The sequence below is a fragment of the Trichoplusia ni genome, chromosome 4, assembly GCF_003590095.1.
Source record: "Trichoplusia ni isolate ovarian cell line Hi5 chromosome 4, tn1, whole genome shotgun sequence".
NCBI classification, from domain to species: Eukaryota; Metazoa; Arthropoda; class Insecta; order Lepidoptera; family Noctuidae; genus Trichoplusia; species Trichoplusia ni.
The window spans coordinates 2,648,915-2,774,214 of NC_039481.1; the positions used below are offsets into that span (position 1 = coordinate 2,648,915).

At 36.6% G+C, this 125,300-nt stretch overlaps 8 protein-coding genes and 1 non-coding gene across 11 annotated transcripts; 4 read left to right on the top strand and 5 right to left on the bottom strand.

Moving 5' to 3' along the window:
- The first annotated feature begins 1,998 nt into the window (after positions 1 to 1,998).
- LOC113492522 (BCL-6 corepressor-like protein 1) lies at positions 1,999 to 3,148 on the top strand. The gene has a single exon (XM_026870002.1). It carries the CDS (start codon positions 2,107 to 2,109, stop codon positions 2,938 to 2,940), a length of 834 nt encoding a protein of 277 aa, XP_026725803.1. The 5' UTR covers positions 1,999 to 2,106; the 3' UTR covers positions 2,941 to 3,148.
- Positions 3,149 to 12,644: 9,496 nt separating this feature from the next.
- LOC113492524 lies at positions 12,645 to 19,079 on the top strand. Its single transcript, XM_026870004.1, has 4 exons — positions 12,645 to 17,923; positions 18,003 to 18,069; positions 18,473 to 18,591; positions 18,879 to 19,079. The coding sequence occupies exons 1-4, from the start codon at positions 17,881 to 17,883 to the stop codon at positions 19,019 to 19,021; spliced, it is 372 nt and encodes a 123-aa protein (XP_026725805.1). The 5' UTR covers positions 12,645 to 17,880; the 3' UTR covers positions 19,022 to 19,079.
- A 290-nt stretch (positions 19,080 to 19,369) lies between these two features.
- Positions 19,370 to 21,199, bottom strand: LOC113492523 (mediator of RNA polymerase II transcription subunit 18). Its single transcript, XM_026870003.1, has 5 exons — positions 20,941 to 21,199; positions 20,731 to 20,862; positions 20,427 to 20,631; positions 19,945 to 20,057; positions 19,370 to 19,722 (listed from the first exon to the last, which is right to left on the bottom strand). Exons 1-5 carry the CDS (start codon positions 21,034 to 21,036, stop codon positions 19,597 to 19,599), a joined length of 672 nt encoding a protein of 223 aa, XP_026725804.1. The 5' UTR covers positions 21,037 to 21,199; the 3' UTR covers positions 19,370 to 19,596.
- Positions 21,200 to 21,420: 221 nt separating this feature from the next.
- On the top strand, positions 21,421 to 23,584 carry LOC113492526 (exosome complex component RRP4). The gene is made up of 5 exons (XM_026870008.1): positions 21,421 to 21,683; positions 21,760 to 21,997; positions 22,300 to 22,434; positions 22,686 to 22,871; positions 23,367 to 23,584. Exons 1-5 carry the CDS (start codon positions 21,559 to 21,561, stop codon positions 23,580 to 23,582), a joined length of 900 nt encoding a protein of 299 aa, XP_026725809.1. The 5' UTR covers positions 21,421 to 21,558; the 3' UTR covers positions 23,583 to 23,584.
- A 219-nt stretch (positions 23,585 to 23,803) lies between these two features.
- On the bottom strand, positions 23,804 to 44,058 carry LOC113492525 (CTL-like protein 2). Of its 3 annotated transcripts, none has more exons than XM_026870006.1 (13): positions 43,631 to 44,058; positions 31,582 to 31,704; positions 31,096 to 31,259; positions 30,752 to 30,941; positions 30,307 to 30,530; positions 28,569 to 28,734; positions 27,719 to 27,944; positions 27,127 to 27,307; positions 26,198 to 26,324; positions 25,693 to 25,846; positions 25,204 to 25,495; positions 24,606 to 24,831; positions 23,804 to 24,263 (listed from the first exon to the last, which is right to left on the bottom strand). In XM_026870006.1, exons 1-13 carry the CDS (start codon positions 43,644 to 43,646, stop codon positions 24,166 to 24,168), a joined length of 2,187 nt encoding a protein of 728 aa, XP_026725807.1. In that variant the 5' UTR covers positions 43,647 to 44,058; the 3' UTR covers positions 23,804 to 24,165. The 3 variants fall into 3 exon arrangements, with proteins under 3 accessions (XP_026725807.1, XP_026725808.1, XP_026725806.1); XM_026870007.1 differs by lacking the exons at positions 30,307 to 30,530; positions 43,631 to 44,058 and adding exons at positions 29,882 to 30,006; positions 32,631 to 32,934; XM_026870005.1 differs by lacking the exon at positions 43,631 to 44,058 and adding an exon at positions 32,631 to 32,934.
- Positions 44,059 to 47,377: 3,319 nt separating this feature from the next.
- Positions 47,378 to 47,451, bottom strand: Trnat-agu. Its single transcript has one exon. It is a non-coding gene; the product is annotated as a tRNA-Thr (tRNA).
- Positions 47,452 to 49,144: 1,693 nt separating this feature from the next.
- LOC113493000 (protein PRRC2C-like) lies at positions 49,145 to 60,715 on the bottom strand. Its single transcript, XM_026870762.1, has 15 exons — positions 60,522 to 60,715; positions 59,902 to 60,063; positions 59,318 to 59,463; positions 59,145 to 59,205; positions 58,716 to 58,890; positions 58,442 to 58,578; positions 58,212 to 58,295; positions 58,048 to 58,175; positions 56,847 to 57,962; positions 53,398 to 56,689; positions 53,017 to 53,158; positions 52,529 to 52,809; positions 50,617 to 50,898; positions 49,901 to 50,120; positions 49,145 to 49,829 (listed from the first exon to the last, which is right to left on the bottom strand). Exons 2-15 carry the CDS (start codon positions 60,013 to 60,015, stop codon positions 49,711 to 49,713), a joined length of 6,297 nt encoding a protein of 2,098 aa, XP_026726563.1. The 5' UTR covers positions 60,016 to 60,063; positions 60,522 to 60,715; the 3' UTR covers positions 49,145 to 49,710.
- Positions 60,716 to 62,635: 1,920 nt separating this feature from the next.
- LOC113492527 (dynamin-like) lies at positions 62,636 to 85,037 on the top strand. Its single transcript, XM_026870011.1, is given in 19 exon segments — positions 62,636 to 62,954; positions 65,924 to 65,997; positions 66,836 to 66,985; positions 70,062 to 70,265; positions 71,079 to 71,271; positions 72,497 to 72,706; positions 72,965 to 73,172; positions 73,521 to 73,658; positions 73,876 to 74,033; positions 74,340 to 74,446; positions 74,757 to 74,944; positions 75,216 to 75,335; positions 76,126 to 76,167; positions 77,378 to 77,587; positions 77,723 to 77,957; positions 78,178 to 78,201; positions 78,204 to 78,330; positions 80,523 to 80,666; positions 83,863 to 85,037. Coding segments are annotated over 19 exon segments (2,760 nt in total). The 5' UTR covers positions 62,636 to 62,790; the 3' UTR covers positions 83,927 to 85,037.
- A 5,369-nt stretch (positions 85,038 to 90,406) lies between these two features.
- On the bottom strand, positions 90,407 to 92,479 carry LOC113492528. The gene is made up of 4 exons (XM_026870012.1): positions 92,341 to 92,479; positions 91,407 to 91,621; positions 90,867 to 91,047; positions 90,407 to 90,672 (listed from the first exon to the last, which is right to left on the bottom strand). Exons 1-4 carry the CDS (start codon positions 92,360 to 92,362, stop codon positions 90,488 to 90,490), a joined length of 603 nt encoding a protein of 200 aa, XP_026725813.1. The 5' UTR covers positions 92,363 to 92,479; the 3' UTR covers positions 90,407 to 90,487.
- Between the last annotated feature and the right edge of the window lie 32,821 nt (positions 92,480 to 125,300).

Consider the following 125,300-nt stretch of genomic DNA (forward strand, 5'->3'; position numbering starts at 1 on the left):
ATATAATCTTTGATCCGACCGTTCAAGAGTTTCTAAGAAGGAGTTTTTTATTATCTACACATTAATCGTGTTTACCTACTGGTCTTCAGAGAATGATATTTTCCTGTAGCTGGACGGTACAGGCGATGACATCATCGGAAACATTGAGATTATCTCCACTAATTATTTTATCAAGATGACTTCCAAGCATTTCACTTTTTTTTTTGTTATGAGAAGGGATAGGAATCATGTGAAGGAATAATAACGAAGGTACCAAACTTCGTTTTAATAGTTTGACAAACTCCCCGTATTCTATTTGTCTTTAAAATATATTTTTTCTCTTGGTTATTAACCGCCAGACCTAAGAATGAACGGAATCCTTTTTAGAAAAAAAACCTAATCCATTTAGTCATAAAAAGTGGTGATATCTATAAAGATGATAACTAGATTCTAGGTAACTATACAAAGTACATGCTGAGTGAATAGACACCAAATATCGGTCATTCCAATTTGGGATAAAACGCGGGTGTCTGCGTTTCAGTCACCCCTCAGCGGTGGGAGAGGAAGGGCACAATAATGGGGAAACAAGGTCAAAGTCCATATGACAGTAGGTGACCTAGGTAGGTCACCTTGGATCGCCTAATAAATGTAGTGCCTAAATACGTTTTTACTAGATGTTGATAATGTTTTAACGATATATTCCATTCTGTAGACGTACCTAAGTTAAATGCATGCAGGCTGCAGAATTATATCAACGTATGTTGTTTTGTTTTTTTATTCTAGAGGAGAATTCAAATCCACTACAAGTGGCCAGTAACGTGAAACCTAAAGTCCAAGATAATTTGGTATCAGCAGGTATCACAGAACCCAATGATAATTATCATGATTATTTATGATAATGAAATATGGAATGTACCTAAGTACTTTTTTAGTATCATTCTCTTTATTTGATATTTTAGGTATGATTCTATTAATAAAATATAAAACCATTTTATAGGTGGATGATTTATTTTTACCAAATTTAATCCTTAGCTACTTATTCTTACTTTGTTACTTTGTGTACATTGTTTGACTTCTTCAAAGTTAATACGTACCTAGTAAATATTTCTAAATTTTTTTACCTGTTGCATAAGAAAGAATAAAATAATACTAAACTTATTGCGTCGTCCTTTTTGAGTCAGATCGCTGTTTTCACGGTCGCCGGACGCTAGCGAGGCAGGCGCAGCAGGCGGCCGTTCAACAAAAAAACAACTTTCCTCGAAACAGCGATGGCGCTAAGTTTACGACGTAACGTAAAACGTCGTAACCGCCCGCTTGAACCATATTACTTGAGATCTTATAACAACGCAACAGGCTGGGCCGAAATAACTTGTTGATGTGCGTTGCGGGTGGAGCGGGTGCGCGCGGGTGTCGGGGGGGCTAGCGCCGTCGAGCGACGGCCTGTCTACTACGGCGGCGAGTCGGCGACACCCTGTCTGCCACGGTCGGCGCCGTTGCCGCTCCGTGCGCATTCCTATCCGCCCGCACCCCTCGATGCTCGTGAGCCGCCCGCGCGCACTAAGTGGCAACATCGCATGCAAACTTGTTTCGTAAACGGATGTGGCAGCGACCGGGGCAGGGCACGTTTGTCTGTCCTTTTCTGTAATGAGACATTGTGTGCGCTTGAAAGAGATAGAAATGGTGGCGCTACGTGCTATCGGCTCCCACTTGCGGCATTTTTTCACGCCGAGAATGAGGCGAGATTACTGCGTAAGGCCACGTGCACACACCCACTTAAAAACATTGTAGATACTCACGTGTTACGTTTTTAACAATAATTTAAATTTTCGTGAAGACAATATCAAGGTCACAGAATTTAAGTAGATATTTAGTACTTACTGGACATACCCCCTGAAACACAAGAAATGAAATTAATTTACGAAGATAGCAAAAAAAAGAATAAAGAGGCAATTACTTAAATTGATTTTTCTTACCACTGAATGAAGTATGTGTTTAATAAAAAAGTACCTAATTAACAACCAGGTCTTAAATGTACTTACACACATTCGGACCAGAGCGTTAAGATTATTTTTAACTAACAATGAGAGTAAAATAATTATATTTGTATTATTGTGAACAAGGTCTTATATGTATACGAGACTCACGTCGCACACTCACGCACGCCGGACAGGCAGCGGCGCGCCACCAACATCCGCGCCGTGCCGAGGCGAGAGAGCAGCCACAGTCAGTTCGGCGCCGACTACCGCCACGCGCACACGTATTTTCCTCAGAATGGCCGCCGCCCACACGCACCCGGCCCCCGCGCCCTCAGACCGTCGCTCAGAGGGCCGTGCCGGTTCCCGCCGTATCTTCCCACCACAATTTAAGCTGCAAGTTCTCGAAGCATACAGGCGCGACGCCCAATGTCGCGGAAATCAGCGTGCCACAGCCAGAAAGTTTGGTATTCATCGTCGTCAGATCCAAAAGTGGTTACAAGCAGAACCTGCCCTGCGAGCAGCACTCCTTAGACGGGCACCACAGCCGGCGCCGTCACCCCCACCGTACGCAGCAGGATCTCCGGAAAGCGCGCGATTACCTACGCCGCCGCCACCAGTGACGATACCCACACCTGTTCAAGTGCCCACGCCGCTCCCAGTACCAGTGCCGGTTCCTGTGCCAATGCAAATCGCGGAGCCTATTGACCTATCAGTACGTCGACCTACGCCGCCACCCGCGCCTCAGCCAGCGTACGTGCCTCCCACGGCGCCGTGTCCACCGCGCAAGCCTTTCAAACTGTTCCGACCATACCTCCTCGAGGACGAGGACGAGAAGCGGCCAGCAGTGGCGTCCCTGCCGGTGGCGAGCGGCACTCACGTGTCCGCCTTCGTCCCGGTGCAGAGCGCGGCGGGCTGCGCGCTGGCCGCGTGCTCGGCGCCGCGCTGGTGCTCCCCGATGCCCTCGTTCCCGGCGCCGCTCAGATGAGAGCACGCCGCCGGGGCCCTGCCTCGCAACTCCTGTGATCTAGTCGCCGACGCCTGCCTGGCGCCGCCTGGGGCGTAGCCCTCAATCATCGTGCCTTAATGTTCACGCCGCCATAGTGCATTATGCCGTCATCACCCGATGACAGATATTTTGTGTATAAGAATTTAAGAATGTATTTTTATAGTGGGGTTTATGAAGCTTACCTACATTTATAAAGAAATAAATATTATAACTTCTATTATTATATTATTAAATAAATAAAGAGGATTGTTTATTAAAAGATGTATTTTAATTCATGAATACTCCCCCGGCCGTTACGGCGCGGCGGCGAGCAGGTAGCGCCGGCGCCTGTCGCCTGCTTATCTGTTGTAAATTGTAATGCTCTGCTATTATGTTTCGGTACATTCACTTTTTTTTTATGTTAGTCAATGGACTTAAGTTTAGTATTGGTTTCTTTGCTCTTCAGTTTAATTCAACTGTTTTGCTAGAAATAGCTGAATAGTAATAGCATAATAACTTAGACCACTACTACCTCTTGTTATGCAAATACATAATAATTTATTAATCTTATAGAAATACAGATATAAACGGAACGGAAGAATAAGTAAAAGACAATAATATATCATGTCAAGAAAATATGGTTGAATATAAAACTATGACGAATAAAAACAATAACATTATCAACGCAATTATGTCCTTTTGTAAATGACTAGGTATGACGTATGAAGCGAGTAGTTATATAGCGCACTCATCAAAGCTAAACAATTAGATTGGTAATACAGTTAATAGGGACCATCAAATTCCTATAAAATGCGTTAGTGATTCATTTTTAACGATGACAGGACTCTACAATCTAATATGACATCCAAGTTTTCTAAATTCTATTTATTCAACGAAAAAAAGTGTTGCTCTGCAATAAACTAAGTATATCTTAAAATTATTCAAAATGTGGTGTAGTAGCTAGTCATTATAATGCAGACTTGCAAAGTTCACAGTTTTCGGCGGATTCAAGTTTTTATTTTGATCTGGTTTTAGGCGCTTTTTGAGACGTTATACATTTAGTAAAGAATATTTTAGATTCTAGGCCATTCGTCGAGAACCTTCTGTTTTATTTTAGAACCTTTGAATAACGTGTTGCCCTAAATTGTAAAATGCATTGTAGAGCTGCTTTTTATTTCCATAAGCATATAATGCGATTAAACAAAAAGTTTCTAAAAGAGTTATTTAATAAAAAAAAAGTTAGTATCATTACTAAACTAAAGAATTAAAAAGTTTGATGACTGAAGAATTAATAATTATAATAGATAAGTACCAACGTTATGACTAATTTTGTGGATTTACTTATTAAATGCGCTTTATTAAAATAGCGGCAAGTGTATAATAAACCTATCAATCTATGCCCACGTCGGGTTCCATCGTATCATGTGATTAAGATAAAACAACAGAAAGTTCCAGTGCCAAACGTACCTAAAGTGAAGAAAATTTTTGAGATTGTAGAGCCTTTATGTTGCAAAGACTTTTTCAAACAACATTAACTTTAACGGTCCCAGCCCTTGAGTATTTTATTTGTCTACTTTGACTATAATTTTATTTTCTTTTTAGTCATAGTCGTCATAACGTCATAACTTACTGCGCAGTTTATCAGATTGTCAGGGATCCCGACTCTTCCGTGGAAAGCCATAAAGCTTTAAATAATAAGTATATCATTATAACTGGTTTTAAGAATGACAAAATTTTTAGTCTAAATTTTAACTGAATTGTGGAATAATTAAATAACACAATCGACAAACAATTTATTTTGAAACAGGTGTTTTATACTATGGCCTCAAAATTGTAAATGAATGACATTACTTGTGTTTAATTTGGGGATAGTGTGAAGTGCATACAGAAGGTTTTATTTCAACGAGCACATTCAGCGTTGAGACTGAAACAATAAAGTCGTTGTTTTATTATTGACTACATTTGTGGTGTGGGGTAACGTAATGGCGTCGAGCAGTCTGGCGCGGCAGGGCGGCACGAGTCGAGCGCTCGCCGGTCACCGGTCGGCGGCGCGGCGGTCGCACATGCCCGCAACACATGCGGAATGCCTGTATCATATGCCGCACTAGGGCCGCCACGCTCACGGCAACACCGAGGATAAAAAACACCGCACATTCTGCTTACCAACCATTAAAATAATTACTGTAGTTAAAAAGTAACTAAAACAATTTAATTATTAGATGTACCCACTGGAACTTCGGTCGAGGAACGTGGTAACTAGGGCGGTTAACTTTAGTAATTAGTAAAACTAATTTTACCCTCAGTAGTCAAAAGTTTTTCTTCAATTACTTTCTATGATTGAAAGTCCTTCAAAATGCATTAAGGGCCAAAACCTCTTCCATAAAAAGATAATCCTGAAGGTGAATTTTGGGTGTTAACTAGTTTTGGCGATAACAAATCATATACATTTCCAGCACATTAGCAGTTATCATTTAAACAAGTTGAAGGGAAATTCTTGTCCTCTCTCGCCATATCTTAGTGCACCCCATACTATCCATTTCAAAATCTCTCAGCTCAGCTCAAGCCACTTATAACGAAATGTAAACCCGAAGCTGCCAGTGCCTCGTTTTTCAGCCTGTTTTGGCAACAATAACGGATACTCATGTGAAATTACCAAATTGCATTTGTGTACGATACTAGATAGTACACAAATACAACAGAATTGGTAGGACTTGGTTTTTTTTTGCATACAGTTAGTTCAAAAAATGGCACAGTTTCACTGTCTCCGCTCGCCCTGAGCTACAACCCAAGTAAAATCGAAATATAATTATTTTCATGGATCAACTCGTCTCCGTTACTTTTTCATGTTTCCCAATATATGTATACCTACGAATGACACCAAGACAAACATTTTGTTTTCGTTGTTGTTTCGTATTGAAAGATAGAGACAATTCAAGGACGAAATACGAAGTATTCAAACGATACCTACTCCGTAATTAATACACGCTTTATCTTATCGACAATATTCGTCATAATTTAAAGTAGAGCGTAGGTAGAAGCTGGCTACGTACAAATTTATAGGAGTAAGGATTGAGGATTAGAACAAGAGGCAGCTGATGTTTGTACTTCGGAATATCTGCATAACACTTACTGTGTTACCGTTAACTGTAACACAGTAAGTGTTAGACCAAAGTTTCAAAAAACTGTACAAGTATAGTGTCGAGTCTGCGCTTTCACAAGGCAGGATGTCTGTTTAGGGCTTATTCAAGTAGATATCCTTTCCCGTTGGTGTCTACATGTTTTTGTGACAGGTGAAGCAATCTTAGCAGAGGAAAAAACAAATGTAACAAAATATAATTCGTTTACTGTACAGGATTTTGATAAAACTTTTCTGGAACTGAAAAAAACTATTTATTTTGAAGCGACTTCTTTAAAAGGAGGTTACTCAATCCGACGATTATGTACATGTTTTTTCATAATGTTTGTACGCGCCTAGCTTTGTCGTTTCTAGATTCTACTTTGATTATAATTGGTTATTCAGAGTGTGTCTAACAAATGTCTTATAAAACATTGAATTGAAGTTTTCTTCCTTTGAAGTCGAATAAAACAGAGTTAAAACCAAGTGATTATTCTATAATCCGTCCATCTTTTCTTTATAAGCCGATTTATATGTTTCACAAACCTTAGGCTTATGAGTGATTATTGTTATTTATGAGCTTTCTTTAGTTAGAACAATAGAGTGATTATAAGAGTTGTCACCGGATTTATTTGCTTGTGAAGCAGATAAATATCTGATTAGTTATAACGGGTTTAAATATAAGAGTCGAAATAAAGTGTATAAAAACTGTTTAATTTTTGTTTAAAGACCCACTGTAAAACACTTGATCCCCGATTAAAGCTTGCAATAAGAAAGAACAGTTGGACAGAAGCATAATTTGATTGTCAAGTTTTGAGAACCGTTTTACGAAGACGTTTCGAGTAAGTCAATGTAACAAAAAGATAAAATGTGCTTTAAAAATGACGTTCGCTTATGAGTCATACGGTGGTGGTTTTTGGTAAACTGTTTTTATCACACTTGTTTATAAGTACGTAATTAGGTAAATGTAGAGTCGCGAACAGAAAGTTTTCCTAAATGGTTCCCATGAGGAGCTTGTTTGCTTCATGTACAACGTAGTTGCCAAAATATGTAACCCTTCAGCTCGTATTAAAAATAATAATCCACTTCAGGACCTGTGCAGGTATTTCTGTGGCTCGGCCGGGCACTGACGACAGTGCACTGACGTGTCTTTGACGTATTGGAATATTTCACCGTGTTTTCAAAGTAGCAGGCGGATAATTTAGCATGTCACATAATACCTAGTGTTCGAGTTGCATTTGCAGATGTCGTGAGTGTGATATTTACGATGTTCTGCCGGACGGCCGCGATGGCCCATAAAGCAAGCTGTACGCACACCATCTACTAAGTCAAGGATATTTTTGGCACACGCGAACGCAGGGTACTCCGACTGTTATAGTTCTTGGGTCATTTAACAATAGTCTTCGCACATTGAAATTTCTAAAAGGTTTTAGGGATTTTCCTTCATTCTGTATTGTTGTTTCGGGTAGAGCTCTCTGCAATGACACTACACGACATGAATCAGACAGCTGCTTAAATTGGCAAGTAAGATTCATGAATCTTTCACCAATCTCTTTAATTCTAAGAATCCGTGGGCTATTAATTTAATTACCCACGAGGCCACGAATAGCTCTTAAGAAAATATATGTTTATCTAGTAGGTAATATAAGTTATGACTATTCATGATAAGAACACACATTACACTTAAGTATTTTCCTAAAGAATGTCATTCCATGACTACTATTGTTTGGTATCCGGATACATGCGTGTCGGCATAAAGGATATTCACTCATGTTTGTCTGTGTTTAGAGAGGGTTTGTTTCTTCAGCAAACACAGGGACTAATTAACCGCGGTGCCTTTGTTTGGCTCTTCCAGAAATTGCTTTAAATGTTTAGATGTTTGCATGTGCCCGCTGCCCGCTGCACCTCGATTTCTAATATGGTTTGCTTTGATGTCAGTGTCCAGTTCAGCTAGTCGTAATCACACAGGTATATCTAAACTCTCTACTGCTTTGTTGAGGCACAGCTCAGATGAATGGAATGTGGTCCTTCAACCTTTATTATTTCACTCGTAACTTAGATTTTTATCAATGTTGAAACTAATGCGTTTTGTTTACGACCCATGTGTAGAACCTAATGATATGGACGTAGGTAACTACGTTAGTTAGTTTATGTAGGCACGAACACTTAATTTAACGCAATGAACGGTAAACGGTAGACCATTCAACGAGCAATGCACATAATATAGAAATCTGATATTTATGGTCACATAAACATTTATTTCTGCATTTAATAGTCTCGTCTAGATATAACTAGCATTTATTGATACCTAATAGGAATGAAAGAATTTGTTACTAACTATTTACATATTTTGTTAAGTCCTGAGTCTACCCATGTGTTGTGTAATAAAAAATACTCTATTCATCTATTTGCCTGCAGTCTCCCAAGTACCACGAAGTTGAGTATTCTGCCAACAACACCCACTTTTGTTGAGCAGTGGGTGTAAAGCATAAAGTAATAACAATAATAGAGCAACCTTTAAGTCTCCGTGAGGCGATCTCCTAAATAAATCAGCTCGGAGTCACGTCACTCCTTAGCACATAAATAGCTCAAGTCACAAGACAGACCGGTCGGCTCCGCTCGGGGGCTGCGCGCTCCGCGCTCATGTGCGGTGCCCGATGGCCGCTCGCTTGGCGCCAACGCCGCCCGCGTGTTATTTCCGACGCCATTACTCACACCGGCTTCGACTAATTTTAATATTCAGCGAGCTCACGTCGGCCGAGTGTCCGACGAGTCCGTTCACATATCCTTCTCACAGCGCACCGACGAATTGCTCTCGTATGAATGTTGTTTTGAAGTCTACGAGGAACACTGTCATATATCAGTCGGTACCTTATCTATTTAAACTTTCCACACAAAGTAATCGTATGATCATCCTCGAAACAAGGCTCTGTCGAAAGGCACACAAGCCGGCGAGTTCTGTTAATTGATGTCGTCTGGCTTTGATAGCGGCCGTTCGGTGAGATCACAGAGGTGTCGGCGTCGTTGAAACGGCTCTTCTCTGTAAACACGCCTATGTAGTCGTGTAACGCAATCAGCTTGCCCTTTGACACCAGCCTCGGTACCTCTGATAATGTAGTTCGAGCTCTTCGTACTGTTTGGCACATTAATAGCAATGTTAACCTCATTCAATTTAACTATAGCTCTACTTAATATCATGGGCTCTGCTCCTTTGTTGTGAAGGTTTGTCATTGTAATTCTTTGACTTCTTTATCCAGCTTATTAAGTTGGTCACATAAGTTATTAATTTCTTTTGAGTTTTATCCCGGGACCCAGGACATCACTAGCAGTCTTTTGGAAATAACAATATTTTAACTTACCTTGATGATATTGAAAAAAGAAGATTGTTGACTTATATAATTTCGCCTGATGGCTTTCCACATGGAAAAAAAATGGTGCAATTTAACAATCTATTAAAATAGAGTTAATTTGGGACTGTCATTGGTCTACTAGACTCTATATCTGCATATCTGATTTCTTAAATCAACATTATGGCACTTGCCTTTAGTAGCGCACAAGGATCTCTCTGCCTTTTTAGTTGAATGCATAAAAACTAAACTGGAATGGCACAACAATACGTTAATATTAATTCAAATATCGAAAACAATTACCTAAAACCATAGTCTTAGAGAGCTGAATCGAAAAATCAATTAATAGAACAGCTAGCTAAAGGTAACGATGTTTACCCACCACTATACTAGGTAACTAAAAGTATGACTACACCACATCAAAGTCGGTTTAATTAAAAATAAGGTGTTATCTATAGTTTAATGAGAGAAATATCGGGGTATATATTCGCTATCCATTACAGATAACTGTAGAAGGCATGTTATTATTTTAAGTGTTGTGAAACAGAACACCCCAGATAGGTAATGTCAATGAGATAAGAATTTTTCAATACCGATGACCGGCCGTGACGTGAGTAAGATGGTTGCCAAAAAGTGGGCATGTGGTGGCCCTGGCTACAAGTAGGTATTTCTGTTTCCCAGAAACTTATGTGAAATATAACTTATTCTAATAATTCATCCAAGGAGCTCCTTACCAAATTCTAAAGATAACTCGATCAAGATCTTTTGAGCCCTGCTGTCTGTACCTGAAATCGTTTCTCTCCATTTCCACTCGATTCACATTCCTAGCTTTTCAGCCATAACCGGCATAATTTCACGGATTTCAAATATTGAAATTCTCTATTGAAATATTGTAACTGGAACATAGCACAATGATTGTTTAATTTCGCAAACTGAACTTATCTACATTTTAACAGAAGTATGAAATCAAAGCTTTAGTTGACACTACGTAATAAGTTTGTACGTCATTCAGTTCTGATATAGCAATGAACTTTACCTTGATTCCAAGGGTCAGTGGTATGACAGTACATTTTTCTCACGGTTTCAGGAACGACGACCGGCCGTGACGCAAATACGAGTACAATCGTGCCAATGAAAGCACAAATCACTTACTACATTTCTTCGTGTGTCCATTGTTACCTACAAAAACATCAACGTGCCAAGACATAAATATTTTTGGCAGTCTTAATTTTCCGTTACCAAGCTAAATTTTAATTTTCTCTGGACTGTACTTGTTCGTGTTAATGAATCTTTTGGACGTTGTGAGTGTGCGTTCTTATGGTATAACATAGGTGCGGCTTGGGGGTTACAGTAGAGCCAACGTAACGAGGAACATTAAGAAAATAATTGTTTTAACATGTTAGTCATTGATTTCGGTCAAAATTGTCCTATCAAGAACAAAGATTACGTTTTCGAAAATCCTTATTTACAAGAACTTGTTTATTTGCTCCGGATCTGGTAAACAACGTGTGCGATAATGTGTCGACATATTGCACCAAACAAATTGAGATCACTGAAATCACTAATGCGGTTTTCTAACGTAATTCAGATAACATTAGTCCAGATGTTAAGTTAATTTGATTAGCAATGTAGCTGAAACCGCAATACATTTATACGCATGATATGTAGAGTCCCAAGAGTGACAGAAGAGTTAAGTTACTGAAGATTAAACGTTCAAAGACTAATGAGTGAAGTGAGACGGGGAAAATGTGCTGGCTGTGAAATTTTAGAAATCTGAATGTAAGTAAACTTAAATTATTAAGGTACCTATGTCTACTGATTTCAGTTCAATGAAATGTTGTAGTAGAGTAACGTTCGTGGATGAGCAAAAGCTGTTAAAGTGGTTTTAGATACAGTTAGAGTCTGACTGTTAGACTTTTTAGGAGTCGCATAAGAAAAACACCGTGAAATCTAAGTAATATTATGGCGGGCAGTTATAAGACAACTGTGGTGGTGTTTACATTCATCGTATTTTGGTATCATTGGCGCTACTCAAATCATTAAAACTTGTTGATATCAGTTTCCATAAGTTTTTAACGGTTGCCCTCTTGATAAACTCCTGTTGATTGTGCGCCACCGCCACACGGGCGGACCACCGGAGAATAAGTACCCACTGCGGCTGCTGTCGTAAATATCTGTGGCGCAAGTCGGCGCGACTAGGATCATCCGTGACATACGCGGTAAGCCCCGATAACACTGAGATACTGCCCTGATAGCACTCCCGCCCCGATCTGTTTGGATTTATAAATCCTCTTTGTTGAGATTACCACATGGCTTTAAAGGTAATCCAGCACGCTACTTGCTTTGCTGACTTTCTTAATGCGGATAAAGTTTCCTATCTATTAACTTCAACTCCGGTATGTAGGTACCAGAGTCAGTGCAGCATAATAGTTACAAAATCGTTATTCTTATCAATTAGTGGTAATGCCATTTAGAGTAGACGACCCACTTTTTGAAACAAAGAGTGAGTCAGGCTTGTTGTCATTGTGGAAATATGCACGCTTGTTCATAATAGGGAGCTGATCATTGCACAAAATAATTATGATACAATTCAAATAGGTATTGACCCAAGTAATGTTTTTTTTTACAACAAGAACAATATTTACTTATTTAAGTGTTTAACTTGGTACTTAACTTTTTGATAAATTGTGTAAGTGCTCAGATTACAAATTATGTAACTCATCTAATTATTTAAATACCAATTTCAAACTTTAGTTTAAAATATTATCTTCCTGCTGAGTGCCTAGTCGTTCGTTATGTAGATCGTAAAGATGTTATCGATACCTATCAACTCTTCTATAGGTTGTAAACTGGTTAGTTAAGAAGTTAGGTGCGCCAAGTAATTTGCTGTGCGGCAGTGTGCGAGGCGGCCGGGCCGGGCGGCAGGGCGGCAGGGCAGGCCACCGGGCGTCGGTTCCGGGGTTCAGCGACAACTTGTCTGGCAGGGCCGGCGCCCGGGCCCCGCCACCCGCCCCCTCCCTCCCCCCGCCGCATTATTATAGGCCTGACGCGGCCACCGCGCGCCGCGCCCGTCTCTCCCCGCGGCCGCGCCTGCGCCCGCGCCGCTTCTCAGAAAACGAATCTGGCGATGTGGTGACGCACACATTGACATTTGGCAGTTGATACGACACAGTTTCTTCGACGAGAAAATTTAATTGATGTGCCAATACAGATATTCAAAAGACGGCCGTAATGCTCTGATATGGCCCAGAGTTCATATTTTCTATTTTTTTTTTTCATAACCTAGAACACATAAATTTAGGTGCTACGAAAGATCTCTCCATCAGAATCACTGATTTAAAGAAGTTGTGCTGAGGATAGGTTTCAAGTTTAATTCAACTCAACCAATTCTAGAATTTTTAATACTTATTGTAAAGTGTAGAAGTTCCTAGTTAGTTATTGATTAACTATTGAAGAGAATTCAAGACAAAAATGAAATACCAATCATGGCATACTGTTGTTACTCTACATTTCATATTTTGTTCTGGCATTCTGATAGTTGGGGTTCAACACGGCTAGGACAGATATCATGTCGTTCGTATTCGTAAGAACCCCGAAAGGAGCATGGTCACTCGTCCAGCAGGTTTAGCAGAGAATCGTCTCAACGACTTAGAAAATGTCACCATTAGCAATAAGTGATGTAACCCTCTTAAGCCATGTACTAGTCATAAAATGAATTCTTGGATTATTTTGTTATCAATACTGGTAGCATTGTTTACATAACATTACAAGAGGTTTATATCTTAAGGGCCTTTCCTTTCTTCTTTTATTTAATCGAAATACACGTTTGCGGTGAGTAACGATCAACACAAAGGAATATGTTCTAGGCTCGTGCTTTGGACGCATCACAGCACTCCTACACTGATAATGTATTGGCGTTATACATAAAGATGTGTGCCAATGTAGGTGTGATGTTGTCAGTGTGTGCGTCGGTGTGAGTAGATAATTTATCGAGAAGTGAGCTCCGCTTGCCGCTTGCCGCTACGCAGCAACTGGCCGGTGTGGTGAGGTGGGTCGCACTTTATATGGAGAGTTGTCTAATCCACTGAATAAATTACCATTGGGCCTAGGTTTCTCCTGAATGACTAATGGACATTTAAAGAATTAGCTCAATGCGCATGCCATGGCATACGCTTTCCAATTTCTATCCATGTAAATCGCCTCACATAGCCTGATACTTGTACTCATTTAGTTTACCTAGGACCTTAATTCCAGAATAAATGTTACTATTAGTACGTCGATAAGTCAAGGTATCATATTATTTTTCTGGTTTATACATTTTGTTTTACAGCAAAAGTTTGGACGAAAACATGTTAATAATCAGTACACATAATAAAATGCCAATCAACAAACCACATAAGGCTTTCAATATCTCGACTTATCCTGTCAGGTACCGACATTTGTTAAGTAATAACATGCAGTCGCCTAGTCGGTGCGGTTCAGCGCAATCGCAATAAAAGTGGCGCTACCTGGCGCCTACGCGGGCCGCACTCTCTGATCTAGCGGAGTAATACTCAATAGCCTGAAGGCCAGTCTTTCCTTTATATTCAAATTTTGATGTTGTTAAGTTTATACCAAAGAGTGTAACATAAATAGTGTCTGTTATAATTTGCCAGGGTTATTAATGGGAATCATCATTGAATTTTATATGTGAAACGGAAAGGAATGGAGGAAGGGATGTTCTGGTGAAACTTGAAAAAATCCAAATATATCTATTATTTTAAATTAATTTAGTCACTTATTCAAATCGTAAGTAGAGACAAATAGCATTTATTGGTATAAAATAAACATGAAAAGGTAACAGTTCTGAAAAAATCTTTTTAAGATCTCTTCAAAGTTTTACGACGCTCTCAATGGACGGGTACGCAGCCCGCAGGTAAAAGTCGCAGGAAGACATGCGCAAGCGATACCGGCGCAGGCGCAGCCAACGCGGCGTCAAACGACACGCTCGGGATCCAATGATCCAACGCTATGCGATTCCGCCATGCCGGTAGAACGCCGGCGCTTTGAAATTGGTCCTTTTTTATTAAGACTAAAGGAATAGAGTTTAGTATGTTTCCCATTACGGGAATAATAAGTAGTAGAAGGTGTTTTAAACCAGAATAAAAATGCGTAAAATACGTGTTTGTTATTAATTGCATTAGAGGATTTCAGAAGAATCCTATTCGGCATAGGACGCGATTAAAAATAAACGTATTCATTTTTGATCTGTTACAAAATACACTTAACAACTTTACCAAGCACAATTGATATAAAATTAACACTATTTACAAACACCACAACTTTTGTAACGATAAAATGTTTTATATTACAGTACTCATGTATTAAATTTGAAATAAAATGAACACAGCCTGCAATTCTTATTAGTCTACCGAACTCTACATTGAAATATAGAGTCCAGATAAGAGATTGGTGGAGGGAGATTTAGGTAAATAAATTTATATTGGTAGCTATTTTAGTAGTCACCTATTGACTGGTTATATAAGAAAAATAAAGGACCTCATAATAATCAAAAGTATAAAAATAAACAGTCGCTACATATTAATATTATATCGCATTAAATTAAGCCCACACGTGTTTGCCTTTTGCGTTGATAACTTAAATTATGCGAATTACAGAACTGTCCTTATGATTAAGGGCAAATAACTATAATGGGCATTCTCGAGTTATTAAGTTCAGAGACTCGAAGCCAGCGAACCGTTGAAGGTCAAATGCTCAAGTTACATTGCCATGCATAATACTATACTTACATGAACGAACATTATTAATCATTGTATTTACCTTCTTTATATGCAATAAATAACATCTGCTTACAACAAAGTTTTGAAGTTTTGGGTAGATATATGCACAAAAAAATCTAACATGGAGTCTTCTTTAGCTTGTTCTTCAACAGCATAATTTCGTAAATGCATAAGTCTCTACAAATCACTTCCATTCTGACATGCTGTCACAAATCCTGACTGTAAACTTACATATCTAAAGAAGAAAACAATGATTTTCACCAAAGAAATCATGGATTCTAGAAACGGTAGTGAGACTCTGTGGGATCAAGCTAGGTATTTGGGTTGACAGTAACAAATACATGATTAACAAGTAACAACAACATTTAACTTGTTGATTCAAGCCGTGTGCGTATAATGACTACTTAATTACAATTTCCAATTTAATTAGGTCTTGTGTATGTGTGCGTATCGCGCCATTTTCCCTTCCAAGCTTCAAGGACCGATGTTAACAGCGGTAATCTTTACATTCCCGTATCACAGTGCATGGACAAGCAGATATAGGTACCTACTTATAAACTTTTAAGATATTATTTGGATATCCTATGAAAATAATTATGAAGTAGGATGGAAGTCATGAAGATATTATTTGCTGTTTTTTATGTGAGAAAAAATTCTACATAGACTTTTTCTGTTTCGGGGAGTGTGCCGGACACCTAAAATCACCGCAGTGCTTAAGCTCTACAAAAAGGGGGCAAGGCGGAAACGCTTCCGTAGACTAACTTCCTACCGTAACTGCATAGGTATAACATTTGATTGAAAACAAGAATGTTTCTTTAAATTTAGATCCTTAAAATTCAATTACCTTGCCAAAAATACACAATCGCTTTCACGATATGAAAAAGATTGTTCAAAATTGTAGACAGATAATTTAGTACGGCTAACTAAAATAATATCTATCGATGGCCAATAGTGTCAATGAAAAGAATGCTCTTTCTTATAATTAGTATCAAGACATTACATAATCAGATATCTATAACAATATGTTCATTCTGTGTAAGTAACGGCAAGCTGCCAAGTAAGCACACCCACGGTCTCACACCCAACATAGAAACTGCGCTCATTCCCTTTAAAAATTACGTTGGTTGGCTGACTTTGAGTGACGTGCAGTTTGCTGACGTTGACCTATGTAGGTACGAAGACGGTAGGTAGGTAAAGTAGTTGCTAAGCACCTACTTGTTTTGTTTAGCAGTCATCCCGATCACTGGAATAGTGACATCTGTGACTAAAAACCGCTCACCGCATAATTCCGCTTCATCATTCTGCCGTCCTTTCGGTAGCTCTCAAGTTTTGAAAAATTTAAGGATAATTGGAAAATATTTCTAGAATAGGTAAGTACATAAGCAATGACCTATGCTTCAAATGATTTTACCAAAAAAAAAAATCAACTTAATTGCACTTCGGTTTTTATAATGATTTTTACCCGCAATCTAATATTTGATATTTACTATTTAGGTAGGTAAAGTACATTTATTACTTAGAAATCAGAATTAAGGGCTGTCCAGCTTAGGTGAGCGTCAAGGTAAACCGGCGTGGCTGCGCAGCGCCACGGAGTCTGGTGCGGCCAGAGCCGCCCCCCCTCCCCCCGCCTTCAGCTGCGCGCCGCTCCCCAAAGCACCTACCTGACATGCTGCCCACGCAAGCGATCGGCCTACGCGCCTTTGCTATGTTCATAAGTGTCTACGCATGATGCATAATAATGAGTAACCTAAGCGTGATTCGAGCGTAAAAGATGCCTAATCAATGTTGACAGGCGTCGTTAGGTTTACCTTATACAATAGTAAAATGATTTTCGTTCTACGAAAGTAAGATGACGAACCAAACTCCATATTGCATTCTTCTTTAAGTCCAAATTTAATATGAGTAGGCCGTATTGTCACAGATTACTAAAGAGTTCTTACTTCGTAATTATTGTGCCCAAGTCACAATTACCTATGTACCTATAATACAATATTGCACAGAAACTTGTTTTTTTTTAACGAAATCAAGCTACCTACCTAACCTTGCTTCTTGTTATCCTACGTAAACACCTATAACACACTGTTTACTTAACATAAAGTAATCACGTTCTATGTAAGCCGGCCTTTCCCGCTATCTAGTCAATATGAACAGATACATCAGTCGGTAACTAAAATAGCAATTAAAGGACTTGGCAAGTTGGTGCGTCTTATCTATACCTTGAGGTCAGGAGGTGTGCATCTCATTATAATAATGAGTTATCGTGCGGATAGTGGATCCGCGATGAAGCAGGCTGGCGGTGGCGCGATGGCGGCTCGCAAGTGAGTCAACACCGCGGTGCCGCGATCGTGATACCGCTCACGTTCGTCGCCACGATCACTACCTTACGGCTTCTTGTCAACCTATAGCCGTTACATATGTATTTGATGTCTTAGAAACCGAACGTCTGACAAAATCTCAACATTGGACCTGTTTCTAACGTTACATAATTTGTAACAAATTCTGAGCAACAACAGTAAAAGATCGAATTATTCCGCACATTTATATCCTACACGCAACAGGAAAACAAAGAGCACAATAACTTTCCTTCATTGAAAATCTAATTATTTTGATGTCATCATTTTTCAAATAAGCATTTGATTATTTGATAAGAAAGTCGCCATAGTTAATTTTGCGTCAACGATTACTTTTCAAAGAAAATATGCATATTCCGTTGGAGTTGTGGATACTTTTTATTTGGTTTAGTAAGTGCTGAGAGTTAACAATAATTTGTAGTTTTATCTCAATTTCATTTCATATTATTATTGCGTGTATTTGATGCAGGTGCAGTCAAGGCGATGGGTCAGACCCATTTGAAATTTTCTCAAAACCCAGCTCCAGATGGGCACAGGTTGTATTACATTAAACATTCCTATTTAATTAAAACGATTAGAGAATACAGATCAATTTCGTCTGTCAGGTCATAAGGTTAACATTGTGAATTTAATGTTACCGGTGTGGTTGTCACTGGGTGGTGATAAGAAATTAATGACGTTAACTTACAAAGTCATGCAGCATGTATTTTTTAGCTACAAGGCAAATGTACTTATGATCGTCGAAAACTAAAGAATATAGTACCTACCTTGTACCTGTTGTAGAAGTCAAAAATGTGGTCCATTAAAGTTACTTGCTTTAATAAATAACGAGTAGATTTGGATATATGTACTAGTGATATCTAATTACTGACGGTTCGAATCCATATGCCAGTAGATAATGTCATCACAATAGTAATGGAACATTGTCTCATCTCGCAGGTGCGGTGTTTGTCCTACGTACTTCCAGAAGATATGCGCATTTGACATGCTGTCGAACTCCACGTTTATATTTGACAACCACTGTGTAATGGATCTGTACAACTGCATAGAAGGATCAGGTTCGTTTTCTACATGTATAACTAGATCAGCAACCAGTCGGTTACAGCAGCGAAAAGTACCTTACCATCATTTTTTAAAACAAGGCCACAATTACTTTTTTCTTACTCTGCTTCTGAAATCTTTACCAATAAGAATGATGTTTATATCGACTAAAAACGCCTACCGCTCTAAGCCGCGTAACTGTCTCGTTTTAAAATATGTCCCGATATCCGTTTATCAATTTGAATCAACTTCCTTTCTCAAACAATTGACCTGTCTTATTTTACAAAGAATTTACGTCTTCCAGCATTCGTTCCTATGCGGTATGATAAGTGCCTCTTCTTTGGTAATTTCGGCTACGTTCACGGATACAAGTATGAAGACATGGACTACGGAGAGGACCACGTTGTAGTCAAGCATTCACAAAAGAACCCAGACTTCATCAGATAACTATGTTTATTGAAAATATAAAACAAATCCTAGTTCCGTTTTGAAAGTCTACAACTTATTTAAGCATTTTTAAAAATAAACAAAATTATCTATTTCGATTTAGATTTACAAAGGCTTGATAAGAAACAAGTATTCTGACATTTACATATTTCAGGGTTCACTATCACAATACTTTCACAATGGCGTAAAAGTTTTCTTAATCAATTAATCCACTTCTATGAAAATCGCTGCTTAATCGAGAATAAGGGTTGTCGTCACGTCTCCAGCAAGTTGTACCGATATGCGATAGGTAAACCCAGAGGATAGGATATAATTCTCATTCAGAATCGAAAACGAAAGAACTTCAGATTTTTGTAAAAATTTGGTTTTAAATGAGAGCCCCCAAACATAAAGAGATAATATTGATTTCATGACAATTTTTCGAAGTAGTCACTTCGAAAAAAGTTATGGAAATCAAGTCACGTCGAATAATTTAAGGCATAGAATTGTAGAAAATACTCTTCCTTATCCCGTTTTATAGTAGGTACAAAGTCTGTAGATGTGTGTCAACCTAAGTATGGGACGGTGGCTATGGGCTATGTGACAGCCATGTGGCCGAGCCTCTTGTAGTCTATTTTGTCGAGCTGCACGAGCGGCCGGAGCTGGTCGGCGAAGGCGCGCATGTCCTCGGCAATGGCGTCCTGGCCTTGCGGGGCTAGAACCTGAAAGAATACAATATTGAAGATTAAATTATAGTGTTACCAGCGAAAATATTCTAGACCAAGGTTTCGTATAATAGACAGTCATTCAATTATTCCTTAATTTTATTTGTGAAGCTCATAGATACGAGATATGACAAATATGACATGGTCCAGGTGATCACATTTCATATTAATCAGAATGATCTCATTTAAGTATAAGAGCGATGAAAAACTGATACTAACAGATAACTCAACCAGATAACTCTGAGATATAGGTTCCGGGGGCATTGACCCTTGAGATATCTTAAACACCTTCGCCACTGTTATCTTCATGCGGCCTTTTCTGAACATGTAACCTGAAAAGAAAATAGATAATTCAATTCATGCAACTAATATTCACTTTCTGGTGTTATTATCACTTTAAACGAAATTTGAGGAACTCTTTAGGTGTTCATTTCAACTAACTTATGAACTTCTATGACCATAAATATCTAATACCTAATTTTTGGAGTTGAAATTTTTGGTTGTGACCAATGTAAAAGCAATCTAAATTAATGTGTGTCTTTGTTAAGTTACTAGTTGCTAAACAAGCAACAAACCAGACACAAGTATTCTTTAACTGTATTTGTGTAGTAACATTGTGAGGATGATTCAAAATTAAAAGATGGAAAGGTGACACCTTTTATGTATAGTTTAGCAGGTTCAAAAATTGAAACAAAAATTACCTTTAACACTATATTCAAATTCAATTCTACAGCCAAGTTCATTGAGGAAATCTATGAGCATGCCACTGCAAGCTATATCCAAACTAGACCTCACTACAGTGGGTCTGTTCTTGTCACCCAGGTCTGGTTGACCTATGTACCGGAGTTGGTATGGCATATCACGGCAGTCCAAGGCTTTCCTTACTCGCAGCATTAACGGAGCAGCCTGAAATAATGTTTAAAATTACAAACAATAAGTCATAGATTAAGTCTGCATGATACAGACTCAACATTTCCTTTATTTTCATTGTTACATGTGTCTTACCTGTTGATTTGGATCTCGTAAACTAAAGCATACTTCTTGATCATCAAATGTCTCTGGGCCAGCGTCCACATTATCGCACAAACCGCGAAGGCGATGTAGTAGAACTTCTACAGCTGAATCTAGGACTGAACCCTGAAAAGAGCAAATTACAGCTGTGAATTTTAGCTTGTTTATCTAAACATTCTGAAAAGTCATATTTTTTTTATGTACCTGCAATAAGTACTCCTGATTCGGGATTATGTTAGCTTTTAGAGCTTGTGATAAGCTGTCTGTAGCAGTTATAGGGGCTGCATTAGCTGCAGACATTTTTCTGTGTGCCCTAGGTAAACACTTGTAGATCAATTCTATTTAAGAAACTATTAATTTAACACAAATATCATTTCAGCTTTGGAACAAGTCAGAAACCCTTATATTTTCCACCTTGTTTATTTTAGTTATTCGAAACAAACATGTACGTCATGTACGTCATTTTGATTAACAGAAGAAAAATGTCTTTAACACTTCCACAGAAAATAAATAAGGGTGATTTTCAATCTACATACTATAAAATGGTAAATAAATGGATTGACCATTTATTTCAAAACAATTACATACATAATACTAAATATTTTAGGTTCTTTGTTTGAAATTGTTTGTAATTTTTTTTAATCTTTTGAGGCGATAGTTTGTATTGCAGAACGCAATTTGACATTTGGCAAGACAACACCGACGAACGAAACGTCAATTACGTTAATCAAAATATAAACAGCTTCGATTGCTAGAAAATAGTGGTCCATTTCTCGGTTTATTTCGTTTTCCATAAAACTGGTTACTATTACTGATATAAAAATGACAAGGCACGTGAAGATACGTTTGGCATCCGAAAGAGTAAATCATTCCGTATCATCCAACAATGAGTTACCTCGATTTTATACTCCCGGGGAGGTTATAACAGGCATGCAAGATTTCATGCGGTAAAGTTTGTTTATAATTAAAAAAAACTTACGTACTATTACTATATTTTAAATTTTGCCATTTATTTCCTTACAGTGGTCATGGTACTTACGCTGAAGACGACAGTTTAAAAGCTTCAGTGGCTGGAGTTATGCAAAAAGTGAATAAGTTAATTTGTATACGACCACTAAAGAGTCGTTATGTAGGAGAGATTGGTGACGTAGTTGTAGGCCGAGTACTTGAGGTCCAGCAGCGAAGGTGGAAGGTTGAAACTAACTCGCGTTTGGACTCTGTTCTTCAGTTGTCATCTGTAAACCTGCCTGGTGGAGAGCTGGTAAGATAACATACAATTTTTGTATGGTTTACTTGCTGTTTCTCGCGACTTGGCCTGCCTTTTATGATGGATTACTATCACCTTCCTTTAACATTGGATAAAAGCCACCTAGTGTTATTTCAGGCCTACCTAAACCTAAAATCATTCAATAACAAATGTACACAAATATGTAGAGTTGCTATTTGAAAAATGTGCTTTAGAGTATTTTTAACTTTGAATAAAATCATAATATAAAGTAAATAAATGTATGATAACTGTTGTGATGTACTGATAATATAAAACATATCTATTTTTACTTATAGCGGAGAAGATCAGAAGAAGATGAACTAATGATGAGAAAGCATTTACAAGAAGGTGACCTGATCAGTGCAGAAGTACAGAGTGTGTTCTCAGATGGTTCACTATCACTTCACACAAGGAGCTTGAAGTATGGGAAGGTGGGTAAAACACATGTTTGTAAGACTTAAACAAAACATATCTTTCAAAATTAGCCTTCCAGTGTTAACTATGGTTCAAAGACATATTGTTTATTGGCAAAAGGTAGTGTGGGTATACTTGAGTAAGTTGTGTCATATTATTTAATAAGGCTTGTTGTGTTTCACTATGCAAGTCACTTCTATCATGGTTAAATGAAAAATCGAAAACAAATGTTGATTAATTATAACCATATTTTTATGGTTTATTTCAGCTTTCACAGGGAATCCTCATCAAAGTGTTCCCTTCACTGATAAAACGCAGGAAGAATCACTTTCACAACTTGCCGTGTGGCATTTCAGTGATTATCGGAAACAACGGCTACATATGGATCAGTCCGCAGGAGAAAAGCAACATGGTGGAGGGAGAGAAAGATGAAATTGCTAATATTGAGTCACAGGTTAGTTTGATTAAGACTTCATAAAATACTTTTGAGGGAAGTATATATTATTTATATATTTTTACATAATACATAACAACCTGCCTAGGCAGTCTTAAGACCTGAGACATGTCATACCAGTCAACCACAACATGTTTCGGAAATGACAGAAGTAGGTGCATATATATAAAAATAACAGGAATACTATTATGAAATATATAACTTATAAATAAATGTCCACAAAGAAGTGCTTCTGACTTCTGTGAACAGGCATTTTAGCTTTTTCTTCAAACCACAACAGATCTTCTAACCTTATATTCTTTATTTTTGTTGTTAAAGAAACAGATGACTTAGATATATGATATATAGTCAACTATTGTAAGTATTTATATCAAATCCACCGATCACTGTAGAATGACATTAATCTCTGTCACCTTGACTTTAGGAGTCAAGTAGAATTGATGTATTTACTAGGTTCAGGAAAAATGTTCTAATATACCAATTTTGTCTAAACAGACTGTCAACAGATCTGAAAGAGAAACAATGGGTAGAGTGAAGAACTGTATAGCAGCACTAGTAGCCTCAAAGATGATGTTGGACGACACCAGCATCATGTTCGCGTACGAAGAGAGCCTGAAATATGAAGACGTCAAGGACTTGCTCGACACGGAGGCTATGCTCGACGTCGCCTTCCTCACGCAACACAGAATAAACTATGTTGATGAAGATTAACAGGTGCTGGTTTTATTGTTCTCTGTTTTATTTACTGTACAATGTCTTTTAGGAGTCTGCTAAAAGACATTGTATTGTTGATGTAATGCTTGTCTACTTTTGTGAAACACAGACAGCAATTTCTTATTCTGAATTCGATTGACTGATGACAGTTTATCAGAAGCGGTATCTGTTAAAAATGTTCCTGTATCAAAAGGGTTAGTCCAAATAAAAACAATTTCAAAATTACGATAAAATTTATTGGCAATATCACAAACCACAATCAAAATGTTCGAAGTGGTTCAGAGTGCATAAATGACCTCTATAAATTTTCAAAGGTACATAACAAAGTTAATTTTTGGTTTTAAATAATCGTATTAAAATTATATCATAAACTATAGTACAATACTGTAAATAGTAGATATCTAAATGAGTAAAACTATTTTACAAATAGAAATATCATAAAAATCCTATAAAAGGTGTAAATCGAAGTACAAGTTTGGTGATAATATTGTGACAATGATTGCAAAGTTTGACACATTGAACTTACTCTTACATAACATTCACAACACTCGTACATTACATATTATTTGGCACATTGCAATTAAAATGTCTTATTCTTTTTACCAAGAATTTTCATAAGATCTTTCGACATGAAGTATGGTTTTTCGGGCGAACCATCATTTCTCTCGCAGTCTTCAACTGAAAAAAAAATACATGATCATAAAGGATTGTAGATCATTTACCATACACATATAAAAACATTTACATGCCATATTGTATCATGGTATTACATAGCGCATTAAATTCATGCTTACTATCGACGCGTAACATACAAGGGGATATTGGCGTGACGTGTTTCACACACAATCTGTAATCAGTTTTTAATTGGTTTTTAACATCGGAATTCGGCGAAACCAGGTAAACACCAACACCTGGTAAACAACTAAACTTAAAAGTCATATTGTGCTGCTGTTTTGTGAATTTTAAATTGGTCACGGACATTGCTGACACCATACTGAAATAAGTACATGAAATACTTACGGAAACATAGGAACAAGGCATCCACAGCCATTTCGTAGACATTGAAGAATATAGTACAGATGAGGTAGGTGGCTATGCTGAGTATGATGGCGGGGATGAGGTCGTTGTGCAGCCGCTCGCCCTGCGTCAGCTCGTACACGAAGTTCCACTGCTGCAGGTAGTACACGGCCAGACCCACCCCGATGGATATGAGCGCCTTCGATAGCAGGAATAGGAAGTATGTGACCTGGAAAAAAGAAAATAGCATTAATAATAAGGGGTTATCTGCGTTAATTCTTAAGAAATATATTGGAGTGAAAACAAGGTCTGTTTTTTCGAAACACGATTTGAAGTGTAAATTTGCAAAGTTTTTGTGAAATGAGACTAGACATTCATAAAGAAAATCATAAAAATTAAATCTGTGCAAACATGTACAAACTGCTTTTTCAACCAATTGAAAGCCATACTTATACTTAAGTAATTCTATGTAAATATTAAACTCCCGATTTCGGGCACGATTGTAAACAATCGTGATCAAATGATTTAGCAAACAAAACTAAATTATTCAGTCTTCGAAAAATAGGAGGATATTGAAGTTATTAGGAGCTTAATCACGTACCTTATCTAACACGAAGACCCTAACAATATTCCTCATGAGCAAAGAGAAGGCATCTCTCGCGCTCTTACAGAAGTTCTGCCCGTGTACCGCGCACATTATGTACGCATTCTTATTGATGAACTTGAGGAAGTTCTCCAGACACCAACAGAAGCACTTGCAGAAACACATGATGCATCGTGTGAAGGGGTTGTCGAACTTCTTGATCTTGTGGTCGATGTACTCCAGAATGACGCGGATTACTCGCACTATGGCTATGATGAGAGCTCCGAAGGCGACGGTGCCTAAGTGATATCTGAAAACATTGATTGCTGGTCGTTGAATAGGAAAACTCAAGCATACACTCAACACAAAAGATCCTAATGACTGTATTTAAATAGATGCAATCCACACAACACATTTTTTTTTCTAATTTCCTTAAGCAAATTCGATGCCGTTTAAAAAACAAACTTTTATTTCGGCATCATTTTATTTTATAAAAGTGATTCGTACCGTAATGTCCTGTATATACCGGAAGTGAGCGTGAAGAATGGCAGGTCACGCTTGTTGTAAGTCCAGTACCACGTGGAGAAGGTGCTGGCCAGCATCATGTCAGACACGCCGCTGATGAAGAACATCGTCCAGAAAAAGCCCAGAACGTTGGCCACTGTATAAAAAAAAAAATAACATTCAAACCTTTTATGGTAAGACGAAGAAAAGGACGTGTCATCTTAAGTTATTTATCTTATAATTTTAAAATTAACCATATTCTTTAAGGAGTGATCGTCTAGCAATTCATAGAGATTACGATTGTAAATTAGAAAGTTGGATAATCAACAAAAAGGGATTGAGTTCTTCAAACAGAAGCGGCATAGGTTGTGATTGGAATCAAGTTGGACGTAACTTTCCATAGTTTCCATGTCAACAATTCTTTATCTATAGTAACCTCGCTCAAGTAAAAAAACAGATTTCTTTTTTTGTACTTCCTAAACAATGCCTGAATTGTGTTAGCACTAACAATGCAAATACACGACGCTGTGTGGACTGTCGAGACCAGTGAAGTGGCACGTCGCGAGCCGACACAACCCACCGGCCGCGTCCTTACAGCTCATCGTGAACGTTGCTGGATCACACGACACGTAGTCCTGGAACCACAACAAATGTACATTAATTTATGTAAATTAACTTACATACCGTTTTTATTTATATAAGTACGTAAGGTAAACTACTAGATTTGGGAAGCGGTATTAACATAATAGAAATCTTTTATGTTAATACATGTAATTATACAACGCTTTAAATAAAAGTATTTGTGAAGAGGATGATTCATAATTGATTATTGCGTACGGTTTACCCACGCGTATTTATTGAAACAACCGCAACCGCAAGACGCCGCGGCCGCTGCCGATTCCGCGTCAATTCATGACAATTACTGGTTCCGAAACTAGTCGCGTGATCCCGAGAAATACGCGTGAGTAAACCTTAGTCAACGAAGAAGTTATGTAGGTCAAAAACTTCATAATAATCGCATATTTTTCTTTATCTTTAAAAAAAACGACTCCCGCAGTAAGGACTTTTATTCTTGGATTTTACAAACATACATATAAATCACATGCACGAGACACATTTTGCAACTGCTGACATGTTTGGCATAGATATTTTTTTTATGTTAAGTAGGCCTATTCCAAATTAGCTAATACTTTTATACCTACTTTTAAATAACTTACCTAATCTGTTCGAATATTATTGTAAAATTAATCACAATATAAAATGATGAAATTTGTTTAGATAGGTAGGTACCTACATAATTTTAATGACAATAGGTAGTTAATAGTAAATTACTATTAGTATCAATATCTTGTCTTTTTATATATTTTGCTTTATCGCTGACAAGGCGTACAATACAAATCATTTCAATTTCAATAAAAACATCATTTTCTTTCGTACCTCAGTGTACTGGCCGCCACAATCACAAGAAGTATCATTCTTCAAATTGACGACTCTGAAGGCTGACTCGCCGATAGATAGCAAGTACATGAGCACCAGTACGCCATACCCGATTACAAAGCATTGTATGATCCACGGGAATATCGGGAATAATATTGTCGTTTTAACATCAGTTACCGCTCTGTAAGAGGAAATAACGTTTATTAGGGGAAGTTAAAGGATTTATTATTTATTGTATTTATTACTTATTTATTGTACGAAATCTTGCAGTTTTTAACTCTATAATTATTACTTATGTCTAAAACACTTCCTTGAAGTTGCGTTATGCTTTGACTGGTTCACCAGACTTTAGTGTTTGTCTCTGCTTGTTCCAAGCAATATTTCAAATCGATAAACTTATGGCGAAAGTACTGACTAGTAGCTGGCGAAATAATGAGTTGGTGATAACAGAATAAGTATCGTGGATTTAAAATAATACTAGAAGAATGCATGTTTAGCGATATACAATGTCTATATACCGGAGGATATGATTATAAAGTGCGTGTGTTTAAAATTCCAATGTTATTAGTATGAAAACACGAATTTTACTCACTTGCTTCCTTCCCGGATGAGCGCAATAGCAATAGCTATTCTGTTTCTAAGGGATATTACTATTAATAGCAATATCAGCATTATTACTGCGATCGCGATAAGTAATACGAGCCATGTCTCCGCTTTACTGAAGATGGATTGCGCGTAACCCTTGAGGTTGGTCGTCTGTGTCAAACTTACGGGGTTCGCTTTGTAATATGCGTAATTCTTATAGCATAGATAAAGACCTGAAAGAAAAGAAAAAATGAAGGGATTGTTGTTTAAGTGGAAAGTTGAAATAATTTCAGGTATAGATGTCTCGCCTAAGTTCAATATTCAAACCATAAAAAACTACACTTACTCCAGCAAATAAAATGACGAAAAACACGCTTCGTATAACACAACAACCATAAAATTCAAAGAGCGGTTCTTGCGTTTTGCATTTTAATTTTTGAACAGTAACAGTTAACGATATTTTATGAAAGACAACTTGTCGCATATGTTTGTTTGTGATTGTTTTCATCGATTTATCATTATTTATTTCAATTCTTTTAATACTTATTATCTTGGTACTGCAATTGATTATAATGGTATTAGGCATCAACAATAGGTACTCTTCGTTATCTAACAATTTTGAAAGAGAACTTTTCGTCAACTCTTTAACTACAATTAACAATCGAAGTAGGTGATCACAATTCGATAAACAAAGGGCCAACATTTCTAAAGTGACACATAGCAATCGGTTTTTAGTATTTTTTAACTGTTTGCACAACAGTAACTTATAATTTGATCGTATACAGTTGTTTTGAAAACTGTCCCTAAAACAAATAACAGGAATTCTACAAAAAAACAAAACAAAGGAGTCCACGTACAGAATCCAAGCAGTCCAATGAGTCCGACGATGGTGGCCCAGACGACGGGCGCCACCACCCACCTGAGCAGCAGGATGTATATGAAGCAGACCACCATCACGCCGACCAAGGCGCCCAGCAAGTACCAGCGGGACTTTACGAGGTCTTGCACTATCTGGCCTGACAGCTGGACATAGAGATACTTAAATTATTATACATTATAGAAATATGACATATTGAAAGTAATGTAGACGCATCGTTCTAAGCTCAAAACGTCTCTGTGTGCTTCAAATTACTTCAAGGTCACTTGTTACTTGGAATATCTGTTAAAAACTGTAAACTAAGATTACGAATAGATTTTCTACCTATTTACTGAACCATAAATTAACAGTAAGTATTGCCTAATTTGCCAATGCATTACCTACCAAAAAAAAATTTATCTTATTCACAGACTAATTTTGTTTTGATCAAGAGTTAAATCAAAAATATCTAATATAAACACGATTATTATATTGATTAGCAAACATTTAGTGACATTTAATTAAGAAATGTTATCTTCACATCATTATTTTTATAAACAAAGTTAATGATTATAACCACAAAGCCACAAACAATTACGATACGCACGCCAAGTACTAAGTTACCAACGTAAAATATTTCTATAAAAAAATCGTTTGCAAATAAGAACAGTTGAAATATATATCTATTTCTATTAGAACTGGTAAGAAAATCTGTTTTCTGAGATTCTATTGGCGATAATAATAAACTACTTTAGAATTAATATTCTCTTCGAGGAAACTGTAACGTAAAAATAACTTATGCTTTTATCTACCATACCAACACCTCTAGTTCTACATTTTCCGATACCATGTTGTAATACATGCCTTACCTACAATAATAATACCTACAATTTCCTTGTGAATACAATTATAATAATTAAATAAAGCTACAGAAAGTTTTCTAAGTTCAATCTACAACTTAGATAGGAAAAGAATCAGAATAGGTCGTGCAAAACCAAGTCCAGTAAGTAAAAGATTAAAATTATCTAAATCTAAAACAATATACTCATAAAAATACAAAATAACCTTTTACCTCGGTAAATTAATCAAGCACAATCACAATTTCATCGGCGCTGATTTTGTCAAACAACTATACTGTCCACCTGTCACTACTCCATGTAAGAAAGTGAATGGATTTTTTATTATGACTCTAATTTAAGTTCAATATTGTTGGAATTAATTCAAGCGAATAAGAAAGTGATGGTTTAATTTTAATTTTCATTCAACAAAATCAGGGTCATTGTTACACATGAGCTACGTATGTGGACTATCTACCTGTTCGAATCGCACCAGTTTGGCGAGTTGTGAGGTCACCTGCTCTTCAGTTAGACCCATGTCCTCGGTGAGCTCCTGCAGCTGCGTGAGCACCTCGGTTACGTTCACAAGACACCTGTCCATCACTGCTCCGATCACCAGACATGTACGGCGACGATAGCGGCGTTAGAGTATGGGTACATATGCATTAATTAATTACATGTGAATAAGCGGTGACAAGGAAGTGCCTTATACAACTAGAGTTACATTAAAAGTATTTATAGAAAGGTTCAAAGTAGCACGACGAGCGTTATTAAGAATACAATATAATATTAGTTGGAGTTATGTAAGTAGGGTTCACAGTGCACATGCGCGAAGGTTAAACAAGCTTCTACACGTGCATAACGTTCGTAGAACCGTGCGTTGTAAGGGCTCTCACTACATACAATGTAAGTGTTGCGCTCGTCCGTCTGCGTGAAGAAAGTCGTCCAGCTGGCGACGATCCAGCCCACGTACGAGTCGAGGGCGGTGGCGCTGTTCACCAGCGACCTGCGAGCCTCGCTAGGGTTCCGCACGCAGCTGTCTCTCACAGGACTTAGGGATTTTTGACTTGTTTTGTCGTCCCCCTTGCATTGAAGAGTAGACAGATCACCGATGCAACGGGATAACACTGAAGTGCAGTTATTACACATCTGATACGGGCCAGGGTTAAGGTAAGGCTTGCAGCCTTTAGGGGAAGCTCAGGAAGACCATGCCACACACCCAACCTCATGGTCCAAGCCAAGTCTCACTAACATTAGTGGCGAAATTCGTACTAACACCAAAATGTCTGTCACTCATTCTCACAACAACACAACACAAATAATATGAACAATTTAACTCGATAATTACCTGCTTGGCTCTGTAATACGTAACTGGCACATTTATCTTCTTGCATGTATTGTTTTGCTTGGGTGTAAGTCAAAGTGTTCATGTTGACGTCGTCCGTACACACCATTTTTGATTTTAATTCACCAAAGTTGCTTTCTGTCATTTCGACATCGAATAGTATCGTTCTCGCCGGGCATTGATTTACGCAAACCTAAAAAAACAAAGTACTATCAGAAAAAATACTTAACACCCCTATTCACATATGACAATTCAATAAGTTGCTATCATATTTCGCTGTATTAAAAAAGACGTTTAAGCGGCCAAAGTTCTTTAATAACTTACTAATTTATCTTCCTTGAACTTACCTGAGGCGTCGGGCATCCTGTGATGGGTGTGCCTGGAGACAAGCATTTGGCAATGTTGAAAAACACGAGGTACTTCTTGTCCTCAAGGCCTGAGTCGAGGCCACAACGACGGCCCTTTGTGTCGATTGGTGCTAACAGCTTTTGTATGTTCCCGTGGGTCATGCCTGTAATAGTAAATTAAAACATTAGTAGCAACTTAAACAGAATAGACTAAAGATGTAGAAGCACAAAATTGGCATCTTTTAGTTTGTTTCGTAACGTTTTGCACGAAATTTCTATGAAGGTGACCGCTCACGGGACTTCTCCTAGTCCCATGTTTTTCTTCTGGAATTATTTAAAGATAGTATCATACATATTAATGTTTAAATGCGAAAGTAATTCGGTCGGGCTCGGTTTCATGCCGACAGTAATTAAACGGAAACCACCGCGCGCTGCAGAATAAAGTTCTTTTTTTTGAAATAAGATATGATGGCGTATCTAATTTACCATAGTAGCCGACATAGCCCCATACTCCGAGGAACAGTATGAACAGGATGAGCCATAGAATATCGGTACACGATCGGTTGTGTATGGGACCGTTGAAGTTCGGGTCGTATCGTATCGGCTCCCCTGAAACAATCATACATTGTTAGTCATACACTCGTCATTCATTTATTTTGCTTTCATCGCTATCATATCAGTAAACAGTGAGAGGTATCTTTTATCAGTAAAATACGTCAATAGAAGGGATTTTATACTATAAGTGAGTAACGATAATGAAAGTATACTACGATTAATCATAATCATAATGATGATAACATGGTTTTTTTAATACAACCCTCGGTTTACAGATTTTTTTCCTGGTATCGTGGGGGATTCACAGAAATTCAAGTCGAACAAAAGCACCCAGACAATTAAGTTAAATCTTCACACTTTACAATAATGAGAAAATAACGACTATATCTGCCTTCTAAGAGTAACGCAGCTTGCATTTTGTAGGATATTACGAGAGCCGTGGTGGTGATGTCTAGTTGCTTTCCAATGTAAGTTTTCTAATCAATTATGTCTATTACGCGAATACGATATACCATAATATGTTATAAGATATCCATGTATTGCATTAAAAGCTATGTGCGTTGACAAAGCAGAGTATAGAATAAAGTACACAGTAGGTACGGCTTTATTTATTGGATACTATAATAGTTCCGCATGCAAAGCGTGAGTTATCAAAGCAAGAAGTATGTCTACCCATTCTATTTTGTCACCATATATCTTAAAAAAAATAAGGTCTTTCTGGAATGCGAGAATGGAGAGCCCATGCACTATTATGCAGACAAGATTATGTACATCGATATGTCATTATCAACTTATATGCCAAATACAAGTAGGTAAGGCAGATAAAAAGGTGCTCATCATTAATTTATTTATACGTGAAGCGGTTTACATTGACATAACAATAGCTGTTGATGGGGATACGCATTGTGCTCCTAACACCTGTCAAATCATATTAATCAATTATTATTGTTGTTAGTTAAAAGTCTTTGATATCAACTTACTGGACTCTTTAGGCGGCACGCAGTTGTCACAGCATCCCATCTTATATTACTTTATAGAATTACATACTTCATTATCATAACTTTCAATTTTAAAGTAGTTTTAATTTACACTGGTTTCAATGTTGGTTATAGCATGCACATGTTATCAAATATCCTCTTAACTGACTCCTATCAGGCTTATCATGACGAATTTTGATAAAGATAACTCGACCAATCGTCTTGTATAATATTAAGGCGGGTGAATTTGAAAATAATAGTAAATAAAGGCTAGTAAACTTGTTTACTGAGCGGCAACCTACTAGATTTTGATTTGTAAGTTACAAAATATGTGAAAATGGAAAAAATACTACGTAATACGAGGTATTAAAAGTGTAACGGAAGAGTTTAGATTCGGTGATATCATTGTACTTAGGAATAAATAGGCATGACGCTACTTTACTAGATCATTCATAACACTGGTTCATATCACAGTGAACGTTCTCAACTGTGAACTATTACCGCACAAATATATTTAGCACGCGGTTCTATTTCTAGACCTTAATATTTTTATTTATAAAACTAACAGAGGATTTAGTGACGAACTACGTATAGGAGATTTTATTACTTTGTTAAAACCTGTAAATGCGAAATTTGGAACACTCAACATATTTACTATTTTTATAGCGGCAACGGAAAACGTCATCAGTAAAACTTTCAATATCAGTCTAGTTATGACTGTTCATGACGTAACATGGTCAATAATACGGTCTCGATTTAATGAAAAAAAAACTAGTTATTATGAGACACAAGAAAATGATCATTACGGTTCCAACATGTGTCTATCTAATTATTTTCGCATACATGACCATCATCTAGCGACGTTATAAATCGATAAGACTTAGTCGTTAACTAGTAGTAATAGCTAAGTTTAACAGCCATCAGTTTTGATCATCTTTTGATAATTTAAAAAGTTTATTACAGAGTGACAAACAGCGATAGTTATCACAGCTACCATGTTAATTATAGTTCAAACGCAAAGGAGTGCCATGATAACAGGAAAATAGTAAAAGTACCTGTCTGTAATTAAACGGTGACGTCATTGGCTTTCCTCGTATTGTAACAAGGTCTCCACGAAGTGATAAAACCCCAAGGACTACCAAGTCAAAACTCTCGAATTCGATCTGAGGACACGCAACGACTTTCTGAATATAGTGTGCATTTTAGGAATGAATTTCACAGCTTCCGTGTTTCGGAAGGCACGTCAAAATGTGGGACCTGCGCCTGATTTCTCTCCGATCATATAGTCTCATCGGGCTATAAGAGCTATATAAAAATAAATTTAAGTCTAAATTAAAAAAATATTTATTAAATACTCTGCCATAATAACACTCCTTTATAAAATTAATATTAAGTTATACCTTGTTAAGTTTATATAATAATATGTATAATTTAAGTTTTTTATAAGTTTATATACTTTTGATCTCGCAGATAAACAGTGTGTACTGTTTTGTGAGACACTGTACTATGTCATAAGTATAACGTGTACCTGTAATAATTGAATAAATAAAAAATAATAAAAAAAGGAAACAGAAAGTCTTGTGACAAGCCGTCCCCTTCGAAAATTAGTCAGGAACAATATATTTGTAATCTGAATTAAAACAGTCTCAGGATTTGTGATTATATTACAATTGTAATCTTATCTAGTTAGTTATTAGTAGGTACGCTAATCTATCGATTGATGAAGCGAAGTACCTATGATTATTAGTTAGGTATCGCCAATAATCAGGTCGCGATAAGATTGCTCTGATTAATTTAAATACGTTTTAGTGTTTGAAGTTCCGATTTCCTGTTTATATCGTGATTTACTTAATCGAGTATTTAGAAAATAATCTGGTGACAAATCAAAATGTTGCTCTATGCTTCATCGTAATCCTACATTTTCGTTCTGACAGTATATGCACAATTGCACATTGAGTGTTCACAAGTATATGAATCTACATAGGAGGTATTGAAAAATATACTCAAAACAAAAAGTTTTTTAAATGTGAACTGAGGGAATCTAGAATGATATTATTGCAGTTGAGTAAGAGACAACACACTACAGAGTGTTATACTCTTTCAGGGCCCCGATTCCGCTATTTTACAATGGCCGATGAATGAATGGCATTTGGATTAAATTTGAAATTATTCCTGTTCTCTTAAGCATTTTTCTAATATAATGATTGGAAGTTAATTGTATTGACCTTGAGTGTACCGTCCCGTACTGAATTTACAATTATTGTGTAGAAAAATGCCTAAGAGAATACGAAAAATGTCATTTTAAGCCAAATTTCATTCATTCATCGGCCGTTCTAAATAGCAGAATTGGGGCCCAGGTTTTCACAAATACTTAAAGGAGATTTTATTTATTTCCTTGATTATATCTTTAAGCAGTTAATAAGTTCAGGATAATAATTAGGTTTTCATTCCTAAATCCATTATAATTTCAAATCGAATGTTGACAATAATATCGATAGTTTTGTTGGACATTGCATCAGATTTAATGTTCTTATCATGTACCTGTTTAATAAATAAATAAACAATAAATCTAAAACCCATGTCACTAGATAAGAACAAGAAGAAGAATGTTCAACGTTATTGTTAAACGTGACAGGATAAGTAAGTACATACATAAGTATCTGAGGATTACAACATCCTCAATACATTTCTCCGTATTCACCTAAGCAGTGCCTACTCAGTAACGTTAGCTTAGCTCACATTGTCTGTCACAAGTAGATATTATTTTGCCGAGAAGCCATACATTGTCACGTAACTTCCTATTTTCCACTTAGCTATAAGTTTGTAGGAAAATCGTATCTTCGATTTTGTAAAAGGTTCTAACATAACCTCCAACCTATTTTGTGCGAAGAATATCAAACGTCATAGTTATGTAACTATAAAGGAAGGAGGAGTAAAGGAATTTAAGTTTGTCTGGAAGAGATTGCTTTTTAGCGATAAGACCGCCTTATGTACTCATCATATTTGTTTGTATTGTCCTAATTTGTTTTTCCTTATGTTGTACAATAAAGAGTATTCTATATATCTATCTCTCACAGCAAAAGCACTTAGGAAGCGGTGATGGCCTGATGGGTGGGCAAAACTGGGTGCTGTCCAATGTAACCTGAACTTCAAAAAGTGCTACTTGGTAGCCTAATTTGAATAAATGAATTTTGATTTTGATCTATGATAGTCAAGCACGCGTTCCGAATTATCAATTAACTTTTTTACTAGAACTCTCTGAAACTGCAACTTACTTGAAACGCATGGATTTTATTACCACTTGTCCAAAAATAACTTTTACGTAGATAGCTATTTGTCAAGACAGCCAGAAGGTCGTTTTAATAGAGTAGATTAGTACTATTTACTTACCCACACTTTACTATATATATGAAGGAAACTTAGGATTAAAAAGGTTATAAACAACTTATTTCTCCGTAACATATCAAAATAACAGGATATAAGGTAACTGGTTCATTTTACCTATACATATACCTACCTAGATACATATAGGTAAGAGAACTTAGTGATTCAGACTAACTCCGGCTTTAGGTCGCTGCGGTGCCGACTGGACTAATATTAGACGCGGCCTTGATGTGGTGGCATCCTCAATTTTATGAACAGCCGTTACAAGTAATTTAATTTAATACAAGTCTTACGTATAAGTGTACCCATGTTGAAGGAACTAAAATGCTCTAGATCTTAATGTTAGAGAAATGGTAAGTTCTCCAAACTGTTACTTATAACGAAGTGATGCAGTTGCACTCAGAGCTTCGCATCTTACTTCCAAAGCCTCAGACAGAAATAAATACAGGAGGATTCGAGAACTCAACGATTGAAGGATCGAAAGTTATCTTTACCAAAACATTTACATTTCAAAAGTATTTAAGAGAAACAAACAAGCGAATAAAGAACAGCTGTGCATACATCGATGCAAAAAGATCAAACAAAACATTATAATGTGCAATGATAAACGCATCGTGTAGGAATTATTATATAAGTTAGACAAAGTGTACAGAATTGCAAATAAACATTCTAATGAATCGTGGTACAAGTATATTCAAGTACAATACTAGTTACATGCTAATGACCCTCCTACCACGATATCGACAACACTGGACCTATTATATTAACCCCTGCACGTGACAGGTCATTCACCTATATTTTCCATCTCTACTTTTATGATTGACCGTAGCGTCGAAATGCACCAAATTATGAACAGTGGCTTGGTTTAAGTCTGTATGACGTATGTGTTTTAAGGAGTAAATCGAATTGTTTTCTCTTTAGAAATGAGTGTAAGGCTAGGTAAATTAACCTATTATGTCAGTTTATTAAACCGTTTTCTTCGTATGCCTTATGGCAACAGAACCTTAGAGGTTCCAATCTGATCTATTTCAAAAACTCGCACCGTACTATTTAACACATGTTATTAATTCATTGTGAACAACTGTCTTTTCCCATCGTTAGACCTATTTGTGTGGTTTTCCTGCTACCAATGATGGCACATGTAGTATTGGTTACCGGATTTATGTCAGTTTTCTATTTGAATGAAGGAAATCACATAGTTACTTGGCGTGGGCGAAAACTAGCCCTACTCTTACACTTCGGCCTGGACTTTCAAGATAATTTGTTTTATCTATTTCCAGTTTTGCTGTTTTAAAAGAATACCATGTTTAACATCAGGACCCAATTCCGTTATTTACAATGGCCGATGAATTTATAGAAATTGGATTAAAATGACGCTATTCGTATTCTCCTAAGCATTTTGCACTTATTTCTACAAGTATATATAGATGGATGTAAAATATTGTATGCTAGAACAGGTTTTGATGAATCTCTTGAAATATCTCTATTTGTCTATCATAAACCGGTATGGTGTTGTTTATTAACCAAATCGAAGTAGGCAGTAGTAATTCTTCTAACCCTTTTTACAAATCATAGAAGAATATTATACATTAATACAAGTTGGAACACATCCGCAAACTTTATTGATCATAAACAAAAACTGATAAATGATAATACATTCTTATTAAAAAAATGATTAGATATTTTTATGCATTCTAAAGTATATTATTATTTATAAGCGGATATTGACATCATTGGTACTATATGATGTTATTAAAACCATAAGTACATACGCAGAACTACCAATATCTTACAACAAAAGATTCGCGTCGGCTTGCGATATTAAAATAACATTAGCAATTGGTCCTACAATCTTACCAGGCCTTAAATACAATGTAAATAATTTTATCACGTATTGTTCACTAGAAATATACTCATTACGCACTATATTTGTGAATATTAACTAACCATATACTATCTTGATAACCAGATTTGTTTAACTGATAACTTGTTAACTGGTCTATAAGAAACTTAATGCTCTTGTAGTCGCTATGGCGTCACTTAGTAAACTGTCTTGGGTATATTGTAGCGTGATGTAATGACTACCGAGGAGTTGGTTACTACTACCTACTTCACAATGACCTTTAGTTAATACTCGTGAACATATATCACGTAATATGCACACGTAACTAACAATAACTATACATAATACTAGATACCTAGTCAATTTTGTTCTTCTATTTATACAACCAGAAAAAAGCTAAACTGCTGGACATAAAGGTCCCGTAGAGGTTTGAGCATTGATCACCACGCCAGCTCACCGCGGGATGCCGATTATAGATTCCAAAATTGGATTCCAGATTTCGCGATGTTTATATTTTTATTGTTATATTATTGTGCTACAAATCCATGGTTTTTTATCTTAAAATAAAACGACTGCCTCACTAAGGAATTTAATCAAGACAAGCATTCGTATATAACACAAAAGCTTGTCCTTCGCGGAGATCGGATTGGCGTTCCGACCACTCGGTTATCTGTAGAGTCCATTGTTGACTAATGTAACTGATTTGTCTAAGAAGATAACCCAAGAAGAACAATAAGAACATATTTTTATTTTGATAGTATTTAGATCCTATAAAAGAAAAATGGTCAGTCAATGTCATTATTGTATTAACAAATATAAAGAACTTGAATTTAATACTTACGTCATGTTAATCAAATTAATATCAAAAAGATAAAACAGTCGCCTGATCATAATCAGATCACTTCGAAACATAATTTGCAATAAGAAATAATGTTTTGGTTATACAATAAATAGTTTGCATCGTTAACATTAATTTCGTGAATTTGTCTGAAGATATAAAAAAATGACACAATATCTTACAACAACTGTTATTTTTATCCTGTCCTTATTGTTGACTTCCTACATCCGCTGTGGTTTAAAAATTAAAAAGGTGACTAATATGATATGCCTAATTACTGATAGTACTGATTTCTCTGTAATTTGTGTTGATTGCTCAACATCCGCTAGGCGTCAGGTGATGTTTTGCTGATACGGACATCCAAGTATTTTGCTTTCATTTCTGTATCAGGCATATTTATAACAAATACTCATATTCTTTTAAACATGTTATGACACATCTGGCGGAATTGTATGGAAGTGAAACGATAATGTAAATTAGTGTCCGTTTTGAAGCATTTCTCTTACGTGTGTTCACGTAAGTATCCAAGATTATTATCACGTGTAGCGTCTTGGATAATTTATTGAAATTGTAAATTTGTGAGTGCAAGTAACTGTCTGTCGTGCGTTCATGCCAAAACTTCTGAACTGATCTAAATTAAATGTTGTACGCAGACGGTATAGTGTAGAGCCTAAGAAGAGCTAGAAAGGGTTCAATGAAAAACGGAAAACCACCAGTTTGAGCTAGAAGCTCTGAACTGGTGGTATTCTATTTCTGCTTATTTTTCATTCAATAAATAAACATGAAATACAAAGTGTTTAAAAGTTTAACCCCCAAGGGTGTAAAAAAACAAATGGGAAATATGTAAGGTAACAAACTATGAGAGCTGTTTTAATGGAGCTGAACTTATAGAGTTATTAAAAAATATGAGCAGTACAGCCTGGTGTAATTGGTCGGTCGGGAAATACCTAAGCAGTCACGAAACATTCAACCCTGCTCAGTTTGAAAACTGAATAAATTGTTACCTAGAGTCGTATACAAGACTTTTCCAAGAATTGGAAGAATCTTGTAGATGAGATTTCTCATTGAAGAAAACTCATAGCTCATCACATACGAATACTTCTATTGGCGCGATGCCCATTCATTATCAGGTCTAAACCGACATACAGTATTACCTATACTATTGTTGTTTATGACATTAATGCAACAACGTTCACAAGAAGTTGACACAGTGATTTCTGATTTACTCAGGCATTTCTGTCTAAAGACTTGGTATTACTCCTCGAATACGTCAACAGATAGTACTCAGAAAAACTGATGTCTATCATAGATTTCACATTGTGTTCGTTTGGGTGTAATGATTAGCCTCAACGTTTTTCTCATCCATGTATTACTGTTGTTGATTTACGAAAATTAAATTATATTAATTGATTAAAGCCCAGAATAGAGAGTCGTAGAAGGATTTGGGGGAGGCCTTTGCCCAGCAGTGGGACACAGTGGGCTAGAGAAAAAAAAATTGATTAAAGTTACTGATTTTGTTTTTCCGGCAAACAGTGGCCAGATACCAGTTAAAAACTTCCTAATAATACAATTATAAGTATGACTTCTTTTATTCATATAATTGTTACATTTAAATGAAAAAAAATATTAAAATTTATTAAAAAATCCACAGGCTCGGCAGTAATATAGCATATTTATATGCTATATTACTGCCGAGCCTGTGGATCTTTATAGCTTTATCATTAAAATATTGCATGTTCCCCTGGTGTGCCATTTTGAACTTATTGAGGAAAAAACATTGTTAATGAGATTATAAGTAATACGGGAAATCAATGTTAATTCGGATCAGCGATTTGCCACTCAATAACATGAAACATATTTTACTTAAGATGATAACTAAGTTACTAATCGTCTAAGTCTGCGGTTGACAATACTAAGAGTAAATAGAGTAATTATAAACTTGTCAGAAAACATGCTAGACAACCCATTGTCAGTGCCAGTCGTGAGTCAGTGGATTTTATTAGGTTTTTCACAATGTGTCGTTGGCGTACCAATGAGATACTTAAACTGCCTGGTAACTGCAAATAAATTCCCAGACAGGGGAATATCGCTGTATCTTTTATAATATTCGGCATGTCATTTCAGATGCATCTCGCTACCTGCAAACTAAAATTTCTGGTGCATCTTCTGACATATGACACGGCGAGTGCGTATCGGGTGATTGGACCATTGTCTACAAAATTGATCGCATGCCATTGTGTTCTTTTTTCCTTGCATATCTCCTTGATACACAGCATCTTACGGTTAATAGCTTTACAAAGCATTATCTTTATATTTTACTATTCAATGACTCATTTGTTTGTTTACATTGACCGTCAATTGTTTTACTTTTCACATTTCATGTCCTACAATCGCCCTAGTTATCATTTGTTTTTATCTGTTCACATCCCTGCGACAATTTAGTGATATTGAGCCACAGTTAAGGTCACAGTCGCGTGCTGTTTACCGTACACGACGCGCATCGCATAAACATCGACACGTCGCATATTCAACCTCCTAACCTTAGTATATTCCCGATGGACGATGCGTCATTGCATAGCTGTTTCAAAGGTAATACTTGAAGCTGTTATGCAATCGAAAATGAATCTAAAACTCAACCTTGCGGATTGAGAAAATTAGCATGTACCGAATGTTCAGTTTTTTTGCCAATAACAAAATATGTCTTCTTTTTTTGCAAATAAGAAAAAAACTTCTTTTCTTCACGTTCCAGTTTCATATTCCTATAACTTTTAATAATTTAAAACTGATACCTAAATTAAGAGCAATGTAAACGGCAAAAAACCATTCGTAGTGTTTCGTCTGAAATTCCGAGTTTTCGGGAACCAATCGTGTTCTACGAAGTCAACCGAAGCGTGTGGTAGATAACCAAACCTTTCAAAGAGTCTTACATCTGTGTCTAGGTGACTAACAAGCATTAAAACAATCAAATACATTCAATATTAAATGAACAGTGAACCGGTACCGCGATCTATTCTTTATGTGAAGCAGTCAATAACAACTATCTGTTGTTTTAATAACATGCCTTATCAGTTACCATTCAACGCAACGACAGAACCGCATGGCCGTTTTAGTGCATGATCATTTAATCTGCATGTCTCAATGATATGTCTCATTTAACCAAAATTGTAACCCTGCTCTTGAATAAATATTTTGGACATGTCTACTGCTTACTGCTACTGGAAGCCGACCCCAACATAGTTGGGAAAAGGATAAGCCGATGATGATGTCTACTGCTTAAGTAGGTGAAGGAAGTTTAAAATCTTCTTGCTAAGTTGTTTAGTATCTTTATTAAGGCAATTGTAATGATAAATAAGAACAATTTTTCCAGAGTTGCCATTTCATGTGAAAACGGAAAAAATAGACTAAAATTTTTAGAACCTAGACAAAGCGTGCTATCACTAAATTAAAAAAGCATTTCAAATCCATTAGACTAGAAATATCTAATTGATAAAATGATCTAATTAATGAGCTTTTCCAAGGTTGATCTCCCTGCAAAATGGATAGCATTCAAGGTCTTTTTAAAATATGTACATATCTACATATTTTTTAGGTCAAGGCAAATAAGTAGGTACATGTTGGTAATTATCAAGTCCGTCGTTTTTGTCAACGGAAGCGCATAGTTGTTTAAAAACGACATTTTGGGCAAGTAAACATGGTTGACGTCTAAAATTAAAGCTTGTTTTAACACATAAGTAATTAACACAGTTATCTCCGCCGGTAACCAAATAAATATTGTTTTATAGCTTTATAGGATTACGCACCAAGTAAAGTTTCGAAACTCCATACGTAACAACAATACTTCGCTCTACATTATACATGTGACTTATGCCAACTTTGCAAAACTAATATGTTTTTATCATAGATCATAATTATTTCACTTATTTGATGTGGTTTTGTTTGTATTATTGGTATAGAACTTATTGCACTTATTTGTTGCACTTGTTGAGAGAGAAAGGAAGACGAAATCACAGAAAAGTTTGTAGTTCCTAGTTGTCTTTTGACAACAGGGCCCCAATTCCGCTATTTACACTTGCCCGATGAATCAATGGAAATTTGGACTAAAATGACAACTCGTATTTTCTTACTTTTTTTTCATAACGTGAAATTTAGTTCGGGGCGGAACACTCACTGTCAATACAATGAATTTCCAATCAAATTTAATACAACTTCCATTCATTCATCGGCAATTGTAAATAGCGGAATTGGAGCCCAGGTTATTGCAATAGGCAGGTGAAAATTTAAACAGACTGGAAGATATGCACATATTTTGTTATTGGCAACAAACACAAAAATTGGGGCTTTTCTATATTTTCTGTATAAGACTGAGAGCTCTTCTTAGCTATATTCCATGCATGCAATGTGCATTTATGTACCGTATACAATGTAATAAAATGGGAGTCGGCTATACAATTATATATTACAAAATGCTTAAAGAAGCTTTTGGGCTACCTTCGAATCCCTTGTCAAAAAGGCAAACCTGAATCATTATTTGTAAGATTGCAAAAATATTATCGTGATATTCATAGACAACTTCATATGCAATGCGGTTCGTCTATTCATTCAACGAAAACAAAATGTCATATATTTTGAAACTTATTGGGGCAACAAAAATAGAAATCGTAGCGTGTTGGTAGCATTTTATTTTAGTCACAGAATGAAACGAGTAGTTTCGAACAAAAGCATGATTCGGTTCTTGTTTAGCATTTTTCAATTGTAAAAGACTGATTTAGCATTGTACCCGTATGTGAACAAAAAGAATTGCCTCGATAGGTTTAATACTAGACTCACCGTAAGACCCATTCGATAACAAGAGATCGTGTAAAACAAGTTTTTAAATTAATGGTGTTACACTGATATACATTTTAAATGAGACCTCTTTGTAACATTCATTATACTCACCATAATCTTTACCCATGTTGATTAACAAGTAGGTAGGTAGTTAATTCAGTCACTGCACAGTTGGAACCATTCAGTCAATTTAATGCTCTACACAGCTCGCTGCAATCCAATAAAACTCTATTATGAACTACAAATCTCCGGCACTTGTTGTTCCAGTGATAAAAATTTTCAATTGATACACATTGTGAACGAAAAAAACACAACCACTTTGAACCGCGACAAATTATTGTACTTTAATAATTTAATTAAAGTTTAATTGCGTGACGTCAAAGTTTCGTTACGTAAATTTCAAAAGAGCAGTGTGTGTTAATCTCAAAAATTGTATCTTTTGTTTATTTACTGTCGAAGTGAAAGTTTGTTGACAGTAGAAGCACGCGAGTTATAACTGCACTATGCGCGATGTTATTCGGCTGCGCGCCGAATGCTGACTGGCTAGAGTGGCTCGGCTAGTTTGCCTGGCCCTCTGGCTGGCGAAGCAAGCGCGGCGCGGGCGAGTCAGCGACATTGGTCAGTCAGTGCCCTGTCTGATTCATACGCCACACGTTACCGCTGCAATACAAAGGGAGCTTGGCTTTGTCTTGCTACTGTAGTTGTACTCGCTATGGTTGTCGTACTTCTTTGTAATTTGTTCTTCCTTGACGAGAGCAATACGCTCAATTAAGGCGTTCATTAATGTAATTAAAGCGTTTAAACTAAGAACACCATATTTCTTCAGTTACAAACTGTACTAGGTAAAGAGCTGTGTTTTCGTAATAAATTAAAGTCATGTAGCTTATTATCCATCACTTTCAAGAGCCAAAAACACAAATGATTTTGTTGACTAATGCACTAATCATTCTGTTACGCTACTAATTACTTACAAACAATAGACCTACAACTGTATCAGTTTACATAAAATAGTTGACGCAGTCTTACCGCGGCAGGAAGTCGTCAACTCCTGCATCAATAGCGGTGGGCTCAGCATAACCTGTTTATCTCAGCCTGTGGTGCCGTGCGCGTTGTACTATTGACGTATTTCAACATTTCAACTCCTGCGTGTAATGTACTTTCAGGCGATAAATCAAAGGTTTTATTAATAGAATTAGGTTATACGTATGTGGAAATTTAAGCTGATTTTACAGTTGTTTTTTAGATTCTTTGTTTCACTATCATACTAACTACTATGCTTGCGGCTTTGGCAAACAAGAACATACCTGCAGTAAGTTTTTTTTTTGTTCTAAGAAGACGTGTTTTTTATATAATCTAAATGTTAATTGTTCCCCGTAAAATGTAAGTAGATAAGAAAATTATGGTGAGTATGCGAATTTGTATTTTTTGTATCAAATAGTAAAAGATAACAGTTTGATGGCTATGTTATGAATGACCGTGATAATATAATAAAACTGGACAACTACCCATTTAGCATGAGACATCACATGGTAATGTTTATCAATTCCTAACAATTATTAATTTATTACTAATATATTATTATACTCCTGAATAACTTATAGCCTGCAGATTGCTCCCTATATTAGCACTTGACTTTAATCAAACAAACGTGTGTGGATCACAACCAATGCTTGTCCTACGCGGGGATCGAACCTACGACATGTCGTGAACAGTGGATTGTGTTGTGCGTGAGCACCAATAACCATACGGCTTTAACCTAACAGTAAACATAAACAAAGAAAATATATTATTTTCATTGATTTTTAATTTGCTGCTGCTTTAGCGTCACGCTTTAGAAAACACATCGTCCTTCATACGCGCTACGTAGGCGTGTGTGTATCTTGTTTTCACGTTACTCGTATTAGAAACACTAGCTAATTATGTACCGGAGGCTGTTAGTCTTAAGTTAAAGGATTTCATGCACTCGGTAATTGAGCGATGAAGTATAATGTTTACTCAGTATTGTGGTGGAGGTTAGGTGTTAGAATATCGTTTTCTTTGATTGTTGCTTGTTTGTATATATACTACACCTTTAATGACTTATTTGTTGACTAATTTACGCGGTTTTATAATTTAGATAATAATGTTTATCCTCTGTAAAATGTAAAGCATACCTTCGTAACTGATAGAAGATGGATTAACATAATAAAATGATAGGTTTTACAATGTAGCCCTGATTAAACTTCCTAAATTTATTACTGGAACAGTCACTGATCATGTATACTACACTACGTAATTTTCTTGTCTATATAATCATACGTACTCACATATGTTATTAGTACACAGAGATAGCGGATAACCGAAACATCAATGATAGATATAAGTATTGTTATTCGAGATAATAAAAAATGGCATAGGAGAAAGATAGACAAGATATTTTATATACATGAGTACGAGTGTATTATTCGGGGTAAACGGCCCGTCGTCGGCGGCACCCTGCTGAAGGAACAAAGCACTTGCATTGCTCCCGTCTGGTTGTTGACCCGCCCTGAACTTTAATTTACCTTAAATCCACTGCGTTTTCACTTTATGATCTTACTGTAAGGTAACAATTTAGTGGTTTCTTAGGTTTACGCGAATGTTAATTACAAATAATTAATTAAAATATGAAGGTAGAAAGAGCAACATAATATACTGTCAAGACGAACGCCATCTCAGTCTGTCCGTGACCATGATACCTGCAAAGGTTTCGAAACGTCGGGAACTAAAATCTAAAATTAAACCGCGATAAAATCCGTAAAAGTAGTTTCATTTGAAGGTAACAATTTAATTAAATAGTGTTTATAATATTTTTTTATATCCTTATAATATGATTGGTAAGTACAGCTAATCCAATAACAGTTTGCAATAAATCAGATTAAAAAACAAATTGATGTCATGAATACACACTAGTGTGTGTGCTAATTTTGAATGGATTTTGAATCTAATGTTTTTTTTATATTTTCATTTGGTAACAGTTACCTCCACGAAATTAGAATAATTTATCATTTTTTTGAGATTCAGATAATCGGTCAAAAATTATTAACAATTTTATTATCTAGCTATTTCGGGTTACCTTAATAAGTTTATGGTAACATTACAGGAAAACGAAGCGACTTATCTTTTATCACACTTATATTATAAAAGCGAAAGTATCGGCTGATTTTGATGAAATTTGGTTTCGAGGTAGCTGACACTTTGCATTTGGACACTCATAAAAGTACCCTGTATGTTATAGACTACTTTTATCAGACTGCGTTAAGGAAGGGGGATCGTTTATGTAGCTATAACAGATATCCAAGCGCGATAACTAGAACTTACATAAACAGGTCAGAAGTTAAAATACTTTGCACATGTTAGAAAACTTCATAGAACCTATGTAATTATATAAAACCATCCTTTATGTATACGTCCAACTGCTGGGCTGAGCATTGCTTACCACGCTAGCGTATTGCGTGTTAGCGATTTCAGATTCAAATATTTTGAATCCAGGTATCCTTACAATGTTTTCTTTCACCGTTTTATCTGTGTGGTGGGTTAGAATAATAAGAAAGGACATAGCCACATTGGTAAATACTTGGCCCGCGTTGGGATCGAACCTGCATCTCATAGATTCATGATTAATGCATTACGTATAATAAATGCATTAATCATGATTACAGAAATAAAATAGAAGATAGCACCTATTACATATGTATGCTTGGAATTGTGATGCAAACTGCTAGACCCTCACAATTTATAAGGCACCCAAAGAAAGTTTATTTCGGCCAGAAATGTAGTAAAAGCAAATGAGAGTCGACTTCTTGTTAAGAAATCAAAAAAGGGAAGCAGATATAGCTTAGGCCCCGGCGAGATTCGAACTCACGATCTCCTGTTTACTAGACAGGCGCTTTAACCAACTAAGCCACGGCGCCTATTGTGTACGAATAGGAAATGAAGACTTCGTCTGCTCAGTATAGTATATATTTTTCAGTGGCGTAACTCACAGTAAAGGAAATAAGAGCCATTATACAGATTTGGAGCTCTGTATAAAGCATGTGATGTACAAATAGCAGAAAACTATGTTTCGTGCTTTGACTTCTAGCTTACCTATCTGACTCAGCTCCTTAAAGTCTCAGTACTAAAGTGAGTAGGTTCGATTCAGCTTAATTCAGATGGACAACGTTACGTTTTTCTGTTGATTCCATTTACATTAAATCTTTATATGTAGGAATATCATCGAACATCGCTAAGTTATTAGCGCTTCTGTTTTGTGTTATGAATCGAATACGGTAAACGTCAAACAACACAAGGATCTCAAAACTTATGAACACAATTTTTACAAAGAAGATAGGTTGATGTCAAGTAGATAAGTTAGTCTTTAGCTAAAATGAACAAAATTATACAATATCCCCCTTTGAAAGCTCATAATCATATAGACCAGCCGGCTAGCCATGGTTGGCGCCGGTTCGGCGGGAGACCTCTTACTTTAAACGTAACCCTCAGATGGGGGCGAAGTTATTTTGGCTTGCAGCCAAAAATGGATCGTATCGTTGTACTTAACCATATCCTCGTTTTCGCTTCCAGTGCACGATGTTTGTGTATCAAAATTTGACCCACTTAATTGTATGACATTAGAGACTCCTTTTTATATGATTGTCGTACAACCTTTTGTGTGACGTGGCTTTTATATCCCTTCTTCGCCGGTTTCCTCGCGGTGTTTTACTTCACCGTTGTTGGCAATGATAATAAATTATTACTTGGTAATACGCACATGGATTCGAAGATGTTGGTGCGTGACGGGATCAAACCATAGAGCTGTAACTACTTATAACTTGGTAGCCTAAGGGCCGTTATCGTTTCGATAGTCTATTTTTACTTGAGAATATATTTTGGAATTCTCGTAATAGTTAGAATATATATACCGGCCTCACAACAAAAAGCATGATAGCGTTCATAGTAAAAATCGTGTAGTAGTATGGTCCATAACTGAGTATTGCAACGGTTAATTCAGGCCAGTCAGGTTGGGTCCGAAACTAGTCGGGCAATCCCGATACATACATATAGCACATTTAAATGTAGTAGTTTGCCTAAAACGCCGCCACGCCACGTCGCTCTCTAACTAGACAGCATAATAAATATTGTTGACATTTTTAATACCCGACGCAAGAGGGGTTCTGTATAAGTTTGACGTGTTTGCGGTATCATAGCTCCCGAACGGGCGATTTCAGTTTAGTTTGTTTTCAATAGAGGTGTTTAATGTAGGGGGTTAAATAAAACAAATCATGGGTGACCATAACAACCGTTGCTTGAATGGATCTTTATTTTTAGTTTTTTACCTAAACCGTAGATATTTGGGTATTGGGGCCCTCACAGTTGAAATTTTACACGGTTAACGGTATAACAGCAAACACTAAAAAATAAAGATCAGAGAGAATGATTCACCTTTTTAGAAAACAAGATATTTTTTTATGCCGGTTGAGCATACATTCGACTTTTCGCCATTAGACCTAGATATAAAATTACGTAAAATCTTATTTTAGGTGTAAACATGAGTAGTATCTGCTGCAGTGCACGACAGTACACAATTCATTTTATATTTCATTAAATAAAAATAAAAAGATCAAGTTCGGTCATAATAATTTTATTCGCATATAATATTAATTGATTATGATACATGGAGCGTTAACCCGCGTCGATCGGCAGACGCGCCGAGCGGCACTCGGTCGTCTGCGCTCCAAATTATATTTATTATTCGGTTACATCGCATCGACATTAGGTCTGCAAAAACCGTAGCTACATATTCACTAATGAGAGGTGTCTCGAGGCAGCATCGGACGAGGACGCGCGGTCCTCGGGGAACTCCGGTCGTCGCAGCGGAGCCGCCGACCGGTCGCGTCTATATATACTTAAATATAACAGTCAAGGAGTCGGATGGCCGTCCGATCGACATATTTACATACGAACAGAACGCGCCGCGCGTCGTCGCGGCTGACTCGACGGCGGGCCGGGGGCGACGCCGCGAGTCGAACGGCTCAGAATCACTTCCATAATTTACGTCCTAATTAATATACCGAAAATCTAAAATCGGCGAAGTCGAGTAGCATACGCCGCGCGCGGGATCGGCGCGCTTTAGTCTCCGTGCGGCGGCACGGGGCGGCACGGGGCTGGTCGCGAGGCGGGCCGCGCGCCCTTCACTCCGCCTTGACCTCGGCGGGCGCGGGCGCGTCCGCCACGGCCGCGGGCTCGCCGGGCTCGTCGCCGCCCGCCGCCGCCTCGACGCTCTCCGGCGCGCGCTCGCCGCCGCCGCCGTCTGCACACAACACACAGTGAGGGGGCGGCCAGCGCGCGGCTGGCGGCGCCGACACAACACAAGGTACTAACTGCGCTGGTGCTGGTGGTAGTAGAGGTTGGGGCGCGGCGCGTGGTGCGCGTGGTGCGGGCGCGGCGCGGGCGCGGCGGGCGGCGCGCGGTACAGCGCGTGCGCGGGCGCGTGCGGCCGCTGCCCGATGGGCGCGGGGTAGCGCGGCGCCACCATGCCGCCGCGCGCCATGCCGCCGCCGCCGCCGCCTCCGCAGCGCCCGTTGTTGCCTCCGCTCACCATCTGCACGATATGACATTTCATTGAAATTTGATTATGCCTTACCTTAATAGATTTTGTGCCTTACCTTTAGATAGGAAATAATCACTAAAAGTTATGTGCATAAGACAATATACAAAAATGCTTTAATAATTTACTATCAATTCAAATCGTGTGATAATTGATTAGATCTAAAGTAAACTAGCTTTTCGCCCGCGGCTTCGCCCGCGCCGATGTCGGTTATATCGCGTTTCCAAAAGAACTCTTCAAAACTCCGGGACAAAAACTAACCTATGTTCTTTCTCAAGGTCAACTCTATCTTTGTACCAAATTTCATTAAAATCAGTGCAGTGGTTTAAACGTGAAAGCGTAGACAGAGAGATAGACACTACTTTTTACGTTACTTTCGCATTTATAATATTAGTAGGGATGGAGTGCTTACCTGGTGTGATCTACTTAGAAGTGAAAGAAGCCTGAGGGGGTCTTATTCTATGAACATCAAAATATAGTTTCGATTGACCTGTTGTTGGTGGTGCTGGTGAGGCGTGTGAGCGGGCGGCGGATGCTGCGGGTGTTGCGGATGCTGCGCGTGCTGGGCGTGCGGCGGCGGCGCGTGGTACTTGTGCTGCGGCGGGGAGTGCGGCGGCTTCTGCGGCTTGTTGGCTCCCTTGGGCGTGGGCGAGGCCGCCTCGCACAGCGGGGCGAACCCGTTGGCGTGCTCGTGCAGCGGGCTCTTCAACTGTTGCGGCGGAGGCCGCGGCTGGGGCGCATACTGCTGCTGCAACGGCGCCCGATATTGCTGCTGCAATTCAGAAGATAGATGAGTTTATATTTTGATTAACTAAACTGTGCAATCGACCCATAGCACTCATCCCAATACTATCTAAAGTACTAGAAAAAGTTATATATGAAAATCTCAATAGCTACTTAGAGAGGAATAAAATTTTAGCAGAAGAACAAATGGGTTTTCGTAAACATAAATCTATTAATATGGCAATTTATAAATTTTTAGCTAATATCACAAAGAAATTAGACTCAAAAACTCCTGTGTGTGCTTTATACATGGATTTAACAAAAGCCTTTGATTACGTAGACCATCAGATCCTAGAAAAAAAGCTTAACGCCTATGGTATAAGGGGCAACGCACTAGGCTTAATAATGTCCTACCTGAATGAAAGAAAACAAGTTACTGTAATCACAAAAATATGTCCAAGACAAAAGCAAGAACTAACATTTAAGTCTAATGTACAAAACATAAAATACGGTGTCCCTCAAGGGAGTGTATTAGGACCATTATTATTCCTCATTTATATAAATGACTTCCCCCAGGTAATAAACTCTCTAATGGTCTTATTTGCCGACGACAGTACAGTTATGTTTTCAAATAAAGATTCTAAACTGCTGGAATCGGAAATAAATAATGGTTTAGTAAATATTATTGATTGGTTGAAAGCAAATAACCTTGTTATAAACCTAAGTAAAACTAATTTGATGGTTTTCCGAAATACAGGTAATTCTTTTATACCAGACATTAGTGTAAATTATTGTGGTCAGCCAGTTAAAGAAGTTACGGTTGCAAAGTTCTTGGGTATAAATGTTGACTGCAATCTAAATTGGAAGATACATGTTGAGTCTGTATGTACCAAATTAAATAAATTCTCATATGCGTTACACATGTTAGCAAAAACAGTAAACACATCCACTATTCTGACAGCATACCATGCGTACGTAGTCTCAACTTTACGATATGGTTTAGTTTATTGGGGAAACTCAACAGATAGGCATGCCGCATTTATATCACAAAAGAAATGCATTCGCGCGATGTGTCAATTAGATAAATATGATAGTTGTAAATCTTATTTCCAGTCACTGAGAGTTCTTACATTGCCATGCTTGTATATTTTTGAAGTCATTGTATTTGTAAAAAATAATTTAAATTCATATGAAACACTGCGTAGTAATCGACATAGTCATAAAATAAAAGTACAACCTAGTAGAACCACTCTTTTAAATAAAAGCCTATTTTGCATGGCACCAAAATTGTATAATAAACTCCCCAATTCCATTGTGAAAATTGATACTATTGATAAATTTAAAAAAAGACTCAAAGAATTTCTTATTAGTAAATGCTACTATGATATTAGAGAATATTTAGAGGATAAGTTTTGACATTTGTTATTTTGCATTGTTATTGTTTTAGTTATATGTATTTGTCTTTAGAATTTGTATTTTATAGTTACTTTTGAACTTATTATTTTGTATTTTAATATTTAATATTTTGCATGCCTAATGGCGGAATATGTTATAGAACTATTTTAAACCTTAACATCTTTATTATGTACACATATTCGTAAAATAAATTATTTGATTTGATTTGATTTGATTTGATTTGATTTAAGAATAAATACAAAGCAATCAGAGTGCCGCAGTACCTGCATCTGCTGAACCGCTGCCGCTACTTGCAGTTGTGAAGAAAGGAATTGCGAGCCAAAGGCCCCGGATTGAGCAGGCTGCGTGAACTGCAATGGATAGGTGGGCGCAGGCGCGGTAGGCGGCTGGTACGGCGAGTAGTAGGAGCTGGCGGGCGGCGCCGGGCGCGGCAGCAGGCCGGGCAGCGAGTAGGGCGCGTCGCCCACGGGCGCCGAGTAGCCCAGGTACTGCTGCTGGTACGTGCTCACGCCGCCCACGCCGCCGACGGCGCCGCCTTTACTACCTGTTCGGTTTTAAATTACATTTATTCCTTGACAACTAATCGCTTAATCATAAGTTGGAGGTCTACTTAAATTTTAAATATCAACCAATATTTACTCAAATTTGCAATGATTTGTTTAATTCAGCCATTTTATTTACAAAGATAAAATTTTATAAATTGCATATTTCATTTCATTTCTTTTTCTCGTTTGTGAGATGTTATACGCACCAATAGCGCCTATTTGTTGAGTGGAAGGCTTGACAGTGGCTGACATGAGAGAATTAGAAGTGCTCGAGATTAGAACAGTACTGGGACTATTACCCAGTTGGCCCGACTGGCCGAATGCTGCACCACCGCCTGCGGCTGCGGCCTGGACAGGGAAAACACACATTAAAAATATTTATAACATACATTTCTAAATGAAATTATTAAACCAGTAACAACCAGTTACTTTTTTATATAGATAATCAATCAATTCACTGCTGTAGAAGCGACAAAACGATAAAAACTCGTAAGAACTTTGTAATTTAGGCTATTATAGAATATAAGGTATATTACGCATATATATTGTTACTATACCGATTTACAAATCAGCTAATATATGCTTACCATGCGATATTGATTTGGTAAGCTCTGAAACATATCAGGCGGAGGTTGATAGTTGTAGGGCGCCGCAGATCCGGCGCCGTATGGAGCGCCAGGAAAGCCGCCGAACTGGCCCCTGCTTTGATCTAGGAAAGCCCCGTAGAGGCCACCCTGCTGCGGCAGTTGCTGAGAAGAGCTTAACAGTTGCTGCGACGAATTGAACATCACTGCTGGCGGGGACGGGACGGACAGACTTCCATATCCACCTTGATAGCCAACATGATTGTAATGCTGAGGCGGTGGAGACTGTAATTGCTGCGTGGGCTTTACTTTACAAACGTTTGGTGGAGCAGTCTCTGTATTATTTTCTTCAAAACCTGCAAACTGTATATCTTCCGTACCTTCGGCCACAGCTGGCATCTCCCAAACTTTCTTAACACTGGCGATTTTTAAATTGAGATCAGCTGCCAGAGGAGAAATTGTGTTTGATGTACTCATATGTACGCCGCGTGGCAGGCCAAGAGATTTTGCAGACTTATCTTCTGTCAGTTGTCCAAGATCAGAATCAAATGCAAAATCAAGCTTCATATCAGATGAATCTTCAGGTTTCTGTGATGTATCAAACGTCATTTGCAGGCCTAAGCCAGTACCATCTGCATCGGTTACTACTGGTCTGTCTGATATGAGTTCTTGGATAGATCTGGGTCGTGGTCTTACTTCTCCATTAAATGTTAATGAACGATTCTCCAATTCAGAATTTATCTCCTCCGCCTGAGTTTTCGGGATGTTAGTATTGATTTGATACTTCTGTTGTAAGTTTTCGTCAGGTGTAGCAGTCTTATAGTTTGTATTTTCGAAGATAATAGTCTCTACAGGTGGTGTCGCCCCATCCAGCACACTATTCTTGTCCACAGCAATAGCGCAAGTAGGCTGTACAGGAGCTTTAGTTTCAATGGAAGTGTCTCCTGGAGAGCTGCGTTGACTCGACTGACCAGACTTATTATCTCCCGGTTCAGTGGGTTCCTCTATATTCCCCCGCAATGATTGAGATATAGGTTTATCCCACGCATTGACAGGTGGAGGTGGAGGCGCCGCGCCTGTATCACCCCCGAACCCAGACACCAGCCCCATCTGTTGCTTTTGTCTTTGTTTAACAAAACGTGGTGCCAAGTTAGCCTGACGTGGGCGATCATATTGGGGATTAGATTTGCTAGAAACAGGCGCTGAACCGCGTTGATTTGATTTATCATTAGAGTTTCTAGATGAAGATCCATTCCTGCCACCACCTTGATTAGAATGAGATCTAGGCTGTTTGGCTGAATGTTGATTATCTTCTTTGATGGGACCTCTAGTATCTTTAGAATTCTTTTTGTTTCTTACTTCCTGGAAACCGTCATCCACGACTTCGTCTTCTTTCTTGCCAGAAGATAGCTTGAGATCATTCATAGCCTCTGAAATATCACCTGTTTTATTATCACCTACATCCTTCTTAGAACCCTGAGGGTTGCGAGCATTATTCTGACGATTTCCGGCATTTTGATTACGTCCACCTCCTTGACCTTTCTGTGATTGACCAGGTTGTCTACCAGCTACGGATCGGCGATGGCTGGACGTGCCACCACCTTCGGAATGTTCAGATGTAGTTTCCCAATTCTCATCTTCACCACTAAGAGGGCCTGCACCCTTAGGGCGTCGATCACGACCCCTTCCTGTAGTGGAACCAGCTCTGGGTTTATTGTTGCCCTTCATTTTATCATCGATTAGCATATTATCTTTTATATCATCATTTTCTTTTACTGCCCTATTGGCCTGGCCAAATGGGCTTTTAGTATTGGGCGGCCCATATCCAGTTACCCTTTTTGCCGGGGCAGGAGGTCGTGAAGTGCCCTGGAATCCTCCTCGACCACGTCGAGACGGTTGCCCACGTGGCGCAAATGGTTCTCTGTTTTCCATTCCATCAGTTACAACGGCAGGTTGGTCTACTGGTAATGGTCGATTTGGGTCATCGGATTTGTCATGCGAATTTTTAGGACCTCTAGGACTACGAGGTGCCCTTCGCCGCTCTTTGCGTTCTGGATTGGGCGCACCATCAGTCGAGCCGTCAGATTCACTGGCTCTGTTATTAGAACGAGAGCTTCGATGCGAGCGTCGCCTCGGTCCCCAACCTCTACTGTAAACTGCATAACCACCTCCTCCATAACCTCTACTTTTCTTTTCAGACCCTGACCCGCTTGATTTACGTTCCACTGGCTCTTTAGCAGGAATCTTATTCAACTGTTCATTACTAATTCTTTCGTTTTTCTTTTCATCAACAGATCGTTTTTGGGAGTTTGCACTACCATGAAGAGATTCAGCAGAATATCCACTTTCGTTAACTTTAATACCAACTAAGCTCGATGGATCCGTACTTGACTTAGATGCTATTGATTCAGACTCTGATAGATCTTTTTCAGACTTCTGGGATGTGAACACAGGCTTAACTATGGTTTGTTGAGTTATTTGTTCAGGTAAGGCTAGTTTTTGTGATTCAGTTTGGTTATGATGTTTAGGGGGTGCTTGAGTTGGTGCTGGTTTACCTTGGTTATCAGTGAAGGCAGTTTGTGATTGGCTCACAGGTACTTGTGATTGATTATTACCATAAGGTATTTGAGGTTGATGAGTTTGTCCAAAATTTTGAACATTAGAAGTATTCATATTATTCAGACCCTTATGAATAGGTGCCTGGGATATTGGCGGATTAATTATATTACTTGACAGGATGGTAGATGGTTGAAGTGAATGAGTCGCCAGAGTTTGTTGGTTACTACGCTTACTTTCATCGTTAATAATTTCACGATCAATTACTTCCTTTGATGCAGGTTCAACATCTTTACTCATTGAAACTTTTTCAACTGATAATTTCCTCTGATTGGAACTATTAGGCTCCTCTTGAGTGACTTCAGCCCACGAAGTTTTTCCAAATTCTCTTTCAGCAGACTCTCTTTGCGATAGATTCGAAGGTGGCGAACTACGTCGCTCAGGAGCGAGCGGCTGACCTGAAACTTCTGAATTCGCGAATGGTTCTGCGAGTCCTATACTCTTTCTTTCAAATACCTCCGTCAGTTTGTCGGCAGCAGTTCGACTGCTAGGTTCAATAGTGCTTTCTATTGATTTTTTATCAGATTCATTTCTCCTATCTTTATAGTCGTATGAATCCTTAGAATTTGATCTGTCCATTTCACGTCCAGATCTTTCGTAATCTTGCATTTCAGACCGCCATTGCGGACCAGGTCCATCTTTATCTCTTCTGAAGTCATCTTCACGATCGGAATAGTCACTAAAATAAAGAAAATATATAATGAGCATCTCACAGAACATTATGGTATCTAAAAAATAGTCTACACATGTAGGCCAAATATTAGTAATTAAGTTTAAGAAATTTTTTTTTTTCTTTTGTAAAGCAATAAGCTAATAGAATACTAAGCAGAAATTACCGTGAATAAGAACGGCGGCCGTTGTGGGGTGCATGACGCGGGGCATTGTAGGATTGAGGTTCTTGACGCCTGCCGCCTGCTTGTTTTGCAGAAAATGCCCAACCTTTGTGATCTTCTTGTTGTCTATTTTGTTGCGCTTTCAAAAATCGCGGTGGTATATTAGCCTGGAAGTTTTTCGAAAATCCTGGGTTGTTTTGGTCGCGGTCTCGACCATAATCACGATCCCGTTCTCTAAAATCACGGTCACGATCGCGGTCTCTCTCACGATCATTCCGATCACGGTCCACCCGATCACGATCTCTATCCATACGGTCTCGGTCTCGGTCGAATCTTTCGCGATCAGAACGTTCCCTATTCTCATTGCGGTCCCTATTATCATTGCGATCCCTATTATCGTTGCGATCTCTGTTATCATTGCGATCTCTATCACGTGTTTCCATTCTTTCTTTATCACTCTCTGCGCGATCTCTGTTTTCAACACGATTTCTATTATCTGCTCTGTCACGTTCGCGATCGCGTTCCCTTTCACGATCACGTTCACGCTCGCGATCACGGTCGCGTTCGCGATCGCGATCACGTTCTCGGTCACGGTCACGATCTCTTACGTCTCGATCGCGGTCACGATTATCGTAGCGATCTCTATTATCCATACGATCGCGTTCTCTATTTTCAACTCGATCCTTGTCTCGATCACGTACATCGTTACGCTCTTTGTCTCTTATATCCATGCGATCCCTATTATCGGTACGATCTCTGTCTCTATTGTCGCCCCTGTCCTTTTCTCTGCCATCTTGTTCTCTGTCCCTATTTTCATTGCGATCTCGATCGCCGACTCTGTCCATACGGTCGCGACCGTCCTTAGATTGCAAGGGAGCAGAAGAATCACGTTGCTGTCTCCGCTGTTCCTCTTCTTTGCGTTGACGGGCACGAGCGACGGCTTGAGCCACTTCATTACTTTGTTTTTGCCGCCTTTCGGCCCAAAGTTGGTCCTCATCTCCGGGCTCGTGAAGTTTAACATCAGCACGTTCGCTTTCAACACTCGCGCGGTTACCACCGCTCCTCGGACCGCCCTTATTCGGGGCCGACGACTCACCGTCAGAGAAGTCCAGCTTCTGGCTGTAAATGGAAAATTATGATGTTGTCAAGACGAAATTAATCAATACAGCATTCAGGATCCGTCGTGGGGCGCGTCGTCACTCACTCATAATCGATGTCATCCTGCTGCGCCCAGCCGGCGTCGCGGGAGATGTCATCGAGCGAGGAGATCTGGTCGTCGCGCAGGATGGGGCGCGCGGTGAGCACCTCCACGGCGCGCGGCGTGGCGGGCGCGCGCTGCTGCGGCCGCGCGCCGCCGCCCGCCGCGCCCGCGCCCGCGCCCGCGCCGCCGCGGCTGTCGCGCAGGGCGCCGAGCGTGCCCATCCCGAGCCCTCCACCACTGCTACCTTTCATCTTTAAGGAAATACAAATTACTGACTGATTACGACATCTCCATTCACTTAATTAAAACGTCAATAAAATCGTTGGGTTATTTTTTTGTTTTAACAACATTTTTTTTTTTAACTTTAAATATATTTTTAAATAAATGAGATACGTACGAAGGATGGCAGTATTGATCTTGGAAGACATGCGGGGCTTTGTTGTGAGGCAGGTGCGGAGGCGGGCACGGCGGCGGCGGCTGACGTGGCTTCCTGGCGGACGCCCGCCGTGCCACCGCACGTCCAGCTGCCTTCCGCTGTAATAATGACGAAAATCAAAAAAAAGATTTCTTGTTTGTAAAAACAATTTGGTTACATCAAATAAGTAACTTTCTAATAATAATGTTTTCTTTGTTCTACTTTATTTTAACAAATTTGAGAATAGGATACTAACTTTGTGGTCTCAATTGTGGTTGTGGTGCGGCATGTTCTGTGGAGCGGTGTGATGGTTGTGCAGCTGCCTCCAGTGAGGGGAACTCTGTGCGGAAGTGTGGGGATGACGGTGGTGGGAGTGCCACCCATCCGCCGGGTCCAGCACCAGCAACCACACTGCTGTTCGATGTTGTAGACTGGAGACACAAATATCACAAAACAATAAATATAAAATCTATAATTATACAAGTCAATTAAGAAATCATAAAAAAAACTTAATAAGATAACAAACTAAACAAACATAAGATGTCAATGAACTTGTATGATAAGAAGCTCACACAACAAAATGTCTAGAAAGTAAGAAATAAAAAAATTAAGACTTGCAACACCTGAAGTAACACTCCTTTGTTTTAAACACAAAGCAAAATATAAAACCATAAACATTACTCACTATAGTCTGAGAGGTGCATGTTGAGGTTGTAGATACAGTTGTAGCAACCGCAGATATAGAGCTGAAAGAAAAGTAGTTTCATAATTTGAATAAAATAAATAAATACTTCAAAAAAATCTTCTAGAAACTGGTTTTAAACCATTTAACACTACTTTATTAAATTACACACTTACTTTGTGTTAGGATCTTGACCAGTTTCAGTTTTTAAAGAAGGCAAGTTGGCTGGTGGGCGCCTTGCTGAAGGAACTTTTCCAAGACTTTGCATTCCATGTTTACGGCTTAGTTGAGATTTTACTGAGGACGGCTCTGAGTTTTCGTTCTACAATAATTATTTCACATTACACATAGTATAACTTATTGCTATCTAGGTCATCACAGTTTTTTTAATAATTGCTATATCTTTTGTTAGAAAACTATTTCCTGCTATTCATAACCATTGCAAATCTATTAAACAAGGTCATTGTCTATTTCACTGCTGTAAGTAGATATTCACAAGGCAAGTGAAGGTCAATTTATTCAACTGTGACTGCCATTATCCAGCTGACTTCAGTCCACAATACCACTATAAGAAACCTAATTTTAATAGTCAGTTTAGCATGAATGGACACTAATAATAAATGTAAAATACAAGATGCAGGACTCTCTTTTACAACTAACAATATGGCAAATTAGGTATTTCTAATATCGAAACAATGTTATGTAGTTAAAAATGGGCGTTTTCTTTCAATAAAACAAAAAAACTGGGTGCAGTACATACCCGGTTGGCGCAGTACAAGCTATTGATGTCCAACTTCTGATATCTTTGCTTGCCGGACGTCGGCTTGCTCTGCGCCGTAGTGCCTCCGCCGCCCGGCGTCGAGAGTGCAGACATGCTGCGATGTACACACCATCAGGAGGTCACCCTCGATCCGACCACCAACTGCAATCAGCGCAACCGACTCTACAAAGGCTGATCTCACTGGTACCACAACCGACTAGCCACCGATAGTCACAACCAAAGACAATCGTCCTTCAATTTTATTTGTAATCCGTTCCAATCCAATGAAAGTAAGAAGTATTCTTACGGTTCAAAAGATAAATTAACACAATTCTTGAGCTTCACTAGAACACAAAACACTTTCACAGCACTGAAAGAACAATAAATGATTAGAGCCCTGCCCTCAGAGTTTATTGACGTGTTACATCCGTCTGATGAACGCTGGATCGATGACTTCCAATTCCACTAACGTTTTGATTACACTTTATTGCCCGTTAGACTTTTACAACTTCCAACTATCTAGCCCAAAATAACGGTACTAACAAGATTGGAGTTATAGAACGGTAAATAAACTAATTTTTATATTTCCAGAAAACAATAAAAGCAAAATACATAAGTACCTTGGTCCGTTACACTTGGTATTACGGAATAAAAATTATCTAAGCTCGATTGCTAATTTCTTAAAGAAGATTACTTTAGATTTTAACTATAATCTACGCTACCAAAACTTATATCACTTTATTTTAAGATGGCGTCTCCAAAAGACGATCTCCTTCCTTTTTACAATCAATAGCGTGACGTCACAAAGACGCGACACAGCGCTATCTGACGGATGTATAGTAAAACAAAATGCAAGTTTGCCGAGTTTGTAACCAATGTAACATTTTTTTAGTTGGCAAGTTTTCTTTATTCAGAAAATCAGCTGTACTTATCAAATGTTCTATTATTGCGTATAGAATTGTGGATTGAGAAGAACTGTCTGTTTTCTTTACAATCTATAGATAGCACCCTCTACCCTGAAGTATAGTGATTTTTAAGGAAAAGGGTATTTTTTTTGCTAAAGAATTTTCAGTTAGGTACTACAACGAATTTGTTTAGGAAATTGTAAGAATACAAACAAAAACAAAGTACGTATTCCTGTATATTATTTCCTTACAATTATAAACTGATATCATTAACACACACTTAATTCGTCGAGATTTTAATCTAATTTTATTTTTATTTCAGAGAGAATAAGATAAGAGGCGGTGTTTTCAATAATTACTTTGGTTCATTTCTTAACATTATTATTATTTTATAAGCAATCGTGGGTTAATAAAATAAACCTACCTAGTCGCGTCAAATTCAATAGGATTTTTTATGTCAGATTCCGAGTTTTCAGCCCGAGATGCGAAAAACATCGACTAAAAAAATGATTTGTTAAAATATGGTTTTCTGTTATAAATCATCTTTTAAATTTTGACTATATCTTTTTTCAAAATATTGTTTCTTTTTTATCTAAATTTAAATACGTTATACGTTTTCCCAGGGGTTATGCTATACTATACATAGTTCACTTTCCTCTACATTTACGCCTGCGCGTGAATACTTTGCACCATATTGATGAAAGAAAAATCAGTAGGCGAAGATCTGCTGAGAAGCTCATAATACGAGGAGTGTTTGAGACAACCGGCAGCCATGGCCATGGCCGGGAATATGGGTATGGAACAATTGATTCCAATTGTTAACAAGCTCCAAGATGCATTCACACAATTGGGTGTGCATATGCAACTAGACTTACCTCAAATAGCAGTTGTGGGAGGACAGTCAGCCGGAAAAAGCTCTGTGTTGGAAAATTTTGTTGGCAGGTAAGTAATTTGTAGCAATCAAACATATTCGTATTTTACTTTACAGATAAAATCCATAATTTTGCCTAAGCTTGAATAAGCTCATTACCCACGACCACGACCCAAAAAAATAATCAGTGCGTACAAACTAGCAAAAATAATTCTGATCTTTTTTCATTAACATTAATACAACTAACGTACCTGTCGAGTACGTATGATGGTATAGTTAAAACCGCAAGAATTTTGATATAAAAAACCCGTTACGTAAGGAGAAGGGGTGATTAAAGATACTATCTTATTAAAATCAAATATTTTCAATTTGTATGTTATATACATTGGTTTAAATATTATCTCCTTCATGCTCAGTTAAACTATACTTAAATATCTAAGTCTTGAACTGGTTTGATTTGAGTTCCCAACGTGATTTTCTCAATTTTGAATAAGTATTTTTTGTTGGCAACATATTTTTCTTAAATTACGTTTTATTAATGTACCTCAAATGATTTTAACAGGATTAAATTTGTTATTGGTCATTTGTTTTCCAGTACAAAAAATATTATGTTATGATATTTTTATATTTTGCCCTAGATTTAGTGCGCATGTCAAGTTGTATTGATTTACTAATGCTCTAAATGTCAATGGTTATGTAGGGTTAATACGTAAAATGCATATCATTCATGAGTTTTGACTAGATACTAGCATACTGCTTTTATTAAATGCATATTACCATTTAATGAATCATTCTAATCACCCATTCAAGTTCCTACTAACCCAATGCTAAATAATAAAGATATGGAATGTAAATTATAAGACATCTCAACTTAAAGGCCCTTGAGCTTTTAGGTGGGACAAAGACAGAGAATGTTTTGAAATGTTCTTTCTGCTAACCTACGTTCGGTTTATTTCTTATGACAGTAGTTGAATCAAGCTGTATCGAAACGTAACGTAACGTAACCACCCACCACCATATTGAAAAATAAATTAGTTTATCGATGATGAATTGATGATGAGCAAGTGTCATTAGTGTTTTTGAGTGATAAAAGTTTAATGTATCTTAAAAAAAATGGCTGGGAATTTCGGAATGCAGCAGTTAATCCCTATTGTAAACAAATTGCAAGATGCATTTGTGCAAATGGGCGTGCACATGTCTTTAGATCTCCCCCAAATTGCAGTTGTGGGTGGTCAGTCTGCAGGAAAGAGTTCGGTGTTAGAAAACTTTGTAGGCAGGTAAGATATCGTATCCAGTACTCAATAGGAAGTTAATTAGTGTATTGCAACCGTTTTGAGTAGATCAAACGATGTCGGAAGTTGGGATAATGCCTTTGTTTATTGTAAAGTCGACGTTATAAAGTGGTAGTTTTGTCGGTAGTAATACAGCGTTTTCTTGATAAAATAGGAAACAGACAACGGTAAGGAAGTTGTAGGACCTAGGTACAACATAACTTACGTTGTTTGTGATGAGTCATAATAACCTTAGACAATACAAAATAATTTTCACATCTGAGTATTCTACTTAAATATATCTGGTCATATTCATTGTTAACTGTGTGAATTTTCGATAATATTTGATTATATTTCTGAAGTATCAAAATTGTATTCTTAGTTTTGGCAAATTATTTACTTTCACAAACTTCATTGCTGAACTTTGTAGAGTTATGTTTTATAGTAGGGTATTTAAATACCAACCTCCTATAATGTGTCATGAAAAGTGTAACCCTGTTGTAAATTATAAACTAAAATGTGTTAAAAACAGACATTATTACTAAAAATACAATCTTAATTAGAATCCAATTGAATTATTAATTACCTTTTATATCTATAAGCCAGTGAGTACTATTAAAAAACCATTATAACAGTTAAAATATCATCAGTAATTCAACAAATTCTTAGTATCTCATCTCTCAGCAAAAAAATATTAAGCTCATGGAATAAGAATAAAAAAAATATAATTATCACAATAAAATCACAATGATAAATTTTTGACAGACTGTCTATACAATATATTGACTATATTGTCTTAAAAAAACTATAGCTTTATAAAAAAAAAAACATAAACACTATAATTTAAAGATATAAAATATATGACTGATTTAACAAAAAAATATGTACTGTTTGCGCATACCAGTGATAAAATAAGATTGTTTTGTTTTGTTTACACAAATGTGTTTACAGAATAATTAAGTACTTTTATTGAGTACTAGTGATAATTTATTTCATTGTAATTTCCTTACAAATACATCACAGTGTATACTTGTCTTGGTAATTTATGAATGGTACAAGTTATTATGGTATATCATGTTTGAACACAGAATACTGTTAAAGGCATGATATTTCTATGACAGTTAGGATGGTAGTAAAAGTCACATGAATAAATCTATATAATATATTTACTTACATTTGTTTTATTGGTACTGAAAGTGGAACTTACACTTAAACACCAACAAATAAAAATTTTCAGAATTTTTATAAGGTTGTGGAATTAAAAACAATTTTCAATAAAAAGTTGAATTCTAATTGTCTCATCTAATTTAAAGTGTCCAAAATTAAATGTATTATGGTCTTATAGCATGTATCATTTCAATAATAAATGTAACTTTGGATAGCTTTAGCTTCAAAATGTTTGCCTTTTCAATGCAGGAACTTGGAGCTCCGGAGCTCTGGACTCACATAAATTTTTAATACCTTTACACATTATTCTTAAAACATTCACATAGTATATTGAAGGTTTTAATGCCTAACAGAGACTAAAGTCTTACATTTCTACACATTTTTTGTTTCTAGCTTATGGTGTCACTATGCTGCTCAAATACATATATACCCAAAATTATTTGATATACTATTAGAAAAAATATTATATGATGTATCATCCAGGTTCCAAGTTACAATGCAGGGTAATACATAGGCATGAGGTGTATCTTCAAATTGTCCTTTTAAAATTATCATCCTCATACAAATATGTATGTATAGATAGTCTATTATTCTAAATAATGAAAATATGTTACAGTAAGTATGGTATTGTGAGTAAATTTAGATTTAAATTGAATCTCCAATATCACTAAAAGCACAAAGCAATTGGAAAGATATCACATTTAAGTGTGAGAAGATCCAATGTTTTTTTTTTACAATAAATAATTTGTCTTAGAACTCACTGACAATAGTGTACGAAAAAACTAAATTGCACTCGCTGAAATTGTCTTTGTTTAGCTTAACATGATTTTGGCCTATTATAAAATCGGGTTCTACACTTCATATCTATTAAAGTTCTCAGTACAAGCTTCATAAACAGTCTCAATAACAAAGTCCAAATTGCTATTAAAAAAACCAGTAAAGTATAAAAATTCTTGAGCCCCTGCAACATTCACTATCAACCATTATAATATCCATTAGGTATGCCAGTTATAAAAAAATAAAAAGTAAATGTAAAATAACTATTTGTTTCAGCATCATACAAACAAGAAACATGTGTTAGGTATATATTTTTTTCTGATTGTATGCTTATGACTCATTTATAACTACAAAGTGCCACAGTGATTACAGAGTAAATTGCATTGTATCAACTATCTTTACTGAGGGTTTAATTTTGCAGAAGATTCATATTTTATTCCTCATCATCATCATCGGCTTAGCCTGTTCCCAACTATCTTGGGGTCGGCTACCAGTCCAACCGGTTTCAGCTGAGTACCTGTGTTTTACGAGGAGCGACTGCCTATCTGAGCTCCTCAACCCAGTTACCTAGGCAACACCCCTTGGTTAGACTGGCTGTCAGACTTTTTCAAGCTTCTGACTACCTTGAACGACTGTCAAAGATGTAGGAATAACAGCCGGGACCCACAATTTAACGTGCCTTCCGAAACACGGAGGAACTCGCTATGACAAAGATGGTCACCCATCTACGGACCAACCGCGTCAAGCATAGCTTAACCTGTGATCGAATCACTTATGCGGTTATAGCACAGCCACGAGCTCCTCATATTTTATTCCTACTAAACCTTTACTATGAGTCCATTTAAGCTGTAAAAGAGTTAATGTAGAAAAAAACCAATGTACTTGGCACCTTAAGGGTGGGCTCCCTTTTTACATTCAGGCGCTAGTTCGCCCTTTGTGCTAATTGTGGGTTTGCAACGTGTTTAGTCCAGAACGACGAACATAGTTTTAAGATATGATAATGTAATGATTCCATTTTTTTTTTGTTTTAGGGATTTCCTTCCACGAGGCTCCGGCATAGTAACTCGACGTCCATTGATTCTGCAGCTTATACATGGAAATGCAGGTGTGTGTAATTACAACAAAATTATATGTAATCCTTTATCTATACTAACATTATAAAGAGGAAATATTTGATTGTTTGTTTGACACGAATAGGCTTTGAAACTACTGGTTCGATTTTAAAAATTCTTTCTCCGTTGAGAAGCTACATTATCCCCGCTGAACATAGGCTATAATTTATTTCAAAAATATTAGGGTTCCGTAAGAAAATTGCGATATTGTAACCCAAGGTGTCATAACTTATATCTTCCAAGCCCGCGGACGAAGTCGCGGGCGACTGCTGTTACTGTTTAATAATTATATCTTTGTCCATAAAAGTGTTGGAAGGTGAATATATGTGAGATTAATGAATGTTACAGTTTATTTAACACATTTTGGCAATGGTGTTGTTCTTTAGTATGCAAAATGTGATCATTAACCTTCAGCTGTATTTTGAATGTTTAAACAACTAATTGGCTTACTAATTCATCCTATTACTGTAGTCAGTAAAAGTGTTTGTAACATAAATGGGTGATTTTCATTACATTACAAATACTTTAGAAGTATTTTTAGTCACTTATGGTCACAATTTTTTTGTACAAAGCTACATCATACTTCGTTGAATCTGTCAAAAATGCTCTTAGGATAACTGCATACAGAAAGGATCTCATCGCGAAAAACTCAAAGTTACCGAACTAAATAAAATAAATAAATTAAAACGAACACTTTTGTTAACTTATAAATTATATGATTTCATCATGTTAAAGCCCAAAAACTCGCAAACGAATCCTTCTGTAAATAGCTACCGTCAATTATAAACATGTTATTTTAAAATGAGACTACAATGATGCATGTTTTCTTAGAATATGCGGAGTTCCTGCATTGCAAAGGCAAGAAGTTCGTCGACTTCAACGAAGTGCGTGCAGAGATTGAAGCCGAGACAGATCGTATTACTGGCTCCAACAAAGGCATATCGCCCGTGCCTATCAATCTACGAGTATATTCGCCAAATGGTAAGTACCCACATAATGTATTACAGCTTTACAAGCGTACTATGATAGTACAGACCAGAATGGAAAAGGAAGGAGTACGCAAACAGAATCGATGAAAGACGTAGACGATGTCGAATGTTGAATTTATAGGTATTCCGTAATATACATACCCAGCCTACACATACGAGTATCACTTTAATATAATTAATCTTTTATAACCATAAAATAACAGCGACAGAATTCATGTATAGCTCATTATGTATTTTTTGTGGGTGTCACAATTAAAGAAATTACTCATAACCAAAACTTGACGTTTTCTAGTTTTTGAATAAAATGGCATAAATTAATAGTACTAAATCGTATTTGACACTTGAATGGTAAAGCATCTTTATACGCATGCGTAACGTTATAGATTGTCGTTTTTACGAAAGTCATTGACCGTCGAATGATGCGTGCCACTCGTTATCTCGTCGAACAATGACGAAGTATTAATTTTATTGTCAGAATGCTTTAGTTTGTCACAGAATCAATGTAATATTAATAAATAGTCATACTAGTCCCGAACAAATAGGACATCGGTATGTAATACAGACTCGAGATTACTGGTTGTTCAAGGTCACACTCATGATAATGACTGAAGAATATTGATCTTATTTTGTTTTTATAGGTCATTATTTTTTATCCTCTCTAGAAAGAATGTTAAGCTGTAACAATTTGGCTTCATAACTGAATTTACATCTAGCGCTACAATAGCAAATGAAGCTATTAAGAAGGATGGTGTGCCAAAAATAAAATTTTATCTAAAAATTGCTAACAGTATTTTCCTCCGGCATGTAACGTGATTAATGTAACAAGCCGGCTATATGACGGAGATGATTCCCACAAATACATGAGTCAGGTTTTATCAAGTACTTAAGATAAGCGTGTGGCTAGTTAATTGATAGTGGAATATAATACTTTATTATCAATGAACTGCTAATATAGGTTTTTGTGCCCATTAATTAAAGAATTGGGCGTGGAACGACAAATGATAAGTTTTATCTGGTGATGCATTGAAATGCTTAGGCCGGTCATTCACATTCGGCTAAAAATGCGAACTCAAAAGTGTGGGACGACATTTACAAAGAAATATGTAAAGGTTTAGTGGAATTCGCATAATTCTTAACCGCTTCGGGAAATTACGTAACAGATACAGAATTTTACAATTTTGCTAGCCAATACCTATCACTGTAGCACTGTTTTTGCAAGATACGTATTAAGTAGATATGAAGAGGCGTAAACTTATGATTTCTCACGATGGCAAACTTTCGTAAAGTGTACGATGGTAAGCACGCATGTGAGTGACAGCCGTGACAGGGGTAAATGAAAAGCGACACGAAATATAAAATGGCTCACTCCGCAGATTTCCGCAGTTTTGCTTGGTAACGATCTACGGTCTAACGGTCTTTAATCAAGACATGACCGCACTTAAGTTGATTAACCTCATTATTAAAACCATCCCAGTAACCAACTGTCGTCATTCGTCAGTTTAAGGCTCGACTGCGGTAAATCTAAACATCTGCTGCCATCTCAAGTTCACTTTGAAAAATAATTATTTTACTAACATCTAGATACATACACCTGTTAGGTATATAATCCATTCACTGCATTACGTGTAGCTAGAATAAATAAAGGATGCGAGTTTTATACTAATCCTTATTATGCAATCTTGATAATTACGCTGATCGTTTTATATTGTGTAGGTATGTTGTATGCTGTTTGATAATGACCTACATAACAGCTAATGCTTTTGTGATGTTCGGATAGTGTTGTTGTTATTATGTACATGCATGTTTGCTACGTATGAAGATATATGACAGTTTAGCGGCATCGCGACGCTCCGTTGATAAACTAAACGGAATGTCTATGTCCAGTTGCGGACGTTTCGCATTACAGGAACAAGATAACAGATGATGCTTATAATTATTGCATAACGATAACAGGCCAACGACTGAAATCAAATCTTTTTTTCCTTTTTTTATAATTATTTTTAGTCGTGCTGTTAGACGCAATGCTGATTAAACTACTCGGTTTCTCCCGAATGCGAAAAGTATTTACCTTTAATTCTAAATAAACGAAAAATCTTGTAACCAGACTTGGATTCACTATAGTACGCTTTCAATTGTCTCTGTAGCAACATTGGAGTTTAGAGAGATATTTAACGGGTACTTATGACGTTTCACTGTTTGCCCATTAGTCTTCTACAAATACTAAAAGAGATTTTCAAATGTATTGTGTTTTATAGTAACGATATCATATTTCCGAGAATGTTATCTACTTATCTAATATATCGAAAAACACAACGGGGATCTTGTTTCTCATGATTACAAAGTTTGCTAGAATCTTAACGCTATCTGTCCTTATCATGTAATACAATATAATCTATTTTATTTTACTCATCAGTACAGCAGCGGGAAAATAGTTTTCATATTAGTAATAAATGATGCGTTCCTTTTTAAATACCTAAAGCACAATTAATTACTCATTAGTTGGCAAAAAACATAAAATGTTATCGGTTTGAACTCATTTCATTGAGTTCGTGATTAATAAAAGTAAAATATAATTTTGAATTATTTATTTAGAATCAAATTGAAAACATTAATATTGTTGTCAAACATTGTTATTATAAGGCATTAACAATGACCTTGTGTTATACTTTAAATACAAACATGCCTTACGTATGCAACATTACTCACTGGTTTTAAAAGATTCGATATATTTTGGCACGCACAGCAGGTTTATAGGTCAATTTAGCATTTACGCTTAGCTAACCATCTATGCCATGCTTTCTGACAGTGACGATACTCAGCACTACCTTAATGATGCTACTTTTAAGTAAACAGCAATTTGATAAACAAAACAAAACAAAATGTTAAAGGAACGATGGAAACATCTACAGGTCTTCAATTTGTAACATTTTAAATACTCAAATAGTTCTATCATTTGAAAACATCGCTACAGAATTGTCAGTAGGTATAAACTGACAATATTGAAGCAAAGTTCAAATACGTTCAATAAGATACTAAAATAGATCTAAAGTGTTTTGTTTCTTCCACAGTGCTCAACTTGACCTTGATTGATTTGCCGGGTCTCACGAAGGTACCTATCGGGGACCAGCCCGTGGATATCGAACAACAGATCAAGGGCATGATCTTCCAGTTCATACGCCGTGAATCCTGCCTCATCCTTGCCGTCACGCCAGCCAACACTGACTTGGCTAACAGCGATGCCTTGAAACTTGCGAAGGAAGTCGACCCTCAAGGCTAGTTTATTCATATTTACATGATGTAATATGAGATGTTATGATCTAGTTAACTTCGCTGTTGTAATGTTTTGTACTTGTTCGGAGTCCGGATGATGACCGTATTATCTAACTTCTCTGGACCATCTTGTAGTAAAAGTTCTGAACATTGATTTCATTACAAAGTCTTGTTGCCATGTGCATGTTTCAATTGGTGTGCTATGTCTTTAGTAATATACTCCATTTTGTTTAGCACTGTCTAATGTAGCTAAACAATGACCCGTGCAAATCGTTGCAAACATCTCCGATCTTTTTAAGAAAAAAACATCTAGCAGAATCTGTATGTAACATTATCGTTATGCTATTACGAGCAAATTGGCATTTAAAGAATTTTGTTTACTAATACCTTTCCTTCCTCCCGTCCTGCTTTAGTAATTTGTTACACATTCGGAATATTTCGGAACTACTTAGTCTGTATTTATTGTTGTTGGAGTTATCGTGCTAGATACAGCTACTTGTTTTTAATACAGATAATATAAACTGAACGGAAATATAATATGTAAAAAAAGTTTGTTTTCTTAAAAGTATGCTTTACATGATAATGGGGTCAAAAGGCCAACCCAGGAAGTACTCATCATTTGTTTATACAATTTTATTTATATACCAACAAATGTCTAGATTTTAAAAGAGTAACGACTCTGGTGTTTGTCTCGAAATTTCTTCTCAGAGTAGTAAATAGGAAATGTTGAGTCTAGGTAGTTCGAAAGAACAAAAATACATGTAACAGTGATAAAAACACTCGTATACAAACTAAAGGTTTATTTTTGTGTATAGGTCTTCGCACAATTGGTGTGATTACGAAGTTGGACTTGATGGACGAAGGCACGGACGCGCGCGATGTCCTCGAGAACAAGCTGTTGCCGCTGCGGCGCGGGTACATCGGTGTCGTCAACCGCTCACAGAAGGACATTGATGGCCGCAAGGACATCGCCGCCGCCTTGGCCGCTGAGCGAAAGTTCTTCCTTAGGTATGTGTACTATCGACAACACAAGTTATTTTGAAGATTACAATTTAAAAAAAATTACACAATTTGAATGAGTACCACGCTACAGACCGACACAATTCAGTTTCCATCGAATCGATAAGACGGAGAATTCGTTTCCGTAATTATTTTTTATAGCATAGGTTTTTTGCCATCATACTCACCAATTGATGTCACTTAGTTAATCAACTTCTGTTGCTGGCTGTATTATACTCCTAATCAACCTACTTACTATTCCGTTGAGAATTGACCTCGATTATATATCTTTATCGTTCGTATTAGGTGTTCGATATGCTTCAGTATTGTTTAATGTTTTGTCTAACCCTATTCATGCAAACGTATAAACAAACTTATGCTGCAAAGTAAATAATTACCAATTTGTTTGTATTAAACACGACGTAACCTGTCGTGTATAAAACTTATTTTGTAAAGTGAAAACGTGGACTCGAAAACAAAGAGCAGCTAAGCCAGTGTTTTAATTAAAACTCGATGTAAACAGCTACTCTTTCCGTTGTCTGTCAATACAGTATGTTCGTTGTGAGCGGGTCTAGTATGGGACGTTGCAACACACATATAGGTTGCACCCGTCTATCACAGTGACCTACTTCCAGAGTCGTCCATACGTCGATATCTATAACAATTTGCGCGAGATAATAAGCGAATTTAAAGATTCTCTCAACGTTTGGATACATTGAAATTTAAAATATTTTTAATGAATGGAAAATGTACGTTTAGAAGGATCTGATTAAAAGAGAGTGAAACAAATTAAATTATTAAGTTTCCTTATTAGATACAGGGAAAACGATAAGCACTAAAAATATATATATTTTTTTAATATGTAGAATCTCAAATTAATAAAGAGTTTTGATAACCCAGGCAATAACTGTCAAATAGCGCACAAATAAACAAACGAGAAAATACTAGTAAGACCTAAAATCTATTTTTGATTGAATACCTCATTAACACATATCACAAACAAGAGATATCTACATAAGTCTCGATTGCTTTATTCGACTAAGGCAAAGGCAATACAAACTAACCCTTTACAAAGCTAAGTTTTTAATCGTTTTTACAGTTTATTATACTATCACTGCATATCTACACAGCTTATGTATTCTTGTATGTATGATATATAATTAATAATAGACGGCTGGTCTCCTACACCCGTGTATTAACCGTCAATATAAAACCCTCCCATTTTATCGTCCAGCCACCCATCATACCGGCACATGGCGGACCGGCTCGGCACTCCGTACCTCCAGCGCGTGCTCAACCAGCAGCTGACCAACCACATCCGCGACACGCTGCCCGGCCTCCGAGATAAGCTTCAGAAACAACTGCTCGCCCTCGAAAAGGATGTCGACCAGTACAAACACTTTAGACCCGACGATCCTTCTATCAAGACTAAGGCTATGTTGCAGTAAGTTGACAAAACTATTTTATATCATGCTCTTACAGTTTGCCTCGGTGAAGGCTTTGTTTGTTGATATTAAATTTGAGATGAGATTCGCAAGTCCAGAACATAATGTAGCAAGTATATGAATTATTGCACAGTACTTTGCGGGGAAACATTAAAAAAATTCTTGTTGAATATGAAATCCTACTGTGATTAAGTAAATAAAACTGTTTTTTTTTACATTTGATGGTAATAAAAAAAAAAATATTCTGTCCCTTACAGAATGATCCAAACTTTGCAAACGGACTTTGAACGCACAATCGAAGGATCTGGCTCGGCGCAGATCAATACTAACGAATTGTCTGGAGGTGCGAAAATCAATCGGTTGTTCCACGAACGATTCCCATTCGAAATCGTTAAGATGGAGTTTGACGAGAAGGAGCTGCGGAGGGAGATCGCCTTCGCTATCAGAAACATCCACGGTATTAGGGTGAGCATTGCTGATACATAAGATACATATTAGGATTTTTTATTGTCTGTAGAAGAAGAGTGGAGAGTTTCTATAACAATACAAAAAACATTTTGTTCACTACCGGATCATTTAATCATGGCTGTAATATTAAAGAGGGATCTGCAATGATCATCCCTGATTAAACAACAATTCTGTACATAGTTTTATCTTTGTATCTGTTGAATGTCATCATAAACAGAACAATAAACAACCACAGCACTTACAAAAGACTTTTTGCCCATACTCTCAACAGCGATTAGTTTGAGCTACTCTGTAATATTCGTAAGTACAATAAAAACTGAAACATAATGCGATGACGTCACACAGGTGGGTTTGTTCACACCGGACATGGCGTTTGAGGCTATCGTAAAGAAACAGATCGCTCGGCTAAAGGAGCCCAGTCTCAAGTGCGTCGACCTCGTCGTGTCTGAACTGTCCAACGTCGTCCGTATCTGTACTGAAAGGGTAAGTTTCAATTCACTTCAAAATAATATTGAATATTTGTTCCGAATTTACTGCAAATTAACGAAATTATCTTATATAGATTTACTTGATAGAGTGATTTATAAATAAATGAACTAAAATAGTTTAAAAATTAGGGCTGATTGCATTATGAAATTAAATGAGTCAAAGACGGCGGTATATATATGTTCATTTATTGATTCATCTTTTCTGATTACAGATGTCTCGTTACCCCCGGTTGCGTGAAGAGACCGAACGTATCATCATGTCTTATGTTCGATCCCGCGAACAAATGTGCAAGGATCAACTAGTTCTACTCATTGACTGTGAACTTGCTTACATGAACACCAACCACGAGGACTTCATAGGATTTGCCAAGTAATAAATTAATATGTTTTATTATGTGGAGGCGACGATATGAGACTTAATGAAACACTGGCAACACTAAATTGTAGGCATATTGAAATACATTCTAAAAGAAAACCAACCTTTTCAGTAAACTATTAATAGGAGTGGCAACAACAATAAATGTATACTTTTGTTTCTGTCTTTATTAGCCTGACACACACAGACATACGAAGTTTTAATTACTGTCGTATTGTCATCTCCACTTCCCAATCAATGTTAAGAACTTCCTTTAGGCTAATGTCATAAAAATTAAAGTCATGAATTTATGCCTTCCAGTGCTCAAAATCAATCTGAGAACTCAGCTAAATCTGGACACCGTGCTTTAGGAAACCAGGTTATCAGGAAAGGATACATGTGCATACATAACTTGGGAATTATGAAAGGTATGTTAAATATTTAAGGTAAGGAAATATTTAAAAACATTGCCTACAGAGTGTGGGATATCAAGGTCAGCAGTATTATCAATTTGACGATCCTACACTTCTCTGCCGCCCACCCACTCTCAAATTAACACAACTAACTCGAAGCTATTTTCACTAAAAGGAAATTGTGAACATTTAAAGGTAAGCATACCATATCTAACTAATCTAAACGTTTTTAAAATCTTAGAAAAGTATTAACAATAAGTTATAATACAATTTTGAGTAATAGATTTTAATTCATTTTATTGTATTTCTTTATTTCTTGGAACAGGTGGGTCTAAGGACTACTGGTTCGTATTGACTGCCGAGAGCATCTCGTGGTTCAAAGACGAGGAGGAGCGTGAAAAGAAGTACATGCTACCGCTGGACGGACTCAAGCTGCGGGATCTGGAGCAAGGGTTCATGTCCCGGCGGCACATGTTCGCGCTCTTCAACCCCGAAGGCAGGAACGTTTACAAGGTACTTACGAACATTTAACTGTCTACATTGTTGCTGTACGACCCCGTTTCTATTGTCGCTTTAAGTTTGATATCTATCGTGATGATATCAAACTTAATATTTGTCTTTATATTCCATTTGCCCATGACAAAGTAACCGTTTTTAATACGAGCCGTAAAAGTCCGAACAATTCCAACCCTCAGTCGCAACTAAAACATAAGCTCGTAACTAAGGATAACCTGAACATCAGCACATTAGAAGAATAAACTTTTATTTGTTTTCTCTTTTGTAGGATTACAAGCAGCTCGAGTTGTCCTGTGAGACACAAGACGACGTGGACTCGTGGAAGGCGTCTTTCCTCCGCGCCGGAGTCTACCCAGAGAAAACATCTGAAGCCGCCAACGGTGACGAGGTTAGCACACACATACCCTTCGATATTTATAACTGCCTGTTACTATTCCGATCTTTCTTATCCCTTCAACTATATTTCCTATATTTAAATCTATTGGAAACCTATTTACTTTTGAGCTTATTTACTTATTATATAGCTTATAATAACGACGGTGTGTACTGTTTCTTATGATAATGTAATTGTGAATTATATAATAAAATATATCAATTATATGTTATAAAATCTGTTGTTTTGCCATGCTATACAGAATGAAGGAACTGAGGTTTGTCTATACAGGCTTTACGAAACATTTACACAAGTACATCGTTCTCACAAAACACGGTGGTCGCACATTGAACATAACGTCCGTGGTGAATTTCAAGAATAACTTTATATATAAAATAGTAATATTATGTAATATATTGTATTTAGTATATAATGTGTCTACTGTTTTATCTAACAACGGTGGAGTAGTTGTAATTTTCTTGAAATACATTCCAGAAGATGTAGCATGAGACGTGTAGAGTGCTGTTATGTAATCTTAATGTTAGTGTCACGTGCACTTCACCATCATATATTTAAACGCCACTCAATTCTAACAAACGTAATTTTTTTAACTTCTTCACTCAAGTTTACAAGCAAAACTTCATAATTAATATCAGTCTAATAGTAGGTGTAACATCTGAATGTCGTGCTTCGTTTGTTTGAGCATTATTTGCAAGATTCTGAACGGTTTTTTTTAATTATTTGATTTCAACAATTGTGGAAGATTCAATTTTGTTTTAGCATGTTTATGTTTTTTATTTTTTAGTTATTTCTGCCTTCCCTGGGGTTGGGTGGAAATAAAAGAAGAGTAAGTGAGTCGTGATTTTAAAGCTTTGTTTGCTGGATTTTTGTCTTGTTTAAAAGGTGATGTGATATATTTTTTAGGCGGTAGATTTCAATTAAAAGTTGTTGCATGCGCGAATAATCATTTGGAAAGAAGGATCGCTCTGAGCATCGTATTGAATAGCATACACACGGGAGTGCGAGCAACATCAGTCGTCGCATAACTTGGTTTTGGTTGGTTTTTATTCCATTAACTATTTACATGATACATGACATGTTTCGTGAAATACTCTGTATTTTAGTTATAACACTGCATCTACTACAAAAACTCTTGCGTTTGTATTTCAAGTAAGTCTGGTTTTAACTTGCTCACAATACTAATACGAAGTAGACATTTTTAATAAGCATGCTGTAACAAAATGAACATTGTATCATCGTTGAAAATTTTTGAAGATTTTATATGATTAAACTGCTATTAACTATTTTATTGAGCTTTGTAAACGTGATAATACTTATATCCTGCAGATATTATGTTAAATGAATATTTTAATGGCCTTCAATATTAACAGTAGGTAATTTCATATCTATTTAACCTCCAGTAGTCAGTTGGTTGTAAGTTCAGTGCTTGTTTCTTCGGCTAATTGAAGCTAGGGTATAATATTCTCTACCTTTTTAACACGCATGCCTGACTTAGAACTGGCTAATGTTGAATGCGGTTAAAAAATGAATTAATAATTAATAAATTCAAATAAGTAAAAAAAATAACTTTTTCATTGTAATTTTGGCTAAGGCCCCTGTTGCACACGTAGTCTCCAGCTTTCTGCGTTTCAGTTTCGGTATTTAGGAGAATTTAAAAGGGTTACGCTTGGCTATTGTATAGTGTGATAGGGGTCTAAATGAATAACGTCTCATTTTATGTCGTACGGTTTGTAAGCTACAAATGCGTTTATATTTATAACAATTGAAAGGTAGTTAAGCGCTAAACATTGTCTACGGGATTATCACAAATTGCAACTGTTGAAAAAACGTGACTATTTGGCTGATATATTTAAGTAATTGACCATATCTTTGTTAAATATTGTACTTATTTAACATTTAGGTGCACACTTCAAAAAAATACCTAAAATATAGTAAAATTTCTGTTGAATTTAGTGGTAATCTCCATCGTTTCTACGAGAGCTGAGTAAAATCCAAATTGTTACTAGATATTGACAGTACGAATTCATTATTTCCAGAACTCGGATACTTCAGGCACAAGTAGCATGGACCCTCAGCTGGAGCGGCAGGTGGAGACCATCAGGAACCTGGTGGACTCGTACATGCGCATCGTGACGAAGACGACGCGCGACCTCGTGCCCAAGACCATCATGATGATGATCATCAACAATGCCAAAGACTTTATTAACGGAGAGCTGCTAGCTCACCTTTACGCTTCTGGTGATCAGGTGAGACTGACAAACTTTTTATTTGATTTTGATGGACTTTGAGGTCGATCGTTCTTCAGTGATATGGGTAGATTATGTAAGAAACATTTGAACAATAAGAGTTATCTTTAAACTTCTTAAATCTGTATGTTCTAGTCTCAAATGATGGAAGAGTCTCCCGAGGAGGCCCTGAAGCGCGAGGAGATGCTGCGCATGTACCACGCGTGCAAGGAGGCGCTGCGGATCATCGGCGACGTGTCCATGGCCACGGTGAGCACGCCCGTGCCGCCGCCCGTCAAGAACGACTGGCTCGAGAGCCGCCTCGACTCCAACCCGCGCCTGTCGCCGCCCTCGCCCGGCGGCCCGCGCCGCGCCGCGCCCGCGCAGCAGGGTATGTAGCTCGCTAATCATACTTACGAGACGAGTGTTTCAGTCACAATGGTTAACTTAACAATTTGTTTAATGCTTAGGTTATTTTTAGACGCCTTCCATCATTTGGCGGTTGATTTTGAATTAATAATTTATCTTAATTATGAAGTAGACAAATTGCATGCAACATTTTTTTGCTATTGTTAACAAAAAAGTGAGTCGTGAAGGTGTGTTCCCGGCAGGCTCGCTGGGCAGCCGTGGCGCGCCGCCCCTCCCGGCGGCGGGGCCGGGCGGCCCGCTCCGCCACTGCCGTCGCGGCCGGGCGGCGGCGCGCCGGCCCCGCCGTCGGGCCGCCCCGCGCCGCAGCCCGGCTTGCCCGCACCGCTCGTGCCCACGTAAGTACTACACCATATCTGCAATGTCACACTTATCTATCTACAGGGTGGTCTCCGGTTCACTTTACACTTGTTGGTTCAATTGGCTAAAGATATTAAAATAAACTCAATAACCAAGCCAATTTAGACGATTTTGCATTAAGAATGATTAATTTCAAAATCAGTTAAAATTTGTGAAAATTACGTTGAAATAATAATAGTTTTCTTCGGAGGCTACCCCAATAAAATAACTAATATTGCATTCGTGTACGTAGTTACTGAAGCACTCACGATTGACGTGATGAATGTTCTCTAACAGTATTATGTATGAAGTATTAGAGTTGAATACAGTAAATGCGCGCTTTCGCTCGCCGCGGTACTATCGGTGTGTAAGCTTCGCTTAACGTACTACTCGAGGCATTTGTGTGGGTGATGTAACAGCCATAAATTGCAGTAATATAATATATTGTGCTTTATATGATAGTATCACTTACTGGTAATCTTTTAATGACAAAGCTAAAAACAGGGAAACTAATGCTACGGGTAAAATTATAATGACAAGTTAAACTCTGGGTTGAGGCTTCAAATGACTAAAACATGTTTACTTATTACTAATAGAGATATGTATGCGGAGTGAGGCAGCTGAGTGTGTGTATGTGTTCGCAGGCGGCGCTAAGCGGGCCGGCGCGTGCGCACTAACTCACTAACATAAGTTACGTTTTGACGTAAGGCACTAACTACGAACTTGTTAACTTATTACACACTAACATCAGTCGGACAGCGCGCGCTAACTTCTATACAACTATTTTATAATTGTCACAAACATATTTAATATTTAGGTTCAATTTGTTCCATTATCAAACCAATGTATCTGTACCGTGATTGTAGTAAGTTAACAAATATCGAACAATTTATAAATAAATTATACATATGTTATATACAATATTATTATTAGACATGTAAATGATCAATACTTATGATACGTCTGAGAAAATGTTGCTTCCATAAAATTTATGAAAATAATATTGGAAATTATCTACAACTTTTAGTAGAATACAAATTAAACGTAATAGGGTCTACGTATGAATCATCTGTGGGCAGCCATTCGTCAAACGAAAGGTTATATAAAATATATAATTTAGATATATTTTTATTCTAAAATACGTAATGAGATTTCTAAATCTATATTTTTGCTTAAACTGGTTGTGTACGCACTCATCGAATACTCAGGCTGCCTACAGATGAGCACATAGTTCACATAACCAATATTTAAGTAATTGATGTCTACCTAAAATATTCGATGTATGGTGGGAAACGTCTGGCAGGATAACTAAACAGTAAACAGCTTTTTAATTGGTTTTAATTCTCATTACTTTGGGTGTAATTAACAAAGAGGTTTTATTCGTGATTCGTTCCTTTTTTACTACCAACAGATATCGATATTACAGCACCGCATGCTTAGTACACTAATATATGTGTGATCTTCATGATTTCAGTGTACGACTATTCTTTTCGATCATGTATCAACTTAATTCTTATTGTTTACAAACATGCTAACCACTGAACTATTTTGTGTGTTTTTTTCTTTGAATGACAATCTGGTTTTTCCTTTTTTTGTATATTTGAAGCCCAGTAAAAAAATTGTGTTTTGTAGATAATTTAAACGATGTTGTAGTCCGACCGATGGTTTAAAAAATAAATTGAAGCATAATATTATTAAGCGACTAACAGAGCTTGGTCTAGAATCTTAAAATCCTTTTTACTTTTATGAGAATAAAGGCACAAAAAATTATATTTTTATATTACCGGTCTGTCTATAACAGATCACAGTTGCCCTGTAAGAGTTGTGGGTCATCTTTGTGTTGCGCCTTCCATTATCAACTAGCATATTATGGCGGTTACGTTACTCCGAAATGTCTTACAGAGAAGCTGTGAGAGCTTTTGATTTCTAAACTTGTGTTTACAACTTCGACATTTGCATCTTGTATATAACAATACACTAGACGTATGTAGTTCGGGAATGTTCAATTCTCGTAGTTTAAAATACAAAATGGCGTTAAACAAAATGGCCGTAATCTGTCAGTCATTACTCTGTCAGAGGATACTTTTGTGACTTGTCTTCTGAGAAAGGGGTAACAGTCATGCCCCTCCCCTCATACATGAGTTGCTTGTTGTACCCTATTTGAAAGGCAATGTTGACACTAAACAACTAGGAGGCCGGGAGGAGCGGCGGCGGGCGCGGCGGGCGTGGTGGGGCAGCTGCCGCCGCACATGCGCCAGCAGATCAACCAGGCCGTGGGCCAGGCCGTCACCAACCACGCCATCAACGAACTCAGCTCCGCCTTCGCCAGATTCAAGTAAACACGACGTTGTACAATAACACACAAATACTCGTCTGTATGCGATTTGAGCAAACGAAGTCACTTCCCTATTCCCTACCAAGTATTTTTGTTTACAAATGGCTCTCAATAATACTGTATACAAGACTTATCAATTGTCATTGTTATAACACATGTATACAGTTTGACGAACATATCAGTTGACTAATGAGCACTGCCTGGATATGACAGCAGTCCACATTTGCGTAGACGCTTTGTTATAGTACATATTAGAGATATAAACAATAACATTATTTACACGAAGTGACTGCGTTTGTTACAAATAATGATCTATGTAACCAATTCTCTCCTTGTTATAAAAATCTCTGTACATTTATGGACACACGTTATAAATGTGTTCGTAATTTAAAACATCGTTTAAGTACTGATCTCACCGTTTTTTATACTTTGAGATGAGCTAATACGTTTTATAGTATTGGTGAGTTTTAACCATAACAATTTAACAGGTTTCCCTAGCTCACTAATATTTATTAAAACCCTACTAAAGTATGACTTTTTTAATTAAATAATGAGGTTTTCTTCAGCATCAGTGTTACAAAATAAAGTTTACGCGATGTTTTAAAGAATCTCTGTTTGCTTTTTGTTTGTGTGACTTTGTCCAAGCATTTTCAGAGCACATTGTTTAACTGCTATGTAAACTTTATGTGTGGACTAAACGTGTTGGACGTTGCAGTGTTGTACAGTGTAATACATTGCTTCTCGTCTGAACTGTGAGTGTAACTGAATGTATCTTGTAACAGTGTCCTGCACATCTTCTAGTGATACATAACCAACGTTACCTTTGAACTTTTATTTTTATAATACATTATATTGCTGCTTTGAGTATCAAATTTTCATTGTTTTGCTCAAGTTGCATTAAATCATTGCTCAAACATCACGAAGATCACACATGTAATAAAACATATTATTATGTTAAACATAAAGTACCATGACATATTTGAAAAACACATGTTTTGTTACCAATTATGTGGCATAGGTTTTTTCGTAAACATTCCAATGTTATATTTCCAAACGAGGGATACGTTTGCGAGATATTCAATATTCAAAAAAGCCTTAGGCAGCGAAATCATTGAATACTTGCAGATATTTCTACATTTGTACATGTTGCGTTTTGTAAAAATTTTTAGGTTATAGTTTTTAATTATTTTTGTTCTAAGAAAAAAAGACATGACGAAATTGTGTATAGCGTCAAAATTATGAAACTATTAAAATTCAGTATTATCTGTGAACGATGTAAGTTCGACAGCGCTTCATGATTATGTAATAATGCATACATATACTGTAGTGCGAAGACTCCACGGTATTACTTTAATTATTATAATTATGATGTAATTAAATTTATGTTATGATAAATTGTAAATGTTACATTCAGTGGCTTAATATAGGTGTATATTGGGATTACGTAGTTGAACTGTTTTGCGAAGGACATAACGGGCCCCGGGAATACGGCCGGGGGCTCGACGAGCATATCATATTGTTTTGTAATGTGCTAGACTTTTTGTACACTATGTAAAAACATAATTTGTTGATGTTGCCGCACCAATGTTGTCGCGTAGGACTAGCTGCGTAGTGACAGTCGTTGCAACATGTACTCACGTCAGTGTCTAGGTGTTACAGTAGCTTAGGACTTAACACGCTCGTCTAAAATCTCTTTCCGTCTCCAGTAGCGACGAAGCGTATTTAACATTTATGCATTTACTCTAAATTATACCCAGCTTGTTTGTTGTTGTATATTAAACAACTATATTGGTATAATCTGGTATTAGTAACCACTGGTAACACGTAACTTATGAACTCATAACGAGATATTATCGATTAACAAGTGTATGTAAAATTAATTGTACTTATAATGGATAAGACCAAAGCAGTTATCTCATATATTGTTGCTGTTAGCAATACCTTTGGTCAATTATTAGATCATTTTATTGATGGTGATACAATATGAATTCGTTATTAAAAATATTAAATAAAGCTTATCGATATTTTAATCTTGGAATCATCTTGCATCCATTTTTGTCGTTGACAGCCGTTGACGAATGTCATCATTTCACGAAAAGAGCGACACTGGGCGTAGTGTCAGTGGTGTATCAAGATACAAGTCGTAATATGGTAGAGTGGTACCTCCGAGCATGATTGTATACCCGCGGTATGTGAGAGGGCACATGGTGTCGAGCGAGGACCATCGCGCGACCGACGCGACCGACGGCGTTAGCTAACCGAGTTCCTACACGTAATGAAGTGTTAAACGCTATAGCTGTACTCATTGCTCTCAATATTAGCTGAATAATATACAAAGTAATCGATCATTAAACGTTTTTCTCTTTCTATCTTGTTAATAGCGTTAGTACCATCGAACGGTATAGGCAGTGATTGTTGGATTTGATATAGTTTATGAATATTGTTAATCTTATGCTGTATAAATAGAGTAATTAAATGCTATATGTGTACTAAAGACGTTTGATTTATTCCAGTAGTTTGGCAAACATGCCACTCACTTATGTTACTAACAGTTTCGGATAATAATATTATCTACAGGATGTTAAATTAGGTAAGCTGACTTTGAATAATGTTAGAAATATTTCAATAAGACGGTTTTACAAAAAATAATAATTATGATCTGTTTATTCGTTTAATAATAATTTTGATTGTAAATATGCTTATTGAAATATTTATTTGATTGCTAATACGTTTTTAGGAACAGTATCGTGCTTGCGTTGAGTTTTAGTACTAGGTATTGGTGCATGCGTTTTGGTAATTACTACCCGTGTAAATATTTTCAACATGTTAATTAAGTTTGAAAATTGCTCATTAAATAGTCGCATGGAGTTTAGGTTCTGTTTAAGGAATGAATGTTTTGGTAGGATATCTATTTTATTTTTAAATATTAACTTCGCAAGAAACCTCCTAAGAGCGGTGGCATGGCATAATGCATTATTTATGTGTAATTGTATATTTTTAAACTTACCCATTTGCTTTGTGCTTCTAAATGTTAATTGAAATTGTACTAACAATTTTTTATTTTTCGAAATTTTCATGTGACTTATTTGTTGATTCATAATTACATTACTCCCGTATTTAGTTATCACTGTAAATAATATGAACGTTATTTTTGTGTGTATGAACAATATTTTAATATGTATTTTTGTGTTGTTAGCCGTCCGATGCCGAACATGCCGCCGAAGTTACCCGAGCGACCGCAGAACGGGCGGCCATTTTAAGCGCCTCATCTTCGCCGCCATTTTGTGATACTGCGTAATCGTCACTGTAAATATGTTCCCTACTATGTACCTATATTGCTTACAATTTATTTAATGCTTAGCATTGACTAATGACTATAAGTCGATGAAATTGTATACACTAGAATTTAAAATGAGTTAGTTCAATTTATAATTTAAAATATGAGCCCATAAAGGAAGGAGTACTTGCTGTATGTTACTGTTTCGCTTTAAGATGAAAGGTTTTGTACAAGAAAGTGATACCAGTGACAACTATTACAAAATTAATTTTGCCTTGAGCTTAAGCGCGTAGTCATACGAAAACCACCAACCGAATAATTTTGCTAATTTTAAATTCGTTAACCTTGAGTCATTTATCGACAAAAATTGTAAGAATGTTTGTGTCTGTGCTTTTACAAAACAATTGCCACCAACAGCACAAGCACGCGATATTTAGATTTACTATAAGTATGTCACATAATCTTGTTACTATGACAATATTTACTTATTTATTGAAATTAACTGTTATGTATTCAAATTAATTACGAGGTTCTAGTATCTGGTTCGATGTTCGTATACATCATAAGCCCACGCGGCGGAAACATGTGTGTAGCAAGCTGTCGGATCTTCGACTGATATTATATAGGATAATGGCACGTTTGTGATAGAAGAGGCTTCGAAAATAAGGTTTCGCCTTCAAGTAGGGATGTACTATTTCACATTAATCGTGTTATTGTGGCATTTAGTATTAAAGCCTGGTACGTGAGCAGTGAGGCGTTAATGGCATCGATATTAAACGAGATTCTTATGTGTACTGAGCTACAGACTAACGCAGAGGCTTTTTAAAGCTGACTAACCCGAATTGTCAAGTTTGTACGTGCCGTATGACTAGTCAAGCTTTATATTTTACTATATTAAAATATAAATTACTGGTACTATTCGATCCGAGTTATGTTAACCGCTTTAGGGAATTACTTTAGTTTTGATACATTCCTTTAGCCTCATGGTCCCGCGCCAGGTTATTACATGTATATAGATGTAAAAATATTATTATAGACCTGTTTATACTTGTGTACTGTTGTATACAACTGTAATAAATGTGTAAATAAAAATGTATATCTTTTTTATTGATCCTTATTCATCTAACACAAATCAGATATTATTATGCGAAACTAATAACAAATTTGTTATTGATTTGAAAGGGTTGACTAAGGGAGTTACAAACTTGAGCGATAAATGTTTATTTATTGGCAACATTACTACTTAATGGCAAAAGTTGACATACTAAATAACTCATATATTATATTTAATATCAAGACGATTTAATCTGCGTACAGTTAGCTTCGTTCTTAAAAATGGTTCATAATTATAAAGTTTTACTTCCTTTACTGATGAGTACCTACTGTTACCTTTTAGAGTGATAAAAAGCGAAATGATTCGTTGACTGGTTATTCCAAAGAATGCCAATATGTATTATGATCATAGGAAAAAGTAAGTACTATTATTTGGTAATCCTTTAACTTGATCTAGTGATTTTTAGTACCGCTTTAATTATCACTTAGGTTTAAATCTTCTTCTAATATATAAAATTCCCGTGTCACGATGTTAGTTACCGTACTCCTCCGAAACGACTTAACCGATTTTTACCAAATTTTATATGCGTATTCAGGTCTGAGAATCGACTAACATCTATTTTTCATACCCCTAAGTGATAAGGGTTGCTCACACTAAAAAAATATATTTTAATTTTTATACAAAATTGATTGTTTTTATTTTTTTTATAATGTGGCAGTAAAAATACATACAACTAGAAAAAAAAAATTCGGCAAAACAACGTTTGCTGGGTCAGCTAGTTAAACTATAATAAAAGCACAGTCAGGAATTGTTTAGTGAAGAGATTGGCATATTTCGGGGGCAGCACACAGCAGGCGTTTCTTTAGTCCGTAACCCGCTCACTTTTTGGGGTTTTGTTGCCCCAATGTTTTAAAGAAAAATTCATCTAACGAAGAGTTCACGGTTGACGGTAGACAAAACGAGTCTTTATTAGTTACATGTAGTCGTAAATAGTATTTTTACACTTATTTTGGGCACAGGCTTGGGCTTCACCAGTCTATAGTTCACAAGTCTCCTCACATAATGACAAATACTAATCTATTTATCCTGTAGGGTGTCGAAATGCAATAGTGGAACATATTAGACGGATCGTTCAACACGCATGTTCCGTGCATGTGAGTCGTGTGACCAGTTTGTCCCCTAGCGCAGGTGGGCGGTTCGGTCCCCGATTCAAGTTGGTTGACGTCATTGTTTTACAGCGACTGCGTTCAGACTATTCAATCTATTTCTGAGTGGCCGATTATTTATTCTGTACAAACTTTTATTTTTATAGTCTCACCCTAGTTCGGTGTTCTCGCTAATTGTCGAATCGCATGTTTCAGAACGTGTTTAACCACGTGAAAACGTTTCCGAAAACAAGCTAGTTCTTCTATATAAATTAGGTAACTTTGGAAAAAGTTAGGTTTGATGGAAATTATGATTCAGGTGTTAATGTGATTCAGATTTATATCGAAGTAGTTTTTAGGTACAGGTCAAGATTATTGAAGGGTTTATAATGGACCAACATTAGGTCCCGTGAGATCATTAGGCGACTGCCTAAATATATACCCATCGAACGTACCATTGCCTAACGAAAAAGTGGAAGGTCGAAGAAGTGGTATGGGTTGCGGCTAGCAATATTTTACTGTTGTATGTAGATATGATGTCGAAATTAACAAAACAATATCTAGTGTTTTATTAATTTCGACATCATATCTATAGCGACGGGCAGGTAGTATTCTAGTTAGGTATCTATTGTTGCAAAAACTTTTAACTTTAAACACGTTTACATTATCAAAGTGAAAAAGTAAAATAATGTATCTCTGTACATGTATGTCTGTAGACAGTCGGTATTTGGTGTCTATTTTGGGAACATATTGCCTTACTTTATATCACAAGCAAGCTGCACATAATGTAGCAAGAAATCATTAGGTGCACAAAGTTACGGTCACGCCCAAAACACACCGCAAAGACAAAAACAGTGTCCATTATTACAATTTAATGAAGAGAGAAAGCCATTAGGAACTGGGACTTGATTAAATCGTCGAGCAATTGTCGGATTTGAGGCGGCGCCCTCAGCGGCCCGCAGAGGCCTAATCGCACCGCCACGATTCTGATTACGTGTGATTGTTGTATCAATCATTTTCCCTATCAAATTATTCAGTGGCCGGTAATTGTATCGGCGTCGTCTCTTAATGCCGGGCGAGGAGACGAGACCAGCGGAAACATTCGGCTTCACTTCGTCTCGGTTTGTTACTCGAACGATTGTAATTCATATGCTAGCTGCACATTACCTACTAACGAAATTAGAGAGAAAATTGTCAAAGTTGGTAGTCTTTTTTTGTTGATTGCCGGGTCTATCATCACTTTTTGAGTACGGTTTAATATTGAATAGCCTTGTTACAGGCATTGTAATCTATAGATTATGGACACTAGTTATGGTCAGTTATTTTGTTTATAAAGTAGAGATACCTAATGCTAAATTCTAATACCTAGTATCGTTACTTATTTCGTTTTACAGGAAAATACAGTGCTTTAGGAAGGCTTCCAAATATCATTAAGAGCATTGTGCCATGCGGTGATTTAAGCTTAAAATTGCACAAATATGATGCAGATACTGTACCTATTAGTAGACATCGACTCTTGTAGCTAGTGTAAGTGCTATCGACTCTACAATCTGTGCAACCAAATTAGGCAGGACCGAAGCAATAAGCACACTCCGATACTTTATAAGTACATAGTCGTATTATAAACAGTAGGTAGGTAAGTAAGTACCGAATCCACAAAGTTCCAAAAGCTGTATTTGCCAACAGTAATGTTTAACTCGCCTTAATAATTACGAAAGCCATAAATTGGCTTGTTTGCGTCTAATAAATGTACCCGTATAGTTTGTATGGAGTTGGAGAGCCGAATATACCTAAATCATTGTAGAGCATATTTCCTTTATCGCGTCCGTGCGTGTACGTAGCCAGTCGATTAGTTATGCAAATCTGAGGAATTTACTTCGAGTGCTAAACGGAGCTATTCCATGGAGCTGTGCTTAACGACGTTAAACGTTACCTGACTTTATTAAAACGTATAGTATTTGCAATTACTGTTTACGTAGATAAGTTTTTGTTTTTTTTTCTAATAAATTGGCTTAATCGATTCATTGTAAGGGTGCAGTTTATGACATAGGCTCATGATAAAAGTAGAAAATTGAAACGGTTCAAAATATAGTTAGAGAAAAAAAAATTCTCCTTAAGAGTATCAAGGCTGCAATTAAAGCTGTAAACCATCTGTTTGATATTCTTATACTATTCTCCTTATAATTAAATTGTTATTCACTACCTACTTACGTCTAAAAGTAGAGTCACTATATTACGTAAAATCTTATACCGCGTTAAACACTTGTTAAAGAAATCAATTCATTCCATATAACATTTTTAAGTCATTAAAACTCTCCCCTACATTCTAAAAAGGCATTATAATTTGTAGATAACTATCCTTAATTAGAAACTAGTGCGAGTGACAGTTACATGGGCCTCGACTTAGCAGCAATACGAATTGGTAGAGATATAATTAAACAGTTGTCTAATTTAATTGGCAATAGGCGAGTTCTCACAAGTCAGAAAGTCACCCTCGCTCATTACGTTCGTTCCGAATTTTCCCAACAATTAACATGCGAGGTTGTATGGAGTAATTACAGGTGCGCTGCGGCGCGGTAAACGGCGCGGCTCAATCACGACACGCCACGCCGGAGCTCACTACTCGTACGACTCGTATTAGTCGTATCACACGCATAACTCATTGATTCATTGTGCTGTCTATTAGCACTATTAAACTGCTAACTTGTCTATATGTAGGTATGTGTCTTTCTATAGCAGGTCACCAGGAACTAAAATATTTTCTCAAAGGTAGGTATCTAGCTAATATGTCTATCATCATCATCGAAAATAACACGCTACACAGCTTTCAAATAAATAGCGTCAAATTTAAGGTACTTGTTCCAAAGCTAAATTATCATTAATTTCTCATTTGGCCGCAGTCGATACTAACTTGCTGTAACAGTAGGCTGACATGTAATTACAATTATTATTTTGCTGTTACGATAATTATGTCCCTTCTACTGTAATTGAAAAAGTTTGCCATTGATATGTGTAAGTAGCTGGCCGACGACGTAAAATTACATTTTTTTATTGTTATTTCTTTACTCTTGATTCCTATCAGCGTTATTTAGCGGTTATTACTGTTTGAACTTTTAATATAACGACCGCGTCGTGAGCAAGGATTTCATTTGGAATCAACATAGCGTAATAACTCGAGAGTGTAATTTAAGAACTTACAAAGTACTTACAATGTATTAGATGGTTGTTGTTACACAAGAATTAACCGATACAGTAACTCTGCAATGATCTCTATAAAATAATACCGTAATACGATGAACTTTGGTGTAATACACTACGTACGGAATAGCTGTGATGTAACATACATTACATAATTGAAAAGTTTGTATGCTAGCAATTCAATAGTCAAGTGGAATCAAGTGGTCTTCATCAAACAAAAGTTCGACGGTTAACGAAATAGGCAGCAATAGGTACTCGAAGCTTTTGAGGAGCGATTTAACTTTTTGTAAAGTGCAACACTTTCCCAGCCCCCGCGTAGGGCCCTTCAAAACGCTACTGCGTTTAGACAAATGAACAGCGTTGCACCCTCCGCGGCACACGACTTGCGACATTGACTCATTAGTATGGAAATGACAAGCGTAGTTTTTTGTTTTATGGAAGCGTACTTTACTACCCCATTTGAAAAATTGTTTAACGAATCGCGCTTTAGTTTTGTAGAGTGTTGTCATCTACTTAGATATTGGATTTGTATTGAATGCTTTTAGAGAGGTTTCCATGTTTTAATTTTCTGCTCTTATTGTTAACATTTTTAAAACTGGAAGTACAACTGACAACAGAAAGGTATGATATGATACCTGTAAATATTATTAATGTTAATTCTCAAATTTTATTTCCATAACGATTTTTATTAGATATCGCTTCTAGCTAATTGCAATTAGTAGCATTCACGTCCGCCACAAAATGGCGGAACTCGTAGGACACAATAAATCAATTGGAGTGGGTGGTTGACTTTTCACTCAAATGTGTGGTTAATTGTAACCGAAAATGACTGTTGATCGAGCCACACTTAATTTGAGTGGTGCTTTAGTACGCAGGGGCTGCGTTTCGAAGGGGTGGAAATGTAAGTAATGGCTCGGTTGGGTTTGTGATTATTCCGATACTAATTTCGTAAACCTGCCGGAAATAGAACAGCAATTATACTTATTACTGTTTGTATATCGTGTGTTTTCATTTGAATCAAACACAGATTTCGATATCATTTTTTATGTAGGATTTAATTGAAATATTGCAGCTTTAAATATGTTTAATGTTTATAGTATAAAATTCTGAATAATATAGGTATTTCTGTTATAGAAACTTGTTGAATTTATTCTTCAGGCCAGTAGACTTGAATCATCTTCTTGAGTCGTTCGTCGATGTCTTTGCCCTCTGGCTGTTCCCTGCCCATAATGAAGACAAACTTCTCGTGACAGTCCATCATGCCGAGGTACTGGCTCTCGATGGCCTTCAGACGCATCGGGTAGCGGTTGAAGTCGCTCAAGTCCAGCTTAACTGTTGAACAATTTACAAAAGTTTCAAATGGCTAATGGATTTATGATTTACTTCTGATAAAATGCCCAGCAATCGTTTAGATTGTGTGTAAATACATTTATTAATATTGTAAACTGCAAAAAATTGTAAGAGAAGTGTTTTTTCCATTGTAGACCGGTACCTAAAATACTTGATAGAGCTTCTTATCACGTTACCTGTAGATGGAGGAATCTGCAGAGTCCTGTAGGAGCCATCGCCTTCGAGTTTCTCCAGGTAGTAGTCCCGAGTCTTGTTCGTCTTGTGGTTCGGGCAAGGAATTTGCATCTTCAGCGTAATGCTCTCCCATTTCAAATTCTCTACATATTTGCCGATCAGCTCACTTAAATCCTTGCGTTCCTACAACATATTTTTAAAGAATTAGAGGAATCTACATTCCAACGGCCTGGCAAAAGTTCCTGGTGTGCAATTTACATACAATTATTTATTTCTTTATTAAGTACTTTTTCAAGCATTACCTATATGACTTATTACAGAGTCCCACAGAACTCGTTGCCCAGTTTGTCTTTGGGGATCCTTATGTATGGATATCTAAAAGTAGTAATCTAAAAATAGTAGTACCTAAGTCATAAAGATCCACGTCCCGGATTTAGGCTTAAGACACGAATAAGGTTACTATTAAGCCCTTAAAAGAAAGCTGAAATTGCAACAAGGAATGCGGCATAAAATGACAATGTAAATAGAGTATTAATAAATACTTGGTCATTGACAGGAGTGATTTGAACACAGTGTGCGGCAGCTGAGCCGCCGGCGGGCTCGTTCTTGTAATGTAGCAGGTGCCAGATGCCCACTGCCTGGCTGTCGTTGAAGGAGAGTCCCTGCGTGAACTCCTGGCATGTCGGGTGCTTCTCCGCCTTCTGGCCTTTGTCGTGCGAGTGGTGCGGCGCTGCCGTCGCAGTCGCCAGGACTAGGACTAGAATCAAAAGATTGGTTTTTAGAAGTCAAGGATTTTATTTTACGCCACGGATTTTTTCTATGATTATGATATTCAATGCGGTAATTCTCATTTCCAAGCATGTGCCGATTAGTTCTGTAAAACTACGACCTTGTTAACAAGGACTCTCCGAACTCTTCCTACACATATTTAAACGTGCATAGCAACAATCACTTTTTAAATATCTTGTTTAGATATATAAATAGTTTAATTCTTGGTGAAATAGATTGCTGGAAGGTAATACATAGTTTTGATTGTAAGATTGATTTGAAAATAATACGTGATTCTATTTCATATCGTTTATGTATGGTCACGTCTTGGGATTTATTTAGATCGTTGACTCTGAGATTTGTAATAGAAAAGTATTGTATGTTAATACATGAAATAACTCCCACCAATTTTTGACTTGAGAGAGTAATTTTACGCGTAATACATTATAATACATTTAATCTATCGTTCTTTATATCCGAATTAATAAAAGCAATCGCGTAGGCTTCAGTGAGACGTTATCACCAGATCTATTCCACAAAAAGGTTATTTGGGACCTAATGGAAAAATCCAATTGAAGTCTATTATTTTTGCACACAAAGATACACTTGGATGAGGGCTTTAAAAATCCTCAAGGGTAAGACGGAGAATTAAAAGGACAAAAAGAGAAAATTTTATAAGTAAATACAATAAGATTATTTTAAAAATACCTGTAAATATGAACGTCGACATCTCTCAGAGGTTGCGCGGGCTACTGAGGTAATGAACTGAATGACTTGATTGCGACTAACGACGACGGGATTAACTAATGTCACGCAGCTCGGAACAGGAGGACACGGTGGTTTTTTGTTTGTTTATGTATAGAGAAAGAAACTACACGATGAAAAAATATATACTTGTGATTAACGGCGAGTTATCTTAGACACAGGCCAATTGTAGTTATCATGAACACAAGGCTGGACTGCTTTAGTGGATTATTAAAATTTTATTCAGGTAACTATACCCCAAATATGATCAGCAATTTGGTCCCACCCCTTCCAAACATTGGAAAATGATGTGATGTGTGTGTGAGTAAAATTTTAAAAACATTACAAGAAAAGCATTTCTTCCTTATAGAAGAAAGTATTTCTTATAACTGGTCATCGATGTCGTATGTACTCTAAAATTGTCTTTTAATCTATTATTTCAAAAACATTCATTTTAAAAATTGTCTCGACCTTAAGAACTAGAGAATCCCGAGTTTGTATCGACATTTCTTCTCAAGGAAGAGAAAGGAAATGACGACTAAGAGCTCTAAAAAAAATCCATTTCATTTTTCTTAGATTTGTCATGAACAATTTTATTTAACTTCATCTCAAACTTTCTAGCTGTTTTAAATCATTCCATTTTTTCTTTTACATTATATATCGTCTTTATATCCTTGCAAAAAAGTCACCTCCACAGCACAAAACGGTACATCGTTGTCCCGGCCACCGCTTAGTAAACAGAATAAACAGCAACTTCCTGCCGCCGTCAGACGAGACAATTCGTCGTAATGTGATAATACTAATCGATCCTGTACTTTTAGCAGGAACATGATTTGGAGGTGATTTACTAAAGCCAGTCTTCATTACGTTTTGTCGTTTCGTCTTAAATAACAATCCGGTGCCCTTCGGATTCACAACTGCGTTCTGCTTGTACGAAAACATCTTGGTTGTGATGCTGTTTTATTGTTTTAAGGCGTCGCTGGGTTCTTTCCACTTGTAACCATGTGACAAAAAGCGAGATTTCTAGTAAGTATATTTTTTGACATAGATCATTTTGAACATATTTTTTTTTCCTTTAGATAACTATGACCAAAACGACGTCAGGTAAGTCAAAATAAATTCTAGATAAACCTTTTACGTTTCCATATCCTATTTCAGATCAATGGTGACTAAATTTCAATTTTTGTGTTACAACAGATTTTTTTCGTGTCTGGTCAACTATAGTCTGTTATAGTTATTTTACATGTAGTTGTGGGACACAAGATGTACCCATTTAATGCATCGCATATTACGCAAGGTAAGTGTCGTGTTACCGTTGGACCACAGGGTTTTCGAAACCTCCTGTGTGGTTAAAGACAAAGGGAAACACGTGTCTTTTGTTTTGCGTTTATCCATCAACTGCTTGCGAATTGTAAAATCTCCTACAAACTGAATTCCACTTTAGCACAATTGGTTTAAGGTGTGTTTTCCTGTGTACGAGGTATCGCAAGGGGTTGTGGTTAAGTGCGCACGCGCTTCTTATATCGAACATTTGATTACCATCCTTTGTTGCGTTGCACGAAGTGTGACATCTGTCGTTCCTTTTGATTTTAAGAAACTTCTGTTTTGTTATTGTTTGCTTATGTTTGTAAAAGTAACAACTAAATAGACATCTAGATCTTTTGTAAATGAAACACCGTGTTTTTGAAAAATAAAACTTATAGGTAACTTACAAAGTTTTACCTCATGCAATTTACAAACTACCTTATTAATTTATTTTCATTTTTTGGTGTCCATAAACTCTTTGCTGTCATTTTTTTTTTCAATTATAATGTTCCTTTTATACATAGAATGTAATAGATTCTACATAAATTTAATGATATAATCAAATATTTCTTCACGAAGTTGTCGATTACTAATATCGACGCTACCAAATCAATTTACACCAAATTATTTCAAGGAAGACAAATTACAAAAAGTTTTCATCGACTAATTTAATCCTTCCTTTAGGAAATAGAGCCTAAACAGTTATCGAGCAACATTCAGTTAGAACGCAAGCATAACCAATTACATGAACATTTCGTTGCTGCATTGCCAATTTATATTGGACATGGACAATTAATCATCGGTCAGACGTCGAGTTCGCTCATTAAATCTATTATTAGGTGCTACACTCACTTACCTACATACATTCGCGTGTCTAATTTATAAAATGTGCCTAATCTGTGTCATCAATCAAACAATTTTAACGCATACTCGTGTGTTTATATGTAATGGACTTTCTAAAAGTAACTGAAATTTTGGATTACTCGGTGCAATAATTTTTGTTGAAGTGATGGTAAGAAAAGCTTTAAGATTTTAACTCAGGTATTTACTTAATGCAATTACAATTTCTATATTCATTGATCCACCTGTCTCGACAAGGTTCATCAGGATAACAAAAGTTGAGCTGCTACAGGCACTTTCAAATAGTGCAGCTCTTAAAAAAAAAACAATTCTATACAGAAAAAAATCGCGAGAAAATTCATACTGGACCTTAATATTTTATATCGAATATAAAAAGCAGTATTAAATGTTAGTGTATTACTCGTCGGTGTTCAGTTAGGTGTGTCAGGCGCGCGTTGCTGGCTAGTTTATGTGGCCGGCTTATCTCGGTGAGATTAGATCTCGGCTGCACCACGACATCACGCCCACCGCTGGCCCACCGCGGGCCCACCGCAAGGATCTGCACAATACGGACAAATGAATATAGTTGTAGATTTGAGGAAAGCCTGCCCGATAATGTTGTTGATATAAACAGAAATGGCGGCTCAGAGCGCGCTATATTCAGAAAGCGCGCTATTGTAGAGTCGTTCAATTTCTATCAGTCTTAATTCACATAAAGTTAGGGATTAATAATTTATAAAAGGTTTATATTAATCTAAAAAAATAGTATTTACAATAAATACTTATTGGTATCGAGATAAGTTTATTCCAATATTCACTGTTTTGATCGCTTGCACCGTTCTTGGTATGCCACTTTTTTTTTCAGGAAATTTGTATTGCTATTCAACTTAATCCGAGAATAATGGCGTTCAGCAAGAACTAAAAAACTGAAAATATCATCAATTAATCCAGTTTACAGAGCATTTTACATTCATTAAAGATAATTACTTTTCTTTACAATAATATCGATTATCTCGTCACAAAAGTAATTATAAAAGTGACATTAAAAAATAAAAAATAAATACTCATTTGTGTATTCTTTTTGTGCTGTCTTGTTGTTTTAATTATTTTCACGGCTTGTGGGCAACAATAAACGCTGCCGATATAATCAAATAATTACTTGTTAATTTTTCTTATATGGCGAAAGAAGCCCTAATGCCAATTAGCTACAAATAGGAAAAGGTTTTCTTTAACATCGATATATATCTTTATGAAGTTAACGTGCCGTGCAGTTATGTATCAAATTAAATGTTTCCATTATTTATAGATTCCCATGAGATAGGCACGGTGTAAAAATTATCACGAGAAGTTTAACACAAGGTTTTTATGGGCTGACTGTTAATTCTGTTTTAATAGAACAATTTTTATTTATAAAAATATTTTCTGAACAAAATACAATGAGTACTTACATAAGCATATTATAACAATAGGCGGATATAGAAAAGTAGAGTCGCAATCGTTGTAACTATATTCAATCGTCGCATTAAAGTTATATTAGTTTATTCCTTATAGCGCAGCTATACTGGAAAATACTAAAAGATCATCAACTAAACCTTCAGAGCGTCGCTCAAAAAATTTAAGTTTGAGCATCAATTCTAAGCAGGTGAGAATCTAATCGTAGGCGGCGGCACCTGCATTAGCGAAATCATTTGTCTTCGGTTTCCATTATAACTGTTATAATTGACGCTGGCTTAAACCGCAGACCTTTTGTTCTCGCCAGATCCGCGGACATCCCGGCGTGGTTTTAATTACTGCCGGCCAAATGCGTTAATGTAATCAAAGCTCAATACATCATACGCGCGCTATCGCCCCGCCTCGGTTTGATTAATAATTCTAATGAGCGGCGGTGCCAAACGAGTTAATTAAGCGTTCGTTTTTTACAGGCCGGTGCCACCGCGGCTGGTAAACGGGCGCATCAATCACCGCTTTGTGTCCGCCGCCGAACTTCTTAATGATTGAAATGATGCCAGACGAAGCCAGCGGTGCCCTCTGACCGCGAGCCGCCGCCCGCGCCCGCCAGCGCGCTCCTCTCGGAGGCCTAAGTTGCCATTACAACCGTTCAGGGTGGAAGCCAATACATATTAAGAACGAAATCTGTTATGAAAATCCTCTCCCGAGCAGTAATTAGTTTTGGGTCATTGGTTGCTGTAGATTTTAAATTGCTTGCAATTACCAATTTCATGACATGCCAAACAGGCAATTGAAAATTAATTTTATAGCAAATGTTTAATATTGGAAGTAGTAAGCAATATTCCCATGGCAATCTGCAATCTGGTCTAGACACTTATCTAAAAAGAAGTAGGCGGGACCTTCACAAAAAATACAGCAATCAGGACAATCAGTGTTAATATTAGAATATAAAAAGCATAACCAAAAGAATTCCGACAAAAAACACCCGCTAAGATACTCTAATGTAATATCTAGACCGGTAGCTATAAGATTGGTACATATATTATAGCCCGCGGCGTTACCTGGCTACTGGTTAACGTTCATCCATAACGACATTCTAAGTTTTACATAAAATACCATTTAATGGTACTCTAACCAATCCGATCAAGGTTTTTATAAATAAGTATAATTAGATAAGTAAGCACATAAAACTGCGTAATGAGTTTACATGAAGATTATTTTTCCTTCTAAAAGCACTTGTCGCTCTGCCTTCCAAAAATATTTTTCACCTTTTATAAAACAACAAATCAAAACCTTCGCTCGGGGATGATCTACGAGACAAATGGCACACATTAATATGAATCAAAACAGTTTATTCTGTAAAACTAGTGGGACCGGTGTTCGTCAAACATTATCAATCATTTTCGCTTCGGCCGCGGGCAGAATAGCTTTAATTTGATAAAATGCAATTAGCTACCAAGAAGGAATCTAATCTCAAGAGGCGGCTCCAATTTGGCCGCCATGTTTTGGGTGCGTTCCACATTGACGCCTCAAATAATACAATGAATTATAAAAGTTGACTATACCAAATGTTCATTTGAAACAGAGCCTTTGTTTATATAAAGATCGACATCTAAATGAATGGAGTCTAAATTGTTTCTAACTTTAATTATTCTTGTAATGAGTTCTGTTTGCAGATTGCTAGAGTCTGCAGCACATTCACAACATCGAGAAGTGTAACTGAATAAATTAATTTTCTTACAGAATTAAACGCTTGTTTTCTACGATTGAATGGTCCTTCAATTTAGTGGCGAGTCATTCCAGTGGCAGTATCACGTGGAACGCGCGCCGCGGGGTTTAATGTCTAATTCACCGCGCTACCAACAGGTGGCGGCTGCGCGGCTTTTCAAATCTGACAGACGCCATTGCCTTTACGTCAGAAAGCCGCGAATAAAATTAATGATGTTCGCGCCTTAATGACGTTTCACGACGCCGCTCCATTGTGTCCGTAATACAACAATTATTGAGATCATTTATTAAGTTTATTGATCTTTTAACTTAATCTTTTATTTCGTAATTTAGCTTGGTGCGAGAGCGCGAACTCTGAAAAAAAAAATCTCATATGCTGAGGTATTTTTTGGACTATTTTTGTCATTATACGGCGTGATGTGAGCGGGTCTTTGAATATAGAGGCAATTACTGCCCCGCATGTGGTTTGATTATGTACGACGGTTCCATTCCATCTAGCGATGAGGCTATAAAACGCCGGTAAAAACGTTACTAAAACCTTTGGCAGCCGCAGTTTTTGAGCTTCCGTTGCTAAATTGATGCTGATATTAAGAGGCATTGTTAGATTTTCTGTGCATTATAGAGTAACTGTCTGGTTTTTATGTGCTCTAAAGTAGATTAAGTTTATGTACGAGTGGTTATTTGTGTAGCTTGCGGTCGGGTGTTGTATGGGTGAACGTTGGCAGTTTGTGAAGTTGCGGGCGGGGAGACGCGGCTAATTAGCAGTTAGTTGACAGTTAGGTTCCTTTGACGCCGGGAAATGCTGAAGCTTTGCAATCTTAGTGCTATTAAACAGACCGATCTTGGGTAGCATTTTAATGATTACACAGTTTCTGTATCGAAATTAACATTATTTTGAGTCAGAAAAATGTTTTAAGGCATTTTAATAATTATGTTTTACTTATATTGGTTACTATAGATATCTTTTTTTGTGAATATTATACGAATAGAAAATTCGTATAATATTCCGATCGTATTGTTTAACCTTAAATTAATACCCCAACGGTCAAATAGGTATCTCATCCCCATCTGTTATCCAAGATCTCTGAGTATTGGTATTTTTTATCCGAAAATCGAGTTTCGTATGTATTGATTAATCTTAAGCCGAAAACTAATCACTGACCTGATATGAAACTAATAAAATGTTAATCTTACTTGATAATAAACCCAATAATAAAACAGACAAATAAAAAAAAAACAATTTTATTTTAGTTACATGACATGTCTCTTATAAAATTCAGAAAAATATAAATTTGGCTATGAAACACACACTTTTTTCAGCCAAGTTACACAAGCATTGATCGGGAAAAGGTTGCCGTCGGTGAATCTTTATTTAAAGTCAAAAGTTACAGTATTATACGTTATAGTTGAAAAATAACTGTCTAGACCATAAGGAAGTCCGAGCATCATTTCGTCTTTTTTTTCCCCGTCTTCTTTGATGTTTAACCGTTATGACACTTCAGCTGTATTGAAAAAGAATTGCAATGGTAATATAATGACGATGCAAACATCAAAGAGCAAAATACTATTTGGATTATATTATTCCTTTCATGTTGTGATAAAATTAACTTTTGAACAGCGCTTTGTAGTGAGCCTGATAGCCGGCTATTACCTAAGCAGATATAAATCCTAAAAATATTTTAAGGTTATACATTACACTGCTGTCGGTTCCTTAAGATGTAAAAACCGGTCAAATGCCAGACAGAGTTGAGGTATTCAGGGTTTCATACAAATAGCAAAACAATACGGTTGGGTGATAAATACATTTTTGGGGCATTACCAAGCTATCAAGGTTGCTGAGATACAGCCTGGTGTTGTTACTTCACAATAAGATTTTCCAGTAACTTAAGAAAGACACAATAATCTTGGTCGTGAAATACACTGGAAAAACGATTAAAACCTCTTTCAGCGGGCTATGATTAGTTTGTAATACCCTATAACTGTAGTTCGCGCAGTCGCTTGTTACCAGCGCTGTTGGCAACGAGGGTAAGGAAAACACGTAGCGCAAAATGATATCTAATAAGCCAGTGTTAAGATTATATCGACGATAGCCTCCCTCGACAAGGCCCGATTTCCCAATAACATTCCGTCTCAAGCACAACTTACTATAATTTCAAAGAGCCTTCATATACATAGGTACGTAACTTTGTAGATAAACCCATCGGTAATTCGTTGTCTTCGGTCCACGATCGTCGGAAACCAGCGCAATTAGATGCAATCGTGTCGGAATTATTGTAATAACCAAAAAGAATCGATGTTCTAACGATGGGCGATCGCTGCGCGGCCATTGGCGCGGCGCTCACCAATGCGCGCGCGCACGATTGCGCGTTGTTAGCCGATCTACACGAGATAAGCTAATTATAGCACAACAGCGGACGTTGATTGTTATTCTACTTTCCTCCTTTATTTTTCAGATGTTAAGCTTTCGAAGTATATCTTAATCGTTGAACGCATACATAACATTCGAAGCGATTATTAAAATATCGATCGGGAAACGAAACACGTTATTATTGTACGAATCGTCTAATCATTAACTATTGAATGGACCACCAACGGTAACCATTACGGAAATTAAAACGGGGCCTACATTGTATAAATGTTTTTACATATCAACAGATATGAATACCAGTGCTTTGGTACAATCAATTGAATTAGATGATATTTGTGAGCAAAATATGTACAAATATGTGAGTAAAGGTTTTGACGTTAAAATATACTTAAGCATGTTTCAATGTATCAAAATAATTCTTGTAAAGTAAATAGTTTACGTGCCAGAAATATTTGAATGTATTTATCTACCTATTATAATTTAATGAATACGTTTTTGTGTTAGGTACACGTATTTCCCCGTTCATGTAGTTTAATCAGTAACAAAACACCAAGATTCGTTACTACCTAACTATAAGCTAACAAAACTAATTTTATAACTATTTTTATATTAAGCGTAGATATTTGGTAGGTACGGAAAATTATAAAAAAATTAAACATTCTATTTTATATACATTTTGTTGTTATTTATTGTATATTAAGGAAGGTTTACCAAAAGCTTAAAAACTTCAAACAGATAAACGCGACGATCGCTCGGAGTCGATGTAGAAACAACTGGTTTTTATTGTGGGCTATTAAGTTTACAATTTTGTGATATCAAGGTGACATTTGCACGTATTAATTCATCGCACTAGAATATCTGTATTTAACCTAGGGTTACCAAAAGACTCTTTAGATTTTTCTCGCATTTTTTGATAGATTCTCTTATTATTTATGTCTTCTCTAATAAAAGGTTGTTTGGAATAAAAGGTCAGGTTTATTGTTACGTTGTTAGTAAGTCTGTCGAAATTATTCCACAATAACTTAATAAAAAACTGTCATACAAACGTACACAGAATGCTTGGCAAGAAGGGTGCAGATAGTTATAATAATGTCTACCACAAGTTGACATCCTTTACAATATTAGGAATGTAATATTTGAGACTAGAATTTTGCTAGCAAGATTTTGAAGTCGAATAGCAGAAAATGGCAAAAAGAAAACCTTTTTTCATGTTAAAAATTATTTTGTAGGTCACACTGTTTTGCTGAACTGGCAACCATAGCACAGGCTAGCATTATCCCAGGATCGTAGGCACAGCGGTCACGTAGCCGCGATTGGGCCGGCTCTCTTCATTGCGGGTACGTGCGCGTGCGCCGCCGCGCCCGCACCTCGCCCGCGCCGCGCCTGCGCACTGCACGCCGCGCCGTCATTATGTGCATCGTACATAATCGCTATGTGCTCGTGTCAATAGTTGTTTAAAGCGAAGACCTGGGTCTTGCCTTGGTGATGCTTAAATTTAAATTGAAATACCTTATGCTTCTGAAGTCGAAATTTGAACAATTTTCTTCTTTCTCTGTATGTACATATGTATGTATGTGCTTTTGAGCAACAGAAAGTCTAAGCATCTCCACATTCTTGAGTTGTGTCTCATAAAATTTTCTGTTAATCGGTTTGAGATTTGGGCCTTGCTAGTATTATTGTTTTATCAATTATAACGCTTTATAACAGCCTGTTTCCTCAGCTTTTCATAGACATTTTAATGAGTCAGTATGAATTTGTTTATTCTGTGTCGTACAGCTTTAAGTTTGTTGTGTGTATTATGGCCCTCGAATACTGAAAACCATCTTAATAGGGTATGTGACAACATTGATTAATATAAATCTGTTTAGTCCGTATTTTCTCACAACATTAAAAAGTAAGGTAACACGAGATTTAAAATCACATGATGCCCTTCATTTTCTTTTGTGATAATACAATAAAAAATACGTATCAAATATTTTTTGTACATCCGTCGGACGGACTAAGCAGTTTTTTTTGCCAAATGCATTTTTAAGTCACATTGAAATTATAAGGCTTAAGGGTGTCTCTGAAATTCTGTCCTTACAGACTTAAACTACCACCTCGAAGTAGTAAGTACTCGCACCTTAAAAGTTAAACTACAATATTTTATGCCAGTATGAAAGTATAATGTCACCGTTCAATTAAAGCTAACTGCCACCAAATGGCAGAACATCGTCGGTGTTGTGACAGCAGCGACTCCACTCGACCGCATGTCATTTTATTGCTCCCCCATAACACATAATTGTCTGTGGTTTCACCCACCCTTAAATGCTTAAGCGAAACGTGCGCACTTCGGCACTACGCATCGCAAATAATTCCACAAACAAGCCCTAATCATACCTATACATAATTTGTATAATTATTTGTCATTCGTAAGTAAATTGCTTTGAATTTTTTTAATGTCATCTTCCGTTGCTCCGGGCCCTTAATGGTAAGAGTCACGCCCGTCTTATTGTCCATGCAAGTTGGCAAATTTGTTTGGTTTCCTACTGAAAGTTAAATTTTTGTAAAAAAAAGTATACTTTTTTGTGTTTTAAAATATTCTTCTGAAATTTCTTCATGACAAGATTATCTAAAAAGTAGAGTCATGTATTTCTTAAAAAAGGCTAAATAATATCTTAGTACGTGTTACGTTATTTATAAATTGAGAAGCATAAATTATAATTTAATAGTTTCTTACGGGGACTAAGGAGGCTTTCGTGGATAAAAAGTGTGGCGACTGGCGAGCTCGGCGTAGCGGCCGCGGCGGCGTGCGGCGCGTGGGCGGCGACATGTACAACACATTTGTTCCGATGACGACCGCCGCGATTTTATTATAATTCATTTAACGTGTTTTAAACATACTATATTAGGCGATCGCATTCCACACTCATTGGTACGATAACACTATGAGCAGATCGTCGACATCTCGATTCATAAAGATAGTGAAAATGCCTCGTTTAATATAAAAAGCTTATCTAAACTATGAACCAAGATTTCAAGTTTCAAACACGATACAGTTACTATTTATTACGCGAAGTAATACAAAAATAAATTGTAAAATATCGATCAGTACTCGTAATTCATTGAACTCTTGCTGTTAACATCTAATCATATAGCTATTAGGACCCAAATGAATACATTGCTGGCAAACGAAGTGGACTTGAGACAAACGTTGATAAAAAATATTGTTGTCTTCGACCTGCTCACCCACGGGAAATAATTGGCGTATGAAAAAATACAGGAAGTCATTAGTGGCAAAGCGAGCGGCATCTATTTCACGAGAATGGCCGTTTCAAGAGCCAACTGTGTGTCACACCGGACTGTAATACGAATACAATTTATATTATTTGAATAAAAAAAGTGATTTGAGTACTTAAATATTTAACCTACCTAAATAATATCTAGTCTATGTTTTCACTATGAACTTTGCTGACATTGTCTCAAACTTTCTGAACTCGTGGGAATTTGTTATTGAGTCTCCATTTGTGAACAATGTTATCATTATTATATGACTAATGATAAAAACTAATTTCAATTTGAGAACTAACACTTTCAAACATTTACCATAAAGTAAGTATAAATTTTTCAACTGAGAGTTAATAGAGAACTCTAATAGGCCCTTAATATTCGGTATCGTTTAAAACCCGCTACGGTGTGATAGAAGACAAATGACATTCGTCACTAATAAGCCTTGTGTCCTCGCAATTTGACATTTCAGACATTTTAATTCACTTTTAATTTGACTTATGAATAGGTCTTTTACGCGGTTTGTACATCATTTTATATTCATTAATATGATACTAATGTGTCTCGTTATATGTGGCCAGCCAGTGGGACGGGCCGCAGCCGTTAGTGATCTGTGTCACCTATTGTTGACGGTTCCTACGGTCATTTTCGGTACACCGAATCTTTTTGTTACCAGTTGTTATAGTCGCTGTACAGAAAACGGTTACAAGAGTAATTTGTAGCAATAAACGGTATTTAGAGCGTATCTAATTTCGTATTTTAAACATTATCTTTATCAATTTCTCGAATCGTAGATGCAGTAATTCATGTCTTTTGGAACTATTTTTTTGAGAATTTGACGTTAATTTATCTTATTATGGGCAATTATTTATGCAAAGATAATAGCTCACAGCAATAATTTTTAATTACACATCGTTAATTCATGTAACAAATTCAGAATTTAATGTGTTTGTAAGCTTAGTTTAAATATGATAATGTTTATTACACTATATGACTTCCTTTTAGACAGATATAAGTGCTTGGTTTTATTTTATAATTTTAAGTAACAATGCACGTTATTATATTAATTGTCCATAATTACAAAGGAAATACATTTTAGATAATTTAGTGCCTAGAACTGGTCCGAACTTTTACCAATTTAGATAGAAAATGTTGTGGTGATAGTTTTATTGTCTGTTTATACAACAAATGTGGTATTGCTCTGGGGAGAGCCAGCACTGCGTCATAAAGCGAGTATTCAGAACCGACACCCATAAAAGCTTTATGATTAGTCAAACCGCTGGCGAGGACGATTCATTATGGGCCATTATGCGTCGTGTTTATCGACTTACTCTATACAAGCCAATAAAATAACGAACGACCGAGATAAGAGGTGGACAGTCCTCTAATCTCCGGAACAAGGGACACTAATTCGATTGTGGTTTTGGTTGAGCCTTTTTTGGGGTTTACGGCACAAATTGAAGTGATAAAAAAACTAAAAATTGGCTTTTTCGAGGCCCATTCATTAGTTCCACGCTGAATGGCGTTCGTTGTGTCGTTTTCGCTCAATTAGTTAAACGGAAATTCGAGCTTCGGCCGCTTCGGCGGACGCACACGGCGCGCGCCGCGACTCCGCCTGTGAAATATTACGACGTTTTAAGTGTTGCCATCAGCATTACGATTATACTCAAATGGAATAATCTATGTTAACGTAATATGTGTCGTAAATTTAAAATTTATATTTTCTTGTTTAGATAAGCATGTAAAGCGCGTCCAATAGACACCTACCTCATTGATTTAGGTATTTTAGACGTGTTATTATAATGTTTTAATATTTGGTACTTTAAAATAAATTCTTATACAAATGTATAAATCGTCTGTGAAATTTGAGATTCAATGTTTCTTATTTAAGAAGTAATCACTGAACATGTAAGGGGAAATTCCTTTTCAAGACAAAATTTGATACCAGATAGCCATCGGTGCTAATAGATATATTAAACTTTCTATTTACTGATATAATAAAATAATTCAATTCGCAGAATAAATACGGTTTGCTTTTACACGTCAAATACATGTTAAAAGCTTGACAAGCGAACATAGGAAAGATCATTTAATTAACATAATGACTAATATTATAATTTGCTTGTGTAATAATAAAAGGATGTTAAGAAATATGTTGAAAGTTTTAGCATGAATTATTCCTATAAGGCAAACCTGCAGATTGGCAGAGAAGCTGTTGAACTCTACCAGAGTTAAGAGATTTTGTCTTGCCCCTCCTTAGCGTTTATGAGAAACGCTTATATTCGTAAATGGAGATGTAAGGTCAAAATCATGTGAATAACCACCATGTTGTAGCGTTTTCGCATATGAGAAAAAGTTAAGCTTCGAATGTTGAGGCTACGGTAGAGTTTGAGCTATACATATTTTGTAGCCAGATAGTATAATGGGACCATAAAGTAGAAGTTCCATAATTCACTCGATGATCAAAATAAAAAACGGAAAATGAATCAAGACAAGATTTTAGATCTTAGAACCTAAATTTTGAAGTGCAAAATCATTAAAATCAGGATAAACGTAGTCACTTTATTGATGTATTTCAGTTTAAAGACGACACAAAAGTTGCATTATGGGTAAAGTATTAAATAAGACTTTAATGCCATTATTGGGCACACTGCCACCTTCCCTCCACCCACGTTTTACGTCTCAGTGTTTGTATTTATTTCCTCTATACGGTCGTATAACATTAAACAAATTAAAATCAATAAACGCCCATTACGCGATTCATTAGTCCACGGGCACGACACGGGCGCAGGTGACAAATACTTCGTCTTCACTTTAAAACACACAATAAGTAGATTTGAACACATTTAGCGTATCGTCCGTATAGTTAAAAGCTGTATAATAGCGTTATCTTAGGGCCGGCACTAAATTGGGATGTCTCGGGCGAGCGTGGCGGGGTCTTATCAGTTTTGTCGTGTTCATCTTGAGTTGTGTTAGGCTTTACTCGGGATATTTATGTCGGCCCGCGTCGGGGTGGCGAGCCTACACGCGACAATGTCGAAAACTTATTGTTGACGTCGCACGCGGAATGTAGAATTCTATTCTATTTTCATATAGAAATTGTATTGATATTTACAAGCGAAATGCGTAGGCCGATCGGATTTACCCATATCTTACTTTGATTCCATGTTCACCTCTTTATGTTGATGTATACGAGGCCCAACACCAACTAATTACTACACTACAGCTAATAATAACTCTTATTTGAAACTAAGATGTCGTTTATGAGGCCGTGGGCGCGTTATAGAGTGACAGTAACGGTCGGATAATCGTCGATAGCGAAGCGACAACCCTTGCCGGACGCATCGGTTTGATGAAGCGCTTTTTTGATACTCTTTCACGTTTTTTTTTCACCTTATTGTCCGTGGTCCATTGATAAACGGACAGGTATACGTACTCAGACAGGCGCCAACATTCCTCGCTCCGACCTCACACTTACTCGTTGCCTTATAAAAACGAGCACACTTTTTTATAAGTATTAGCACTTTTTGGACTTATTTGCCTCCCTTTGTGTTCGTCGCTGTTGTTTGTTTTGGTTATTAGAGCGGCTGTAGGAAGTGGACGCGATAAACCTATTGGGCCTAAGCGTTTTATTGTACCAATTTTGGATATCCGTTTTCATTTCACTTATGGAGTGTTCAGAATATATTGAGTCCCGATGCTTGTTCGAAGGCACTTACTTATAAGTCGAAGCCAAATTATATCCATTAACACCTCATCGCGAACGTAGTTAGGTAATAAATATATGAGAATGTCATAAAAACAACAGGGCAATGTTGTTAGTTGTCGCGTTCCAAGACGTATACTCATTAGCATAATGTGTTCATATTAAATGTTTTTGCCAGGTGTTAATTATAAAATTAATGGCACAAGCTGAACAGGTTGCTTGGTTTGCCGCTCCGGGCTATAAATTTAGCAAAAACAATGCGGAACTAATCGCATTAGCATTTTATGAATGGGTGTACCGTGTGACAAACATTTGAAAGTTGTGATGTCGCCGGCCGTGTCAGTGGGGACCTCTGCTGGACAGCAAGGGTCACTGACATCGCTTACACACATCACTTAGACCCTCTTTGATTAGGTAATTATGTAAATTTATATCTAAAGGGCTTATGGAGCTTAATAGAGCAAGTCTTTTGTGTCCTTTGATTGTTTAGTTTGCCTTTAATCAGTTCTTTATTGGTAGATTTGTGTTATGGTGTTGATTTTCTTTAAAGGCGGCTCTTTCTAGGGCTCAAGAAGATTACATTCTATCTAACTCTGTAATCTAAATCTTCATTTAAAACACAATAATCCAAATAAATATACTTGAACTGCCTTCGTAATTTAACACAACTGTCCAGGGCACAATTAAACTCATAATTGAAAGAAGATTTAACATTCAGTCTTCAGGATGTAAAGAACTATCGTCGTATTCCACGTTGGTTGTTTCGGCTGGTGACCCAAATTAGCCTCAATTAGGGTGCTTGCCCCCGCCTCTGGTTTCACGAGAAATTAATAAATAGGCTGCCGGCCTCTTCGTCGCCGACTCTTTTGCGATCGCCGACTAATCGCTGCGTTTACGTTCCTAGTGCAATTTTGATTTATTTGCTAAACGGATCATTTCCGGCACTAAATGACGTTTCGGGATTGTTTAGAGTTCATTCATGCGTTTTTATGTTCAATTTAATTTGTTGGGAAATAAAATTAACCCAGATTTTACTTTTCGATAATTTGTTTATGGTCTTTTTTTAGTTTCATGTGAATGGCAGGTAGGTTTTCTAGTTCGGTTCGAATTTTGATTTAAAATAGTTTTTTTTGATGCCTTAACATTTGTGGAAACAGTTTCATTCAATCCTACAGATGTTGACTCAGATGTTTTACGAACTCAAGTAATTTACCGTGTACTTACATAGATAAATAGATACTCTGACATAGATAATTACCTATGTAACCACATTTTATAAATTGCTGGCAATCTAATGTTGTTTGTAATGATTTTCTCATGATTGCACTGGCCTTTGAATCTATTATTCGTTATTAGGAACAAAGTCGACCACAACTGGCAGAATATAACTAAGAAATAATTTTCCATATAGAAATCGTTTCTGATTCGTGATTACGTGTAACATTATACGTCTAGTTATGCATGTATTGTTTTCTGCTTAAAGTTATTATGTTATAGTTAATTTGTCGGTATGTGCGATGTGGGAATGTTCATGGCTTCAATTGAATGGAGATTGTAAACAAAATTAACTGTAGCGTGACACGAACATGTCGTCCAAGTGGCTTGCGGCGACTTGTTCTAATTCTTGATTACAGTGAAAGGAGATGAGAAGGACTGTGTTTGATGTCTAGTGAGATGACAGTAATAACATAAAAGTTATTATTTGTATCATTATAACGTAAAAAATTGTTCTTACTTTAAAGTTTCCTCCCACTGCTGGGCTCCCTCTTTCTCGTACTTAATTCTACGGTCTTGTGTCAGCCTCATCCAGACTCGACCAGAGACCTTAATTATATCGTCGACCCATCTTGCTCCAAGAACACCAATAAGCTATCTTTGCTGATGAGTTTTTATTCAATTTTGTTAAGTAACACTATAACAGTTTCCAGAAATAATAGTCTGTCCTTTACCCACTCTAACCATATCCATCAGATCGAAATATCATCTCCATCATAGCTATAATTCTAATCTAAATACAGTTCTGCTCCACACCGAGCCATATCCCTGAGGGCGCCAATATCTGTTGTATTGACTCTTACAGTTGACACAGGGCATTCTGTTTGATTAACCTGTGCCGAATAAACACCGCGGGCTTTGTTTTGCTGACGATCAATCGGTAGGGTTAGCAGTATTTGCACGGGATCGTTTCGAACTAACTTTGACACTCGTCTGCCGTATTTCGAGGTAAACGGTTCGTTTTTATGGGTTAATGGAATGACAAATATGGATAGGCGTGTTTCTGATAAGGCGATTTTATTTTGCTGTTGTATTTTTTTATATTTGTGAGCAGACTCTACCTTAAGCCTGTTACTATCATCCTAGCCTTTGCTCAAGTACGTCCGAGTCTAACTCAATTACCAGGATCGATTGCCTATCTGTCCTCTTCAGCCCAGTTATCTGGGTTATTCCAATTCCAAAAACTAAGCAACTCGTTATTCCATATAAGGTCACTCATCCAAGGACCGATCGTATGATGCGTAGCTTCAGCTTCTCGCGCTTAGCTCTTGTCCAGTAGCATAGCTATGAACTCTTTTGAGACCCTGTTACGAATGAATTTTATTATTGACCGTAGGTACGTAAAGCCGATCAACTATAGTTGAGCAAATCAAATATTAAGTGTATTTCCTTTTCTTCCACATTGTATACTACATAAACCTTAAATAGAAATAAACAACTTGAAAAACTAGAAACAACGGAGATACATTTCTTTCACAACCGTAACGAAGCATAAAATCGACACAAATACTAAAAGAATAAGTACTCTTTCCCTTAATAAAGATATGAAGCCTTCAAAAAAGGTCTGTGTACAGAAATATCATTACCAACAATGTACACATCGATTAAATCAATGAAAACCACCACTCAAACGTTGTGTCATCGAAATCCTTGGTACCTATTGAATTATTCTTATCTCTCCACTTACAATACTGCGCGTGATGTCACCGGGGCCCGAGCAGGTATCATTAAGTACCTTTAACTTGACAACTTTAATCTTACATCCCTCGAAAATATCTCCAACTCTATCTTCTTACATATAAAGTTCAAAATTCAGTGGTGTTAGTAATTTGTATACGGTTATAAGTTTGTGTTTGTTATCTGCATCCCGACTTGTGACACCTCGGCCAGACCGGACGGATGGAGTGGTGCCCGACTAGGAGACTTCAACAACTTTTAATAAAATGCATATTGTTTCTCAAGTTTTTATTGTTTATTATTAATCGATTGGTTTTCGATGTAGATATGATATCTGGGGAATCGGAGAACACTTACCTTATCTACGACGTCAAATAAAAATATGGAATACTAAAAAGGGTAAACATGTTGAGACTTCTTGCATAAATATTCTGTAATATTATGTTTTTGTATAGAACCTCACTGACTTACCTGATGTGGGTAGTCGAGTTCTATGCCCGGAAATGTAAGAGATATATACCCTTTTGCAGTCTCGTGCGAGGTTTCCATAACCATGACATGAATAAGCTTTAGTTGTTGAGATATCAAATATTGACTTTAACTGGCATCGTCGTTAAAAAGAAGCTTCAGAAAAGATATCAACTTGGGCATTAAATGTCCCACAAGAGACGTAGTTATTTTGACAATAGCTATACACCGATTACTTCATATATCGAGAATATACAACATTACAAAAGTAAGTTACCAAGTTTTGTAAAGCCTTAAGCTTAAATAGTCGATAAAGCCTTCAGGCAAACATCATGGCGTCACGTTTCTTCGCTTGTGTTTTCTTTATTCTGGACTTAAACACACAGATTATATAGATACACTTACACTGAAATGTGGCCTATACATCCTTAGGTTTACGTTTGAGTATTTTAAAGCTTTGCTGTTTTATGCAAATATTTAATGCATACTAAGGAAGTGTTGAAATTACTACAAGGTATGTACCTAAACATGATTTAATACCAAAGATTTTTTTTTTTTACTGATAAGATTAATTTTTCATTGTTTCAATTCAATTTTCAAATTCGGTATGTAATATTTTTAATCGATTTCGAATCGAAAAAAATCGTTAAATATTTTAATATCCAGTGTCACAGTTTGAACGCGCACGATTGAAAGAGGCGCCTAACAGATTAGGCGGCCGAGCTCGCTTCGAATTAATTTGTTTTAAGACTAATAAACACTCTAATTAACCAATTACCATTAGATCTGTGTGTGCGTGAGATAATACCTCTTTGGTGTTACAATGAACAAACAAATCGGATCTAAATTGGTTTTATAAGGTGACGTGAATCAGATTAAACGGTGATACTTATCGCATCCCTAAACTTTATTAATTGTTTTTGCATTAATTTATGAAGGCTTATCTGAATAGCTTCTCTTTGGTAGCTGATACATGTAATATACTCTTTACGTTTTTGGTAACAAAGGATTGTGTGATATATTTTTATTAGATCTCACCTATGCCGTAATCCTGCACTCCCTTTGATTCATTCTCCGGCCAGGATTCATAGTGTGGTGGCATGATAATACGTATACTTATAATGAATATTTTAATTATTACCACAAGTATTTACTTAATAAAATAAGAATAAAATAACATTATTTGTAAATAAATACCAAAAAGGTTGAAATGTTTAAGTTAATCTTACATCAAAGCTTTTAACGATTGCGATACAAAGTATAAACGGCCTTAATGTTGTATGGATAACTCTAATTACTACTTGACATTGAAAAAGACATTGCTGATATAAATACAACGTCAGTTGAATGAATGTTTGTGTTAGCGACGTAATGATACGTTAACGCGATATTAATGCATTAACCCAAAGAACTCAAGATCGCAATAGAATACTCATAAACCTTCAGTTATTACAATATTTTTAATAGCCACATTCGCCACACAAAAACATAAAAGCAACATCAATTTATCCGACCAATGGTTTCGCTACTCGCTTTTTATTAATCCACCGTACATTCCGAAGCGTAGGCCAACTCAAAAATTCTCACAGAAACGAACATTTAATAATACGAATGAATATAATGCGATTCAAACGATTTATTTTCCGTGTAAGCACATCACGTACGAACTAAATCATCGGTCGGGGAGCCGAAAAATATACCAGAATCGGTCCTATTAGCTTACGATTGGATCATTCGATACAAATCGTATGAAATCGATTCGTATCGAAGTTAAACACTACAATCAGCGACCACTCGTTGCAGCTGTTAGTTATGCGATCGGCGTCATCCACTAAAATAATATGACACAGCCATTTCTGTATCTCCTTCGTGCACCCAAAAAGGAAAACTATTGATATAGCCATAATTAAGTATAGTAAGGTAGCAGCCGCAGAAAAAGCGGCTTCAATAACAATCGACAATAATATAAACGTTAAAATAGAATGTGTTACAAATCGGTATTTATTAAAACAGAGGTCAAACATTAATGACTAATAAATTACAGTTTTCTTTAATTAAAACGAACATTAAGAAAAGTGTCAATTAATTTAATACTCAACTTATTTTTTGTGAAAAGAGCTAATTAAACGGACAGATTCTAAATTATACTGTTGTCATAAAACCTTATTGCTTCCTGAGTGAATGGCAAAATCTGTTTTCAGTACCTACAAGACGGGCAAAGTATAATAAGCGTCGACAAATAATCGTCATCAATGGATGGAACATGTTGACGGTACTCGGGATCAACGGCAGACATTGTAAGTGGTTACCCATGCTTTCCGAGCCTATAATTTGACAATATTTTGTGTCATTTGGGCTTTATTATTACTTACGCCATTGACTGTGGATATAACGTTAATACACGAACATCGCGTCCGCTGGCACGATTAAGGGCGCGGTAACCACAGGGTCCCCAAATTCAATATTAAAAGCATCCTCCAACGTGATCGGCAACTAATAATAGTTTAATTTGAAGAAATGTCCCTGAGAAAATGACGGAATGTCAACCTTTTTCTAATGTTTTTTTGAACGACAAAATGAAATAGCTCGTTTCGAAATTTAAGATCAGAATTACAGTGTTTACGGACACGATGTTTTGGTATTAATGTCTGTTCTATTGCAAATAAATAGGATATTATGGTCTGTTATGTTGTGTCATTAGCTCGTTAATGTGTTCCAAACATATGTAATGGGATCATTTTTTGGAAAATCATTAATTTTATTTATTGTCTTTGGAAAACATATGGCGTTTATGTAAGTTGCTTCTTTACGACGCTAACTTACAGATTAAATAATATAGATTGTCTAAGACACCTCCTTGCAATCCTTTAACAAAAACCTAATCACCAATACATCTGAAAATTCTATCACAAAGGAATCTTTACAAATGCATTAAAACCAGCGGCCAACAGAGACACAGATCAATCTAATTCCAATAAAATCTAAACAAACAAGAGAAATATGGCGTCACGTAATAAAATCTAAATTGAGTCGGTCTGCATTCAAGGGTGGCTCCTGGCTTGGCTGGGTTGGCTCGACTGACTTGGTTGGGTTGAATCTAGTTAGGTGTAAATAGAGGCATCGTTTATGTGCGGTGCGGCGGCGGCGTAATGCAGAAGGGCGGTGAGCTCCCAGCCCATGCATACTAACGCGGGTAATAAATAGCCTGATGCCATGTTTACCCCTCATCTCAGCCTCGGACCGACGTCAACTGCTCAATGTATTCCGAATTTGAATGTAAACGGAAAATTTTGCTTCTGGCTGGTTTTGATTGAGTAATGTCAGTTGGATTATGTTTTGTTTTTAAGATTTGAAGCGATTCGGTTTTTAAACTTTGAAGTGTAAAATGAGGTTTTATTTAAAATTAATAGGATATCTACCTTTCTTGAGGTTTATAAAAAATGTGCAAACAAAACTAGAAAAAAAAACAAAGAGCTTTCTTTATGCACAGGCTTAATATCAATAGATAACCGTTTTCATTAGTATTTATAAAAGTCAAAGAGGCATTTTGACAATACATTATTCTTGATTCGTCGTGATTGATATTGAGCATTGGGAATGACTTAAGCTTAAGCTAATTAACACTTTGATTTATAGTGAAAAAAAACATGATGTCAAGTTCTTATTAATCTATGAGTCAGGCCATTTATCGATAAGTAATAATGATTATATTATTTACAAGCGCTCAAATCGATACCCTGGCCTTCGATTTTATGTAATGTGAACAAAGTCATTAACGCTAAATGCAATGTTTCTCACAGGTAGGCCATGGGCAGACATGGTTTGTTATTGACATCATAATAATAACGATTACATACAAATATTACTAGTACATACGTGGGTATAGTCAGTCCACAGAATACATAGTAATGATGTGATTTCTTTAATTGATGTCAAAAGAGTTAATTTCTGCAAATCAGCTTCTGAACACAGACCTTAGTTTGAGTTTTTACAGCACGACTTATTTTACGGAACACATTCACATAATGTTATTTCATTTAAGCAATTTCGGTCACAGAATTTTCGGAACATGACATATCACTTATGAAATTAAACATTTATAAATCATCGACTTAAAAAAACGAACTGTCAAAATCGAAGTAAATTAAACAAAATACATCACTATTAAATGATGTAACGGTTTACTCACACGTATTTATCGGGGTAGCCCGACTAGTTTCAGACCCAACCGGAGCCCTTAATCATGAGCAGACGCGGCGGGATCGCGAGTAGAACTGAAAAAAAAGACATCACGCATTACTTAACCTAGTTCTTCACAGAATACAAACTAGCTCCGCATTTTTTACTAAGCCATCAATTAAAACAATACGTTGTTTCGTAATCTGGCAAAAACCAAACTAAATCAATCACGGCGTGTCTGTCCGGACACTTAGCGGTTCTTCGGCAAAACCTAGTGCCTAGTTACCAACAAGCGGTTATTTAAGAGGGGAAGTACTCGGTGTAATCACAATAAATACAATTATGTAAGTTTTTAACAATAGAACATAAATCGACGTCAGGAACGCAATGCGGATGTTCGGCGTGACACTCTAATGCAGAAATAAATATTGCCATTAAAAAATAACAAAACGGTTATTACAAACATGGTTTTTGTCGATAAAATAATGTTTAATGTCTGTTTGATGCTGAATTAAATTCTTATTGTCGTTGGTGGCCATTATTTTATTAATAGCATTATAAATGGAGGTGAATTGTCATAGCGCGGATAATGAGGAGAGTTTTTGTCATGTGTCCTTTGCCGTCACCGACTATTAAGTGCGACCCTGCGGCACTCGGCCCACAGACTCACTTATGAGAACTTATTCGGGGCATAATTGACCAAAACCGTCGCATGTATATGATATCTATTTTTTACAACTCATTTTTTACATTTAGGTACATAAAACGTTCTTTCTTGTTTTTTTTTTAATAGGAATAGTTTCTGTTTTTTAAATTATAGAACAAGCTGTTTTAGTCGAAATGACGTTTGAACACGGCAACCCGCGGCGGCGACAAGACGCACCGCCGTGCGCACGCGCAGCGTTGCGTAAAAAGCACTGCGAACAGGCAGCGGTGCTTAATGCAGATAATGAGACCATCATCGTTTACAGAAGTAAGTTTAATTAACGTAAAAAGCGCGTTTACTCTAACCGCCGCGTTATCGCGACCATCTTGCCACTTAAGTATGACTTTTGTTCATTATTTTGTTGCGCGCTTTACGTGTCTGAGCCGTTTCCGGCCGCGCTCGGCTCCTAAACATCAATTTAATGCTCATGTGACTGTTTGATCCCATGTGCGCTCGCTTTAATTTCAATCTCTGTTTAATTAATTTTTAGCCATAAAACACAGCCTATTATATTACATCGCTGTGGAAAGTAGGATTTAGGCCGTATAGATGTAATTAGTGTAATTGCTAACTGTTTTCTTAAGTATAGTGCTGTGAGATTTCTACTTTGTTTGTGGATCGGCTTGGAATATGAATGACTTCGTTTTATTTGGTACCTTTTACTTATTCAAATGTTTTTTTTTTCTTCCATTCTTTATTCAGATGTATGACATGATAGTGGCTATAAGATAATAAATATGCAATGATTACTCACATATGAAGGTACATACCATATATTTGCAAAAAAAGGTTTAAAGTACATTTGAAAACAAAACTATTATGAAATTGCAGAGCACAACACAATCCCTCAACTTTTTGGTCTTATCGCAATCTTAAAATCACGCAAAAACTTCAACGTTCAAAACACCTTTCCTTCCACACATCATAAAGCCAATCGAACGATTTACAAGCTGTACCTAAACGAAGGCTTTCGTTCAAAACTGAATTAATAACCGCGCTGTACATGCCCCGCCATTACGTTTTCACGGTCCAAGTAATACATTGCTCAACACAAGTTTCGGAACTTACATGTACGTACTTTCATGGTGATCTCTTACATAATCATACATTATGCGACCGACTGTACATAATTTCTACCGCTATTAGTTTTATCAAGCGGGGAATTGTTTTTAATGTCTATATTTAACTATTGTTATGTATGTGCGTTTGTGTTACGTAGGTAAATGGTTTCCTGAAGTATTGCTTCACGTTTTTCATATGTATGAGTTGACTTTGGTAAACATATATGTCATTTGGGATGTTTTGTTATTGGTCTACCATTTTGTCATGTAATTAGTTTATTTTATAAAATTCAAATTTATATTTTTTTCAACAGATTCTAATGTTGTTCATAACTCCGTAGAGTTATGTAACTCTATATTTAGCGTTCATAAACGTCATCTAAAGTAGCATAACACAAAAATGATTTTAACGCCCTGTGACATATTGTTGCATCCTTAATATATATAAATTTTAAGATTAACGAAAAATATAACAAAAATTGATACGTACCCAAAGGGTAAAAACGGTATGACAACAAACTAAAACTAAAATAGAGGTTAAGGAACCTGAAACTGAAATTTATTTGGTACCGTTCCTTAGCCTACCTGGCTAAGAACAAACCGATTTGTTTTACCTTTACGGAATAGGCTCTTCATCTTTCAAGCTACAACATGCATCGGATACAACACACTAATGATTAAAACAACAATAATTGATACCCCATAATTTAATGCCATTTATAATTGTTTTTCGTTAACTGATTCATGACATTTTTAATTAAAAACCTTGAAAAGTGTTTGTCTCTACATTAACATCAACATGTGCTTCGTCTTGAAAGAGATATGTAATTTTATGACCATTCAACTTGCTTAACCGCCACAATTACAGAACATTCATAAAAAACCAGCGACTTCACATAAATTGATCATAAAAGAAAAAAAAATGTGCAAGTATCAAACAGTTTTACATTTGCCAGTGAATGGTAATCATTAATGTGGGTTATACGGCCTATTAAACTGTCAGGGAAATAGTCAATAGGCGCGTAAAAAGAAATTAGTGCCGTGGTTACCTAACATAGGTATTATAAGTTAAGTTAATGCGTCTATAAGACGCCGATATTGTCAGCGGAGTAGCGCGAGACAAAGAATATCTGATAAAGGGTAAGCGGGCACGCGAAGTGTCGCACATGCGCAACGACGCCACTTCTTGTCTCAGCTCGCTTGCACAACGATCAAAACTGTGCGGTGTATAGTGTATAACCGTGTTACGTCACCAACCTAATAATGTTAGGAGAAAAAAGACGAGCAATTAAATAAGTATTTGTTAAGCTTGCTCCGAGTAAAAACTCTGAATTAATGCGCGCCAAGCTTCCTGATAATGAGTAATTATTGCAATTAGTGTACGGTCAGCGAGTTAGCTGTCGTATTTTATGTGTTCGCTTTGTTTAATTAATTATAATATTTAATTAACGCGTGTCATGCGGCCCGATGTTGAGGCAAGATTCAAGAATAAATTTTACTTTGAACAAATTAGATGGATATAATCGTAAATAACGCGGTTGTTGTCGGTACGAAAAATATTATTTTGGTCTGTTGAACATTTATTTTAGTAAATGATTTTTATTTAAGAGGCGTGAAGGATATTCATTATATTTGTAATTTTCTGTATTTGATACATTGTTTTATTACAGTCAAGTTAGTTTGCAATGGATAGATCGAGAAAAATAGATATATACATAATTTTAGATGCAAACATTGAGTATTTTTTTACCTTTTCTTAAACGTCTCTTTTAAGAAAATTTAAGAAAAAACTTAAATGTATACTCTTTTTCACAATAACTGCTATAGTTGTCGTTGTTGTTGACTCTACCCGGCGGGAAGAAGGCGGGGAGAGGTGCGCGGGCGCAACTCCGCGACACAATTATGTCATTCGATCACCACAATTACGTGGGAATATATTAGATGTTCATAACTTCATACAATTATTGATTTTGTGAGCTCACGACTGTCTGTGTGTCTGCTACTCGCATGTGAAATACAATTATTAGTAGATAATTTGATTTAGTAACTGTAATTATATCTAGAGTTAACATGACAGAATGTGGGTGTGTTGTTTTTATTTGTGAATGTAGTTCTTAGCTTATTTGTCATCGATTCCAGGCTCTTTGAGTATTTGGTATTGTTGGGTTCAAAGTAGTGTATAGGTTATAATAGAGGTAAAGATCAAAAATAGTTTCATCTTATCTTTGGTAAATAATTTTCGTTACTTTTGTAGCAGGTACCTATTAGGTATATATCTTGAAGTCGTTGAAGTAAACATAAAACTAACATAAAAAAAACTAAACAAAGGAGTGTTTATCTCATATCAAAGGGGTGAAAGGCTAAAAGGTTAAAGACGCAAGATTGCTTAAAAACAACACTAAATGACCACTTATAAATGTAACAGGAATATTTTATGCATTTCCAAGAGGTCTTATCTAGAATATTTAATAACGCTTCCGCGGCCCACATCCGCAGAACCAAAACAACCTTGGTACGTTTTTGGAAGCAATCATTAACAAAAAGCTCACATAAAAGAGCAACCGCACCGGAAAAGTGCAGAAACGTTACTAGTGTAATTAAAACCGACGATTCCATGGAAATCGATAGCGAAAAAACAAGTTACACCGCGACTCGATACCGAGAACGGAAACGCTCGATAAACGCTCCAGTTTGCCGAGTTGCGGCCGGCTAATAAATTTATTATCATTTAAAATTATCATATTTGTAATATAAATTGCGAGTAGGAGCCATAAAAGTGGTGTGATTAGAGTTTTTCAGGTGGTGGCTGGCGGCGGGAAGCGTGAAATTACTGCTAACGCACACTCGTCTAGTAGGCATTCAATAGTATAGGGCGGTGGAGGCACGCCAGCGAGGCTAGGCGAGGCTATGCGAGTCGAGACTGCGAGAATAGACACAATAAAAAAAATTGGTTAGATACTAGCAAATATTTTAATATTTTTTTGATATATTCGTAGGTGGTAAGTAAGCTCTACAAAAATGCAAGGAAAATAATTAATGTTAAATAAATAAATAATAAATAATTAACTGTTGATTGAATGCACGTAATATGAATAACATAATCAATGCAATAATGAAACTCTAATAATATATAGAATTTATGAACTTTTTCTAAGTATTTCAGACATTTCAAGACGTCACCTAACCCGTCTCCTAACCTTGTGTTACCTAATCCTTTAACTTTATCATCAACAAATCATCGCTCCATCACATCCTATGTACAACGTACCCGACTATCTCTACACACGTGCATGTGTGCGTGCAGCACACTCGCAGTACTTTCAATAAACGCTTAGGAGCATTTGTACTATTAAATAGCCTTACATGCGATTAAAGGTTCACGCGAGCGTGTAATGAAAATTCCCAATGCTACAGTATACAGATGGAATTCGCTAGAACGATTTTTTTTCAACCAATAACTTACTTAATGGTTTTCTTGACCTAAGTACCGAGTTGGTTCCAAGTACGAAGAGCATTATCGATTGCTTCATTACCACCGTGTCATAAACATTCTTCTAATAAATTTTCATTGGCGTAAGGTGTGATGCTATAAAAACTCTATACGGATACCTCGAGAGTGATGATCTAGTACCTGTTAACGTAAAATATCAAGGCTTAATGTACTGAAATACACAATTTGTATGATAATTACTACTTAACGCTTTCTTGTCGACTTGTTTGCTTAGTAACTTGACATGTAGGAAATTATGCTAGTCATGTTGATGTATCATGAGTAAAGTGAGGTAGGTCTTTAGGTGGGATCTAGATATTGAGACAGGTACATGCTAGCCTACTTAATGAAAGATTTAAAACTGTTTCACGTGTTTTGTACTTGAGGCTTACATCTGGTTCACTTTCAATTGTCTGTGTAAATGGTTTGTGCACGTGTACAGCTCTATCTACAAAAAATAATAGTTTATATATCGTAATTGCCTTTTTACAATTTTTTACGGAATGTCTCAGACAAGCAGTGTTTCAGAAGCCGAGTCCCTATGATTTTAGTGGGTTGGTAAAATGAAAATTGTTATTTTATGTTTCATTAAAATATAAATGCCTTAAACTAGTGTGGAATCATTAAACATTATATAAAAAAACTATTTGTTCAAACACTATAAAGAAACCGGTCAAGTGCGAGTCGACACAGAAAATTCCGTAAAAACAAGCTCGAGGAAAACAATTTTGAAAAAAGAAAATTATCACCTATCAGATCATCATCAAACGACGGAGTCTTTGTATTAGTTGACGTTAACCTAACTCCAAATAAAAATCTTTTTTCCAAGAACCACTCCCATTACAGCTTAAACTTTCCGCCCCTACTTAAGATAGCTACATTGTATGATATCAGTGCATCACTCACGCGAACTCTACCCATCCCGGAAGAGAGGCACGTCACTAAAACAAATGACATAACACAAACGTATTGTTAAAGATACTGTATCGGTGTGTGTAGTTTTAATTGTGTATATAATCGGTGAGTGCGCGTGAGTTGCTCTACTGTGACCTAACAGTAATTGTAGCACTTATGCCATTTTTTCCTTCGGCCATTAGTGCTCTTTACGAGTTGCACTGAGCATGCACGAATTGCACGATATGAGCATTTTAAATGTATTAACGTATGCGTTATTTCGTCTACAAATGTGGAAATTAAATATTAATTTCCGTGTCGTTATTTAAGAGTTTGTATCATTTTAGATACTTGATACTATGTGGTATTTTAGTTCCGTACCCAAAGAGTAAAATGAAACCCTAATACTCAGGTCGTCAGTATGTATGCTTGTGTTTTTCACTGGACTGTATCTCATGAGTATTTTTGTTGCCATTTTACCATAAATACTAAAATAAAGATCCTAATTAACCAACAGGTGCTGGAAGACCAACATTTTTTTGGTAACAACCCTCAATACTTTTTGTCGCCCAACCTATAATTTTGTTTTCGCATTTTTGTACGGATCCCTACTGACTCGCAATTCTGACTCGCACATGACATTTAATAAATAGATTTACTAATGAAAACTGTTTTTTTCCGTTATCATTTTGATTTCTAGTGAGATTCCTTGACTTGATCCCTTGACTCTGCATATTGTGTAACCCAATTAAACATTAGTTATATAAAGAGAAAAATTGAATGAGATTTATGTGACAGCCGGTAAACCATCAAATATGTAGTTACAAATTATATATTTTTAATAATTGCATTTTAAAAGCAGTGAACGACATTATTTCACCTAGGAACTTTTTGCCATAAATAGTTTTACGATTTTTCTCAAGCCATATTAAGTAGCGTCACTCGGAATCCAATATGGAGCAGTTTTTAAACTGCCTAGATAACCGAGTAGAAGTTGTTTGTTTTAAGATTTGGCGTCTTTGCATGTGACGGTGTGGCTCAAATGTTTGTGAACACAATGCGACACATTAATTGCGGATTAATTCCTTAGACCGCGAGTAGATTTTTTTTGTCAAACTGAAAAAAAAAACAATTCGTTCTTAAATTTACCTAAACGCGTTTATTTTTAGTACTATTTCATTTAAATGTGCTTTAAAGAAAAATATATTACTAACGTTTTCTTGTCCAAGTACTATGGTCAATGGAAAGCAGGAAGAAAGATATTTTCCTTGGCGTGGCTGTAGGCCTTAAAATTTGTTTTTTACAAAACAATTCATGTTTGTAAACCAAAATGTTTGTACCTGTTTAAATATGAATTTGATTTAAAATAAAAGTTAGACAAAAATATTTAAAAAAAATATTACATTAAATACACTACTATTAATTAAAAACGGATTTTTATCCTCTTTCACATTCATAAATATGAATACTCGGAAATATAACTATAAAGTATATTGTTTCATATTTTTACAATAAAAATCAATTATTTCTTCATTCATTCATAGCTACCAGGAACAGGTGATAGTTCATAAAATTAAAGAAACGAACACAACGTTGTTGTTTCGTATGTAATGAGTCCGACATTTCAAATGAAATGTATTGACTTAATTGTTTTTATCAGCTGATAAGACACAATGGCTTGTTTAAATGAACTACATAAATTATATGAATGGTAATACCTGTAGATGATACATGAGGTCTACTAGCACCTTGTAAAGTAAGACAGTTGCAATTGTGAGAGAGAGATGTAGCTCTACGTTGTGTATTGCACTATCCTGTTCCCACATATGCCTAGGACTTAATGTAAAAGAGAGGTGGTAGTTTTTCTGGTGATAAATAAAACCCAAGGGCTAGATAGAAATTAAAGAAGTCGGTTAACTTGAGTTACTACTTCCTATGAACTCTATATTTCTCCTTGACTGATTGATATTACTCAAACTGAAAGGTTAAGTTTCAAAAGCTTGTCTTTAAGGCAGCCATTATTTAACGAGATGTATGTTCGACAATTAATCAGAACTACCACTTGTTAACTCATAAACCTAGACATCTGTACATAAAAGATTCACAATTTTTTTCAAGAAAAGAATCAATTTTCAAAAGGAATAATGATAAGGCTAGTCTTTTAAAATTGTCGAGAGCTGAAGAAAATTTATCTGGTAGGATGATCGTTTGCCTCAAGAAATACCATAGTTAAAATGAAGGAGGAAACGACTGCTTTCTTGGATAAAGCAGTTTTTAACAATGTTCAAAACCTTGTTAAAAATATGTCTGTTGTACCTATGTTAAAACATGTTACGTCTATTTTGATTACGAGACGAAAAATATTTACGGAAGATGCCTTCACGTTAACTAGGATACCATGAGTAAATAAAACAATTCTTTTTTACGAATATTGGTGCTTGAGAACTCCTTTTATTACAGATTAGTTAAGTCAGATTCATCATCCTAGCTTTTTCTGTTAACCGCATGCAGCTAAATCCCAGAGTTTTACAAGGAGCGACTGCCTATCTGACCTAGCTTAACCTAATTGCCTAAATACATAATTACACGATATCCCTAAGTAAGACTGAGTGTCCGATTTTCAGCTTCACCAGTAACGACTGTCAAAGATGTACAGTCGTAACTTAGCTCGTTCCTCAATTTTAAGTTTTGTTAAATAAATACATTATTTTAAGCCTCATCCTTACAATACAACATTGCAGTGTTAATTTATATCTACTTATGATTATAATTGTGGACCTTTGTCCTCTAATTAGGTTTGTTTTGTTTTCGTGTCACGCTATATGTTGTGAGCAGGCCTTTACACCTTACTGTATGTTTCTTGGAAATCAAACGATGGTGTCAAAAAGGTTTTTGCTTGCTACCTAAACGTGTAAAAGTAGGGCTGTTATTTGTTTAATTTTTGTATATCTGTTATGTGTCGTGTAATGGGTAGTCACCACTTCTTAGACTTAACAGTTAAAGAAGTAGGGACGCGAAACATAATATGGTGTCTTTCGCAGTAATTATTTTAATCCTTGTGGAATGCTGGATTTCACAAACATTCAGGTCACATGCATTCAGACTCAGAACGAGCATTGATGAATCACATAAACGCTTGTTCTACGCGTCTCTTTCAGTACGTTTGAGGGTTTGTTATCACTATACCGAAGGAGACAATTAAAACTCTTATTCGAACGTAAATATAATGCAAATTTTATAAAATACAATACTTATATGTACAAATACGATGCTTTGGTTCATGTATTTGAATTAACTGTCTACAAACTTAATGACGATGTCTACAACTTAATGAATGATAAAGAGACTATAATGTTGAACGTAAGTACGTTAACTACACAATCTTTAGCAGGCCAGTTCAAATCAGTGTTACATATTCTGAGTCGTATAGAGAGGGGCTGTGAACCTTCCTAACTTGAAGAAGTCTAGTGAGGCATGAAATTAACAAGAAAGACAGGGGTCTGTGCAAAACTACGTATCTATACATATATGTACGTAGGTATGTGTATAAGCACTTATTAGATACAGTAGGTTTGATTTCTGAGTTCACATAGTTATGTACATTTAGGTATGGCCATTCGAAGCAGCTTATTAGAATGTTAGTTGATTCTAACAAGACAAAAATTTCGCATAAGTCTACTTATATTGTTACATTATTTTTTGTATACCTTGATATGACAGTTAAAAGTCTTTAAGCTATGTATGTAATTTACTAGCTGTTGCCCGCGACCTCGTCCCCGTGGGTGTTTTTTTCACATTTTCCATTGTATCTTCGCTCCTATTAGTCGCAGCGTGATGGTTTATAGCCTAAAGCCTCCCTCGATGAACGGTCTATTGAACATAAAAAGATTTTTTCAACTTGAACCAGTAGTTCCTGAGATTAGCGCGTTCAAACAAACAAACAAACTCTTCACCTTTATATATCAGTATAGAGTATAGATGTGGTAAGTAATGTTTTAAGGCGTTATTTTAAAATCAGATTAAATTAAATTACATTTGAAATGAAAAATTTCAGATTAATTGAAATACACATCACCAAGGAGTAAGTCGACTTAACTACTACTGTACTCTTAAAATGAAAAACTAATTAAAACAAATGTTTTAAGACATTCCCCTCTTTTGCATGAAAGGGACCCGGGAGCTTCAGCTTCAATACCGATTTAATCTTTCAACTGGTTATTCATTAACTCCTTAGTTCAAAGTTACTTCACCTTTAACTTAGGTTTTCGAAGCTTGAAGCATTTTCACAATTATAGATTAATAAGACACTTGAAACAAATACCATTAGAACTTACACAATCATGTTATGATGTAGCCTCCTGAACACTCCACCTACATATATAGTTAAGACAATTTTATTAAAAAAATGTAGAGTTCTTTATTTTTTTGAAATATACAGCAACCCTTCCCTGTTCTATCATGGAACTACATTTGTACCTATATGTTATCTTATGCTTCCTTTTTTCTAGTAT

Excerpts from the sequence above, each read along its gene's own strand:
- LOC113492528 (XM_026870012.1), bottom strand. The coding sequence starts at position 92,362 with ATGTCGACGTTCATATTTACAG. Across the intron at positions 91,622-92,340 it reads GTCGACGTTCATATTTACAG|TCCTAGTCCTGGCGACTGCG; the intron begins GTATTTTTAAAA and ends TTTTGATTCTAG. Across the intron at positions 91,048-91,406 it reads TCACTCCTGTCAATGACCAA|GAACGCAAGGATTTAAGTGA; the intron begins GTATTTATTAAT and ends AATATGTTGTAG.
- LOC113492522 (XM_026870002.1), top strand. The coding sequence starts at position 2,107 with ATGTATACGAGACTCACGTCGCACACTCACGCACGCCGGACAGGCAGC.
- LOC113493000 (XM_026870762.1), bottom strand. The coding sequence starts at position 60,015 with ATGTCTGCACTCTCGACGCCGGGCGGCGGAGGCACTACGGCGCAGAGC. Across the intron at positions 59,206-59,317 it reads GGTCAAGATCCTAACACAAA|CTCTATATCTGCGGTTGCTA; the intron begins GTAAGTGTGTAA and ends CTTTTCTTTCAG. Across the intron at positions 50,121-50,616 it reads ACCAGCACCACCAACAACAG|ATGGTGAGCGGAGGCAACAA; the intron begins GTCAATCGAAAC and ends CATATCGTGCAG.
- LOC113492524 (XM_026870004.1), top strand. The coding sequence starts at position 17,881 with ATGCATATTCCGTTGGAGTTGTGGATACTTTTTATTTGGTTTA. Across the intron at positions 17,924-18,002 it reads GATACTTTTTATTTGGTTTA|GTGCAGTCAAGGCGATGGGT; the intron begins GTAAGTGCTGAG and ends TATTTGATGCAG. Across the intron at positions 18,592-18,878 it reads CAACTGCATAGAAGGATCAG|CATTCGTTCCTATGCGGTAT; the intron begins GTTCGTTTTCTA and ends TACGTCTTCCAG.
- LOC113492526 (XM_026870008.1), top strand. The coding sequence starts at position 21,559 with ATGACAAGGCACGTGAAGATACGTTTGGCATCCGAAAGAGTAAATCAT. Across the intron at positions 21,684-21,759 it reads GGCATGCAAGATTTCATGCG|TGGTCATGGTACTTACGCTG; the intron begins GTAAAGTTTGTT and ends ATTTCCTTACAG. Across the intron at positions 21,998-22,299 it reads ACCTGCCTGGTGGAGAGCTG|CGGAGAAGATCAGAAGAAGA; the intron begins GTAAGATAACAT and ends TTTTACTTATAG.
- LOC113492525 (XM_026870005.1), bottom strand. The coding sequence starts at position 32,670 with ATGGGATGCTGTGACAACTGCGTGCCGCCTAAAGAGTCCA. Across the intron at positions 25,847-26,197 it reads CAGCGTCGTGTATTTGCATT|TGGCCAACGTTCTGGGCTTT; the intron begins GTTAGTGCTAAC and ends TTTTTTATACAG. Across the intron at positions 24,832-25,203 it reads GGGTCTTCGTGTTAGATAAG|GTCACATACTTCCTATTCCT; the intron begins GTACGTGATTAA and ends TCTTTTTTCCAG.
- LOC113492523 (XM_026870003.1), bottom strand. The coding sequence starts at position 21,036 with ATGTCTGCAGCTAATGCAGCCCCTATAACTGCTACAGACAGCTTATCA. Across the intron at positions 20,632-20,730 it reads TACGAGATCCAAATCAACAG|GCTGCTCCGTTAATGCTGCG; the intron begins GTAAGACACATG and ends ACATTATTTCAG. Across the intron at positions 20,058-20,426 it reads ATTTGAATATAGTGTTAAAG|GTTACATGTTCAGAAAAGGC; the intron begins GTAATTTTTGTT and ends TTTTCTTTTCAG.